This window comes from Talpa occidentalis, unplaced genomic scaffold (genome assembly GCF_014898055.3).
Source record: "Talpa occidentalis isolate TD23 unplaced genomic scaffold, MPIMG_talOcc4v2.1 talOcc4.8, whole genome shotgun sequence".
Taxonomy (NCBI): Eukaryota; Metazoa; Chordata; class Mammalia; order Eulipotyphla; family Talpidae; genus Talpa; species Talpa occidentalis.
Genome location: NW_023605194.1, coordinates 90627537 through 90743621, shown reverse-complemented (window position 1 = coordinate 90743621; position 116085 = coordinate 90627537). Strand labels below are relative to the sequence as shown.

At 42.7% G+C, this 116085-nt stretch overlaps 1 protein-coding gene across 3 annotated transcripts; it reads left to right on the top strand.

Annotated features, from left to right (window-relative positions):
* The first annotated feature begins 9656 nt into the window (after positions 1-9656).
* Positions 9657-84910, top strand: TGFB2 (transforming growth factor beta 2). Of its 3 annotated transcripts, none has more exons than XM_037497957.2 (8): positions 9657-10511; positions 24831-24914; positions 58723-58886; positions 76215-76347; positions 76446-76556; positions 78186-78248; positions 80265-80418; positions 82453-82568. In XM_037497957.2, exons 1-8 carry the CDS (start codon positions 10166-10168, stop codon positions 82520-82522), a joined length of 1125 nt encoding a protein of 374 aa, XP_037353854.1. In that variant the 5' UTR covers positions 9657-10165; the 3' UTR covers positions 82523-82568. The 3 variants fall into 3 exon arrangements, with proteins under 3 accessions (XP_037353854.1, XP_037353852.1, XP_037353853.1); XM_037497955.2 differs by having other exon boundaries at positions 9658-10511; positions 78071-78248; positions 82453-84910; XM_037497956.2 differs by lacking the exon at positions 24831-24914 and having other exon boundaries at positions 9659-10511; positions 78071-78248; positions 82453-84910.
* The last annotated feature ends 31175 nt before the right edge of the window (positions 84911-116085 follow it).

The following is a 116085-nucleotide window of genomic DNA, read 5'->3' as shown; positions in this document are numbered from 1 at the left end:
TCTGGTGTACTAGAAGGAGCAGCGTGAGAACTGTCAGAGCAGCAGAATCTGATACCATCTAAGTTGCGTGAAATCCCAAACTTTGCACTCAGATTGGGGAGCCTCCTTATTTAGGTTTCCTGAAGTTCCTGCAGTGTAGGACCCGAGAGTTGTCCAACACCTCCAGACTTCCAGAACACACCCGATATCCTGCCAGAGCCAATGCAGGTTGCAGATTTGGGGGCGGTGGGGTGGGGCAGGGACCAAAAAAAACAGAGCACAATGAGCATTATTAGCACAACAAGTTCAAAATGATGAGGTGTTAACCACATTTGTATAAATAACAGTTTCTCTAACCCCTGCATCATTATCCTGCATTTTTAATGCAGCAATTCATAAACATCAAAGCAGGCACATCAAATTTGTGTGGGGTCAGGACCTTTGGCTGAGCCCAGAGACAGCTGAGAGCTGCGACCTCCGCGTGGGTGGCCTTGCAGCTGCTGGTTCCCCCGGGGCGACTGGACAGTTGCCGCTTAGTGCTTGCGAAACCAGACTTGGGTCTTTGATATAAAAGCACCCCCTCCCTCTGAATGGACATAAACAGTGGGTGGATATCAGATCTGAAAACATCATCGAGGTGACCAGATGCAGCCATTGCCCTGAAACCCTGAGATACCCGAAGCGTAACAGCGGCTGTTCCTGCTGTTGGTCTTCGTGCAATAACACTGGGCGCTCAAGTGCGTTTATATAAAACCTCAGAGTCCAAAAGTTTCAAGTAATAGTGTCCTCTGAAAATGGCAAGAAGCCAGGAATAATTACACCACATGACACACAACTGCCCTAATTTGGTTCTTAGGACCTGCTACTCTCTTTGATAAGTGAGAATATATATACATTAGGCAGTTTTTGAGATAGGAGCCTTCACTGGCAGACGACAACAGAATTTTGGAATCAAAGCTGAGTTCAGAGTTCAGGTAGCCCTTATACTAGCTCTCTGTCCTTGACACCCTGATTTCCTCAACCTTTGAAGCCAGCATGGAAATCCGGTGGAGGGATGTATTGTGGGACCAGAAGGATTTGAGTGATGTCTGCAGTGTGTCCAGCACAGCTTTGGAGGAAGCCTCAAGAATGTTCTCTTGTTCATCTGGGGAACTGAGTGCTATGCCTGGAGATGTGTCACTCATCTCCGACTTAACTGTAAAGCTCCTCTTTTAGACCAGGGACACCGCCCCCCCTCCCCATTGGAAGTTTAAAGTGCGTCAGGCAGTATGTACTTATTGAGTACTAATAATTCTACTTCTGGAACCCTCCTCAGGAAAAGATCTTGATTACCAAAAGAAAAGCTTTGTAAAGAGCGTTACGGTATTTATTGGTTTAATCTAAGGCACAGTAAGTATGAGTTGAGTGATAGGACACGGATGTGAACGTTAGTGCTTCCCCGTTGCTGCTGCCCTTGCTGGCAGCCCTTAAGGGCACTTGCCAGTAAATAATACACGAACTGAAAATGTAAAAAACGAATAGTGTAAAATCTTTTTTAAGAAGTCCATCTGGAAAGACAAATCTGACACTTAAGATCCTGACATACAAAAAGCTAATAGAACTTTCTGGGTTGATATGGAGAGGACTGAATGAAGAGTATGATTTGCTTTTAAATTTTACTAACTACTTTGCTTAGAATATTGAACAAATACACACAAAAAGCTCTTTACCTCTCATGTATCTCTACTGCTCCTCTGTGCCCTCTTGATTAATAAAAATCTATTTTGAAATGAGGACCTCTTTTTTTGGATTTATTTAGAAATCAGGATTGCCATTTTGCATCTTGTTTTGATAGTCTCATCAGTCAATCAAATAGAAAAAGTTGGAAAAGAACAAATAGGAAAATTTGGAAAAGTAATAACAGCAAATCCTTACATGGTGTTTATTATGTGGCAGATTCTGCTTATGGTTTATAATCTCCTTAACTCATACTGTCTTCTTAATAGCCCTATAATGTTGGTGCTGCCATTGTCCCCAAGACACAGGTTGGAAGCTGGCGGTAGATTAATTTGCTGAAAGTCACAGCCAATATGGTCAAGTCCAAGCCCAAGTGGCAGAGCAGCTATACACAAGAGTGAGTCCTTATGTTTTAGATGATATTTATATCTTATTAATGAGATTCTAGAAATTGAATTCTGCTCTGAACAAATGAACGGGCATGTTCTGTTCTTTGGTCAGTTACCTGTGATAGGAACCGATGACAAGTGGAAAATAGAAGCAGACACCACATATCAAAAGGTGAAAATTTTCCAGGCATTGGCATTTAGAATTTGAAGTAGCATATCCCCCTAACCCCCGCCCCAGGCTTCATTTTGATTATTAATGTCAGTTTATTATACAGTGTACTTGGAGAATTTATTACAGTGTTTGAGTATGTCTGGTAACTTCACATTAGTTTTCTGGATGCTGCAGAAATGAAACTATTGTAACTAGCAGAGTGGTGGCCCATGATTTTGTCTGTAGGATGTGACTTTGCTCCTTTTATCGCTATCATACATATTGTCCATAAGCTGCTTTTTGCTATTTTATGACATCAGATGACTCAAAAAGTGTCAGTGCTGACATTTTGCTATTAGATATTCCAAGTAAGCTTTAGAAATGAAGACTAGATTTTACCTTTGAGTATTGTTGACTGGAGCAGGCAACTAACACTTTAAAGAAATTCCATTGTTCCTGATCTTTTCCCATACATACCTGTTTTCCCATATGTATGTGAAATAATAGTTTTCCTTTTTTGTCAAATAGTGACATTAGTCTGAAAAAGAGCAGATAAATGGAAAATATTCTTAGGGTGAAACTGCTAAACATGTGAGAGTGTGAAAACATTATACAGCAAAATGATACTGTACTCCCAGTGAGGTGAATACTCAGAGAAGATAATCACATGTTGGCTTACTCCATATAGAAACTTGTAAGCCATACCCCTGCTCTCCAGTAGGTGGCATGAGTCAGGCTATTTTAGAATTCTAGATTAAAAAATCTTTTTCCCACAACCAGATGAGTGTCTAGTTTCTGAACAATCAGTGCTGCCACAGGATTGATTAGATTTAATTGTCCTTTAATGATCTTAATTAATGTGACATTGAAAAACAAAGACCTCTTAAAGAAACCAAGAACAAAACTTGTTATCTCTAATAACCAGGCAGCCAGAATCATCTGTATATGGCTGACATCTCTTTAGGTCACAGCACACACACCCATTTTGGGATTTATTTCTTTGGTGTGTGGTAAACAGCTTGCCATTTGATAGAAACCGTAAAGGTAACGCCTTTGTGCTTACAAGGACACAGACAGAACTGCGGAATCTAAGAAAAAAGCAGAAATCGTAGAACTCTGAGTCACAAAAATGTTCACGTTCATCAGAAACAAGTCTTGCATGTGCTAAAGTTAACTTCCCAGGTGTCGGTGGTGACGTGAAGCCCTTACTGTTCTTACTGTGCAAAAAGTACTAAGTGGCCCGCTCTCCAAATGGCACACAGGAACGTGCCGTTCCGGACACTGAAATAGGAAGGGGACAGAATTCACTTTTATACTTTTCAAATTCTTTATCCATTGTTTTTTTTTTCCTTCATTGACAAATGGTTGGACTTTACACAGAATAGATGAAATGCATGCTCATCCCCAGCCTTCATCTTCTTCCTTCTTTCCTTCCTTCCTTGAGGGACTTTCATGCCACTCAAAACCAGGTTACCCAAGTCCCTGTGAGGGGCTTCCTATTTTGGGGTGCATATTTTTACCAACTCTACAATCGTACAAGTATTTTCAAAAGGAAACTCTGATGATGATTATTCTAATCTGCAGTACAGGCAAACAGAGAAAAGGCTGGGAAAATTGATGACTATTGTAACTAAAAGAAATGCATGTCTGACTGATGTTACAGATTCCAAGTTTAAAGTAGCTCCATTTAAATAGGGTAAGTGGGACTGTCGCTATATGTTTACGAATGGCATCCTCTTTTCTCTAGAATGTGCTCAGGTTTGTGTGATAAATTATATGTTCAACCCTAGTTAAAAGAACTTTCTTGTCTCAGACTTGAAACAAACATCACTAAAGTTTGTGGTCATTATTCTGCAGTTTTACAAATCCTAACGACCCATTTGACTTTGCTTTTAAACAGATTTCTTAAAGCATACTTATACTTTGCTTCTTAAAATACTTATTTCCTGCTTTTCCATTCTAACAAAAAAAAATACATCAAGGTTTTCTTTGAAAGTGTAATTACAATCTCCTCTTGGCTTTTGTTTTATTTTTCTTTTTTCACTGCAGCATGATTGAGGCAACAGAAAAGCAAGATTGTTGGGAATATAAACGGGCGGTGTGACGAGTGGAAATTTACCTATTCGGAGTTGGACAAAACCTATGAAGCCCACTGAAAGGATGACAAATTCACTCAAAGAGCACATGTCTTAAAAACTAAAGGTTACTCCATGTTTTCACCTTCATCTGTCTTCCCGTTCCCTTCCTCACCTCTTATTTTTATTGTGATAATACTTGTCCCTCTTCCTCTCTCCTTGAAACCTAAGCCTGGTTCCCTGCTTATGATGTGTGTCTGGGGACGATGGACTGGTGGGTGAGTATAGTGGGAGAGGGATGGTTAGGTGCGTATGCGCCTGCTTCTTTTCCTGAAAGTAGGATTTCTGTAAGTCAAGAATCAAACTACCCTGAAAACTAAGGAAAATTCTGCCGCCTTCTTTTTTTATCAACATCAGTATTTTATTAAGCCTATATCCAAGTTTAACTACCCGACAACTGTCCCCATATGTTCATTTATTTATATCAGTCGCTAATGTTATTTTTATCAGTCACTAAATGCTATTTATATCAGTCATTAAATGCTATTTCAGTGAATGAATTTCACCAGGGGGCAGAAGCCAGAAACTGATGGGGTGGGGGGGGAGCCTGAGAGGCAGGCTCCCAACAAAGACCTCCCTCCTCAGGGACTGGTCTCAGGGCAAGCAATAGGCCAGCAGCTAATTATATGTCCAAAGGGTCAGACTACGGTGCCCACGGTATATCACAGATCACTTCATAAAGCCTCACAACCTGCTGCTGTGCTTCCTCTCACCTAGTCCCTGTCTCTTAGCTTTGAGCACATCCATTGTTCCCTCTTTCTCCTTATCAGTTTATTCTTAGATTGACCTATAGCTACAAGATAGAGAATGGTCTTGGCTTGGGGGGTGGAGGGATGGGGGTACTGATCACTCCACTATAGGATTCTGAGAACAGAAAGGTGTTGAGCTCTGCATGCAGAATCGGAGACAAAATTTGTTACAGACCAAACATTTTTTGATCAAAGACAAAATTGGAAGGAAAAAAAAAGGTTTTTGCTCTATCTTCCCATTTTACATGTACCAAATGTCACAATTTACATTGAAATGTAATCAATGACAGGAGTCCCCTGTATTTCTTTTTCCCACCTCCTGGATTTCATGTTTGAAGCCATTATGGGAAGCTTTCAGGATCATTACAAATGGAGTTATTCTTTCATCAGTGTTTGCACAGAGATCTGGGTTATGATCTCTTGCCTGTGCTCTGTAGGGGTAAAACTCCAGGACAGGGAGTCCTAGTTATCTTGATCTCAGACATTTGTTTAGCCTCTTGTAAGAACGCCACATCACTTAAGTGCCCAGTCCCATTAAGTGAGCAGAGAGCAGAGAAGGGCTAGTGGCTGAAAAAGCTGTACCTTCTACCTTTCTGATCAGGATAACACAATTCCATCTCAACCTGTAAAGTCAATCTTGAATTTGGATATTACTAAACTTGGGCAGCCATTCATGATTCTATTCACCAAAAGTCCATTTTCTTGTCCTTTCTTCCTACAATTACTGGGGGCAAAATATTGTCATGTTTAAAAGACCTCAATGAGCATGTACCTCAACAGAGCCCACTAGGAGACTCAACCATGAAATAAATCCTGACAGGTGTCTCCTTGGGTTTTTCATCTGCTTGTATCTGAGGAACACAGAGTCCCCATGTGTTTTCTTATTCCAGAAAAAAAGGAAGATGAGATGAGAGAGGGTGAGCTAATGGTGGTGACACGTGAAGAGCAGGTAAAGTGCCAGGTTGTGTGACAGGTGCGACACCATCTCGCGCTGTTGGCACTGAGTGTTCCGCCTCACAAAGGAAGAAACTGACACAAAATGAGTAACTGTGCCAGGATCATGAAGCCAGAAAGTGACTGAAATTTGAACTCGAAAAAATGTACCTCTGCAAACTACTCTTTTAACCCCTCTATTCTCCTGCTTCCTTTGGCCAATCAGGACTGTCTACACTGCTTAGATAACTTTTGGGGTGGTCAGGAGAACTGGCGCCTCTCCAGGAGTTAAAGAGGCTCCACCATGAGCACGTGTCAAGTCCCCAGCGCACTGGGAGATTTCATAACTGTAGTCAATGTTTACATCTTGAACATGGACATTAAACCATTCCAAGAGCCCTCCAAAAGCAGGGAGGATCCATTTATGCATCTTGCCCTTTCTGCCCTCAAAGGAGCACTCACCTGTGCAGGAGGATTCCTCTCCTGCTTACGATGCTACACTTCCTACCAGCCAGCAGATTTCCCAGCTCTCCCTGGGCTTTGGGGAAATTAAAAACAGCCTCTTAAAACAGGTCAAGGGTCTCAGAGGTTGTTAAGTAAGTGGTGTGTTGAAGGAGCTAAGAATTAGAGACAACGTGTGTGTGTTTATGTTGGGGAGGGAGGTATTGTCAAAAGAATTTATGGCTTAGGTTGTTGTCTTAGAAGTGATGTAGGTGGACTTTTGCTGCTCTCTCCACATCTAATCTGCATCCTCGTAAGCTCAGGTGTGTCTATACCAAGAAGGTCGCTGCCCTGGCTCAAGGGGAGGCGGGTGCCAGGTCCTCGGCGGAGGAGTGTGGTATCATCAGTGACAGCATTCTGAGGCCTCCAGCCCTATTCCAAAGCACCATCTTCACACCTCCGGGTCACAGACAGCTCCTTCCCTGTGCTCTATGACTGCCCCAATGTAAGAATGTTCTCTTGCCTGCTTCATGTACAGGTGGGTTACTGGGACTCTCGAACATCTAGAGGTCTCTAGAAGAAACCTCTAGCCCCAAAGAAGCTCCTCTTGATTATATTTTGCCTAGACTCTTGGAAGAGCTGCTGGTTATCGAACTCCTTTCAAGTTGCTTCAGTTTGAAATTGGCCTCAAGAAAAAGAAACTGCTGATAAATCACCTCTAGAATTATTCTGAAGTAGCTTGGAACAAGTCATTTACTTCAGAGTTTTCCAAAATGTGTTAATAGAGAGAAAATTCCAAGCTCAGGGGAATTTGGAATATGCTGGTTTGAAAGAGTTGAACAGTTCACTGCAAGATTCTCAGAGGCTTTAAGTGATGTTAGGAGTTGAAAAATCTGTAAGGGGAATAGAGTGCACTTGCTCTCTTCCAAATATACATCACCAGAACCCCTGTTTGCCAGACCTAGGGGCCTGAAGCTGGTGATTTTTAGTACAGAATCGGTGAGAACAGAGGCAAAGCATCCTGACCGAATTTCAGCTCAACCCCTGACTTGGGTCTGAGCAAGACCCATAACCTATTGTCCACTCCTCACTGGCAAATAAGAGTAATTACAGTAATACACGCTTTCTAGGTTGTATATGACCGCGTTACTAACTGGAATATGTGTTAGCTATTGTTACTTGTACTGCTCATACAGCCCTAGGCCCCATGCACATGTACAATGTAAGTTCCAAGTCAGAGAAGGTCCCCAATGACTTTCTGCAATAAAAGGAACATCTGAACTACAGAATAATATAGAGACTTTGAGTTTGGCGGAAAATTCAACAGTTTCCAGTTTCAATCATCTGTGCAGTCGGCAAGTGCACGGAATCATGATGAAATGAAAATGTTGACTTTGAGTAACTAAAGGTAAAAGGGAAAAGTGAATAGTGGCAAGAATTATTCTGTGTTCCTCTAACTTGGACTAGGATGAAATCGAAAATGCCAGGTCAAGTGTGGCACATAACCGGAGCCTCACACTCGCGTCCGGCTCCCTGGATGTGTGCCATGGAAAGAATGAGGTGGTCGCCGGTGTCTGGCACAGGGAAGAAGGTGAAGAGAAAGCCATCAAGAATGGCTCCGGCAGCAGAGAAAGGCTATATCTGTTTATTCACTCAGACGGCAAGACAAGCAAATAGACTTCATTCTCCAGGTGAAAAAGATGGAGCTCTGTGTTCAGCAGGTCCCAGTCAAATGAAGGAGGAGACTAGACCCAAATATGCTGAGATCAGCCTAGGGACAGGGTGTTATTCACATGTTATGGAAACTCAGAAAATGATTCCATGAAAAGGTAGGAGGTGATTCCTAGATTGGAGAGGACTAGGCTTGGTGTTGGCCTGGCCCTAAGTAACTGCAGAGATTGGGGGGGGGGGGGGGGGGAGGGATGGGTGGGGAGAGAGAAGAGGGGGGAGAGAGAAGGGGGGAGAGAGAGAGAGAATGCAGAGCGAGCGAGCGAGCTTCCATCCCAGAACAAGTGATTCGGTTTGGGAAACAGAGTGAGCCACGCTCAGTAGAAACGGGAGGTTTGCTAGCTTGTCCTTCAGCAGACCGGTCCAAAATGACTATATAAAGTAAATACCGTAAATCATTGTTGTCAGGGCGCACACGCCACCTCCTGCCCCCTCCCCCATGCTCCCCCTCCTTTGCGCACCCCCCTCGACCGCTCAGGGCCAGCAAAGGAGGTCTGAGCAAACGAGAGGACTTCTGACTGTAATCCTAGCACGTCACTTTGTTGAAGGCAAACACGTGGTTCAGAGAGAACTTATAAATCTCTCCTCCCAGGAAAGATCGTGATGTTATCTGCTGGCAGCAGAAGGTTCGCTCAGAGGGGAGCTCCGGAAGCTTCCGACGAGAGAGAGAGAGAGAGAGAGAGAGAGAGAGAGAGAGAGAGAGAGAGAGAGAGAGAGAGAGAGAGAGAGAGAGAGAAGCAAGTGAAAGAAGCATGGAGAGGGGATGGAGAACGTAGGATAACGGTCTAGGGAGGCAGTGGGAACCAGCCGCGGAGGGGCTGCCTGCCTGCAGAAAGGCGAGAGAAGGAAGCAGGACTGGGTGCATTTCAGGTTGCCAAGTGCCTACCTACCCGAAGCGAGGAAGTGCAAGTAGGAGAGAAACCAGGAGAGGGTGGGAGCCCAAGGGAACCCCTTCGCCACGCCCTTAGGAATAAAGCCCCCCCAAGTCAGCGGTCCCGGGGGCTGGCAGGGGCGAAAGCCACGGCGGCGGCAGCGGGTCGTCGGTCGCGGGGTTGGCGTTTGGAGCGAGAGGCGCAGGAGGAGGAGGGAGCTGGAGGCTGGACGCACGGGCCAGCGGCGGCGGCAACGTGGAGTAACCCGCCGGGGTGGAGGCCACAGCGCGCAGCTCCCGGAGCCCGATCGTCGCCGCCTCGGCACCTCCGCGGCCCGGCAGGACCCGAGCGCGCCCCGAGCACCCCGCGCCGCGCACCCGCCTCCCCGCGGCGCGCCCGGCTCGCCCCCAGCGCGCGCACACGGACACACACACACTCACACACGCACACACGCGCACACACGTGTGCGCCCCGGCGGTCCCGAGCTGCGGCTGCTCCTGCTCGCGGCGCCGCGGTGGAAGGCCGGGCCGCCCCGCTCCTTCTTTAAATATATAAATTCCCGCCGGGCCAGCCCGGGGGCCCCCTGCAGAGCCCCGGAGCCCCTCCCGCCGCCGCGCCAGCTGCCAGCCCCGGGACCTTGTCCTCTCTTCCCTTTTGGCCGGAGGAGCCGAGTTCAGATCCGCCACTCCGCGTCCGAAACTGACACACTGAACTCCGTTTCCTCCTCTTAAATTCATTTCTGCCTCCGAGACACTCGTCTTGTTTCCCTCCCCCATCTCGGCGCTCCCAGGAAACTTTATCCTGCTCCCCAAAGTTAGGGTTCCCCCGGCCCCTCGTGCATTCCTATTTCCACTTTGGAAACGACTTGCCGCTTCTTTTTAAAGGAATTCCAGCAAGCTCCTTTTTTTTTTTTTTTTCCTCTTGGACTTTGACGCTCGATGGTTTGCAAAAGTTTGGCATTAAAAAAAATATCTACCTGATCTGTACTTTGAGAGTTGTTGGTTTCTTTTTTACCCCCCGACCTTTTTTTTTTTTTTCCACTTAAAAAAAAGTTTTCCACCTTGAAAAAAAAATGCACTACTGTGTGCTGAGCGCTTTTCTGCTCCTGCATCTGGTGACGGTGGCGCTCAGCCTGTCTACCTGCAGCACGCTCGACATGGACCAGTTCATGCGTAAGAGGATCGAGGCCATCCGCGGGCAGATCCTGAGCAAGCTGAAGCTCACCAGCCCCCCAGAAGACTATCCCGAGCCCGAGGAAGTGCCCCCGGAGGTGATTTCCATCTACAACAGCACCCGGGACTTGCTCCAGGAGAAGGCGAGTCGCAGAGCGGCTGCCTGCGAACGCGAGAGGAGCGACGAGGAATACTACGCCAAAGAGGTTTACAAGATAGACATGCCGTCCTTCCTGCCCTCCGAAAGTAAGTGCTGTTTTTTCCCTTCCATTTCGAGGTTCAGCGTTGCTCTCAACCCCCCACCTCCTCCGGGGCTCGCCCTTCTCTCTCCAGGTCTCCGTTCGCTCTCCCCCTGCTGTCCTTCGTCCTACCCGCTCCGTCCCCAGTGTGGGCTTTGGGGACCTTAGGCTCGAAAACGTTGAGCTTAGACTTGATTTTTCTCCCTGTCTCCCTGCCCCCCACGCCTCCGTCCTTTCTCAGGCGTGATTCTGGTCTCCTCTCCCCCGAAAAATCTTCCCTCCGCTACCAGCTAGGAGTCTACTCTCTGTCAACCCTGGGGCGCCCCCGGGGGCAGAGCTGCTCCGGGAAACCTGGGGAGGTGAGCCGTCTCGGCTCCCATTGGCCTGGAGTCTCCCTCGGAATCCGGTGCAAGAAGGGTTAAAAAAAAAGGGGGTTCAAAAGTAGCCTCTCCAGAAGGCGCCCCTTTGCGTGAGGACCTGTGGGTTCCCCCAGCTTTCGCTATTGTCTCTAGCTCCCCTGAAATGTCAGCACCGACAAGACAAAACCCGATTTGGAGACCCTTAGGGAAACCTACCGACAACCCTCAGCTTGGAATCTGTGGCCCTTACATCCCACCCCGGGCCAGAGCTTCCAACCCGGTCCCTCCCTTTTGATTTCACCTGGAGCGGTAGAAGACAGCCTAGTTTCTGACGACTAGAAGGGATTTTACTTCATGCTGTTTTCCAGAATTACTCCAAACCTGCCTGCCTTCTTAAGATCGCCGGTGTAGCAGATCGTTTTTCTTAAGGGTTTAGGGTTTATCTTTCTCCCCCTTGAGCCTGCCGCTGGCTGCCCTTGCAAAGGCTTCCTGCAGTTCCTTGGGCACATTCCTAAATCTCAGAGCCAGCAGAAGACAGTCGATTTTTTTCCTTACAGGCTTTTCTTGAGGGCACTGTCCTCAAAACCAACTGCCATCCAGTAGCAATGGGAATGAAGTGATTTATTCTGCACTTCCTAGGGAGGTAGGGAAGAGGACAGTTAGCTTAGAATTATTTTCACATCTTTAAAAAAAGGGAAAGAAAGAAAAAGAAAGAGGAGGCGTTCAGTGATACCTGACAGGGTTAAATACCAGGAAGAAGAAAAAGAAAAAAAATACCACTTCAACATTTGCGTATTCCAAATCCCAAGTCATAAACTTTTCATTGGTTGCCTATTTCTCTCCTCCCCTTAACATGCCCTATATACTTGCAGGCTCTCTGCACAAAGTCTCTGTGTCTTGCCTAAATAGATAATATGGCCATCTTGGTAATTTTATCCTAGAGGTACTAATTGCAGGGTGGTGCTCTTCTATTTTAATATTTCTTTTTAGTTTGACGCTGGGGAGCTCTGTGACTTGCCATGTCTTGTACTTGATGGACTCAGAATGTCAGCCGCTGGGTCTAACCCAGTCTTTCTGGCCACCTTCCTGGGGCTGCAGCCTCTCCTCTTCTTGTTCCAGAGCAGAGCAGATGCAGGAGATCCTGGCAAGCAGGCTGATTTTATTGTAATTATGGCTCCATCCACAACAGTGGTGATAAATAATGCTCCACCCTGGTTATTCCCCTGGGGAAGGAAAGCTTTTCTACCTGGGGTGGAGCCAAGGAGATATTAGGAAAGAAAGTTCATTGTAATTAGTCCAAAACCAAGGAGACCAAACAGGGAGTTGAATCAGTTGCTTTCTCCAGCATCAGTGTTGCTTGGTATTTGGGGAGAAAGGCAAGTTTGTCTGATGGAATCTGAGCAGCTTATCCCTCCGTGTTTACTGCAAGGCTCTAATGAACTGCTGGCACTTTTTACACCAGGCAGGAGGTCTGAGCTCATCATTAGATAGGTGGAGAGAGCAAGTGACCCAAGGGGGTCAATTCTTTGTTCTTTCAAGCAGACTCCAGTCTGGGGAGCTGACCTGAGCCAGTGCTAGCTGAGGATCTCGACTATCACCAATTTGGGAAAATTCTCAGATTATTAGTAATTCAGAAGGTAGCACTGAACATCAGTGTGTGGATTCCCAACCCTAGCCACCACAAAAGTTAAAAATCTCTGCAAATCCAGTATATAAAAAAGTGGCTGCCACCAGGAAAATATACATTTTTGACGCTTGTGTGCTGTATGGAAATTTAGGAGCAGAAAGTCATATTCATAGAGGCTGATACTACTCTGCAGGGACTGTGGATAATTTTATAGCAAGTAGGTTAACTGATTTCCCAGCACTTTCTGGTTATACTGGAATATAGTGAACAGTAAACCCTTCCAAAAAAAAAAAAAAAAAAAAAGGGAAGAAAAGAAGAAGAAATCACTCTACCATATTTTTAACGAGCAAATTGAAAGCATAACCTTGACTTCTAAATCAGCTTTCCCTTTTTAGAACTTTTCTGCCTAGCTTTTAATTAGGCCCTCACTGGAGTGGCTGTGGGGAGAGTGTGCCTATCATTTCTTACAGTGATTCCGGCGAGGGTCAGAAGCCCCAGAGATGAAGGCCTGGGAAAGATCACTGGTTCATTTTTTACCACCAACTTATTAGTGTTCAGGGAGTGACTTCAGCTCAAATATTACAAGTATGCTCTGATTATACTCAATGAGCTATATATCATTACAGATTGCTGATAGCACTTGGTGGGACATTTTCTACGGTTCAGACGAAGTATTTTTAGCACTGGAGATTGAAAAGTAAAAATATAAGAGATATTGTATATGCCTTCAGGCATATTTTGTCTTAAATATTATCCTTGGCCAAGCATACTATATAAATACAGTAAATATGAATAGAACTGGCCAGATGCCAATCTCCTAGGATGAATTTTAGTCAAGAAGGTATTTATGGGATATAAATAATACTGTGTCAACATTGAAAGAAGGGGCCTGATTAGTTCTGAATTTATTCTTATTGATCTTTTCGCATGCTGTTAGCTTAAGGCTCAAAGTGGAGTTATACTAAGGTTTACCGGATCATTTACCCAGTGGGATTAGTGGACTTCTAGTCCTTCTGACAATCCACTTGAAGTTGAAGGTGCATCTATTCAAATGACACTGCAAAAGGCTTTTAAGAAATTTTGAAAGAGTAACTCCATTACAGAGGATAAGAATGCAGATGGTTGACTATTTAAATCTAGGTATAGAGGGTGGGACAGTCAAAAAGAAAAGAGGAAGGAGGAGAGATGAAAAGTTTTGTTTTCTTTCTTTCCTCACCTTTTTTGGTTTCAAAACAGATAGATTAGGCACACAATGTGGGTCTCACTGTGGCGACTTTGCCCCCACCCTGCCCCCACTCACCCACTGAGAACATTTGGCAATGACCAGAGACATTTTGGTTGTCAGACTTGGACTAGAGGCTAGCTACTGGCATTAAGTGGACAGAGGCCAGGGATATTGACAGCCTGCCTAGAATGCACAGGACAAGTCCCTGTAGCCCCCCCTTAACACACGTGAGTGTGCACACCTCCCCTCCCCCACCAAATTATCTGGCTCTAAATATCAGTAAATCTCCTTTTAAGAAGTCCTGATAACCCTGGTATTTATTTTGGGTTACTGAATGTTGCTAGTAGTATCATTTTAAAAGTAAGAACCTAAAAATAAAATGTTTCTTTGATCAAAAGAACATTACAATGAGAGCAATGAATGGAAAGATAATCACAAAATTAAATAAGTGGGAGTTTGAATTACATCATTTTGGATAGCATACACGCTCTAATTTTGATCATAAAGTGCCTGCATTAAAGACATCAAAATTCCCCATGCATTTAGCCTAAGCAATGGCTGTGCCCCTCTGCATAGGAAGTATAGTCAGTAGCAATGGGATATTAGAAGACAGAGAAAGATGTGAGGAATTATCTTGGATTTCCCTGGCAAGGAAAATAAGCAGTTCATGCTAATGAAGAGTGGAATCTCCAGGCTAGGCAACTGAAGAAAGTAAGTAATCATGTTGGTTTATTCTATCATATTGAATTAGATAAACTGAAATATACAGCCTGAAAAATCACAATGAGGTTTTCATTGCAACTGCTTCACATGAATGTTAAACATTTAATACCAAGTAATCTCCTTCTCTATTTCCCCTGCAATTTTCCACATGAAATTGTGGCATGTAGAATGGATTCGACTGAATATTTTACATGGATGTGGCTTTCTGTACACAGATTGCTGGGTGATTGGCTAATTGCCCAATGAAGGAAAATATTAGCAATTGCTGGAACACAGTAGTAGTTTTGCTTTATGTTCAAGAATTTCATTTTTAAAGAATTTCATTCTTTGTGTGTGTGTATGATAGGGAGCAAGGGAGGGAGAGAGAGAGAGAGAGAGAGAGAGAGAGAGAGAGAGAGAGAGAAAGCCGAACTCCTTGATGTCTACAATGATTGAGTTATTAATACACAACAGACCAAATTCTAATTCCCCCATTTTTATTGCATCATTGCTTGTCCTAATGCTAGTGCCTAATTGTGGTTACTTGTAATTTAGGCCACATTCTCTTTCTGGATTTTCCTCTTTACTTTCTGTTATTTTTCAAAGACTGAGGAAAACCCTCTTAGAAATGCAGGTTTGTAGCTGAAGCAGTTGGTTAGTCTCTGTTCCAAGTGAGGCTAACTTGCCTGAGGCCTCTCCAGAGTAGTGCTCACCCCAGGGAGCTGGGCTGTGGGAAGTTGAAAGGGCAGGTGGGGGTCACTTGACCTCTAAAGGGACAGGAGCCCTCTGTGTCTCCACAGCGACCCCTGGGGTCTACTCAAGGGGTTGCACCTTTGGGACGATGACTTCCCCTGGTTGAAAAGCAGCTGATATTAAGTAACCTGTCGCAACATCTTTTATAAGAAGGCATGAAAGAATGACAGACCCTTTTTTCCTTGAGAAAATTGAGATGTGAGGACAGCGCTAATGACTCAGGGTTCAGCCCACATCCAAAATGGGTTAGGACGGAGGAGGCCACTGACTGCTAGGCCTTTGTCCAGAGATTACAACACACTTCAAGCTGCATTTTTAGAAGATTAGGGAAAATAGAGTTGAGGCGCCTAGCCCTGGGATGCCTGTGCAGGCAGAGCCCCCACCCTGAGTCGGGACTCTGTTCCTACTCCTCCCTGCCTGCCCCCACCCACACTGTAGGTTCAGCTGTAAGGTGAGCCCCAAGCAGAGACAGCATGAGGAGTTCTGAGGATGGCCGTTCTGTATCCTGCCATAGCATTTCTGGGTCTGTAGGGTCCTGGAGAGGAGTTGGATTTGCCAGATGTGCTTGCTCCGCTCAGGACGTCCTTCTGCTGAAGGGTGCATTCCACTTGCAGATTCTGAACTGCTTGATGAAATGTGTCTCTGGCCCAGATAAACAAATGCTTCTATTGTCATTTTGAAACCATATGGTGTGCTTTTGTTTTTTTGACTATCTCTTAAACAAAGATGGCTTTTAACCTAGGAATTCAGTGTTCTCCAGGTATTTTAAATTTAATCACATGCTAGGGATTTCTTGTTGGGGTTGTTTAGACTGAGAAACTGGCCTCTGTCTTTTGTTTAGGAGACATTCGCATAACCACCAGTGGGTTGGGGTTTTGTTCTCCGTCTGGTTTCTCTTCTGACCTCTGAATCCCAGAAGTGGGTGTGGAAACACACTGCAATTTCCTGAAACCACTGCCTTGCTTCCCAGGATAGACTTGGTGGCCTTGACACTGGATAAAGCCCCCTCGACCTCTTTCCCCAATTCTGAATTACCTTCTGTTCTTCACTACGATGGAATATCTACATGGCTAGTGGTTAACTTCTCTTAAACAGGTCTCAGTTTCTCCTCTTGTAAAGATGAGAAAGATCCCTGCTTCCAAGAGTTGTCGGGTTTGGCCTTGACAGGTGTGAAGAAGCACCTAGCTCTATATCAGACACGTGGTAGGTCAACATACACCTAAGATGTATGGGAATCTTAGGTGACATTAAGAAATAATTAAGTGTAAAGGACTACTTATTATATGAAATATTAACAAGAAATATCAAAACATGACTAAAAGGTTTACTCTGGGAACTGGATACCTCGCTACCTTCATCTCAGTTTTTTCTAAGTTCCACCAGTGAATCCATTCTCCTTGTTCACTCAGATTGTTCCTTACATGACCTTTGTCATTTAAGGGGCAGGGGAGAGAGAGGTCAAAGCTGATAATCCAGTATATCTAATACTCTCTACTCCTCATATTAGATGGTATTGAGAATTTGGATTTCTAGGTAAGAGTTTGAATTTCTGAGATAAAATCCAAGACTCTCAGGGTCTGGCCCCTCCTCCTTGCCTGGCCCTCACAAAATCCCTGGGTAAAAACCATATCCAGCCACGTCTGCCTCTTTGTTTGCCACTGGACATTTGTTTTTTGCTGTTTATTCTGCTCAGAGATCCTCCTTTTAACATGTGGTATCCTGCAAGATGTGATCAGATGCCACCTTCCTGATTTTCTTGTCAGCTGGGTTCTCGATTGCCTGCATACTGGCAGTCCTGATGCTCAGCTCTATCTCAGCATCCTCTCTTTTGCAGTTGGGCTTTCTCCTTCACTGCTTTATAAACTTACTCAGAAGAGGAAAAATCTGGGTTCCTGACTTATCTGGGTTCTTCTAGAAACTAGCACTTGGTATTTGCTCAATAGCATTTAATAAACAAATGAGCATTCCCCATTAGAGTGTAAGCACGAATCACCAGAGGGAGGATCCATGGGTCCATAGCATCAGGAAAGGGAGATAAGAAAAGATGAAATTACTCATCTTCTTACCTGGGAAAGGTGCTGCTGAATCATGTCTGTGCTCCAGGCAGCACGTGGCTCATCCTAAGCATTTCTACAGGCCATCATGAAAATGATGGTGATGGTGATGATAAAGCCAACCTCTCCTGTGTGCCAGCTGTAGTTTAACATACTTCATACATATGTGCTCATACAGTCCTAACAAGCAACACAATAGGGTCCATGCTACAGTCTCTCTCATGACGTGTGTAGACACAGGGATAGCTATTTGCATCGGGGATGTGTTATTGAAAGGAAGGCTTTCTCTTGTACCACAGACAGAGGTCTTGATACAAAGACCAGGACGTGGAGCCTGTGACTTTTTTTGTCTCTTGCAAAATGTAGCACATCCACTCAAGAGTGACTGACTCTCCTCTTTACCAGGAATGGTGGGGGCAGGCCTCCAGATTCCTTCCCTCCATAAGGAAATATAACTCTGAAGCCTGGCATCCATTCCTCCGTCTTTCTTCTTGCCACTAACACTTTCAACTTTTATCTCTGCTCTTGATTGATATCAAAATTGTGATGCCTCAAATCTTTTGTCTTGGTCTTAAACCGTAAGCATTTTCCTTGCCGAAACTTCCATCATGGTGGTTGAGGGGTTGCTCTTATCTCTTTTATGGAACCCATTGATTTGGGAAGGCAGCAGGGTAGCATACAATGAACATGGACTTCGGAGTCAGATGGATCTGATAAGTGAAAGAAATCACTAAAAGATGTTTTGTACAAAGGGACTTGTACCAAAGGAATCTCAGAGGTTAGAAGGGAAGAGGTGGCCCCACAGACAAGCATCCTAGTCCAGGCCCATGGTGGCAGGTATTCAAGGCACATGTTTTGCTTAGCCACTTGGCTCTCTCAGGGTAAGTATTAAAGCTGCCTCTTTGACAGTGAGGTTGTTTTCTGTTGAATTCATGTCTTGGCTCCAGCACTATTGGCTTTCTGGTCAGGTAGTAACCCCTTCGTAAACCTGACTATACTTACTTCCCTTGTAAAGATGAGGAAGATAATTCCTGTTCCCTGGGCTTATGTAGGGGTGACTATGACAAATGTAAAGAAAGACCTACTCCAGCTGCTTCTGGTGTTTAGTAGGTCTGTTTGGCCTGGCAGCTAGTGTTCAAGGCATCTCAAACATCAATGACTTTAAGATGCATCGTATTTTATATGCCTGGAAGAGATACTCTGGTTTCTCTTCAGATCGTATAAATCTTTGGCCTTTTATATGCCTGGAAGAAAGAAATTGCATTGTCAATGCATTATAACATACCCTTGCCAAAAAGTGAGAATCTGTATATTAGAAATGATAAAATAGAAACAATATGTAATCAGTGAATTGCATGGTTCATATGCATTCATAGCAACTCATAGAAAATAAAATAGAGGACCTCCATGGTGGCGCAAGTGGTTAAAACGCAACCTATGAAGCTGTTCACAGCCACTGCAGCACGAGTTCGATCCCTGAGCAGGGAGCTACCCACATGGCGCAGCAGACCTCTTCTATCTCGCCTGCTGTGTATTTCGGTCAATCTGCCTGTTCTGTTCCCCGCTCTGTCTCTGGTGAATCCTCTTACCCCCGCATCTCTGGCCTGTACCCCAGTTCTTGTATGCATAAATAAATAAATCTTTAAAAAAAATAAAATTGAGTGGAGGCATGGTTTGCCCACAAAAACTTTTTCTATTTGGTAAATTTTAAGAGCTGCTAACTGGTAACATCCACCTCTAGAACCCAAAGCGGGAGGTCCACATAATAGACTCCTCTGACCTAGGACCTCGTATTGTGGGCTCAGCGCATTCATTTCCAGTTTTGATTTTCTGACATCTCAAGATGTTACTAATTGTTCACATTTTTACCAAAACTCTTTCAAAACATTTTGAGGAAAAAATGCTGAAATTGTTTTACTTGACCTCTCTGACTGTGCACAGGGGTCATGTACAACTTGCCTCTTTATCTCTCTGGGTCACCAAGTCCCAAATCCAACCAAAGACAAAGGATGTGTTTACAAAAGGTGTGAAGAGGGTGCTTCAGTTGACTATGTTTTTGGGCCCACTTCACCCCTCCTCCCTGACCCGTCTTTCATCACCTCCTTGCTGTAGTCTCTGTTGAGAAAGAAGCCAGGACATTTGGGGTCAAGGCTGAGCAAGTCAGGCAGTCATGGGACAAGTGCCAAGGCCTCATGTCACCTCCAGAACCAGATACAGGCCACAGCATTTCTTAGCTGTCAGGGAATTCATTTAAAATAGACTTTAGCACTGAAATGACATTAGGGAGTAGACATTTCAAAGAGTAAGAAGATGGATGGGAGGAAAGGGAGGTGATTGGGAGTCACCGCCCAGGGTTTGGGAGGAAATGACACTTAGGATGTGGTATCAGAGAGTCGTTAAGAGTGCATCTTGGCTTTCTGGGGCTCCTGAGTGAATCCGCTGCCCTGGTAGGAGATATCGCTGCTGTCCAAGAGGAAGTGTGTGCATTCAGCATCTGTTCAATGGAGGGACAGTCTGAAGGTGCTGAGAAAATGATTCTTTCTGAGCCAGGTCCGCCTTCATTTCCCAACTGAGCATTTGGATTGATATGTCAGAGACGTGGGGCTTAGCTGACACTTCAGCGCCACGAACTTGAGGAGTTTAAAGCAACTAGAAAACACTTTCTGAGAGTCCGGCCTTCCCGGCTGTTCACATGTTGGGGACGTGGAGCAGATTTTTCTTGAAGAAGAGACTGTTTCTGAAAAAAAGAATTTACAAGTGGGTATTTGAGAATAAGACTGCTTTGGGGGAGAGAGTTTGGATTTCAGGAAATATTATAGCTTCTCTCCAGTCTCATGGAGGAAAAAGGAAAGTGTGGCCTTCAGCATGGTCTGTCCATTGGCTTGCCTCTCTAACCCACCACACTGACACATTCCATGTGTGTCCTGACAGACTAGTTTACCACTAACCTCTTGTTCATAACACCTGGCTGCTGTCGGAGTCCTTACTTGCTGCTTCATCTTGTGAATGAGAATGCAAAGTTGGGTTTTGAGAAAGACCTGACTGACCGTAAGTCCCCTGGGCCATGTAAATCTATTAAGAAACACCATCAAAAAGAGAATTTTGTGTATATTTTTAAAGGTGTTGTCAAAGCCCTAAAATATTCACTGTGACTAAAACATAAATGGGAATTTTTCTAGGAAGTATAATTTAATTTTTCAGTTTGGGATTCATTTTCATGTTGGTAACTCCAAGCTTCACAGAACAAATCCATCAGAGCTTATTCTGTCTCTACCAGGTACAGCGGTCACTATTTAGCCTTTGCATTTAGAGGTTTTGTTTCGTTGTTCGCATCATTCCCCATCCATTGGCTTAGCCCCATTTTGCTTCAGCTTTGACATCTTACTGACAATAGCACTGAATTTACTTTGACTTGATTTAATGTTAACTTTTGCATTTCTGGGTAAGAAAGTGCTTAAAAAGGTGGGTGGCCTGATTCTACTTTTGACAGACAAAAAGACCACAGGGCCTCCATGGTGGCCTCAGGGTTAAGTCTCAGTGCTACCACTATGAAGGCCCACCTCGATGGCCTGAGTTCAATCCCCACCCAGGGAGCTAACCCACACATGGCCTAGCAGACCTCTCCTGTCTCACATGCTGCTACCCTTAGCAGTGTATTTCAGTAGATCTGCCTGTTCTGTTCCCCACTCTGTCTCTGGTGAATCCTCTCACCCCTGACACCTCTGGCCTACACCCCAGTTCTTCTACACAAAAATAAATGAAATTATAAAAAAAAAAAACCCAAAACACTAAAAAGACCACAGATGGAGGACATTTCTTAGCTGAAGGTGGATATTTGTTAAAGAACTCCCTCTCACCCACCTGAGGTCTGTCAGGAGTTTCTGTGAGGAAATGTTTCCACATCCAAGCTCACACCTTGCCCTTTTGGGCTGCAGAGTTTGGGAATGTGAAACAGAGAAGCACACTTGGAGCTCCTGACTGAAAGGAAGTCACTGGGCAGAACCAAAGCTGAATTATGGCTGCTGCTTCAGGTATGGAGCTATACTTCTCACCTTTAAATATGCCTGTTAAGGCCCCTGTGGGTGTGAATAGCATGGAGTGTCCCCTCAACCTCCTCCAGTGTGAAGCCCTAGGTTGTAAGCTTGTTGACTGAAGTCATCGATCACATCTGTGCTCTAGTCCCGAACAACCTCTTCTGTCCTCTTCCCTGGAATTAGGTGACAGGTGCTTATTTGTCTTGGAGAGAGGTAGATTTCAGAAGAATTCCACTGTCAGAAAATATCACTATCAATAATGAAGCCATGTGGGCAGAACCATACCTGACTTCACTAACTCTTTGGCACCAGTGTGTGGTTTGTAGAAAGGGCAAGCTGACCCTGAGTGTTTATACCTTTGGGATCAGAGTTTGCCCTTCTCGGTAACATCAGCTGGTGATTCTTGGAGGAGAAACTTATTCCAGTTGTGGTGTTGGGAGGAAATGATAGTACCCTCTTATGAAATCATGCAAGGGATGTGTTATATCTTTGTGTGGTGGGGTCGAGGGGATTGACGCCGGGACCAGTTACTTCGACAAAGTTCAGTTTAATCACATTCAGTTCTGCTTAAGATATTACTGTAGCAGGAATATCTTTATCTCTACCTCATAGACACTTTTGTACCGCAAAAACTATTGTTTATACAGAACAAATAACCCTGATGATGGAATCATTTTTTCTTTATCCACATATTTGAGCTGTTTTTAGATCAAATGAGATTTTGTAAAAGGTCTTCCTAACCTGTAAGTCACAAAGATCTTTTCTTGTGGTTCTCAAATTTTGCCCTGCCAAAGATTCATCTGTAATGCTGATGATGTTTGCAAATTCTGAAGCTGTTGTCTCCCATTCCCTACCCCCCAGATTATTATTCAATAGTTTAAGGAGGGGCCCACAAATCTGCCTGTCAACAAGAGGATCAGGTGATTTTGAGGCAGGTAGTTCAAAAATATACTCTGGGATCACTGTGCAGTTTGGGTTTGTTCCTTTATTTATTTATTTTTTTCTGTTTCACTGCAGACAAAAATGACCCCCAATTTTATAGTTGCTTTCATGGTCTTTTTGCTATATTGCTAATTACACATACAGTAGTATAATTTCAGGACTTAAGGGTTCTGTGAGACAGAGGCCCCCTAGCTATAAGTGAGTGTCCCAGTACTTTTAAAATCCTAATTTCTAGAAGACTATTAAGACTAAAAGTAAATTCAGATTTTTCATAGGGTTTCACATTCTGCATAGCATTTCCATAAGGTCTCATTGACCTAAAAAAGTATATCCAGAGTACAATACCTTGAAAACCAGATAGATTGGTGAATATTTTTTTTTTTCCTTTTTTAAAAAACTAAGAATTGCTTCTTTGGTTTAAATAGTGACTATTAGCATCACTTTTATCTCCATCAGATTCACGGTCTAAACTTCTGAGTTGCTTTGTCACCTCCTTTCCTTTGGCCTGGCTAAAGACAAACTAACAAAAAAAAAAGAGAGAGAAGACAGACAAGAAAAGATTTTAATACAGAGGCTTTATAGCAGAGCAAAAGTAAAATGAAAGTGCATTCTTGAAGACTACTGGTGGGAGATTGCAAATGATGATCGTATCCCATCCCTCGGTCAACCTGGGTGGCCAGGGGCACTTTTGGAGGCTCCTGTTCTGGTCATAGAACTGTCCCTCTTCTGTACCACGACAACTACTGGCCTGAAGAAGGTGCTGTTTCCCAGGGAAAGGAGTTAAATCCCCCCAAGAAATGCAGAGGGCCTAGTTTGAAGAAAAAGTATTGCTAACCCAGCATTCACTCTGCGTAGTCTGCCTGCCTCAGGTGATGTCTCTATTTCAGGTAACTTTCAACCTCTCTGGTTAGAGGTCAGCTTCAAAGGAGAACTTTAGTTTGCTAATCTTGTGATTGTTTATACCCTGTGTAGCTTCCTGTCTTTGCCAACTGTTTATTGGAGGGAGTTTTCTCTCTTCAAGACGGCGGAGAAGGCTCTAAAAATAAACAACATCATTGCTTCTTGGTGAAAGCACATGTAAGCAGATGTCGGCGTCATGCCAGCTCATGTGTGTCCCAGAGGCCTGGGCTTTGGGCCTTGGCCTTCCAGGCCACCAGTCCTGCCACTCTCCGAATGTCAGTTAAAGAAGACTCCAGGTGTGATAATCATGTCCCGGGGACCTTGTGAGTGGGCTAAAGGTGGATGTTACACCATCTTACATTATTATGTGTTATTATTTTTTATTGAGGTAGGACTGACATGTCACAATATATAGTTCAGATGCACAACATTAGTGATTTGATCACTGTATACACAGTGATCTGCTTACCCTCCGTCACCAAAATTATCAATTTCTTTTCCAGTGATGAGAACTTTCCCGAGTCCCTGTGCCAGCAGTTTTCACATATGCACTATAGTATTCATGATCCGTTTTAAAATTGCGAGATAAAAGGCACCAACCTGGCAAAAATTGAGGAAGGAGTCCCACCAGGTCTTCATCTTTTGTCAAAGGAAGTTTTCAGTCAGGTGTGAGTAGGAGTAGCATTTGTTCTAGAAGACTTGCCCTGGGTCCCTGGCAGTGTGTGACGATAATCTGTGTGAGTTCCAGGCGCGAATCATATTCAGGCCTGCTGGCCTGCTGTCAAGGATTCACTTATCAGATAATGAGATAGCTACTGTTATTACCCGCCATGATCATCTTCTGCTTGTCAGTCTCTTTTAAATATATCCTCTCATTTCAATCTTCTAAAACACCCTCAGGGGTAGTATTACAAAGTCTGCTTCCTCTCACAGAAGCAGAGCTTGAGTGAATGAAGACCACAGGAAATCGGTGACCTGTAGGATTTCCATCTCCAACTTCTCAGCAAAGATCCCATATGAATTCTCCACTATGCCCCAGAGTTTTTGAACACTCAGCAATATTTTATCTTTGGTTTGAGGTTTGGGGTGATCTATTTTCTCTTGTAAGAATACGATGACAGTAACCTAGACCTCAGTGCTATTACTTGAGAGAAAGCAAAGTTCAAAATTTCTGGCTGTAGTAAAGATCCTTCGTGATACACTGAAACCATCCCAGGTGGTTCTTGCTTTTAAAACTGGAGCTCAGCAGCCCTAAACCAACATGCACTTGCATTTCTGACTGGAGAAGGATTTTCTGTGTGCGGGTAAGAAATGATGACAGCTGGTTTTAAGAAAACCGAAATGTAGGCCAGCCAAATGAAAAACAGAGTTGTATTCTTAAAAGGTAGGCTGCCTTTTGTCAAAGGAGGTCAGGGCCTCTCCGATTCATCTTTAATATAAATCAAGGTATTTATTTTACCATTTCAGTATATAAATTGTACATGGTTATTTTAACACTAGAGTGTGTGAAGGGGGAAGTGGGATTCAGGAGGCTGATTCTTGGTATAAGGGATGTGGAAAGACCTGAGACTCCTGGTACATAAGCCTCTGTCCCTGAGTAGCAGGGACCTTATATTCCTGGGGAATGATAAGAGTATCCATGAATCCTCTTCTACATTGAATCTTGTATAGTTCTGTGCGAGGCCTCTTCTCAGTCAAATAGTAATGACTGTACTTTTTAAAACTCCTAGCTGTCTGCTCAGTTGTTACAACACCCTCTGGCTCAGTGGGCAGCTTGTGCTCCAGACAGTCCCAGGTGCTCTGTGGGTACCTTGGTGAGTACATCCACTGCTTTCTACTTCATTTGACGTAGTGCTAGCAAGTTTGCCTTCGTGTTTGTCTCCTGTGGGGAAATGGTCAGGGGTCAGGGAGAATTCTGACATTGGCTTTGAAGCTGACCAGTCCCAGGGGTGCCCAAGTTTTCTTGTCAGAGTTCACACGAGAAAGACCTCGTGAATGGCTTTGATATAATTTGCTGACTTGCTTAGAGTGTGTAAAGAATGGATGGTGGGTATTGGAGATATGTGTTCTGGGGGCTGCAGAGTCATTTTGAATATTGGTTCCCTGACCAGCCCCCCCAAGGAGGCTGCACTCTGGAGGGTGGACAGTACAGCCAGAAAGTCAAGGGTCCTGTCTTTGTATCTTATTTGTATCAATGTTCTTATTTCTGGTACAGAATAGTTGCTCAATTAATGTTTCTTATTCTGAACTGAAGGGAAAGGCAATTTTCTCTGGGGCTCTGGGCAGAGGCCTGCGGAGAGCGCTCCTGATGCCTTCCTGTTGCTGTGTCTGGGTTGCAAGAGGGAAGAATTGCCATGGGTTGGGCCCTCAGCTAGCTGGACCTGGGCGCTGACCACTTGCTCAAACCACATAGGCCTGCCTCTTAAACTAAGCCCCTCAGAGCCATGTTAGATTGTGGGGTATAAAAGTTAGAGGCCTCAGCCCTTTTATATCTGGAACATTTATCAGTTCAGCCCATTGTTATGGAGTGCTTACTGCATGCTGGACTGTGAGCCTTCAGCAGAGTGAGTGGATGCAGGGGCAGGAGTCCACTCAGCGAAGAGCAGGAGGCAGAGCATCCTGATGCTCAAGAACTCACTGCCCCTCTCCCCCCACCATTGTCCCTATCCTGTGCTCGGGAAGAGAGGAAATGGTCTGCCACCTTGACACTGGTTAAGGCTATGTTGTTGAGGGTTTGCCTGAAGGGTTTGCCCTTGCAATCATATGTCACTTAATGTTGGGAACACATTCTAAGAAATGCATTGTTAGGTGATTTTGCTATTCTGTGAATGTCATAAAGTATAATTACACAGGCCTGGATGGTACAGCCAACTACACACCTAGGCTGCCTATTGGCCAACTACACAGGGCGGCCTATTGGGATGTCCATTGTGTGTGTGGTCTGTCATTGGCCCAACCATCGTCCAGCAATTCATGACTGTATAATTGTGGTTCCAGACAGAGACAAAAGAAATGATTTCATTATGCTTGCAGGGGCCTACACAGTGGGTTATGCTTCTCTGCAATTTACCATGCCTAACCTTGCTTCTTAGGAGTCAGGATAGCTTGTTTACAGTGGTCTAAGCTAAGGTTTCCTCAAAAGAATGGATTCTGTTAAAAACTTAATTTATTTTAGTATAGAGAGACCCAGAGTGGCTGAAGCTGCCACATGAATAAATGAGTGAATCCATGCTTTCTGAGACCGGTTACAATTTGTTTTTAGTCTCTCAAGTAGTATTTGGATTTTACTATCTACACCATAAAGTTGACTGATTTTTCTCCCTGCCCCCGGATAGCTTTTAGAGGGAAAAAAAAGCAAAGGTAATGAGAGATGGAAAAGGTTTTTGGGTCTGTCCCTGTGTCCCTGGGGCTTAGACATCTTATCCCAGTCCTGTACACTGGACAGCTGGGGAGTCAGGCAGGGAGACCCATTCTGTAGGAAGTTGCAGCTCGGAAGGTAAATGCCTGGTCCTTCATCAGGGGACTCACTAGTCGCAGAGCCCAAATTTGAATTCAGGCCTGGCCTCTGCCCTGTGCCACACCAAAGCCCTCAGACACTTCCCCTTTCTGCTACTTCCCTTGGGAATTTTGCCCACACATTTTATAATTTTCTTACCTATGACTTTGGGTTGATTTCCTTTTCGTCTTTTCCTCCCATAGTGAAATAAGTGGTGAGGCCTACCCTGGTTCTTTGTGTGGGTTTATGGGTTTTCTTCTCAGACACTCCCTCTCACTTGGGGTTATTTAATTGCTGCAAGCTTCCCTCTTTCTTTGGTGAAAAAACATTGGAAACCCACCCTGCTCCTGGGTGAGTCTGGAAAACCAGGCGTGTCTCCAAGGGTGTGGGGACGGGGCACCCAGAGATTCAGCTCTACTTCCTCAGCCCACAGACCCCTTTTAGACCTTCCCCGCAAGACTGCTGAGGCTCTGCAACTTTTTTTTTTTTTTTTGTCTCTGTTCTTAGAAATAGTAATTGAGTAAAAATGTAAGTGAGCAGATGCCAGGGGGCAGACGTCCAGGGTCAGGGTGAATTTCTCCATGCTGAGTGTGATTCTGAACACTCGTTAAGTGGAGGCCGCCCGTGCCAAGCGGCTCGAGGGCCATCCCTGTCACCTTGTGTGAACCGCTCTCCATTCCAAGGAGAGGTTGGGAGTGGCTGGAGGGAGCGCGGGCCTGTGGCGCCTCTCGCTTCTCTGCTGCCTCCAACCTGGGTGTAGTTGGTGACTGGTATTCTGACCCCAATAACTGGGACTGGCAGCTCTGATGCTTCATCAGCTCGAAATAAAATCCCCTGGAGGATGAACTAGGAGTCCTTGCTCCTCACTTCCCATTTGGCTACTGAACACATCTTTTTTTCAATTCATTTCCCCCCAAATATTGGTTAAGATGTGGTTAGTTTGCGTCAAGAGTTTGCCAATACGATATAAGAACATGGAAGTAAGCAATAGAGGCATTCTCTCTGCAAACGAATGGATTAAAATTCATGAAGTAAAGCTCAGTTTTGTTTTGTTTTTTCCAAAGTGTTTACTGAGCAAGAGGTTTTAAGAAGCTTGCTTGTGACCCTGGACTTTATCCCAGGGTGACCCCCTTAAGGTGATCTCGGTCATGGGGACAGTTTCCCTGGTCCAAGCACGGACCTGCAGAGTCAGAAAAGCCAGGTGGGTGGGGTGAGGAATTTTCACATTTACGGCCACTGCAGGTGCTTTGAACCTGCTGGGGTTAGCACCAGGCAGTGGATGCCCTGAAGATGCCGGTCTGCTTGTTCAGAGCCCTCCAGTGCAGTGTGACTCAGGCTCAGCAGGGTCTCTGTGTGATCTGCTGGTCCTGCAGCTGTATGACCTGAAACCATAACAAGGTGAAATTTTGCACAGTGCTCTGCACGCAGTTATTGAACCAGACCTATTGTTAAGGGGATCACACAGATCCCCTGCTCACTGTTTACCACAGAGGGGCAATGCAGGCAATGGATGTGGGGAAGTAAATTAATCATGGAGGTGAGGTGGCTGGATGCCTAGCTGGGAAGCTGTGCTGGGCAGTGAACCCCTACACTCAATGCCTTCAATGGGTGAGGAGGAAGCGGGATCTTCCAAACGAATATATAAGTGACATATATAAGATTTAAGCCAGTGTATAACGTGTAATTCTCTGATGTGTTTGGTCAAAGCACTGCCGAACTTTTCATAGCCTGAATCCTGTTCTGAGACATTCCATGGGGTAAGGAGCTAGCCCCGCTGGAATGTAAACTCAACTATCTCAGCCAAACTCAGCTTCGAGGAACTGCAGTGTTCTCTTTCCAAATGGTGTTTTTTTTTTTTTTTTTTTTTAACCAGAGGTATCAGAACAGGTCAAAATCTGACCCAGCAATTTAGAAGTAAAGTTAATAATAAATTACCTGGTCTTTTCTTTGTACAGCCACTTAACTTCCCATTATTCTGGTGTTATTTTTGAACGATCTGGTTTGGCTTCCAACCAGACAGTTACGGACATTCTTTAACTACTGTAGTGTTTTTGATCATCAGGCTATTTTGAACGATATCCAGTTTTCTCCTGTGTAGCTGGTATCTCAAAACAGGCCACGTGGCTATTGAAATAGGGACAGCTGGCCATGTTCATTCTGCTCCCCAACCAACCTCTGATGAAACGATCTTTACATCAACTGCAAATACAGATGTAGTTTTAAGATAGATGTCAAATGCAGAAAGAGATCCTGGGAAGTCAAAGGTAAAAAACAGGACATCCTTATGCTCTCTGACGCCATCCCCCAGTCTGCCATCAAGGTGAGAATCCAGCCTGGAAAGCAGGGATACCCTTGGTGAAAAAGCAGCAACAATTCAGCTCTTGGGGAGCTTCACTTTCTGGAGGAAGAAGATAGACAATTAGTGCCAAGAAGATAGACAATTAATGCCAAGATTAAATAAGAATGTAGCATGTGATAAATATCGGAGAGGAAAAAAGTAGAGCAGGGTTGGGGGCTGGAGTGGTTGGTGCAATTTCCATACTCTGGGGCTGTAGGTTCCCTTCAGATGGTGACAGTTAAATAGAGACTAGGAGGTCAGAAAGTATCTCTGGCCATCTGGGGGAGCAGCTTTGGCAGAGGGACCAGCTGGTGCCATTTCTGACATGTTCAAATTTTATGAAAAGTGGCCATAGGAGAGGTGGTTCAGTGGTGATGGCATAATGCTGGGTATTGGAGAGTTTTTGTGGCTTCTTCTGAAAATGGGGAATAGGGTGGTTCTAGCCAAGGAGCTCCTGTGGCTAAGTTGAGACTGGAGCATGAAGTCAATTTTGAGGGTGGGGCATGTGCAGTGACATGGATTAGCACTCTGCAGCTGCATTTCTAGGTGAAACCATGCGAGAATTTTACACAGACCTTGCAGGTGTGGAGTTCTTTCTTTAGTAAATATCTGATAAGCAGAAGACAGTGAGTTTTATATGTAGAATTTTTTTTATCTTTTTAAATTAATACCCCGAGTTACTGGCAGCTCACCCCCTGATTTTCTGAAAGGTTCTCCCACCTCTTGTTGACAAATGTGGAATAGCAGCTGTCAGAGTATCCTGGCTGTCATGTCCAGAAACAGTCATCTTCTACTCAGTGGCCAGAAACATGTGAAATGAGGGGACCAAGCCTTAGCCCAGGAGAATGAATACCTTCCCCTGTGTAAGGTTGAAAGTCTGCCTTCAAAGGGTCTTCTGATCAGCCTATTGAGGCCTACTGCCTTGGCTGAGACTTTCAAGAGAGGATACACACAAAATTGTGGCTCTTATCAGTCCAAAATCATTTCTGTTGGATCAGAGTTTGCTTTCTAACTTTTAAGTTTGAAACAGCAAGACTTTGCTTTGGGATGTTGTTTGTATCCCTCCATCCCTTGTACAGGAAACCCCAATGAGTCCACTGCGTGCCAGGCACACTGAGCCTGGAGGATGCTGCTTGTGCCCTGTGTTCAGGGAGCCTCCAATTTAGTGAGGAAGTCAGGCAGCAAACGAGGACAGAGTGTGAACACCCTGAGGTTGCCGATAAGTAAGGGTCTGGAGGCTGGGAGAGCTGCTGCACTTACTGTGCATCTCTCCAGGGGAAGATGGTCCTCTTTGTGGCAGTGTGAAGGTGACCGTGGAAGTTACAGCAGATAGGCTGTCTTCAAGTAGCAACAGGAAGCAGTGCATGTTTCCTGGAAGAAGATTTGCCCCTTTGTGTCACTTTCTTCCTCTGTGAGCTTGATGATGCACATCTTGAATCATGAAATAGCGGAGGTGCAGAGGGTGACTTTTGAAAAAGTGAATGTGGACCTACTGGAGGCCCACTGAGAAATATGGGGCTGCAGGCTGGGGAGCGGGGCATGGTCAACACAGCAAGCATGTGTCAGTCCATGTTGATAAATTCGGGAAGCACCATCACCATCACCCCCTCGCATATGAAATCCATGCGACTATGGACTGTGTTCGAATGGGTCTCTGGAACGAGGCACTATCTACAGCTTTCTTCTTCATCTCAGGGGCACACCACTAAGATTTATCTCCCACTCATATTATATAAACTTCTAGGCTGATTGTGGTTCTGCCATCCTTATTCTGGGATCAGGGCTGAGGGCACAACCTATAACCCTGGGCATGCCAACCTTTAGGTGGACTGTGAGACTTGGTGATTACCCACACCTATGGTCCACTGGCCAACCTGAGGGCAGTAGGGCAGCAATGGGGTGCAAGGGAGTGACCATGTGGGATGGGGCAGGGCCTAGCTTTTTCAACAAGTGATCCAGTCTACCGCGATGTGCGGAGTGGAGTTGAGAAGAGAAGATGACTTTCGCCATGTTGAAAACTTTCCATATTGTGGGTATGACATGATTGGATCCACCCTGTTGCTCTACTTGTAAAATTATGAGTTACTTTACAATGGATGTTTTCTGAGTAATCAGTAGGTTGACTTTACAAGACAGACAGGACTGTGCTATTCCCCTCCACTTGCATGTGTGACTTGTTCCTCCACCTGAGACAAGTCCACCTAGTGTAAAAGGCAGGGCCGGGAGCATGAGCTTTCTGAAACAAGACTTGATGTGTTCTGTGAAGTTTATGTACCTGGGAAACTCTCCAAGGCAGCTTACCTTCAACACATGTAGGGACATCCCTCGGCTCTTCCATCCCAGGTTGCCACCGAGGTCCTGACCCACCCAGCAGTATGTGTAGCTTGTCCCTGGGAAGGGTCCAGGCTAAGTTTCCTGGAGTGTGTAAGTCTATCGACGTGGAACTGTTTGCCAGATAAGCTTGGTGTCCTGTTCCTCCTCTCTGTGTGTGAGTCCCGTGCCAATGCAATGATTCAAACGTCACGGACTGTAGTATTTCCTAGAATCCTGTGCAACCGGGACCTAGGTCTCCTGACAGTGACCTGTCAGGTGGATTGCATGCTCCTACCTGAGCTAAGTGCTGAGGAACCCCGCCCGGCCCTGGGCATCTCCCGAGGATTCCTGCAGTGCCTCTGCTGATCGCCCTTGCCTGTGCCAGGTGACTTGGTGCTTGTGAGTTCTCAATCGTCCCCACAGCCTATTCTTAGTAGGAGCAGATGCTGAGCTTTTCCAGCTTGCTCTGGGGGTCAGTGGTGGGAAAGAACAGAAAAAATGAAAGCATTGTTTTGCACATGGCCGGACATCTGTATTTCTGAATTGCCCTGTTGTGCGTATGATGCAATTGCTGGAGCTGCTTGGCTGAATGTGAACTTTGTCCATCGACTGGAGTCTAAATTGGTTTTGGATCCTTCTGAAATTTAAATGGTCAGGCCATATTTTTCTAATATTCAGTTGGATTGTGTCTTTGCTCTGAAGTGGAGCTGGCGCAGAGTGTTCGCCTCCACAGCAGGGGTGGCTGCTCTGTCTTCCTGGTGTGAGCTGCCTGCATTCCCAAGGCTCCTTAGCTGGTCCATTGTCCTTGTAGAGGAGAGCAGGAGGGCAGCTCCCTGGGGAGGTGTGCCCCCCAGGGTTTTGGGGATTACTGCTGACAGTGCTATTGTTAGGGAGAGAGCAGGCTTTTTCAGAAAAGAAACAGGCCAAGCACTTGTAACAACTCACCAACAATGTAAGCTGGTCCCACTGGGCAGAGACAGAAACTTGACCTTGTGCTTTAGAAATTGGCATTCAGGTCCTTTCTGGGCAGCACTGACCATCAGACTGTGGTCTCCAGTATCTCTAGTGTGAATGCTCACCTTGGCTCTGCATGATGCACCTGGGGTCCACCTCCAGAAATTCAGATTAATTGGTCCTGGGTGGAACATGACATCTTTTGTTCCAGAAGCTCCCCAGGTGATTCTACTGTGCAGCAAGATTTCAGAATCTCTCATGTGGGGTTTTACATGGTTTTTATTACAATGATGAGTTTCTGTCTGGCTCTTCATATTATAATAGTGAACAAATTTCTGCATGAAGAAAAGACACATACTTGGGTGGGGTTGTTGACAGATGAAGAGGGAGGGTTCTGACTTTAATAATAATAAAATGAATGATGATGATGGCCAGGCAATATTGAATATTTATATCAAACTCTGTGTTGAAGTCTACGCTAGCACTATAAATAAGATCAACGCTACTACTAGTCTCCATTTTATCGATAAAGAAACTGAGAGGTACAGGTATCATGTAATTTTCCCCACAGTCACACAGCTAATAAGTGGAAGGTCTAGAACTTGAACTTGGTGTGTCTGGCTTCAAAGCTCGTCCTATGGATCATCCACATAGGATGGTAAATATAAAGAAAATTTTGGATGAAATAAGAAACTATAAAATAGAAAAAAGGATCCACTGGGTGAGAATAACACCTGTTAAGATTAGTCTAGATTAGTAGAATGATTAGACCGTCATTCTGTTCTGAAAAGGGGAAATAAAGATGTTTTTTCTCTTTTAAATCCAGCATTTATCCTCCAAAAACTTATAAAAGCTCAAGGCAGGCAGCAGACCCCCAAGGGCTTGATTTCTGGGCTTGAGTCTAGGCAGGAGCTTCAGAATTTAGTGCCCCATGGTCTCTATGCCTCCCCTTTGATTTCTTTTCTAGTGAACATGCGCGTGGTTCAGTGATGTGGGGCATCTCCAGTTATCCTCTTGTCCAGACTGGGCGCTCAGTGGCCTGCACATTATACAATCCTGGTGTTTTTTTCATCTCATTCCTTGAATAGGAGTGACTTTTTGTTTTGTTTTGTTTTCCAGGCTAGTAAATTTGAGTACTTACTTAAGCCAACCCATTAATCCTTTAATGCCTGTTAAAGATCAGTACGGTACTGGCCAGGGCCCTGGGAATGCCATTGCCAGTTCCTGGCAGCCCTTCCTGTCCCCATACATAGGAAAGAATGTGGCAGATTCAGGGACCCAACCAATATCTGTGACATGAGGGAGTGGATGGATTTTGTAAATATAGGTCAGAATAGAGAGGGTAACTGGCCTGTTGCTGAGGGCTTCCCGCGAAGCGAGAGAGCTCTTGCTCAACTGGTACCCTCTCCATTTCTCCATGGGGCATGTGGTCCATGAGCCAACTCTTCATTCCTACCTGGGTGAACTTTTTTGTATACTCATCATAGCAACATTAATATATATATATATATATATATATATATATATATATATAGCTGTCATCACCAGCCACTGTTTGTATCTCTCAGCCTGAAACTGATTTTTTTCCTGTACTCTCAGTAGCCTTTTTCATATTCAAAGTTAGAAAAAGTTCAGAGTCCCCTGGGGACTGGAGGAGCAGGAGGGAGCTGCTTGCCAGCTCATGTGAAAGAGAAGAAGCCCCATGTTGATGCCTTCTTGCCAAGGAGAGTCCTGCGAGGACCCAGGATTAGCCCCACTCCCTGTGTGAGTTCAAATGTCTGTCACCAGGCCTGTAAAGGGGTGATGAGACCTGCGCTCTGGGGTCCTTTGCTAGATAGCACAGTATTCTGAAAACTCTTCTTGTTTCCATCTGATTTCTGCTTGGAACTTTAACACAGGCTGGCTGCAACCAGATGACTTTTAAAGCACTCTCTGGGTAGTGCAGGAGGGGATGGATTAGTACCACAGCCTTTAAGCAGGTTTTTATTTTTTTTATTGCTAAATATCCAGCAGGCTGAATGGAGAAAATTCAAGTGTAACCCTGGAGAGACCCCTGGTTAGTCATCCGTCTAGACAGACGAGTTTGCACTTGGGGATCTCTGCTTTTTTGCTTTCTTGTAGCCGACGGTGGTCCCCTCCTTTCAGCTTTGTGAAGATGTCAACCTTTGGTTTTCTGGTCATGACCCACAGTTAGCAGCCAAGAGAGTGACTCGCTTATGAGCCAGAGATGACCTTTGAGTGTGACACCAAGTGGACAGTGGTGAAAAGGAAATGCAGGCTCTGTGTATGTTCTGACTTACACAGATGTGGGTAATGTTCTGACTTTGTCAGATTTGGCACATCTGTCTCCCTCTCTGAACCTCCTTTGTGAGGTATACATTTTAAGTTTCTACTTCCTGACGGTAGTAGAAATAATTGTCAAGCACATAAAAAATGCCTTGCACAAGGCAGGGGCCCAGGTAATTGTCATTCCTTTCAAGGGGATCAGTGAATCCTTTTCTCGCTTTCTTATTCTGCACACCTTTGGAAAACCAGAAATTCCCGATTCTACTTTTTTAATATCAGGTTGGCATCACGGAGAAAAGCAAGGCATGTATATTTTTAGAAAGTCTCAGAAAGAATCAAAAGTAGTACCTATTTCTATAAGAGGGTAGTAGTGTTCAGATATTGTTCAAAAATTGGCAGAAGAAGTAAATAAGGCAGAATAATATTCTTTGATCTACAACTCGGTGGGACATCACTCGCTCGTCACTCACCTTAAATAAATCCTAGCTGGATTGCTTCTGAAAACAAGTAGTAATAGTGTCTTATTATTGTTGATCTTTTTATTGTTGTTGTTCTATTACTGCTAGCCTCACATAGAGACAGATTTGTCAGAACCATAAAAAAGTTGTTGAATGATATTTACAAACAAATAGAAACCAACTTTTACAAGGAAGGACCCTGGACATCCTTAGACTCTGTGTACCTGACCCCCGAGTAGTCACAGCAGTGCAGTGAGAAGGGAGATGGAAAATTCAGTCTGCACTTCAGCTGTTAAATGACTGAGGCAGACGATGTCTGTGTCGACAGCAAAGCTTTACACATGTCCTGGTTCGTGGCATTCTTATACATTGAAATTCCATTTGAATCCAGAGCCCTACGTGGCTTCGGGTACAGTTTGTCTGAGTCATTTCTCTCTCAATACAACTGCAATCAATAAACCCCCCAGTAAAATGTGGTTAACCACAAGGACATCCCTCCCCACCAGCCCCACCCCCCACATCAGCTCTGTGATTCACTCAATTGAATGTCCTTCCCATTGCTTTTCTCCAAGCACCAAGAACAGAAGTGTAACTTTTGTGCTGGTCGCCTGGTCCTTTCCTGAGGCCTGTAAAGCCCAGTCCTACTGCCCTGTGGGTGCCTGTGGCCCAGGCAGAGACTGCCCATTGTCTTGGGTATGCAAGATAGTGGCCCTCAGGGATGTAGGCTGAGGTCCCAGCAGATTTTCCAGAGTTTCTCTCACTCCTCCAAATGTGGACCTCTTCCTGTAGCCTCTGTGAACTCAATCCTGAGTGGAGGCCTCCTGAGCCAACACCCCTTAGTTTTAATTCGCTGCTCATGTTGTAGTCTCTTCTTTCTTTGTCATGCACAGGTAACCAGGCAGTGGCATGAGCTGTGAATGTGCAGGGCAGCTGGGGGAGGAGACTACTGGAAGAAGAGATGGGAAGGGCTTGTGCCCTTCACAGGTCACCCCTCCTGCTTGCTGTTTGGCTCTGTGGTGTTGCCCATGTCGGCAGCTCCCTCCCAGGCCAGCTGAGCCAGAGGGGCCTCCAGCTCCCTTTGCCAGCCCTGTGGTGCTTGGGACAGGCTGCCTGTTGCCTTTTCTTTGTCCCTTTGGTCCTGATGCTCAGAGTCAGCTGTCATGTTTTCTCCTGAGATTGTCATTTGGGACGTGGTTTTATTAACATTCTGAGTTAGCTATCTGGAAGATACAATGGAAACAGTGGAAAATACTGTCCTTTCTCTGCTGTCCTGAGCAAGAGAAGTTCAGTCCTGGCTCTCAAACTGTGAAGGCTAAAGTTTAAGGCAGTACCTGAGATCTAATCTCACTGTATGGCTTTCCCCCTACTTGCTTTGGGTTAATGAAAAAAGGTGACCTGAAGTAGGTCCAGCTGCATTGAGCTTTTCTTACTCAAGGAACCAGTTACCCTTTGCTAAGTACAGATAGTTCCTAGCTTACAATGGTTCCACTTATAATTTTTTGAGCTCATGATGGTGCGGTGGCAATATGCATTTAGTAGAAACCAAACTCTGCTTTTGAATTTGATTTTCTCCTGGGCTAGGAATATGAGGTGTGTTTGCTCCATGCTCACCGGGCACTCTGGAAACATCCTGTACTTTGCAGCGTGTCCACTTTCCGTATAATACTCAGTAAATTACAGGAGCTAGTCAACACCTTACTATCAAATAGGCTTTGTATGAGATGGTTTTGCCCAGCTGTAGGTTAACATATGTGTTCTGAGCACTTTTAAGGCAGCAAGGCAATGTTCTGATTTTCGGTGGATTAGATGTATTAAATGCATTTCTTTCTTCAAAATTTTATTGATTTACCATTTGTTTACAAAAATATATGTTTGGGAAGACCACTTCACCCCTGAACACATGTACTTGTTTCCCATGCCCTCCCCCAAATCCCCGGGGCCTGTACCCTAACAACCCCCTCCCACTTCCTCTCCCCTCCCGCTGGTAGCCACCATCTTTTTCGCAGTTATTTTTCTTGTGCCTTAACAGTTTTTGTTTTCTCAGGCTGTTTATTTTCCACAAATGAGAAAAATCACTTGGTAATTGTCTTTCACTGACTTATTTCTCTTCCCGAATCACTCAAAATCCATCCATATTGTCCCAAAAGATAGTTTTTCGTCTTTGTAGATAGCTGAATAGTATTCCATGGAGTCTACAGTCCACAATCTCTGCCCAGCCAGCTGTCAATGGGTACTTCGTTTGGTTCATGGCTTGGCTGTTATGGATAATGCTGCTATGAACAGAGGGGTGCATAATTCTTTTCTTATTAGAATTTTCATTTTCTTGGGATAAATGCCTAGGTGTGGTATTGCTGGGCCATATGGTATTTCCATTTTTAGTTGTTAAAGGAATCTCCATACTGTTTTCCATAGAGGCTGCCCTAAATAATATTCCCATCAACAATGAACAAATGCCTTTTGCTCCCCACCCTGACCAGCTCTGTGGCTCCCAGTCTTTTTGATCTGGACCAGTCCCACAGGTGTGAGGGGCTTTCTCCCTGGTTGGGTTTGCATTTTCTTTATAGTAACTGACGCTGTGCATCCCATGCTCTTTTGACTTAATATTTTCAAACTGCCGTGGATTTATCAGGACGTGACCCCCTCATAAACAGAGGACTTATCCAGCTTCTTTTTTGCTCACATATGTTATTCAGTGAAGAATAACAATAATACTTACGGACTGTTAACTCTGTAAGCTCTTTTAAGCATGGTCACGACTTTGATTCACTTGATTCTGGCAATAATAGATATTATTATGTTCTCCATTTCACATAGGAGGAAATCAAGGCACACAGATATTAAATCACTTGGCCAAGATCAGTAGCTTTGAGTAGGAGAGACAGAACTCCCCACCTGCCACCGTTATCATTACTTATTCTCATCATTGGAAGCTCAAGGCCATCGCCAGATCCTATGACACAAAAGCAGCAAGAGAGTGTGTAATGGTTAAGGACATGAAGTTGAGCACTAACATCCACCTGTCCAATGCATATCAATCTCTTATCTAGTGGAAGCCAATTGATGCCCTGATTGATATGCGGTACACTACAAGGTCTGAACTGTAAAAAAAAAAAAAAAAAAAAAAAAAAAAAAAACCCATCAGCAGGCTAGTTCCCCTTAGATTTTTTTTAAAGCTAACCCCTTTGATTAGGAAACAGTACAAATGTTTATAGAGTTGGAGGATTTTTAATATCTTGATTTGAGTTGCATGAAGCAGCCAAATGTAGTTTGGCCCCGGGCTGCAGCGTCGACGCGCCTGGGTGCCAAGAAGCAACTGCACTCCGCCCGGGATGCCAAGCATTCCAGACCTGTTACCTTGTACGTGTAATATTTACCAGATTTTCGCTTCATCTGGAGATGAAGAGCAGAGCTGAGCAGAGGGGGTTGGGTCGTACTGCTGGGAGGGAGTGCATGTTCAGAGGACGCCCTGAATGAGCAGGGAGCTGGGAAGGTGAACACTGGCTTGCCAGAAAGAGCTCTTGGGATGGCACCTGGGCATCTGGGAAGAGATGACAGAGGCTAAAAGGTGGGGTGCTACTTTGTGCCAGCCACTGCACTCAGTGTTTTTGTTTGCACTGTCCGATTTTATCCTCACCGTCTACAAGGTAGATGCTGTGTTCTCCCCATTTTACAGATGGGAAGAGCCTATTTCCAGAGTGACTGGGCGGCCCGAGGCCATCTAGCTACTTCTGTTCCAGGTTTGCCTTTGTAATTAGTAAAACTGGTATAGAGCAAGGGAGTGGTTGAGCAGGGCTAGAAGGAGCCAAGGCCCCCAGCCCGCATCCTCCTTGGGTGCTCATTCCGCTCGCTTGTTCACATCTTATAAATAAGGAAATTGAGGCTGAAAGAGGTTAAGAGATTCACCCACAGCGGGCTTGTAAGTGGCAAAGCCAGGTGTAGGATCTGGGTCAGTTGCATCCCAAACGTTACATCGCTCTGTGTTAAACCACTAAGTCTTCATCAGGAGCCTGTGCCAAGATCACAAACAAAACATACCCCTAAAAATCAGGATAGGCAGATCTGGCTGCTCTCTGGGGTGTTGCTAAAGGAGAGGGGGGTGGAAGCAGAATTTCAGACAATCTGTACTGAATCCTCTATGTCAATAAACAGAGCTGGTGAATGAGATAATGTCATTAAGAATGTGTGTGTGTGTGCATGTGTGTTTCTGTGTGCAGTGGGGAGGTTGTAGGCTGAGCAGGGAGAATTACTTTCCAACTGAAGAGATGAGCAGTTGCCAGAGAAGCACACACGTAATGTCCCATATTTTACTTTAATCATCACTTCATTTGAGGAGGAGATGATGACAAGATCCTCACCAGTCAGCACAAGGAGATGGTGAAAGCAGCCTCAGAGTCCTCTGCCCTCACCAGATGGGGGCTGCCACGAGGACCCTCAACACAGCTGTAATTTTTTTGAGGGGGGTGTTTGTATGAAACTAAATCACAGTATTGGAAATATCTCCCCCTACCCCGAAGTGCTGTGGCTGTCTTCCAGTGGGGCTGGAATTAGAGACCAAGGAGCCTTCTCCCCGAGGCACCTCCAAGAGTCCCTGTTCTACTTCCATTCCTTTTGCTTGGGGGGTTTATGCTTGGGTTGACTCTCACCCCAAAAGGAATATTTTTTAAAAAGATTTATTTATTTATTTATACAAGCACTGGGTACAGTCAGAAGCGCAGGAGGGCGAGAGAATTCACCAGAGTCAGAGCAGGGAACAGAACAGGCAGACTGACAAAGTACACTGCTGAGGGGAGCAGCAGGTGGCAGGAGAGGTCTGCGCGCCATGTGGGACCCTCACCCGGGGATAGAGCCGGCGCTGTAGAGACTGTGGGCATCTTTGCAACCCAGTGCTCAACCGCGGCACCACTGGGGAGGCCCCCAAAAGGAATATTTTAATACAGGGTGGAAAAATCATAAAAGTAAAGGTATGAAATTAAGCCCTTTGGTCATTGTTGTCTGAGCAGGGAGAGAGCCACAGGCAGAAGTGAACCGGTCCTCACACACTCCGGAGGACACTCTCTCTGGGGACAGATAAAGTGGGTCATTTGAAGACATTGGTTCGACTTCCAACTTAAAGTCAGCAGTCAGGGTTTTGCTCCATGGAAAGTCAGGTTTTTTTTCTCCACTGGCTTCGCAACACCTCTGTGTCCTGTTGGGCCTTGGACATAGAAACTGAATTCAAGGAAGGATTTTCCACCATTTGAAATCTTAAATCCAAAGGGGAGGAGGGGTAACACATCTGTAGTGAAGCAGCCAGGCGTCAGGGAAACGAGTCAGAAGCACCACCTCCTGCTCCCCACACAGAGCTGGGATGTCCTCAGTCTCCACAGCCACTTGGCTACTTTCCCAAGGGTGAATGGTTTTTAATAGACACCTGCTATCAGGGTCGTTTGTGGAAGGAGGTGTGGTGCAGTTTCCCTTCAGGTCCTCATCTCCACGTTTGATCACGATGTACAAGGGCGTGAGGAGGCTGTTATATGACACCTACTGTAAATGGTTGTGAGTCTCCTTGGAAATAACTGTGCTTTGGATTCAATGCTTGGTGATGAGGAAAGGTTTCCAGGAAGTATCAAAAGCAAAGGAAAGGCACTTCCCACGCAGGGGATGGGTCCTGTGTGACACAGCCTTTGATGTTCAGATTCTGACAACATTCACAGCAGCGCCATCTACAAAAGTGGGGCATGAAAGCAGCTTGATGGTTCCCCCGTAAATGAGTGGGTCAAGAGGGTGTGTTGTGTCTACACTATGTAATACTACACAGTCCTGAGGAAGCAGGAAGTGCAGCCATTTACAGCAAAGATGAGGGGGTGTGAGCAAATGATGTGTTGTAAAGCAAGTCAAAATCAAACACACAAATGCTGGATAGTTACGTAGTGAAGGTTTGGACACACTAAAACACAAAAATGAGTGTACATTAATACACATGTGAGGACTCTGAGGCCAAAAGAGGGAAGGGAGCAAGAGGGGGAGGGACGAGGGGGTATAAGGGTAACTAGTAAGGACAAAAAGATTAGATTCTGCTCTTGGATGTTGCGGCAAAGCTGTGGAATCTGGTTTATGATGTGAGCAGAGGCTCCCTGGAAGACAGTGAGCAGAAATGAGGCCACATTTAGACAGACTCGGTAGCCCATGTTTTGTGAATGTCTAATCCTCCCGGGATTTGCAAGTCATCTTTGCGAGGGTCCCTACTTGCAGGCAGGAAAACCTGTGTCTCTTTCTTCAACAAATGTATCATCTGTAGGAAATATGAATCTGCATCAAGAAATCACCAAGAATCTTTTGAAACGCAATCACAAGACGGCTCACTTGGCCTTCAGAGGCGCCTTTCCTTTTTGTTGGGAGAGCAAGTGGTACAGGGGCAGGGTCTTGTCACGCAGGCTCCTATTGGTGTCACAGGATAATAGGAATTCTTACCAAAGAGTGGAAGGCCTTGCATAAACTGCTTATCTCTTTCACCATGACAGAGGAGAGTTTTTTTTTTTTTTTTAACCAGAGGATTTTAAGACACATGCATGTTGAAGGGCTGGCAAGCTTTGCTGGCTGTTCGGTGAATCAGTTTTTATGGCATTAGAAGTTGAAACAAAATGACCCATAAGCTTCTGGAGAACTTTCCATGGAAGATATTTTCCAGTAAGAAATGTGGCCTTTGGATTTCCCCACGTAAAAAGGTAAAGCATGAACATGGACTGACAAAAAAGTACTGTTACAGGGCAGGGAGAGGGGCACCCCGTACCCCGCAAAGTAGTTGCAACAAAATGACCCATAAGTTTCTGGAGAATTTCCACGGCAGATATTTTCCAGTAAGAAATGTGGCCTCTGAATTTCCCCACCTAAAAAGGTAGAGCATGAACATGGACTGATAAAAAAAGTACCGCATGCTTGAGTGCCCCCCAACTTGTGAAATGGCACCAGATTGCCTTCCCTCCACCCCTTCCTTCTTTACAGCATCAGAGTTTGCCCCGTGTGACCATCTTGTGGTGGTGTGACAGTTCTATAAAGATGAGCTACAGAGAAAATTTATTTAAGGTTTATTCAAAGAGTATAAAGTAATTCACTGAGGTTCTCCCCCTCCCCCGCTTCTTCCAGAACATCTTGATTCATTTAAAAAAAAAAAAAAAGAGCAAAGGAATTCAGTAGCACAAGTGTGCTGGATGTGCTGGGTGTGTTTCTGGGTTTTTAATGACTGCGTCTTGTCTTTCATTTTTTCATAGGATTAGAAGCTCTAATCTTTTTCATGTAGATAATTTAAATAACTATGTATGTGGAGTAGAATTAGGATGACCTGAGTTGGAAAAAGCCTTAGCAAGTATGTGGGGTATTTGTAAAGCTGAGAACAGCAAGTTGTTAAGTTCTCTACTGTGAGTTATAAAGAAGATTGTGTGTAATATGGGTCTGTCTTACCTTCCAGTGTGAAATAACAAAAGCAGCTCCTGCTACCTTGCTTCCATGATGGTTCCACCAGTGACTTTGGAAAAATTATTCAGTCCTGCTAAGCCTTAGTCTCCTCACCTCCTCATGCAAAATGGAAATGAAAACAGTATTTATCTCCCACAGTCCTGGGAGGCTTATTTGAGGTAGTACGGGCAATTCTCTCTGCTGTTGTTGCAGTTGGTGCCTTGCAGATGGGAGTTTGGTTTTCCAGGCAATGGGTTTCCCATTCATTTGTCTCATGTCATTTTTCCTTCAGCTCAGAGCTTCATACTGTCCTTTAACATCCTTAGGGCCTCATTAAAAAGGAACAGAAAGCAAAACCTCAAATCAGTTGAAAATGGTTAAAATGACACTTGGTGAGTGACCTGTTTGCAGAACACTTGCAGGTTGGCTGCATGGGTCTCTGGGGTGGACCCAGAGAATGTGAGGCCCTGTGCAGGTGTGGCTTAGACTGATACATCAGGGCCTCAGGGCACCACATTGAAAATGCTGGGGTTCTCTGCTTTGAAATGCTGATGAAGTTTTCCCAAGTCTGGGGAGTGGGGAGCGGTATGGGAGATGGAAAAACACCTATCAGGATCTGGGTTGATAATTTGCTCACTAGTACTTTCTGGTTGTAGGCTCTTAGCCTCAGAGTAGTCTTAAATGCAGTGGTTCTATCTCAAAAGTTGTAGTGGGGTCCGGGTGGGGACCATTAGATGAACTAATGTAAACAAATGCTAGTTACTTTTGTGTGATCTCTGGGAAAAGTGTGAATAGTGTTTTCTTCCCCTCCTTGCACCAAATCATCTCTTCGCATTTAACACACCACTTTTCACACCCATCGTCACATCTGAGTGTGGCTCTGGCTGTGAAATGGTCACCAGTTCACAAGGTCTCTCCCAGGCAACACAGCCTCAGGCTCACATGGGAATTCTTCCTGAGGAGTGATAGTCCTTGGCACATGCCCTTCATCCCTTTAAACAGGAGGTCTGGGAGATTTTTACTGAAAGGCTTAACAAAACCACATGTCGAGGTGAAAACCAAAGTCGTCTCACTTAGCTGCCGCAGACAATATTGGATCAGGAGCTAGAAAAGCACCTGGAATGTGGCACACATGGGATGGGGGTAGACTCTAGGGGGGGATGCCCTTGAAGCTACGAAGATGGTTTGGGAAAGACAAGTCCCAAGTTTTCTCTTTGGGGGAATTTGAAAATTGTCAAAGACTTTTCACTCTTTAGAGGCTGAGAGAGGGAAGGATGGCTTAGAGTGGAAGCCGGCTTAGTAGCACAATGTCTGTATTGCTAGAAAAGACATGTGGAGCCACAGAGGTTCATACTTTCTAACCCTGAATCCCTGTGACCTCAGGTGTAGGCAATGGTTCGCTTAGCTGAGATGGAGGAGTCTAGTTCAATATTCTTTAGAGTTGCTTCAGAGTTCAAGACCTGGGCCAAAGACCCATCTCCTCTTGAAATTTCACTTCCCTTTTCTCACTCTTGACTTGTGGAGAAAAGGTGGTCTGATAGAAAGTTGGGAAAATACCACTGGCTCCGTGATGACTGTGTGTGTGTATATGTGAGTGACTCATAAAGTGTGTGTAGGATTCTGGGACCCTTCTCTGAGATATTTCAAGGTGCTAAACATGCCAGAAAGCTTGTATCTCTGTCTACATTTACCTCCCCCCACAACACCCTCTTAGGGTAATTCTTCATAGAAATGAATGAGTCTAGAACATTCACTGAGAGCAAGGTCATGTGTCTGTATCCCCTGCAAGACTTTAAACTGTGGGCTTGGGGTTACATGGAATGTACAATTAGAACAGCTATAGAGGAGGCATATTTACCTTTTAGAGGCTTCCTTCCCACAACAAAAAAATGAGTAATATGTTGTTAGTTTGTTTCAAAAAAGGAAGCGAAGGGGTCAGCGGGGCTTTGTACAAGTCCGTATGTCTTTGGACTGCACTGATGGTCCATGGCAGAATGGCTTCTCTGCAGCCATCCTGAGAGAAGAGAGGTCACAGCTGCCTCCCAAAATCCAGAGGGAAGTTTACAAAATGTTATAAACTTAGGCAATTGTAGACATGCTCGGAACACTGAGGAGTGGTTTATCATTGAAGGTGGTGGTCAAACAGCATCACTGAGTTTTTCTGCTGTGCCCACCGCTGCCCTAATGCCATCTCCCTCACTCAGAAGAGCAGATTGCTCCAAAGACATCTCACTGTCCCCTGAAACATGGGGAGCTTAATTCTCCCCCTCGTTTCTCTCTCATCTTGTGGTCATACCAATGGACCTGTTGAAAGAAGGGCATGGTAGGCCATGGCCCTTACGGTGACTGCCCTCACATCAATCACTGCCCCAGCATGGGCCTTACAGGCACCGGCACCCTTGGGTGGCTATGCATTTAGAGGAAGACACTTCTGCTCTCAGCACCAGAACTAGGATTCGTAATAACAGCAAGGAGTGAACCTCCCCCAGCAAAGCGTGTTTGTTGGAATGTTCCTGAATCTCTTCAAGTTGGAATAACCAGAAGGTGTCAGAAATAGTCATCTTAGCCTGCTGGCCTTCACTTTAGGACATGTGTCGTGGATGGTGCTACCCCGCTGCTTTATGTCTTACTGGCTACAGTTCCTCAGCCGGCTGTCAGGGGATCTTTGGATTAGCACTCACTTTAAACTGTCCTGGGAGCAATTTAAATAAAACTGTTTGGCCTCTGAATGGTGCCTTCCTCAGCAGTGTATTGGGGATGCTAAGACCCGGTGTATAGGGTTATCAACTTAGATGAAATGAAGTGCATTGTGAGACATAAGGAAGACACCCAGGATTGTGATTGACTTTCAGCAACATCCTGTGACTTAGCTGTTTGAGAGGAGGATTCATTTCCTCTTGCTTTGTGAGGTTTCCTAAGCAACTATTGTGTGCTAGGAACTCCTGTCTTGGGTCTGGATCTAGAAAACCAGGGTGAGAAAGTGACAGATGCAGCCCCTGTGCTCCTGAAACTTACAAAACCCCATGCCCTACAGAGAGTCAGAGCTCCCAGCTTTTCAGCGCTCCCAGTACACACAGTGCTAATTATCCTGGTACTCCCAATGACCCCAAACTCTCAGTACCAGTGGTCCCAACCCCTCCAGTGTTTCTAAGCTCCCAGGGTCCTAGTGCTCCCTGTCCTCCCAATCCTTCCAGTGCCATTCCTCCTAGTGCTCCCAGTGCTAGTGCTCAAAATGCAAGTGCTCCCAGCTCTCAGGCTCCCAGTGCTGTCATGCTCCAAGGTTCCCAGAGTCTGTGCCTCCAGGCTGGTGCTCACTGTCCTCCTGGTGTTCTCAGTGTTGATCCTTCAAGTGCTCCCAGTGTCAGTCCTTAGTGCTGGTCCCTGTGTAGCCTGGTTACATAATGGACTACTTCTCAGCTATTACAAGTTACTCTGTAAGGTAAAGAGGCAGCTCTCCAGTGAGGTGAAATGGATGTGTCTACAGACTCTTCCTGGCCTTCAGCATCAGTAACCCAGTGCCTTAGCCAAGCATGACCACTAGCTCCTCACTAACGAGAATTATTGGGGTATTTAATAGCACTTGAAGGGAACTGAGAGGAGTTACAGGTTTCCCTTGCCAGAAATCTCTGGCGGGGACAGTGTTGGTGGCCCTCCACGGCCAGTGCTTTCATTCTTCATTCACTTGGACACCAAACGTTGACATTAACTTTTTCAGAAGAGGTTATGGAGCTACCTTCCCAGTTTTCAAACACAGGGAGATCTTTCAGATGTGTTGTCTGGCCTTTAAAAACAGTCTAATAAGACCAGTACAAGAAATGGGCATCTCCAGTGACATAAATTCCCCCCGACCTGGTGAATAAATGTGTGTCTTGCTTTTGGGGGCCTCAAGTACATCTGGTGAGCCTTGCTGCCTGTGCAAACCTGCCATCTCTTTACCTTACTTCGCTGCTGTTTTATCCTGGTTCTGTACACACTTTGGTGTGTACACACTTCGTGGAGTCCTGGGAATTCTGTTTGCTTTACCTTAACACATTTAAAAAGCACTGGCTATATTCAAAGAACGCTTCTTTAGAGAGGACTTAGTAAATATTTTTTAAGTGTTGGAGAGCCATTGACTTGGAACTAAATAAAGGCATTTGTCCATCTAGTCCACACAACAGCCAGTGAGAAATGAGAAAAGGGAAAGCTCTAGAAACCTCCTGAGTTTTGACCCTGTCATGAAGACTTCTGAAGCCATCTGAAGAAAAGCAAGGGCTAAAAGACAGAACTTGAGTTTCCCCCAAGAGAAGACACTTGGCATTTTTCTTCTTAAGAGTTTACCTTCCATTCTCAAAATGACAACTCCTCCATCTATCCTGGGGTGTAAAGTAAATGGACACTGGTTGGATTAACTCTTATTCTTTAGTTGGTTTTTTCTCAGTGTTCCAAGAGCAGATTAAAATGTGTGCTTTTTATAAGATGGAATTTATAGGACTTGCTCTCAGAGAATTCAATTTATAGGGCTTGCTCTCAGATAACTCAATTAACTAAAAGTAACTTACCCTCAAACATTTTAAAGTATTTAACCATAGTCTGGGTTTGCAGTAGAGATTCTTACTTTAAAGATCATTTTTTCCTTCTCTCACAAATGGTATCTTGAAGAACAAAGAGCTGCTTAGCACCCAAGTGAACATGATTTCTTGAAACAAGTGTAACACTCCCTGTTCCATTCCAGAACTGTTCATGCTGCAGTTCATCTGGATTCCTATAATTCCTGTATGTTCCATATCTTAATTGCCCATCGCTGTGTTGCCAATATAAATAGGAGAGGGGAAGAGCACACACCCTTCATGAATACATCTAACAACCTTAAGAAAGCACCATCCTTTTAAGTGCTAATATTCTTTGCAAGGTATTAAATACCCATCTACTGAAATGCCAGTGAGGACATCTGATAACTAAAAATTCCTTTCCAGCAATTCTGACCGCTACCATCTTTATATTGGACATTCATGGCTAACTTTCCCCATAGAGAGGAATGCAGACCTTTTTTTCAGCTTTTTAAGGAAGCATATTGGAAACAAATCTGAGCACTGATTAATAGAAGATAGGCATTCTGGCAGGAGGTAGGTTCTGGAATCTTCCTCAGCACTGACCCACTGGCCATGTTCTTTGGTGATTCACAGTAGGACACAGCTCATGCACCACACCGGGCTAATTAGAAACCAGGGCGATGTTGTGTGGCACCAAGGTTCCTTGCCCATAGACTTGATTGTCTTTCCTGGAGGTGGGTGGCACAGTGGTGGTGCCTGGGAGAGTGCAAGTCCCTCAGAAGGAACAAGTGTGGTATGGATTCAGGTCTGCGTCTTATAGGGCAAACGTGGGGGAGGGGGTGACCTGCTTTGTGAGTCTTCATCTATGTGCTTAAGAATAGAGGAAAAGACCCAAAAGCAGATTCTGAGAGAGAAATAAGAAAAGGGATTTGAAAGGATTTATTTATATGTGGAGGAAGAAAAGAAAGATTTGTTTACATATGGAGTGAGAGAAGCAGAAGGAAATTATTGACCTGCCTTTGGCCAGAGTGTCTGATGAACAGAGAGCAGGTGCAATCAGAAACTGAAAATACCTGTGTTCAGTCTTGGTAAGGTTCACCTGGTGCCCCTAGATCGCAGCAGCTCCCATTTAGGAAGTCAGCATGTAGAGTCCAAAAAGCTCCACCTTTTACATTAGAGTTGGCTTTGAGCACCACCCACTGGCTCGGAGGTTGCTCGTCACTGTTCCTCATATGTACGCCCTAAAACTAATCTTAGAAGACACTAAGGATCATTCTCATTTTAAGACTCTGTCCCCTACAATAGCCATTAAAAAGTGAATGCACGAGTTTGCTATCAGACTTTAAATCCATTTTGGCATATTTGGAATGAAGAATCAAATTAAATAAGCACATATTAAAGAGGATTATATTATAAGATTTGTACAAAAAAAGGATTTGGAGTATAAAATATAAGATAATGACATCTCGAAGATAGTTTGTATGGAAAGAACCCAAGACAAGTAATTTATTATGCATTCAAAATACATAGAAACATAAGATGTGAGTGAAGAGAGAGAGGGAGGGAGAGGAGAGAGAGAAACTCACTGTGGGGATGCAGTAATAAAAACCTAAATTCCACATAATGAACTGCATAGTTCTATTCTATTCTGCTTGAGAATTATGTTCAGTTTAAGATAGGCGCAAAGAAGAAATTTTTACTAACGGTAAAGTCTTTCATGAAAAATAATAGAAGGAAATAGAGATGTTTGCTTAGAAAAGAAAAAAAGGGAAAGAGATGGAGGGACAGGGAACTGACCTCAAAATTCCTAAGTAGGGTCAAGGGGAAAGGGAGTACATCATCTTGAGGGGCAGGACTAGCTCCCTGGGGTAGATCTTGTGGGTAAATCAATCCCAACCCAAGATAAAGAGGTGTAGCTGGTCGAGTTGAAGCTGGGTGTGCACCCTCTACCTGGGAAAGACTATCTTGTTATCTTGTTGTATAGAGAAAACAGCAGTGAGACCTATTCCGTATCACAGAGATCCTAAACGACAAGTGTTGGGGAGAGTGTGGAGTAAAAACATACCTGTGTGCACTGTTGGTGGGAAGGTAGACTATCTAGCTCCTATAGAAAACAATGTGGAGGTTTCTCAAAGTGTTACAAATAGATCTTCACATGATTCAGCAATTCTACTCTCTATATCTACCTGAAGAATGCGAAAGAACTAATTCAAAGGGATATACAGTGCAGTGTATATGGCAGCACTATTTACAATAGCCAAATTGTGGAAATAACCTAAGTGCTCCAAGACAGATGAGTGGATTCAGAAGATGTGGTATATACACACACTGGACTGTACTCAGCCATTTGGATGGAACTAGAGCTGATAATACTAAGCGAAATAAGTCAGCGGAGAAAAACAAATACCAGATTATTTCATTCAGATGTAGAATATAGAGAAGCAAAGGGTCAGACAAAACCAACCCAATAGCAAACCCTAGAAATCTGACTGTAAAATTTTGGCTACCAGGAGTAGCTAGTGGAAAGCAGGGTGGAGGGTGGAAAGCAGGGTGTGTGTGGGGGGCACTGGACTGTTTTTGAGGACTGTGGGCTCCTTGGTGGTGGGCATGGTATGGTAAGCATCTGAAGGGGTGGGAGCCTGTACCTCTGAATCATATACACTGCTATAAAGTAGTATTACCTCAATTTTTTAAAGAAGGAATTTTATATCAAGAACACCGAGAGATCTCCTACGGTGTCAGATGGTCCCTTCATCTGCTCTCATTTCCAACTCGGTGAAGAGATTCACAGAGAATGAATGTCAGCTATATTTGATTTTCTTCTCACAAACCAGATAATCCAGATATCTATTCCTCTTCGTATTTACTCCCTCCCGAGTCATGGATTTAAGACATTGGTAATAACAGCCCATGCCACTTGATTAAGTTGGTAAACAGCTTGCAACTTTAGCAGGGTGTGCCCTACTACTTATTAGCTTAGCTTTGGGGCAGAACTACAAATCAGCACAGGGCCTCAAAGTAATTAGGTGATTGCTTGACAAAGAAATTAGGCCACAAGCAAGAAGCTTATAGAAAACATGGAGAACAGACACGCATCGGCCATTACATGCATCACTGCTATAATTTTGGAAAGATTAAAGAAAGATTTTTCAGACAAGTAAGGAGCAACTACACCCCTGAAGCATGTCAAAAAATCCAATTGCAGAGCTCCAGGGACAAGACAGTAGTTTCTAGAAACTAGGGGATTGTTAAAGTTCATGTGGGGTAAAGATCATCTCTGCAGGGGTGAACAAGAATACGCAAGATCTTGCACTTGATTCCTTACATTGCCAATGTTTGGTGTAATCTCAGAAAGATTTTAATCCTCACTTTCTCAAAATGTAAGAAGGGATAAAAATAAAGTCTGCTTTTGGTTTATTAAGAAGTCAAGTTCCCAAGTTCAATGAGTTAGCGAAATCTATTAATGTACTGGTCGCTTTCATGCTATTTACCGTGTTGGGAGCTGAATTCTGGAAAAATTGTATGGGTAACTGTCTGGGGGTCCTCATCTCTGTACCTGCCATGGGTGCACCCCAATCACTACTTCCTCACCCCCTGAATATTGTAGAAGACATATGCATGGGGATTGAGGAGAAGAAAAAGAGAAAACAAAAATGGAGCAAAAGAAGGAAAGATGATAAGAAAGAAGAAAGATAAAGGGTAAGAAAACCTCCTAAAGTGAGAGCTTCAGATGCTGTGAGGAATGAGACAGTAGCAGCAAAGCATTGCTTCAGTGGCTTATTCCAACTGGGAGCACAGCCTGCCACCCCAAGGGGCTCTGGCCTGTTCATGGTTCACCTGATAGAAAAAGAGTTTCCAGGCACCCCATCCCTTTCATTGTCCAATGTCTCCGACACTCGCCTGACCTCTGGCTGCTCAGCTTAGTAGTTGACCTGCCCCTTTTTATCACCCAAACTCTTACTGCTAGTACTCAACATGCCCCCCACATACCCCACACAGCTCTTGCCCCCCCAACCCTGCACACATCCCATACACCCTATGCAGGATGAGAAATGCAGAGTTGAAATGAAAGAGCTGTGTCCATATTGCTGGGGGTTTATGAGGGTGATGGAAACTTTGGGGTAGAAACCAGAAACACAGTGTCTGTCACAGTTCAAGAAAATCAACCCCCAGGCCAGCACACTATTATTATGTTATTTTGCAGCGTGTCCACCAGGCCCACATGCCCACGCCGACAGTCCGCATGGTCTCAAATAGCAGTTCCACAAAGGCCAAGTCACATAAGCCGAGACTGACACAGTCAGACTCACAATTGCCAACGGCGTGTCAAGGTTGACCCGGTCCTCTCGGGGACTCCGACTGCAAGCGCAGATGCACCGGTGCCGTGTTACAGTTAATGGGGCGGGTGGTCGGAGGCACGTCAGAACCCACCGCTGATGTGCTGTTTATTTCTCAGTCATTTTGTGTTAAATTGCTGTGACTTGAATGTCAGCTGTGTTTGGGATGTGGTCGTGAAATAAAATCCACATCCAGTGTGCCAAGACAAATTTCAGAAAACCCCAAAACACAATTGTCTTGGTTTCTCGCTGGCGGTGTCTGTGCACACACAAATAGAAGCTCGTTTATGGTCCTGCCACCATTCGGTGGGTTGCTTGTCTTGCTGCCCACTGGGGGATGTCTAACGAACCCCAAACTGCTTCCCTTCAAGCTGGGGATGTCAGGAATGAGGGGCCACCACACTCATTAAGCATGTCGAAAGTCCATGCCAATTACTGTGGAGCTGCAGGAAAAGAATAGTGGTTTCTGGAAAAGGAAAGGAGTTTGTTCTGTTCATTCGAGGGGCTGGGGATAGAAGCCCACCCGGCAACGTTGCTGGTGTGAGAGGCGCGAGGCAGGTCTCCATGGAGGTCCAGAAAATCCTGGGCGATGCTGGTATTGGCGAAGTGTTCTCTTGGTGGACTCTCAGACCGGCAAACTCCCGCCTTGTTCTCCAAGTCAGGGCCTTGCTTTTAAGGAGTACCAGTGAAAATTTTGGGTCTGGAATTTAAGTTTCTCCAGCTTTCTTGTGAAGTCAAGCTGATCTCTAGTTGAGAAGGAGCCTCGTCTTTGGTCTTTGTGCCTTTTTTTTTTTTTCCCCCTTAATAATGCTCCAAAACCGATGTGGGTATTTCTGCCTCAGGTGGTTGAGGCCATCTGCTAAAGAGGCACCTTTGTGTGTAAGGCTGACATCGTAGTGAAAAGTCAGAACTTGGGCTTGAAACCCCAACTTCTCCTTGGCCTTAGCCAAGGGTGACTTCATTTCCCTCGCTCCTCATTTCTTCATCTGTGGTATGGGTAATAGAAACAGCTTCTTTGCAGAAATGAATTGTGTTGAGCTATCAGAAAACAGGAAATGGGACTATGAAGCAGAATTCCAAGGCTACCGTGAGACCTGGCCATTCTGTTCTAGGCTGCAGACAATGGGATGGACATATTTTATTCTTCCCTCGCCAGATCATGATACTGAGTAATGGGGAGGGAAACCAGCCAAGTTCTCTGGGGCTAAGTCAAGGGTAGCTGTTATCACACCTGCGTGTGAAACAGAATCACCCAGGACTCACCCCGTAGGTCTGGAATGGAGCCGGGTGATGAGCATAGAATAACCTCCCCCACATGACTCGAGAAAGGTGGTGAGTGACAATCTTAAAATGTAATGGGATTTGGGGGAGTTAACACTATTTGGAGGCTCCTTATGTCAAAAGGAGAATGATGTAATGGCAGGGCTCAAAGTGGGCTGGGTGGGTATGCTGCTCAGCCTGCCAGCAGACCTAGGTCAGCCCATTCATCTTTTGGAACAAAGTGCACCTCACATAACTCAGTGAGACCTTCCAACCTTGAAGGACAGAGCATCCCCTACTTTTCTTTTCTTTCTTTCCTTCTTTCTTTTTTTTTTTTTTTTTTGCCTCTTCAAAATTATTTGAAAATTCCTTATATCTTGAGCCAAAGTATGACTCCCTGACTCAAAGGAAACTAAAAACTTCCCAGATGCAAGACCCCGAATTGGCTGTTTCTAAGTTGGCCCTGCTTCAGGTGAAGTATTATCAGTTCCTTCCCTTGAGCAACTCTGTCCTCTCTGGGCAGGAGGATCTCCTGTGCAGCTTCGAACAGTCCACTCCAGACCAACTAGGCAGACGCTCAGGGGCTGGACCCCAGACATCAGACCTTGCAAAGTCCTTCAGCTTTAAATGTGCAGTCAAGGCAGACAGCTTGTGCAAATCATGGTGAAAGTCCATTTTTCCATCATCAGGGACTCAGAGCTTGTGTCACTGTGATTTCTATTTTTCTCTGTCTTATTCCTTTTTTCTATGTATGATGCTTGATCCAAAAATTTGATGCTCCTTATTCTTTTATTTGTAATTCATTCAAAAATATTTCTCATGTACTGCATGTTCTGTATTTTCCCAGAAATGCTGGAGATTTCCTTGACCCAAACAACAAAAACTCTTGTCCTTGTGGCTATTGCATCCTAGGCAGACATGAGCTGGTATAAACAGCCAACTTAAAAATTCAATTATGGAGTGTGTTAGGTGATCAGTACTTAAAAAAAAAAAAAACATATAGTCCATCATGGATGCTGCTTATTTATCTGTGGCAGTGGAATTTTTCTCTTCTGTAGTTTATAGGTTCTCAAACTTTAGGGTACATAAGAATCACCAAGGTGTTTGTTACCATGCAGCCCACCATGCTGCCTCATGCCCACTATTTGAGGGCCCCTTTTTTGTAGGATCCTCCCTAATCCACAGGTGCCTGGGCTGCTTTGTAAGGCCCAGGAGGGGAACCAAGCTTTAAAGTCCAGGCTCCAACCAATTCCTCTCCTCCTCCCATCTTCAGCCTTTCACCTGGAAACACTGACCTTCTGGCTCATCTTGGAAATTCCCCAAGGGCTCATCTATTGCCCCTGGGGGCTCTGGTCAATGCTGACTCCCCGAAAGCTGCTGCTGGGTGCTCAGGTCTCTTTCTTCTCCCCTGGCATCTTGTGATTAAGTATCACTGGTCCCAGCAGCTGGGAGTCCACCAGTGTGTCTCTTGCACTTCGAAGGTACACGGAGCTCCTCCAGATCATCTGCATTAATCACAGGTTCCCAGATAAAGCAGATGCTGTGGGGCTGGGACACCACTTTGACAACCTGATGTCCACACTACAGCAATTACAAATGCCCAGAGACCCTTGACCCAGGATCAAAACCTTTCACATGCTTTTTTTCTCCTGCCAGTTTTGCGGGGTAACCAACCTAGTAAGGAATGAACAGCAGACTGGTGATGGGACTGTGATTCTCCCAAGGGCTGAGCACTGGATATCCTTGGAATGCTTCTTTCAGGCCCTAAATCAATATTCCCAGTCAGAGTTCATCACATTTTGGACTTTCTTGTAAAAGATCTTCAGCTTTTGCTTCTCACTAACATTTTTTTGTGATAGTCCTCATCTGAATATTGTCCAGGGAGGCGTATTGCTTGATGGAGACATTTGGAGGGAAGATAGAATTCTCTGGGCCCCTGACTGACAGAATGAGTTTAGGTTGGTTATAGATCTTCTCTGCAGGGAGTGGGGGATACCCACACAGAGTCCTCGATAAACTGCCAAGGGACTTTTAGCTTCTTTCTCTTCTCCCCTTCTCATTAAGTTAGTCTAGCAGGAAGGAAATTCTCTCTTGCTGCAGCCATTCAAGGACATGCCAAGGACACTTATCTGCTTTGCTGCGCATGGGAAGGGGGTGAGGAGGTGGTCTTTCTAAGTGGAATCTGTCAGGGACTTGGTACTTCTACCTTCCCTCTGCTTTCGAACAATAGTCAGTTCTTGTGAAGTAGGAAATCCTCACCTCAGAGTGAGTAGGGGATGGTGCTCCTGCCTTAGTGCCCCAGGTATGCCATTTGGTACTCCTGACTGGCCCAGGGGTTGCATGGGCTGCCCTGAGACCATATGGAGAGTGTGCCTGACCCCAGCTCTCCCTGGGAAGGCACCAGAGACAAACACCAGAAATCCAAGAATCTGTCCTGGGGAGGCAGCAGATAGCCGGAGGCTCTAGGTGGAGGTTTCAAACTCTCTGGGCTTACTCCTGTCCCATCAGCCTTCGCTGCCAGAGTCTGAATTCAGATTTGGGATGATGAACTATTTCAGGATGGTGACTGCAGAGCATTGCATTCATGCGCTGGTCTCATGCCTGTGCAGCAGCCCAGGCTGTGCAGAAACAAAGGATGATAAAGATGCCTGAGCTCCAGGCACTTCCATTGGGAGAAGATAATATACAAGGAGCTAATATTTTCTTTGGAAGAGATATCAAGTCAACATAGTACTTATAAAAGCAGCTTATGAGTAAGTGCTATAATTAGGTCTTTTGTACATTGTTACCTTGTAAATGAAGAGCTAGTTAGATTTTCTCACTTCCCTCATTCTCTCCATTTCTCAAGTTTGGCTCAGCAGGAATGTGTGGTCAGGTTGGAGGTAAGGAGACACACTTGCTTGATGGCCTTCAGGAATCTTCTCAAAATTTTCCCAGGAGAAAGGAGCAGAATCAGCCTGGGATTCTGAAATCCAAAGTTGATGCAAATTGATTTGATTGAACCAACCAAAGTGGGTCAGAGCTGGAGAGGAAAGAGCCAGCTGGGATGTGAGTGTGGGTAAGCGGGCAAAGTGAGCACAAGGACCTGACCACCTGGCAGGGGAAGAGGGGACCAGAATGAAATGGGGGGACCCTGTTCCAGAGGAGCAAGTGAGTTCTTAGAGAAAGCAGAGAAAAAGCGCCTTCCTTCCAGGCTGTATGCATGAATCAAGGCTTTTCAGGCAGTGAGACACCGGCCCCGGCACTCTGGCTGCTGAGACCTGTGGTGAAATCAGTCCACTGGGACTCCACTCACTGGTGTAAATGGATCACTTCCGGTTCCCACAACTTGCATCTAAAAGCTTTCATGAGGTAATGGCAGGGACAATTTTCTGCATTTTTTTTTTTCACCAAATGCAGAAATATTTTACAAATCACTCAAGTTCTTCAGCCAGGCAGGGGGCTGGTGACCCATATCCAATGTCCACAGGGGCAGCTGGGGCCAGCCTGGAAGTAGTGGTCACTTCCATCTCCATAAAGCATCTGCTCTCGTGTGACTGGGGCAGGTGGTGGGAGACTTGCTGTGTCCTCCTGGCCTGGTCTCTTCCCTGTGGTTCCAAGACTAAAGCCGTGTCACTTTAGTGGGGGCCGCTCTGCTGTCATTTTACCTCATGCTTTAACTGCTTCTCCTTATGAAACAAGAGCCCACAATCCAGATCTGTGTTATCAGGCAGTTGAAATATAAACAGCTGAAATGGTTATAGCAGCCAGAGGGGCAGAAGGCGGCTTGCCTCAGTATAGTGCAGAGCAGACCAATTGCACTTAATATCCAGCTCCTCCTGTAAATATTTGCAAATGCCCCCTCAGAGCTCACAAGCCCAGGACAGGATCATTGCTTAGAAGAAGAAACAAGATTGACCTCATGCTCCAAAGCAGCCATAAAAAGAAAGCGTGTGTGCATGTGGCAGGAGCCCAGAAAGGGGAAAAAGTCCCAAGTTTAATAAACACAAAGGGGAATAAAAATAAATCTCAAGAGCACTTATTTACAAACTTGATGGAAGGATAAGATCCGGGCGGGTGGGTGTGAAAGATGGGTGTTTGCGGACGTGGAATAGGCCAGTGTGGGTCCCACTCAACGGAATGGGGAAATGAAAGAGATGTTTACTCTCACTGGTTTCAGGAAGCTCACTGACTTAGCTTTGTTCTTTCAGCATGCTCTTTCAAAGCAAGTTGCAAGCTTCTGTTGTCTCTAGGAAGGCCTTGCATAGGGCCATCCAGCCTATGGCCTGTGGAAGGTTCTAGCTGAACAGAGGGTGTGTGAAGTCTAGAGCCTGGCCACAGCCCTGTCCAGTTATCTCCACCTGGGTATCCAGCCTGCTGTCAGCTGGACTGGTCAGGGTCTGCCAGCTTGTTCACTGAGCTGGGGTGGCCATGTTGCAGGAGAGAGAGATGAGGATCAATTTCTTCTCAGCAGTTACCTTTGCAAATAACTTTCTATGCTGGGGAGCTCCCTAAACCTTTCTGTGGGTACTGATGTTTATCCTCCTGAAAACTGACCCCCAACTATCTTGACATGATAGTACAGGGTGCCTGAATCACTGTGTCTGCATGGATCTTTTGTTCAAAATCTGGATGCTTTCGGTTTGGGGGTTTTTCTGTTTGTTTCTGAGACATCTAGCTCACGCTCTATAAAGTCTCAATTTATAGTCATTTTAGGAAGCAGCCATGGAACAGAGAGGATGGTTTGGAGTTCATCCTTCCCCTGGAGCTGCCTTCTGAGCCCCATAAGGACATAGAATGGGGGTGGGTGGGGAAAATCTCCCAAGGGGGGAGGAAATGCAGAGCTCTTAAGGTGAGGAAGTTCAGTGTATCCCTAGTATTTTTTTCCCATTAGAATTGTCAGGGAATGAATTTCCCAAGAAGTCACAAAAGGTATTTATTTCCATTTTAATATTGACAAGATAGACTCATTTATTAATAAGCTAGTCTGGCCAATCACTGGCTGCTCAAGTCTCTTGAGATTCCTGGGAATGACCATTGGCTCAAACAGTGACTTTGGGGTACAGAGCCCTGTCGTGGTATGTGGAGAACATGAAATAACAGGCCAATATAGTCTGTCCATGAGGTTCTTGACATTTCATGGGGGTGTTGATGGGGGTGGGTGGGGTTCGGGGAAAGCAAAACGAATAAACCTAATGCAGAAGTAATAGAAATCATCAACTGTGAGTGATCATGTTGTCACAAAGCTATGGAACTAAGGAGAGGGAAGAGGAGTGGAGGCAGTAGATTTGAATGAGTCATTAGGAGAGTAAGTTTGCAGGAGATTTTGGATGTAAATTGTGGACACATGGCTTAGTGAGTTGGTGTTATAGGTGAAGTGTGGAGAGAAAATCACACCTGTTTTGTTCTGATGCAGCCTCAGTTGCACATTCAAAGACAATGACAGGTTACCGTCATTGTTTATTAAAAATAACAATAAAACTCCAGCAAGGCATGTTGTGATATTATTGGTGCTGTCTGCATCTCTGTATTCCACATGGTTCAGCTCAGAGAACATTTGGGCTCATCTGTTCTGTTCATTAGTTGACATTCCCTCCCTGCAGTGGGCATTTATTCAGAATAAAGAATTTAAGACTGACCTGGTTTAGCCAGTATGTGGGTATGGTTTTTTGTTTTTAAATTCAAATTTCCTCAGCCTAGCTTAGGTAGGATGTATTTGGTCACATTGGTGTAAAAAACCAAGATATTGAAGCCAGAAAGGATGCAATATGTGAACCTGGACAGCAGAAAGTATCTGGACGCCAACATTTCAAGGAAAAAAAATACATGGGCAAACTGCTTGCCATTAGGAGCTATTTTCTTGGCACATCTGATTAAAGTGTATACAAGCCCGACAGTGCTCTCCAGGCATCAACTGTCATGAACTTGTTCCAATTCATAACCATCTAGGATTTTCCACCACTCTGTCAACTTTCAAAGGATAGGGTTAACTGCATGCCCTCCGCAGAGTTGGAAGTGGTTTGTTAATCTCTATTAATCTGCTGCTCCTATAACCAAATGCACATGTTTATTTTTCTTTTCTGGTTAAATTGTTAATGGTATTAAATTGGCCATTGGAAACAAAATCGTTCTGTAGATGTTTCCCTTATGGTTTCCTGAGCCTATCTCGTGCTGCGCGGTCTTTTTTGAGAATACAATGAATTCGATCATTCTCAATGATTGCCCTAACTTTTTACAGATGCCATCCCGCCCACTTTATACAGACCCTACTTCAGAATTGTCCGATTTGACGTCTCAGCAATGGAGAAGAATGCTTCCAATTTGGTGAAAGCAGAGTTCAGAGTCTTCCGTTTACAAAACCCAAAAGCCAGGGTGCCTGAACAACGGATCGAACTGTATCAGGTAACTTCTTTTTGGGTTGTTTTAATGGATAATCAGTTTAAGTTCTTAGAGTAAAAGACTTTCTGCTGTCTTAGAATTTTCTAAGCTGATATAAACCATTCTCTACACTCAATGAGGATCCAGGCCCTCTGTTATTACTCTCACACTGAGAGCTCATTCATCCATCACTCAGGAGGGAAGACCTTTTAGAATGAAGTGGTGAACCCCTGGATTTGGGTCTTCAATGGCATGCATGGGTGGGCAGTTCACCCTCTAATCTGGACAGTCAGATAATTAGGACTCCAGCCTAACAGATGAGAGAAGTCAATTGGCCTTCCTTTTCTCTTCTCTCATCTTCCTATTATCTTCTGTGTCTTTTTAAAATATCCACACACCCCCTTCACAACTCCTGTCTCTTTACTAACTTCATCTTACTTTTTTTTCCCCTTTGATTCTGCCCACTCCCTCCAATCACCTTTATTTTGGAAGTCCTGATCTCTCATCTCCTTAAATCCATTTTGCTGGGCATCTGTGTGAAAAGATGATGATGGTGGTAATGATGGTTGGTAATAGTGATGGTGATGGTGACATGCCAAGGTTACTGAGATTTCAGAGATGTTCTTAAAAGCTTACTACTCAGGTGGAATTTACAGGGCAGTGGCATCATCATTACCTGGAAGTTGTGAGAAATGCACCATCTCAGGTCCTAGGTTTGACTTACCAAATTGGAACCCACATTTTTGACAAGCTCTTGATGATTTTATGCACTTGAAAACTGCTTTAAAAGTCCTGTGTCTGATGAGGGAGGCTGGCCTGTAAATAAGTAATGTGAATGTGTCATAGTGTTTTACAATGTGTGTAAGCACAGAGGGCAGAGTTGGGAAGATATAACCAGGGAGCAGATGCTGAAGCAGGACTTTCAGAAGTGAAGAGGGCTGGTTATTCTTCGTTGAAGGAATGGCCTGTTCAAAGGCAGGGTCTTCTTGAAGTATCAGGTAGATGGTCTCAGTCCAGGGAGGTGAGGAGAGACAGATAGAAGGCTGCCTTCCAGGGAATGTGAAGAGCAAAACTAAAGAGGGTCAAGAATAGACCCTGAGTAAAGTTAGAGGTATGTAAGGGGTAGGTGTGTATGAGAACATGACTTTTCCTTGAGGGAAAGAAATTGACATTTGGATGTGGAAACTTCCAATTGTTCTGAAGTCTAAAAATTTGGAATTTTTGATAATTTGGATAATAATTTTGTTTGTATTTATTATGAAAATGTGGGCCTCACCATAAAAAGAGAAACCACAATAGTTGTAGTTGAAGTTACATTTGCCTTGAAAGGGAACGCCCCCCTCTGCAGAATATGCTCTCAGAACTTCAGTGAATGAGAATAAAATAAAGTCTGTCCTCCTGTTTTCTCTGACCTCTTTCCTTAGTACTTGGATTTTAATGCCCTCTTGAATCCACATTTAGTCAGTAACTATTTTATCTAATGTGATGAAATCTCATTTTTGGAGATCAGTTGATATACAAAACAGTGACTGAACCCTAAGTCATTCATATCCATTTACTTTTGGCTTCAAGTTGCAGAATACATATTAAATGAATTTTCAGTTTTGAGGATGAGAGGGTAAATGGATGTTTGTGGAGCAAAATAAGTAAAAAGATTTTTGTGCAGGAGGAGTGAATCAGTAGCCACTTTAATGAACATACATTTATCTGTTTCATCGCAGCATATATGTGTGTGTATAAATCTCTGCAAAAAACTTCTATATATATATATATATATATATATATATATATATATATATATGCCCCTAAGACTTAACAGTGAAAATTTGAGGTGGTTGGAGTAGGGCTTTTTTTTGGAAGGGTGTCTAATGCTGCAAATTGAAAGCAAGATTCCTATCGATGTAGGACCGCAGCGCTAATGGGGTCAATGAAAATTACCCCTTTTTTCCTAATCTCAAACACATGCACACGCATGTGTGCAAACACACACACAAGCACACACTCAGTTCAGCTTTCATTTTGCATATTGCCCAAGGGTGTGTAAAAGAAAAAGAGGTCAGCCAAAAAAACTGACTGTCTGCTAAATTAGACTTGCAAAAAGTGCTACTGAAAAAAAATAGTTATACTGTGCTCCTGTTGTGCAGAACTTTACAGCATACAATCCCCTTAGTACTGATCCTGGCTCTGGCGCCACGTTGGAGACACACACAGTATAGTAACTCGTTTAAAAAAAAAAAAAAACCCATGAGGTATAATAAACACTGTGTTTGCACAAGGCTATTAATAATCTCAGGTTTTCTCAAACTGATTGGCCTGCTTGCTCGTAAGTTAATGGGATCTTTATCATTTGCATAGTTTGTGATGTTGCCCAGAGTCTGCTAACCTTATGAGCAGACAAAACTCCCCCTCACAAACAAACAAAAACAAAACTAGTGAGAACACTAGTCCTTCCCCACTGTATTCAGAGACATGTTGATCATCATGAATGGTAAGTAATAATTCTGTATTCCTGTTGCGTAATGTGACTCAGCAATGACATTGTTAATTACCAGAGTGCTTACTGTGGGTAAAACACCATTGTAAGTTCTCTATAGAGATTGATTCATTTAATACTTACAGTAATAACCCTGTGAGGTAGCTAGTATTATTCTCTTCATCTGACAATTGAGGAAACTGAGGAATAGTGAGGTTTAAGGAACTTGCCCAGACCAAGCAGCTACAGGGAAGGCAGGGTCAGGATTTGAACCCAGCCAGGCTGGCACCAGACCACATGCTATTGGCCATGTTACCTGTCTGGAAGAAAGAACACCAGCTTTGGAGCTGGCCCAGAGGAAGCTTTGGGGATGGCTTCACCCTGTTGGGAACTCTGAGGAAGTCATGTCCCCAGGACCATTTCCATTTCAGTATTTGGCAAGGACTTGTCATTTGCAGACTTGTCATTTGCAAGTGTAGCGAGGATGCATGGGGCTCATAGCACAGATCTGTCTTCTCCACAGTTACTATTATTTCTGTCACTGCAGATCCAAAGTATTGAGCTTAAACTTTTGTAAAAAAGTCTCTTACGTTTATGATCAGCTCAAAATCTCTGAAAAATGGCAACTCACCCCAACCCTTGTTGCTGTAAAGTCTGGCTTCTCAGATACTGTTTCTGGAGTTTGCCTCAGGGCCTCCTTCAATCATATTTTCACCCCATTTGGATGTGCTAGTCTCCTGGCCTGTCTGGTGAACAGTGAGAGCAGGAAAGAAGTAGAGCTTTGTAGTTGTCAGTCTGAGTTCAGCTGCTGTTACAGGGCAGGGAGAGGGGCACCCCAGACCCCGCAAACCTGCCTGCTCTAAATAGGTTCTGGCATCCCCCACATCAACACAAAACATATGAGACTTTGTTAGGGGGGAAAGGCTGTCCTGAGCTAATTCCATACAGGCTTTGTGGACTCCACCCCCACTCCAGACCAAAGCCATCAGGACACAAATCCCATCATCACCAAAGGGAGGGTTGCTGGGACCTGAGGGTGGAGTTAAGCTGCCAGGTTTGGTATAAATCCAGACATGTGGGCCTTGGGTCTCTCTCTTGGCCTCCTGGCTCTTGGCTTTTCACCAGCTCTCAGTGTGCCATTGGGATTCCTGGTCGACGGAATGGGTAGGACGCATATAAGACTTTATTTCCCTCTTTTCTCCCTGAATTGTACATTTCCTCATTTCCCTTCCCTTGTAAATAAATCTTTTATTAACCTTTTGTGTGTGCCTGCAGTTGAATATTAATAAGTCTCTTTTAAGTGCGCAGGTGAGGACCCACAGTCAGGCAACCCGTTTTATATCGGGGTTGCCCTGTAACAACTTTAATGAAAAGGAACTTTAATACAATTTGGAAACAATACAGGAAAGGCAAATAATCCAGTTTCTAAATCAAGCACCCAAAGTTACCTGTCCCCTCATGGGTAAAAGTCCACCCAAACGGGATTGGCCCAGAGCAAGGCCCCAAAAGCCTGCCACAACTCTAAAGCACCTTTCAGTGGGGACCCACAGAAAAGGATCAGAAACAACCAGACAAATCTGGGAGGAAAAGAGCAAAATCAAAATCAAGGTAAAAGCTGCCATTGTCACCTCCCCACAGGTCTCACCCACATCTGAGTCACCCAGTCCAAGACCAAAAGGCAAGCGCAGTTTCTTCACGTATCTCTCGGCAACATGTGCCTCCTCCAGGTCTCCTTCTGGCTCTCCATCCTGCTTCCTTTTTCCCTCAGTCTCCTCTGCAGCTTCTCTCCCTGCTCAGCTCCACCCTCCTTTGGGTGGGGCAGGAAATCTGAAACTTCCCCCTTTCCTGGGGACCACCCTGTTATACTGCTAGTTTTAGTTGATTAGATTTTTGCTTTCTTCCTTTTTAACTCCCTGCCTGCTCTCCCTCCCTCCTAAGGCCTTAAGTTGATGTTCCCTCTGCCCACAAGACTCTTGTTCCTGCCATTTTCTTCCTTCAAAGGTTACCTGCTTCCTTCAAAGGTCCCTCCTGTCAATGCTTCCTACCTCTGTTCACTGCACATCTCTTCTCCATATTTGTCATCATTGGTCATTCTTGACCTGCCTCCATCTGCATTTTGTTTATTATCGTATCTCTTCTCTAGAGATAAACTCTCAGAACAGAGCCTGCTGCCGAGAGGGTGCTCAATAAATGTCTTTGAACTGAAGAGAAATTACCAAATAAGAGCCAAGCACCAGGAACATTGTGGAAATTGCTTATGAGAAACAGCATTCATTTTTGTGGATTTGGAAATTTGACTACATTTATTTAAAAGATATCTATCTTAACTACTTATGGAGAAACATATATCTCTACCCATTTTCTGTTACTCAACAGTAATATTGGTTAAGTGGATAATGAGCCTGTAGTAAAACAATTATATAATAAATTAAAGAAATTGATATTCTTGGATAACTCATAAGCTCTGTGTGTTTGTAAAAAAGAAAAAAAAAGACTCACAACTTTATTTTCTGTTTAAACTCATTACTTTGTAGTCATATCCTCTAAATCAAAGTCCTCAGCTGAATGTAAGGGACTTAGATGACATTACCAACCACATGTATTATGGGTGACCAGGGAGGAGGAAAAGAGTGATGGAGATGTGTTCCTCAGGATGTGTGTGTCAGTGTCTAGTCAGCGTGGGACTGGAAGGGGAGAGCAAATAAGAAAATCAGTTGCAATTCCAGAGAGCCAGCAGTCTTGGGAGACAACCCCTATCTCCAGCCCAGGCAGAAAACTACTGGATAATTCCTAAAATCCAATGTACTTGGCTGTGTGGTTTAGCCTCAAGGACTGACTGGCCTTCAGGTCTTGACTTAGTTCCTCTTCACACTCTTTCATTGAATGCTGTCTTTGCATTGTTCTGTCCGGGCCAGTAATGCTGACTTTGTCCAGCAGCATTTGTCCTGTGTGTGTGGTGGAGAGGATGGACTTATGGAGGCTATTGGGCTGCACCCTTGGAGAGGGTTTCCCTCACACAAAGGGCTCCTTCATCCCTCAGAGCTGTAGAAATGAATTTACCTGTATGTACACATGTGCAGTCAACACAAAGGCCCATCTGTGGAGAATGAAAAAAGATGAAGGAAACGAAATGGAATTATAAGGTGTTTTTGTCACATAAGAGAGGCTTTCCTTTGTGTGTGTGTGTTTGTGTGTGTGTGTATTAAACATCTATAGCTGCCATGTTTTATCATAGTTACACATGGATATGTGTCCCACTTACGATTGCTTGGAAGTTCACACTTTTGTTTTTCCTCCCTCATTTTCTTTCTCAACATGAAGTATATAGATGGGGTAAAATATGACATGAAATTGCTTAGACTTTTGGTCCTCCTTGGTCTCCACCCCCATCTCTATGTCTGCATTATCTCTATTTAATCTCTGTGTTGTGTGTGTGTTCATGTGTACATTTACAAAATTCTAAGAAGTCCTTTCTATCCTCCGCTGTAATTCTGACAGTTCAGGGACTTATCTGTCACTTCATCATGTGTGACCTTCTAGTGTAGTCTGCTATTAGAGAGATTATGAAGTCTGATATGGAGAGATTATGTTAACTGCAGTGAAAAAGACTGGAAAAAAAAGAAAGAGCCAGAATGTTCTTTCCTTCTGAAGGACTTCACAGGTAGATCAAATGTTTAGAGCATGCTCAACTCAATGAAATGTAAGAATACCTACTGGTAAGGGTTGACTTGTGTTCTGTTCAAAAAGGGATATTGAAGTCCTAATCCCCAGGACCTCAGAATGTGGTCTTATTTGGACACAGGACCATTGGATGTAATTAGTGACCATGACTGGAAATCTGGCTAGAGTAGGATAGGCCCTCAATACTACAGACCAGTGTCTTTATGAGAAGATGACCATTTGCACACACAGACACCAGGGAGAATGTCGAGCCACGACAGAAGCAGAGATTGAAGTTATGCAGCTGCATGCCTAGGATGTCAAACCACCAGATACCAGAGGAGGCAGGAGGCTTCACATGGACCACAGCCTGGAAAACAGTTCAACTTCTGACTTACTCTCCAGAACTATAAGAGAGCAACTTTCTGTTGTGTTAAGCCACCCTGTCTGTGCTGCTTTGTTAAGGCATATGTAAGAGTCTAAGACAGCCTGTCAAGCAAACTCTCCAGAAGGCACAGCACACAGTGCTTAGAAAGGACAAAACATCCCGAGAGAAAGAAAGACACACTGATTGGCTCTCTTTTCTCATGATCTAGCACATTCTTGTTACCTGGGCTGTGTTCTCTTAGTGCCCAGTAGCCTGGCACATGTATCCTCTCTTTGCTCCAGGAATCCTACCTTGATCTCATAGACAGGCTAGTTTTGCTGCCTATGTCACTTTGTTGAGTCCTGTGAACACGTTGCTTTCAGTCTTTTCTGAGATGTCTGCATTCCCTTACCATAGCATGAGCTCCTGGTAAGAACAGGAACCTTCTTACTGTCCTGGGATATTAGTGTAATGCCTTGCTCACACTAAATACTTAATACTTTTGAGTTTAACTGGGGAGGAAGTGAACTATAAAATAAATTCAAACAAATGAACAAATGGGGCCTTTTTTTTTTTTTTTTTTTTTTTTTTAAAGATTTATTTATTTATATAAGCACTGGGTACAGTCAGAAGCGCAGGAGGGTGAGAGAATTCACCAGAGCCAGAGTGGGGAACAGAATGGGCAGAAGGACCGAAATACACTGCTGAGGGGAGCAGCGGGCGGCAGGAGAGGTCTGCGCACCATGTGGGACCCTCCTCCGGTGGCCGGGGAGCAGCCGGGGATCGAACCGGCGCCGCAGAGGCCGCGGGCAGCTTCGCAAGCCAGCGCTCAACCGCTGCGCCACCGGGGAGGCCCAACAAATGGGGCCTTAAGTGCATAGAAGAGGCCCGGCAACTATTCTATGAATGAATGAATGACTAAACAAATTTACTGACCCTATTAAATATTTTATCACATGTAGGATTTATATTTATTGTCTTTTGTCATGAAGAGCAAAAGACTACAGCCAATGAAAGTCTTCCAGAGTAGGAATCTTGATTTTTTTGTTGTTGTTGGAGATTCAGCGATTCCTCTTGTGGATGAGTCAAGAAATTCTTTCCTGAGTGTGCTTTGTCTCAGATTAAATGCTGGCATTATCAAGATTTCAACCCAGGGAGCCTATTCCTCTGAAATTACGCTAATTAATATGTATTCCTTAAGCTGCTAGTGAATGCAGGGCTTGTGGCAACTTAAATAAGTTAGTTTTCCTTTCCCATTTAGAAGCTTGATAGCTCATTGGAGGAAACTGGCACACAGACCCTGCTGGTTTACCCTTGAAGCCAGAGAATGCAAGGGCTCAGAGTGCCCAGCACTGGCTTGGAGAGCTAGAAAATGAAAACTGACTTTAGAGTGAAAATAAGCAAGTCATTGAAAAGCTAAACTGAAGGATAAAGAAAGTGTTTTTTTGGTGTGTTTTTGTTTTGAGGTGCTCCCTGCAGGAGAGGGAAGACATCCTGATAGGGGTTGCAGTCTAAGCACAGGGATGGGGATGAGTAACTTGTGTTTTAGGAACAGTGTTTAGATTAGGTTCCAAGGATGGAGGTGAGTCTAGGTTGAAAGGCTGGTGGCAAGTTGTGTCTTGAGCTCCAATCTAAGGAATCTGGAGTTTATTACATAGATAGTAGAAGGTTCGGGAAGATTTTGACGAGGTAAGGAACAAGACTACTATAATAATTCACATTGCTAAATAGCAAGCGATGTGCTCATCCTTTTGCGTCCTGTGCCATCTAATTCTGTGCCATCTAATTCTCTTCACAAACATACAGGGTGGGGTTTATTAACCCCTTTCATCAATAGGAAAATCCTGATCCAGTCAGGGACAGTTTGTGCTTGCCTGATCTAACAATCCAAGAGCTGTTCCACTGCAGCCATGATTTCCAAAGGCCCTTAGCAAGCTCGGGGTTTTCCTCAAGAGGCCCAAGTGGAATGGATTGGATTGCCAGTTGACAAAGATGGGAAGAGCTCCTGGCCTAAGCTATACCTCACTTACACAAATCAAATTTTACTTTTTTCCCTGCTGTATACAACAGACCATGAGTATTAATTTAAAGAAACTGGGTGACTAAAAAAGAAATGCCTAAGCATTCAGCAACAGGCTATGATTTTGGCCCTTTGTCATTTAACATTGTTATCAACAACCTAGTGAAGATTTTGAATATATACTTGCTGGTAGTACGTGGATAGAAGGGCTAGCTTGTATGTTGAAACTTAGAGAGAGTCCTAAAGTTTCAAAACCAAGGTCAAACAAATTCAAAACATACACACACACACACACACACCCCTAATTTGTATTTAGGTTCAAAAAATGAATTGCATAGATATTGACTAGGGCAACAATTCTTAAAAGTAGTTCCTGCACCAAAGTCTAGTGTATTACCTACGAGCCTATTAGAAATGCAAATATCTGCACCCACAACTCACCCATAATTTTTTTAAAGATTTATTTATTTAGGCATGCAAGAACTGGGGTACAGGCCAGAGGTGTTGGGGGGCAAGAGGATTCACCAGAGACAGAATGGGGAGCAGAACAGGCAGATCAACTGAAATACACTGCTAAGGGCAGCAGCACTGCTGAGAGGTCTGCTGCGCTATGTGGGTAGCTCCCTGGCTGGGGATCAAACTCATGCTGCAGTGGCTGCGAATAGCTTCATAGGTTGCATCTTAATCCTTTGCACCACCAGGAGGCGCCTCTCTTACCCATATTAATCCAGAAGCTCCGAGATTGGCTCTCAGCAATGTGTGCTGTGATAAGCCCCTCCCCCCGCCCCCCAGGCATTTCTAATACAAGCTAAAGTTGAAGAACCACTGGCTAGAAAAACCAAGCTTCCCCTCCTCCCTGCCTTCCTTTATTTCTTTCCCTCTTTTCCATGTCATGCCAGAAGGGATTTGGGGTGGAAAATCTGACTGAACCGTTTGTGTAAGAACAAAGGGTTTATTTTACAAAAAAGTTTACTATGACTCAATGGTGTTATGTGGCTGCCGCCAAAAGTAAATAGTTTGCATGGAGAATAGCGACCAGAACAAAGGAAGCCACGGGCCCTCCCCTCCACATTTGGCATATTCTGTCGACACCCCATATTCTGCTAGGCTTTATGTGCAGTTTATTGAAAAACTGATTTTAAGAGGGATGTTGCAAAGGGGCCTGACAAGGAGGAAGCATCTCAAGCATCTCAAATCTTCTGCTAAAGGAAGCAGTTGAGGGAGGTCACCTCCTGTGATTGGGGTTTGACATAGAGTAGGAAAGGAATTCCACATCTTGTTCCAGAGAGTGAAATTCACTGTTGGAAAGCAATCATCACTGATCTTAAGATGTTTCCTCCAGAACCTCAGGTAGGGGCTCCAGGCTCCAGGCTTCCTTTCCTTCAATGGTGAAAGGTCAATAGCAAGGGCCATGATGTCCACCTCACAAGGTTTTTGTGGAAGCCCATGAATGTGAAGATGCTGCCATACTGGAAGAACTAAAGGGATTGTATAATATGAGGCAATGATACCATTATCAACTAAGACTAGTTGATGGAAATTTTGAGTCCAAGATAACGAAAGATTCTAATAGGTAAATTGTCCAAGAGTGGGATGAACTTTCTCAAAAAGTGGTGCTCTTACTGTTAGGAGAAGTCTTCATGGATGCAGATGTAAGAGAACGAACTGAGTGGAAGTGGAGCAGATGGCCTCTGCTCGTTTACCTGGCACTAGTATTTCATGACATTCTGGACTTGAGAGAATACTTAGCCAGCACAATAAATGCTTAATTCAACATTTGCTAATTACTCTATTCCAGGCACCACAAACATTTAAATGAATTTGAACATTAAAAACATCAAATGTATTTAAAAGTGATAGTCAGATGTGCCCATAACTAGTTAATCTGATGAGGGGTTTTCTCTACAACCCTATTGTTCAACTTTCCTTTAGATGTCTGGTTGAATTGACCCTGTGGTTCTTTTCTAAGTCACTTCCTGTCTGAATAGGAAAGTAAAATGGAATTCCCAGTGCTTGCTTATAAACTCTGCAATGTCTTGTAGGAGTGCAAGAAGAATCTCCCTGGTGTTCAAGCTGAATCCTGAAAAGTTTTACAGCATTATTCCTTTAAGACTAAGATTTCTTTTGACTGTAATTTTGCTTCTAGACTTCCATTTCTCTTTTTTTGCCCCCAAATTGTTGGGTAACATCAGTGACTTACCTCTCTCCTCTCCCTGATTGGCTGTTTTCCAATAGCAAAGCAATGAATGAATCCTTTTGTGTAGGGAATTTTGCAATTCAGTGAAGAGCTGAGAGCCTTGCCAAAGGCTGTGGATGGGCATTGTGTACATATTGTTGATATGATGTATATAGATGTATATATCAATAATGTGATGAAGGTGACATTCAAACATCACTGTGGGTGGTACCTAAGTGAGAGCAGCTAAATTTCATTTTCAGTGTCTTAGAAGCCCTCTTTTCTAATTCAATCAGAAGTGGTTGTTGGGGTGTTGTTTAAAGGAAAAAGTTAAAGCAGGTAATTATAAAAGTATAGGTGTGAAATGCAAACTTATATTTTAACTGAAAAGTGTGTGTGTATGTGTATATATGTATAATACACAATTTACCTGCTGAGTGTTATACAAGGTCAAGGACTCTACCCTCTGCCTCTTGACAATCTGTGTCTTATTCTTTTTGCATAAACCACATCCACAGTACATTGTCTGCAATTTCTAGGTTTTGGTTTCTTTGAAGAGAGTCAAGTTTCAGGACAATAATTGAGCAACTTGAGTTAAGGATCTTTCTGGGGTTTTCTAATATTATTCCTTTAATTATTTCTTTGATGGCAATTCTCCCACATCTAAAATTAGGAAAAATCGTTTTTGATTGTGTTGAAATATATATAATACAAAATTGACCTTTTAACTATTTTAAAAGTATACAATTCAGTGGAACTAAGTACATTCATAATGTTGTACCACCTTTGTTACCATCCATTTCCAGAATCTTTCCATCATCCCAAACAGACATTGTAACCATTAAACAATAACACCCCAGGGGCCTCCCTGGTGGTGCAGCGGTTGAGCGCTGGGTTGCGAACCTGCCCGCAGCCTCTGCGACGCCGGTTCAATCCCCGGCTGCTCCCCGGCCACCGGAGGAGGGTCCCACATGGCGTGCGGACCTCTCCTGCCACCCGCTGCTCCCCTCAGCAGTGTGCTTTGGTCCTTCTGCCTGCTCTGCTCCCCGCTCTGGCTCTGGTGAATTCTCTCACCCTCCCGCGCTTCTGACTGTACCCAGTGCATGTATAAACAAAACAAACAAACAAACAAATAAATAAATAAACATGCCTCTATAAAAAATTGAAAAAAAAAAAAAACAATAACACCCCAATCCATGTGTCTCTAACCCGTAGTATCTTCAAGTCTAGTTCCACTCTATTAATTTGTCTGTTCTGGTACATCATGTAAGCAAAATCATGCTAGATTTGTCCTTTTGTATCTCACTTATTTCACTTAACATAATGATTTCTAGATTTATCTATGCTGTAATATGTATCAAAATTTAATTCCTTTTTTATTTTAATATGTTTTTATTAAGGGCTGTAAAAATGTCCAGAAAGATAAGCACATGCAATGCCATGATACATGTCCTAATATAAAGACCTTCCTTACACTGTATTGTTTTCCTTCACAATGGCCTTCAAATCACAGGAGGCAGTGATTTCGTGCCATTTCCTCTTCTTTTATTACATGTTGCAGAAATTCTGAATCAGTATCCTACCCTCAGTCCTCTCACTTATAAATCAAATCCATTTTCAATCCATTGTTTAGAGGGAGTGTATTTGTTTCTGTTGCACAATGAGGACTTTTTGTTCATGATTAGATCAAAATACAGTGGAGTCCTTTTCTCCTATAGTCAGTTAGCTGCTCTTTTGTTGAAAGAGTAGCCTTGCTCCTTCAAATGATGAGCAATGCTCATCATTTTCATTAGAATGATTCTGACTTGCATTTGGTAAGGGAGACCATGAGCAGGAACAAGGTGACAAACCAGAATTTCATTCTTTTTCTGGATGAAGTAAATTCTACTGTACTTGTATACCACATTTTGTTTATCTCATATATCTCCTGGGGGACACTGGATTGTCTCACCTTTCAGTTATTGTAAATATCCCTGTGATGCACACTGATATGCGAGTATCTATTTGACTCCTTACTTTCTCTTCTTTGGGGTATATATTCAGGAGTGGATTTTCTGGATTACATGGTAACTCCACATTTACTTTTTGAAGAAAACAAAATTTCCCAAGAAAAATATTTTTTAAGCAAATTGTCTTTTGATAACTTTCTAAGACTTTCAACAAGGTTTTCCCAGAATCAACAACCCTCTCTACTTTTGCTCTTGTATTTCATCTATTTCTAGATCATTTAATACATTTGTATACTTCCAATATCAAGCCTGACTGTCATAAGCAGGTTTAGAAATATATATGTAATTGATACTGGCTCACACACAACTCTGCAGGTAAAACCAGGGGTACATGGAATATACCAGAAGACAGCTTACTAGCAGTGAACCCAGCAAGCTGTGAGCATCAGCCAATTTATGCTATAGAACAGACAGGCAACACTGGTCAATAGCCAGTTAAGTGGAGTCCAGTTAAGAAAACTTCTGCTCAACAAAATTATCTTTTTCATGATGAGATGCATTAAAGGGCTTTACAAGCAATGGCGGCTTTAGGAAAAACAACAGCTGCACACCCGTGACTGCTAATATTCATGCACTTGTTGGCATGAAACTTGTTGGCAGACTGAAACAAGGCAGATATCAAAGGCTAAAACAGAATGGGAAGTTGACTGACCAGGTCATTTTTGTGTAAACTCCTGAATTTAAGAAAGTACTAATTGATAGTATTTAACAGGTTGATTTTCTTTCCTTGCAGTTTAATTTAGTGTGGGAGGTCATACCTATTCTTAAAAAGAAGATGCCTTTTAAGTTAAGATTTGAGACACCAATGGGCCTCCCCTGGGGGCGCAGGCGGCTGAATGCAGCGCTGTGAAGCTGTCCGCAGCCTCTGTAGCGCAGGTTAGATCCCTACCAGCGGGGGAGAATCCCACATGGCGCAGCAGACCTCTCTTGTCTCGCCCGCTGCTCCCCTCAGCAGTGTATTTCGTCAGTCTGCCTGTTCTGTTCCCTGCTCTGCCTCTAGTGAATCCTCTTACCCTCCCGTGCATCTGGCCTGTATACCCTGGCTCTTGTGTAAATAAATAAATAAATAAATAAATAAATAATCTTAAAAAATTTAAAAAAAATAAAAGATTTGAGACACCAAGATGAGGTTAGAAGGTTTTCTAGTCAGTTCTGAAGTGAAATCATGAAGCTGTGGGAGGAGTACTTTTATGTAGCTTTCATCTTTGTTAGAGACCCAAATGATTAAAAGTTTGGGAAACCGCCTTTCTAAACATAGGCTAAGGGACCTGGGTTTATTTAGCTTAGAGAGGGAGAGCGAGCATGCTGAGGGGGACTTAATAGTAGTCTCCAAGAGTATGAGGGATAGTCTATGAGTGATGGAAAGCAGCTGTTTCCTCTTCCCAGTGAGAGCTGGTTAAGATAGAATGGAGTTAAATTGCAACAAGTGGGTTTAAGAACTCCTTGGTCATAAAGTGGAGACAGCAAATCCACAGACAAGACCAAAGTCACTTCTCTTTTTCAGAATTATGTGGCTAACTAGCTGGTGTAAATTGACCTGTTCTTGAACTAGTGAAAAGATATCGATGACCTTTCATCCATGTGAGGATCTGAAATTGCCCATCCTTAGAATTTACCAGTGTTCTGTGCTGAGGCAAAATTTATCTTGTAATGAGATTTTAAACAGAAAAAAGTTTCAGAGCTTTGTTCCTTTTGGCTGGTTTTCAAAACTTGATAATCTAGGCTTACTTCTCTATGAGGTGAAGAATATCTATAGATTTTTCATTTTGTATTTTTTTTTTTTTGCCACTCGTTCAATGTGGTCATGATTTTTTAAAAAAGAATTCTGTGTCTTCAGGAACACTGTTTATCTGTCTGTCCGTATCTCTCTCCTATCTATCTAGCATCTATCTATTTTTCTAGCTATCTGTCCACCAGTCTATCAATCTATCTACCTGCCTATCTATCTATCATGCCTTCTATATATCTATATAAAACTCATAAACATCATAAGCATCTCATAAACCATAAATACATACATATATATAACTAATTCAATAATGAAAGTAATGTTTTGTTGTAGACAGTGTGTCTAAACACTAGATATGGAGATGAATAATATACTGTGCTAATTAGAAGCATGGCAAAATATATAAAAGATTATGAAGTAATGCATTATAAGAGGTCATCTGGGGGAAGGAGGTTAAAGACAAGCTTGAGTTCTGTGTATTGCTGGATTTTAGTCAATGAGGCAGATGGAAATGCTTGAAGCATCTTCTTAACCTCTTTTTTATCATTGCCATCTTACGTGAGGTTAACTACATCATTTATTCTGAATTGGATACATGGATACATGGTATCTTACCTGCCCAACTGGGAGTAATTTCTGGGCAATGTTGGCCTGCTGTCAAATTATGACTTTAAATTTATAGGCCAATGTCAGCATTGACTCTGTGTGCATTCCACGCGCTAAATTTTTGTCTTGTCCCAACATTTATTATAATCTTATTAAAAATCCTGGCTTCTGTCTTCTAATGTTTTCTGTCATATGGAAAGAAGTGAGGGGAGCTCCTGATCCAAACCTAAGTCCCCCACTCTTTTGACCTTCAAAATACCTCACCAAAGTGGGACAATGACCTGGGATTGCTTTGACTCTGTGACGTGCTTGCTGCAAGGCTCTTAATGTCCCCACATTTCTGTTTCCTTAATCTACCTTACAGGATTGTGTAAGGCTTAAATGAAAGGAAATCATGTGTGCCAGGCCCCCAGGCCAGGGAGCCCAGCCCTCAAATCAAGTCCATGGCTTTCTTTCATGCATAAGGACCCTCTCCTGCATATGTGGAATTATACTCACCTTTAGATCCTCTCCACCAAGTGGGGCTTAGTGGACCTTAAGGGCAGGTCCATAGAGTAAGGTCTAAGTCTAGAATTCATAAGGGCACCCAGAGTCCAGTCATAGGAATCTCTTTTCCTTTTCTAAACTTGCTTAATCCAGGAAAAATGTCTGCTACAACACCAAACATTCAGGGAAGAATTTGTTGCCAAATGACCTGAAACAAATCATGTTCAGACCTGGAAGGAAAGTGCATTTTTTTTTTAAAGGTTTATTTATTTATTTATACAAGAACCGGGGTACAGGCCAGATGCGTGGGAGGGTGAGAGGATTCACCAGAGACAGAGTGGGGAACAGAACAGGAAGACTGACGAAATGCACTGCTGAGGGGAGCAGCGGGCAAGACAGGAGAGGTCTGTCGTGCCATGTGGAACCCTCGCCTGCCGGCCAGGATCAAACCGGCACTGCAGAGGCTGCGGACAGCTTCACAGCTTGGCGCTCAACCATCTGCGCCACCAGGGGAGGCCCATAAAGTGCATTTTAAAATCAGTGGAAGATGATGCATTTTTGTTTCTCAAGCTTTAAAGGATAGTAAATGCATCTATAGATATCCAGATAGTAACACTGAGTAGATATTGATTACATTGAGCTCTGTGCTCTGAAATGATATCTGACTGCAGACATGACCCCTGCCCTCACGAAGCTATGAACTTACTGGAGAAACAAAACCTGTGCATATGAAATGGCCACGGAGGAGTTAAACTCAGTGTCATAAAGGCAATATAAAACTGCAGGGCTTGAACCCCTGTAGACCGAGGAAAAGCTGGCTGAGGGTTTGGGTAGGGATTTGATATAGCTCAGGGAACTTAGGAACGTGTTTTGATTCATTCCTAAAACACAACCACTGAAAGACAGAATTTTTTAAAGCCACCTAAACCGTTCCTTACCTATAGCAACCCGAGTACATACTGAGTTGCTCTTACTTGAAATAAATGCATCATTCTGAGGTCTCAGCGTCCAGGCTGATTTGCTTTCAGACTCTCACTGTGGACTGTGCCAGACAGCTCCTGCCTACATTCATTCTTAGTCCACGGGATATGGAATATCTTTATAAATCACAACAAGTCACATTGAGGGTAAAAATCCCAGCTAGAGACTTCCCTCAAAAGTGGAAGCAGGCCACATATTTTCATGTCAGTGGATTTAGGAACCAGGGTTAAGACCTTTCTTTATTAGAAGCAGATTTATAATTCAAGGCCTTCAGAGGGTGTCTTTTAATGGTTGTGTTTTAGGAACCAATCAAACCACGTTCTAAGTTCCCTGAGCTATATCCAATCCCTGCCCAAACCCTCAGCCAGCTTTTCCTCGGTCTACAGGGGTTCAAGCCCTGCCTTCAGAACTTGGATCCTTGGAACTGGATCCCCTCCATTTCCCTTCTCTCCACCTCCCTGTTCCCCAAATGAAATAAATAGGGAAGCAGAACAACAAGACAATTAACTTAATAGCATAGAATTTATGGCTGACATCTTGCAATGTAAATTGCAAGCTTATGTCAGCAAAGTAGAATAATTACTGTCACTTTCTTTTAGACACTTGGTTTTATGGTTGCTGTCACCTTTGTCATAACATACAGCTGATTTAGTAGCCCTTTTTTTCATGCCAAATGGCCTGATGTTGTGTTTTTACGTTTGTGGTCGCTGTTGTGATGACAATACATGGATCCATGAGCGTGGAGCTAAATTTAGATGATGAGTTGGAATACTGTTGATGATTTTGGTTTAGTCATGCTGTCGGTATGCCAGCTGAGCCTTTCCTCTTGCTATCTCCTGCTCTAGATTCTCACAACCAAAGATTTAACATCTCCAACCCAGCGCTACATTGACAGCAAAGTTGTGAAAACGAGAGCGGAGGGCGAATGGCTGTCCTTTGATGTCACGGATGCTGTTCATGAGTGGCTCCACCACAAAGGTTACAACCACCCTGTTTCCCCCCCTAGATGCTCAATGACCCTAAGTTATTGTGAGTTGATTGCACATGAATGACCTCCTTGACTTAATGTTTTCCAGACAGGAATCGCGGATTTAAAATAAGCTTACACTGTCCCTGCTGCACCTTTGTACCATCTAATAATTACATCATCCCAAATAAAAGTGAAGAACTAGAAGCAAGATTTGCAGGTAAAGGAAACTTGATCTTGTGAGGTTGGGGAGGGAAGGGACTTTGTTGATAACTCATGGGAGGGGGATGAAGTTTGTTTTTATGTGAAATTGCAGTTGTCTGGTGAGAGCTGGGCAGTTTCATTGGTTGGGCAAATATATGGCTGGGGAGACAGATGGAGGCAGGAAGGCTTGGAGGGAAAGGATTGGTTCCCACTGTACGTGACCCACTGCCCAGTGATGCTTTGATAACTGATTCACCAACCCTCCAAACTATTAAATATTTAGTTAAACATTTTATTCCATCTAAGCAAACCAGCTTTCCATCTATGCTATTATTATTATTTCCATGTATGCTATTATTCTGGAGGAAGAAGGTAGTGTGCATTCAAGGAAATCGATTGATAGTCCCGCAAACCTAATGTCAGTACCGCAGCTGTGTTTCACAGTAGGCAGTACCCCTTGGCATATGGCTTCTGTAACTAACATTATAGATACCAGAACACTCCACCCTTCCTATCCAATGCCTAATATTACAAGTGGTTTTCATATCAGACTTTTAGAGGAGTTGATAAACCTGCAGCCAGTTTTAACTTTCCCCATCTTCTTTAACATTTAGTGAACCATCCCAGAGTCAGGGAGAATGAGGAGATGCCCAAGATTCAAGTCACTCAGAAGACTAGAAAACAAGTTGTTAAATGATGGGAGGAGAGAGGGGAGTTGCTACCAGGTACAGGTCAGAGAGCTGATTTCCCTCACTAGCTAGCACCCCCAGAGATCCCCATCCACTGGCAGAGGGCTACGGTGGCTCTTCCTTATGGAAAAGCATCCCAGGAGCCCAGAGAGTTTTTTTAGTCTATAAACTCGTCATGATTCTCCAGAGGGTGGAGGTTCGATGCTTAAACTGGCAGCCTCCTGAGTGTGCTTAGGGAGCGTGAGTGTCTACATCTCTGGTGGAATCAGGAAAGTGTTGAGGATGCCATAAAATAAATGAAAAAGCCCTTTCTTCACATCTCCCCAAAACAGCATTAGGTAAGGGTGACTTCAGTTTCACTGGAACCGAATTCACTGCAATTTAGTGTTAAGTCTCAGCTTATGTTCCTGAGGAAAGTTTTTTGAGTTTAGTTGTGATCCTAAGAGAGAGAACCAGTGGTGATGGGGTGCGTTATTACTGTGAGTTCCGCATTGAGGGGTTAAGCAGCCGAAAGGGAGGATGGACTAAGATAAACTGCCCAGACTATCCTTGGAGTCCAGGGCTGAGCCTCCTTCTGTAGTGATTTTCCCAACCAGGAGCCCTCTCTTGGACACTGAGCTGGCTTCCGTCAAGACCCCCCTTTACCGGTGTCAGTTGTCCCCTGGGGTATACCTGTTGTGCCATTGCTATGTCTGTGGGGATGACCACAGCCAGCTGCTGCTGCTGCTGCTGCTGCGATCATCTCTGCTGCTTGTGACACTAGACAAAGGGAAAAAATATGGCTGATGATATTTGATGAAGGTCAAGCTAAATGTTTATTACCCGAATGCATTTTTTCAAGGTATTGATGGCACCTCCACACATACCAGTGGTGATCAGAAAACTATAAAGTCCACTAGGAAAAAAAACAGTGGGAAGAGCCCACATCTCCTGCTAATGTTGTTGCCCTCCTACAGACTTGAGTCACAACAGACCAACCGGCGGAAGAAGCGTGCTTTGGATGCAGCCTATTGCTTTAGGTAAAGCCAATAAAACTAAACAAAGTGATTACATTATTTATCTCATACTGCCTTTGTCCTTTCTTTCATTCCGAGTTGACCCCAACACACTCTTTACCGAAGGCCAGGTAGAATACAGTAGAGCTGTAGTGTCTCCTCACATCATCCTTTTAGGGGCTCACAACACTCATGCCTGGGCTGCACCCATCAGCTCTTTATCATCAAACCATGTATGAGAGGAGAAGACTAGCCCTCTGGTTTTCCCCCAAATCTGAAGCTCTTTGAGACTGAAGAAAAAAAATGAGTTGAGTGAGTTGTCTGCTCTGTAGAGCAAATCTCAGCCTATTTGAGGTGCCTGAAGATGGCTCCCTAATCTGGAAGCCTCACCATTGATATGGAGCCTTCATCCTCACTGTGGAGTGAAACCGTGGTCAAATCTCATTCTCAGTAACTGAGATGACAGAGACAGCAGAGGAATGCTCTTTGTCATGCCTTTAGCCATAGGATATGAAAGAAATGGGGGCCAGAGGAATTTATTTCCCATTTGTGGTAGTTCCTGGAAGGAGAGTGTGAATGTCCACCTTTGATTCCTTATCCAGACTGCTAAGAGGAAGGCCCTTTTTTTCTTAAGAAAATTATTTTTATTTAAGTCACCTTATGTTATACCATTATGTAAGGTTTGGGTGTGTATCATTATAAATCAACCCCTGTATATGCTACATTAATTAAGTTCAAGACTGCAAATTCAATTCCATCCTTCTCTCTACAGTTGTTCCCTTTTACATGATTTACTCACCACCCCCCCAACTTCCTTTCTGTCAACCACCACTTTGCTCTTATAGTCTAAAAGTTTATTATTGTTTTATCTAGTTCATTCACTTGTTTTATTTCTTTGTGAATCACCTATGAGTGTAATGAGGCATTTGTCATTCTCTGTTGGACTCACTTCACTAAGCATAATAAGTTCATCCATGTTATTGCAGATGGCAGGACCCCATCTTTTTTTATTATAGCTGAGCAACATTTGACTGTGTTTAAATACTACATTTATCCATTCATCTGTTGGTAGGTGCTTAGGTTGTTTCCAATTCTTCTGCAATGCTATGAAGAACATGGGGATGCATAAATCTCTTCATATTAGTGTTCTTATATTCTTCGCATAAATACCCAGAAGGGGGCTAACTGGATGGTGTAGAATTTCCTTTTTTAGATATTTGACGGCTCGCCATACTGCTTCCCATCATGGCTGTACTAATTTACATTCCCACCAACAGTGCAGAAAGGCTCCCTTCTCTCATACTCTCTCTAGCACTTCTTGTTTCTTGTCTGGATAATAGCCATTCTCATTGTTTTAATTTGAATTGCCCTTGGTGTAAGTGAGGATGAACATCTTTTCACGTGCCTGTTGGCCATCTGTTCATCTTTATTTGGGAGTTATGGGCCAGTCAAATGTCCTCACTGATAAAGTGCCCAAAATGTCAGAATTTCCGAGTAAAATGGCATGTTTTGGTGACCAGAGCCAGTGTTTGCACTAAGCAAGACTCCATGTTTCTTTATCTCTTGTTCATTCCTAGAACAAGGAATGTGATATAAATAAATGATTTTGAAAGGATAATGCCTTAGATGGCTCTTTGGAAATAGCTCTTGTACTTCATTCATTTTACATTTGAAAGGGTGATAGAACTGAAATGACAAACTGCAGTGTTGGGTGAAAATTGTTTGACCTCTGCCAACCACTTCTCTGCTTAAACCTGTCTGTTCACATGAAAGGTTTGACTTTCAAGGTCATGGACAAAGGTATCCAGTAGAGAACTCATAAAGGAGAGCAGTCCAACAAATTACCATCATTCTACTTCGCGAAAGTGTCTGCAGATTAAGATAAAGCCACTAAAAACTCAGCCTGTGATGCTTGCTTATTGGATGCCTGTTGAATAAATGAATGAATCTTTTTTTTTTTACCCCCTCGTTTGGGATGAGAGGCAGGGAGGAGAAACCCAGTTTTAAAATCTCCATTGCTTTTTTTTTTTTTTTAAACAGAAATGTGCAAGATAATTGCTGCCTGCGTCCTCTTTACATTGATTTCAAGAGGGATCTTGGGTGGAAATGGATACATGAACCTAAAGGGTACAATGCTAACTTCTGTGCTGGAGCCTGCCCATATTTATGGAGTTCAGACACTCAACACAGCAGAGTAAGTACTGGCGGATCTGCCTCTTCTACCTGCTGAGAGTATTTCCAAATGAACTCCATTTACCCTGGTGCCCTCTCATCATTGCACGTGAATGGGTGCTGAAGAAATCCTTTTGAATGACAGGAAGAATGCAGGCTATCTGTGAAATCACCTACAGTTTCAACAGTAGGTCCTGCCTTCCCAGTGAGATTACAAGCAACTTGACAGTTGGTTTAAGTTTGTCTTTGTTTTAGATATCTTAACAACTGTATATATAAAAAGATAACTAGAAAAAAAATCTTTTTGAAATCAGTATAACACTTAGTGTCATGTGTCATTAAGATAGGAGGGGACCCAGACCACCAACTTAAAAAGGATCCATTATCACATCAGGGAATGTCGTGTTAGAAAGAACAAGGGATCAGTGGGTGCTTTGTCACAGAAGACCATTAGTGCTTAGCAATGAGGGACTCACTTCACTTCTCCAAAGCTCTATTTCTTATCTGTAAGAAGGTCTATATTTAAAACTGTCTTTAAAATAATAATGTCACACTTGAGAGTTGATATGAAGAACAAAGAGATGATGTATGTGAGCATGATTTGAAAATTATCTTTAAGTCTTTCTGAACAGAACCCAAAGTAGATGCAGCTGAAGATTTTATTACATTACTTCTGTGAGGCTGGAAGCTTATGGCCAGGCCTCTGTTTGCATTGTCTACTGAGTTTAATTCTTGAAACGTGGCTGCATGTTAAGATTCTGCCACTGTAAATCAGCTTATTAAAGAGGTATTAGAAGCATTGCCTTCCCTGCAGGGTAGGAAAATGAACCTGTTGCCAGAAAGATCACCTCACACCTTCACCCGAATTCAAAGTCTGGGGGGCTACCGATTATTTTAGACAGCCTGTGTTGTAAAATTCCTCTTTAATTCCTATGCAAAATCATGCGTGAGTGGGACACAAAGTAGATTTCTACATAAATATGCCCACAAGTGCTGGACATTGCATGGATGCACAGGGCCCCCCTCTTCCCTTGCTGTTTTCCAGCTCCCCTGGAGGTTTTAGCCCTGGGGGCTCATCACATGCTCAGCCACGTGAGGGAAACTTGCTCGTGCCTGTCCCTTTGTCTGAGTTCTCTGGCCAGGCTGCTTCCTCAGGGCTGTGGCCACAGCGGCTGTGATGTGGGCCCAGCCCAGGTGCCAAGTAGAAACATAATTCTCCTCCCTGCTACACAGAGGGCGTGTGTGAAGGCTGAGGGCACTCTTGTTTTTCAAGGACAGAGGAAGAATAACTGTCATGGTCACACATATGTGGTTTGGACAGTTCCCCAAGCAGCCAGAGGGAGCTTAATAAAGTAGTCAGTGTGGCTGACTTGAACTGGTCTTCTGTCTTGGGCTGAAAAAATGGCCGTGAATCTCGAGGAAAAGGTCATTTGCTGTTTGACTAGCCCATGAATGGCATCCTTGGAAATGTCTCTTCATCATCAGTGGGGAGCCTACTGCCTGCCTGCTGTGGGTGAAAGGCTCCCCTTTGCTAGAGATGGAGGCTAAGTTCTGCCCACTGTAGTTTCTCTCCAGGCTGCTTTTGAACCCTTCACTCTCCCAGCAGGGCCCTGCCACTGCCCTCAGGGATGCTACAGTAACAGTATGCAAAAGCTAGTGTAGAAATGACACCAACCGCTAAGAGGACTGGGGTCTCCAGGGCCTGGGGAATATATGCAGGAAGCTCTGACTGAAGTAAAGCCAGTGGGGGTGGCTGGAAAAAGCTGGCAAATGAGTAGTTTTGCCCAATCAAACTTTTACGGAAGCATTTGTTCAAGATGGACGATAAAGGGATTCTGTGGGAAATGAATTCAAGGATGGCTGAGGAACTCATTACCAATTTGACTATAATTCAGAATTAAGAAAAGGACAAGGGCAACCAAAAATAATCCAGATGGCTGAATTGCCATTATGACTGATAACAATAGAGGGTGGGTCTTTAAAAAATAAAAGAGTGACCCCTTTTTTTTTCTCTTACTCATTTGTGATGCTGTCTTTCCCCTCTTTGTCCTCCCAGGTCCTCAGTTTATACAACACCATCAATCCAGAAGCTTCTGCTTCTCCATGCTGTGTGTCTCAGGATTTAGAACCGCTCACCATTCTTTACTACATCGGCAAAACACCCAAGATCGAACAGCTTTCTAATATGATCGTGAAGTCTTGCAAATGCAGTTAAGACTCTCCGAAGATAGGCCATTCATGACAACGACAACGAGGACAACATTTGTGACAAGAAAACACGAGGGAGGCTTGCTTCGGCAGCGTCCAACGACATCCGAAAAAGCGGTACTACGTCCAACCCTTGGGAAGTTTGTGTTCTGTTTGTTAAAACTGGCATCTGAAACAAACAAAAAGAAGTGGAAGGTTTTATTCAGCATTTCACCTACTCGGTCAGTGAGAGAGATGAGAAGCCAAACCTTTTTTTTTTTTTTTTTTAAGAAAAAAAAAATAAACACTGGAAGAATTTGTTAGTGTTAATTATGTGAAAGAAAACAAACAAACAAACAAAAACAGGAAAATCCCGTGAAGTGGAGTTGCTGTACATACTGTCTCTGTACCATGCCTCACTTGATTTTTCTGTAACGCTATGCAATAGCCTCCTGCCCGTTCCTCCTCTTTGAGTTAACAGTGAGTTATTTATTGTGTGTCCCTATAGAATGAACATTTCATGGCCCTTGGAAAATAAAACAGGTGTATAAAATGGAGACCAAATACTTTGCCAGGAGCTCATGGATGGCTTACAGAGCTTGAACTCAAATGAGCCAGGGAAAAAGGGGGACAAAATCCCCCGTGAGTTCTAGATGACCAAGCAAGTTTGCTTATGATAAAGACCCCATACCAAGCGCCTAAGGAAGCTTCTTGTAAGATTCAAAACTGAAAAGCCTGTTAATAAAGGAAACTTTCAGTCAGAATAAGTCTGTAAGGCTTTATTTTTTTTTCTTTTTTCACTGTAAATGACTCTTTGTCAGTTTAGTACACCAGTGAAATGTTGAGACGATTTTTGCAACGTCCTGGTCCAACCTCAGACGTTCGAGTATTACTATAGAGCTGGGCTAGAGGGTTTTTTGTTTGTTTCGGTATATGTAACCATACCTATATTATTGCAATAGAAGAGCCTAGAAGCCAGTATAAATGGAAACACGTCTGCAGATCTCTTTTGCAAACTATTAAATCAAAACACTAACTACTTCACGTGTAATGTGTAAATTTTTACCATATTTTTAATATTCTGTAAGAATGTCAACCAGGATTTGGCTTGGGCTTCAAGTTGGGCTCTTTTTAATGATCACTCTGAATTGGGTGTTTCCTGTAGCTGGCCAGGACTTTTGAGTAAAGCCCCTGTATTTTGACTTGCACTACAAATCATGTTTTATAGTATTTGTTCCAATATGCTTTGTTAAAGGATCGATTTGAGTTCAGTAGTGTTCTTCCGTCTTCCAGGCAGCGTTGCTCGTTAATGCAGATGTTAAAGTTTCAATTTTGGAAAAAACTAGAGATAAGTACGTAATGGAGATGAACTGTTTTTGTTTTAGCCAGTTTTTAAAGATCTGACTGAAACCCCAAATCTTGGGGACTGAGTTAAGCAAGTTTTCTCTAACTTGGTTTAATCAGTGTTTTCACAGAATCTGTTGTTAATTAAGAACAGACAGTTCATAAGGAAGTTCTTTTAGTGTCCAGGGGGAAAGATTTACATTTGAGTTGAATTTTTAAAGGGAGGCTAAAGTCCAGGTCAGCATAGGTGATTTAGATTTCTTTACTGAAATTAAGGTTTTTTACAGATGTTCTTTGAAGGTTGAAAAGGCCCAAGTCAATAACTCCCTTGATCAAAAAACTCTTTTCCCTGAATGAGATTTATCTATAATCTGAGGCTAGAATTTACCTTGCTTTAATCAATGATTTGCCACATGATTGCAGAGAAGGTCATCTGACACCAGGGTCTGTAGGATATGTCAGTTTGTCAGCTGCTTCTTATTTAACTTTAAGATAAAAATAAATCGGTCAAATGGGACTCTTTGCAGCTTCACCTACAGAGCAGCACAGTGAGGTGTGTATCCAAAGTGAAGCTGTTGGGTAGAGTATACTTTAATTTTGTGGAATTTCCTGACCATTAATAAAAAATGATGAATTGGATTTATGAGTTTAAAAACTGGAAAAGCAAGAGATGGGCTGGATGGCACAACCTGTTTTTTTTTTGTTTTTTTTTTTTTTGGATATAATCCAATCCCAGATTTGAGTGTGTTGCTTTTGATTTCCTCTTCCACTTTTCCATTCATTCTATGTAAATCACTTTTATTTCTGCAGGTATTTTCCTCTCAGAATGACATTTTGTTTTGTATTATTTTGTCTTTTCTCATGAATGCACTGATAATATTTTAAATGCTCTATTTTAAGATCTCTTGAATCTTTTTTTTTTTTTTTTTTTAGTTTGGGGGTTCTCTAATGTCTGTATTTCCCATAAGTAAATATTGCTGAGGGAGGGGGAGGGGCTGGGGGAAATGTTAGCAGGGGGTGGGGCAGCAGTTTTTATGTGTTAAGCAGCAGTACCTTTTTACAGTTGGCATGGTTAAAAAATTGGAATATAAGAATAGTCGTTTTGTATTTTGATGGCTGATTACGCTGTATTTTAACACAATGTGTGTCTGTTTTTGTGGTGCTCTAGTGCTCAATAAATTATTTCAATTACATATTGAAGTGTTTTTCCTACCATGGCTGGTGTCATCACTGAGATTAGCACACAATTCTGATGCGATGAGCTGGAAAAGTCACCATCTTGAAGATTATGCTTTTTTTCTTGAGAATAGTCCCTTCAGAAAGGTCATGCTTTCTAGCTCGAGAGCCAGGGCATCGCTCATGGACTAAAGAAAATGCTGTGCATGCAGCCTTTTTCTTTCTTGTTTCTTGCCATTGGGTAATTTTTGGAGATTTAGTTTCCCTCCAGCTTGACTGTCTACCCGAAAAAATGCAGAGAGATGTTTGGACTATGCTTTGGCTTTCTGGTTCCATGTTCTGCCAGCCCCAGGGCCAAAAGAACTGGTCTAGACAGTATCCCCTGGGGTCCCATAATTTGGAGAGTGGCTGGGCCAGCCAATATAACAAGAGCCACGTGCTCTTTGGGGTTGGTCTTTGGGAGCACTGCTCTCTGTTTCACCCACACCACTGTACCAAAAACCCCCTCTTCCCTCAGGTTTCCTTGGCTGTTCTGGACAAGACCAGACTTTGCAAGTGAGTTGCCAGTCTCTTAACAAACAGACTAATAAAAAAGGAGCTGTGGTTTAATCTGGTTGTCTTGCTTTACCCAATGAAAAAACTAGATCGTGGCTGGTGTGTTATCTAAACATCATTGACACCAAATATTTGTGCAAGTATTAAGGTGGAATAGAAATATGGTTCCCTCTTCTGTAATCTGTGTTTGATCTCTTATACTCAACCCATTAAGAGGGGGAACGTTTAACTTTAAAATAATTAGTTCCTGCTTTTCTGCAGAGGTCTAGCCCCAGCTTCTCACTGCAGCACACATCACCTTCCTGTCATGAGTAAGAATAGGAGGATATCGCAGGATAGTGAAAAAGGCACCTAACAGCTGCATCAGCTTTGGCAAATTTGCCAGTCACTCTGAACCACTACATGTCATTTTTCTGTCCTTGTTTTTTGCTAAGTGAATGGGCATGGGAGGACTTTGCTTGGTGTTTGGCCTTGGTGTTGATGATTAGTGAACACTAGTCTTCATGCTCTTCCCCAAACTGTTCTGTCTCAGGTTTCTGGCATTCTGCTTGTCATTCACTCTGTAACCCAGGCCCATGCTTCTCCATCTCGATACTGACCATGTAAACCCTTCAGATCTTTATCTTATAGAAGAATCAAGTAGTCAGTTATACCTAAGAAGATTCTGTGACTCTGTTAACCTTTGGGTCCATGACCAGAAATTGTTTCAAACAGAGGGCAAAAGTTCACATTTAGCTTGTTTTTAAGTCTACCAACAAAAATCTCAAAGGAAGACCAAGTGGCTAGTTGGGTGACCTATTTCCTGAGGTGATGATAAAGGGAACTATGGTTTTCTGAGTACCTACCAGGCCAACTACTTAGCCTTATACTCCACTGGAGGCTACAGAGGCTTTTATGGAATCCATTGTACAGAGAAGTGAACAGATTAGAAAGCTTGATTATATGTCCAAGATGAGTCATTTTGTAAGTGGAGAGTCTAGAACTTCCTTGTTCATTACACAAGCCATTAAAATATGCTTAATCTGATCAGAGATGTGCCACACACCAGATTTAGAAGAAAATGTAAAATATCTCATTTTTATTTTATAGCTTACAAGTCTAAATAATACTCATTTGGATATATGGGATTAAATTTAGCACTTTATTTAAATTCACCTTTTCCATTTTTAACACAAACACTAGAGATTCTAAAGTCACATATGTGGCTCACATTTGTACTGTGTGATGTATTTCTTTAACATTTCTTGTTGGTTCTTAGATTTTCCATCTCTGCTGATACCGCCCATCTGTTTTTGCATACCATCTACTTTATCCATTGCAGCTCTTAGCATTAACTGCTTTATATTCTCTGTTGGATTATTTTATTTTATTTTATTTTAAATATTTATTTATTTATTTATTTATACAAGCACTGGGTACAGTCAGAAGCGCGGAAGGGTGAGAGAATTAACCAGAGCCAGAGCGGGGAACAGAACAAGCAGACTGACGAAATACACTGCCGAGGGGAGCAGTGGGCACATCAGGAGAGGTCTATCGTGCCATGTGGGACCCTTGCTGGCAGCTGGAGATCGAACTGGCGCTGTAGAGGCTGCGGGCAGCTTCGAAGCCCAGCGCTCAACCACTGCGCCACCAGGGGTGTCCCTGGATTATTTTAATATCCCTGTTGTGGCTGGTTCTGATGTCTGCTCTTTCTCTTCTCTTCAATTTGTCCTGGTTCTGATGTCTGCTCTTTCTCTTCTCTTCAATTTGTCCTTTTTTTTTTTTCTTTTTTGCCTTTTGGTAAGCCTTGTAATTTCTTTTTTTGTTGTTTTTTTAAATTTATTTATATATATTTTACACCATTGTTCATTTTTAGACTAGGTTTGCTTCCCTCCCCCGCTCAGGTGTAGTCTCCATAGAATTTCCTCCACCAATTCACCCTTTCAGCCTCACCACAGTCCCCTGTGCTCCTCCCTCCCTCCCTCTGATACCACTCCTTCCCCCTCCCCTGCAGGATGTCTCTGGTTTATAATTGTCTGTTTGTTTTTGTTTTGCTTTATATTGTGTAATTTCTTCTTGGTAGCTTGATTCTTGATGTAGCTGGTAAAAGAAAGCTTTGTAAATCAGCCTGAGTAATGTGATTGGGTAACGTCTATAGTCTGTGATTTGGTGCAGGTCTTCAGCGAGCCTGTGCCTCTGGACTGGGCCCTCACAAGAGTTTCTCAATGTTTCCCCTCCTCAGTGGCTCAGGGTGGCTAGAGGGCAGCAGTTGGATATTTCCCATCCCCCAGGTCAGTTAGGTTCTGCTAATTCCCCAGCAGGTTAGCCTCTGGTCAACCAGCTGCCCCTGAGGGCAGGCTTGGTAAGAACAGAGTGCTCGCTGTATTTCAAAATGGTCCCTTTCACCTTTCTTGCTGGGAACATTAGGAGATTTTTTTCTAGAATTTACTGTGGGAATCTGGTCAAGCATGTGGAGGTAAACATCAGAATATTGTGGGCCCTCTCTATGCCTAGGTCCCTTGGAGTTTTTCACATAGTTGTCCACACTGACCTTCCAGCAATTCATCAACTACCATTCAAATACCATGAAACCTAAAACAACTCAAAATATATGTTTATTTAGTAGTATCTCCTCATCCTTGTTTGTGCCCATGCCTACATCTTCAGCCTTGGGGACAGCAGTTTGCCCTGTGCCTCCCTTTCCCTTGTGGAGTCAAGAATTGTTGTGTTTTCAGCCTGTTCAGTTTTTCACTTGTTAGGATGGAGGGATAACTTCCAAGCTCTGGAAACTGAAATGCATTCAATTTATACTCGATATCTCAATGCAGAATTTGAAAGTAGCTCTTCTTTAGAAACAAAAGCTAAACAATTTCTCTAAGTCCTTTTACCAGTCTTTGTTTTTGAGATTAACTTATGCTTGAACAATACGAGGGGGGACCCTATAAGAATGGTGGGTGTTTTTCTATATGTTTAATTTATTTGTTGTAATCTGTTATGTGCTTAGTAAAATGAGATTTACAATTAAATGTAGTGGCTTAAAAACAAAAAAACAAACCAAACCAATCAGCAATAACAACAAACAAATCCCAAAGGGCTAAATTCTGTAGGAAACTTAACATCAAACCTCAAGTCATCTGTGCTTGATATTTAAACAGTTAAAAGAAAATAAATCTTTTTTCTTGCATAAATAAAACATCAAGAAGTTATACAACTGATTGTACTAAAAATCATCTAAGACTCATGATCTTTCAATGATGAGTAGATACACGGCGGAAGTTCACAGATGGATCAATAGGAGCATTGTTTTATTTGACTAACTAAACCAACAATGTCAGTGCTTTACATGAACAATTTCCTGTAAAGTATTCAAGAGTTTCCTATTACGGTGAACAATGTAAGTATCTGTTTTTTTCTTCCCTTTTCAGAGACCATTTATATACCTATAGTATATTGATCTCACTCAGCATTTTACATCCTCTTATGCTAGAAAAAGATCTACCATATTAGTAGGCCTGAATTTTTATACCAAAAATATCAAATTTACCATTCCCACAAACCTGGCCAAATTCTACTGCCTTTCAGAAACTACCATATTTATCATTTCTTCCAAGTGGCCATCTTGGTTTTTATTCTCATTTATTAATATAGCACACACAATTCTCTCTAAGAAACAGTGGTTTTCATGGGTCATACATTGTTGAATTCTGTCAGTTCTATAGAGTTCAACCTAATATTTTGTGCTAATTAACAATTGTGGTCATGAAAATACAAACATTATATAAGCCTCCCTTGGCAAAGCTCTTGATAAAATTGATGGTTATATATGTCAAATAACAGACATCCAACCAACTTGATTTTAAAGTTCTAGTTGGCATAACTGCATTGTGAATTGGGCAACATTCCCTCTAACAAGTAGACAGTCTCTCCAAAACACAAAATGGAAGGTTTTTATAGTTAGAAAGAGGATGGGATGACAAGGATGGTCCAACATCCAAAAAATCAATCAATGTAATCCAACACATCAACAAAAAGAAATATAAACACCATATGATAATATCAATAGATGCTGAGAAAGCTTTCAACAAAGTACAACATCCATTTATGATAAAGGCCCTTGAAATTCTCAGGATACAAGGGACATTCCTCAACATACCTTTTCATTAAGATCTGGAATAAGATAAGGATGTCCACTCTCATCACTACTTTTCAATATAATACTGGAAGTACTAGCCAGAGAAATAAGACAAGAGAAAGACATACAAGGAATCCAAATAAGGAAGGAAGAAGTAAAACTATCACTATTCACAGATGATATGATAATATAGATAGAGAACCCCAAAAACTCCACAGAAAAACTAATTAAACTAATCAATCCTTTTAGTAAAGTAGCAGGATACAAAATCAACACACACAAATCAGAAGCCTTCCTATACACAAACAATAAATCTGTAGAAGAGGAAATCAAGAAAACCATCCCTTTCATTATTGAAACAAAAAAAATCAAATACTTGTGAATAAACTGAACAAAAAGAGGGAAAGGACCTATACAAAGAAAACTATAAAACACTGTTAAAAGAAATAGAAGAAGACAATGTGTGTTTTTGTGGTGGTCTGTTTTCCTTCCAAAGAAATGGAAAGATATCCCCTGCTCATGGATTGGAAGAATTAACATTATCAAAATGGCCATTCTACCAAAAGCAATTTACAGATTCAATGCTATTCCAATAAAAATTTCAGTGACATTCTTCAAAGAAATAGAAAAAATATTGATAAAATTCATATGGAGCCACCAAAAATCCTGAATAGCCAAAGCTCTCCTGAAAAAAAAAAGGGGGTGGGGGTGGGGGTATCACATTTCCAGACTTCAAACTATACTACAAAGCCATAATAATCAAAACTGCATGGTATTGGAACAAGAACAGACACACGGACCAATGGAACTGAACAGAAAATCCAGAAATAAACCCACAGATTTACAGTCAACTAATCTTTAACAAAGGAGGAAAGAATGTACAATGGAGCAAAGAAAGTTTGTTCAATAAATGGTGCTGGGAAATCTGGGTCACTACATGCAGAAGAATGAAGCTTGACTACTACCTCACACCATGCACAAAAACCAACTCAAAATGGATTAAAAAACTAAACATAAGACCTGAAGCCATAAAATATATAGAAGGAAATACAGGCAAAACACTACATGACATACACCTCAGTAACATCTTTAAAGACACATCACCCAAAGTTGTGATAGTGAAGGCAAAGTTAAACAGTTGGGACTACATCAAAGTAAAGAGCTTCTATACAGCAAAAGAGACAATAACCAAAACAAAGAGACACCTCACCAATTAGGAGAAAACTTTTGCACACAGCACTAATGATAAAGGACTGATCACAAAAATCTACAAAGAGCTGATGAGACTCAACAAACCAAAGTAAATAACCCAGTCAAAAAATGGGCAGAAGAGCTAAAAAGAAACTTCTCCAAAGAGGAAATGCAAATGGCTAACAGGCATATGAAAAAATGTTCAATATCACTTGTAATTAGGGAAATGCAAATCAAAACTACAATGAGATATCATCTTACACCAGTGAGAATGGCACATATTAAAAAAAAAAAAAACTAGCAACAACAAATGGTGGTGAGGATGTGGAGAAAAAGGAACTCTCCTGCACCGCTGGTGGGAGTGCAAACTGGTCCAACTACTATGGAGAGCTCAATCTGCTAAAGATGGAGCTTCCATATGATCCAGCAATTTCACTTCTATGTATTTACCCAAAAGACACAGAAACATTAATTCAAAAGGGCACCTGCACCCCTATGTTTATAGCAGCACTATTTACAATAGCTAAGCTAAGGAAACAACCCAAATATCCAAAAATAGATGGCTGTATCAAGAAGATGTGGTACATATACACAATGGAATATTACTCAGCAATCAAAAAAGATAAAATTATGCAATTTGCAGCAACATGGATGGAACTGGAAGAAATCATGCTCAGTGAAATAAGCCAGAAAGAAAAGAAAAATACCAGATGGTCTCACTCATAGCAGGAATTTAGAAAACCTAAATAAGGGACCAGGAAAAATACTAATTATAATAAAGTAAAAATCAAAATCAACAAGCCACTATAAACCATAGACACACTACGGGGGTGAGAAGAGAGTAGGATCAAAACAAGGGGGGTGGGAATTGTATGGGGACTATAACCAAGATGAAAATGCATGCATTATGCAAAAATGAAAAATGATGTAAAAATATATAAAATAAAATAAAAATTAAAAAAGAAAGAGGGTGGCATTAAATCATTAATAAGAGAAAAGGATTATTCTGGGCAAATCCACCTTCCTTTAGAGGAAGATAGGGGAGATAGGGGTACCCTAATCATGTAAATGACCTCTCTAGTACAGACCAGGAAAACCTGGATTGATTAGTTTAGATTTCCATTTTGGGAGAGGCTAAAACTGCAGTTAGGTTATGGATTCAGTCATGGCGGGGCCCAGCACGAATGACCCATTTTGGACCTATTGTTTCTTATTTTGTTTTTGTTGAAGTAACAATGCATTGTAACATATAAGTTTCAGGTGTGCATCACTGGGAATCAGTGTGTGTGTGTGTGTGTATGTGTGTGTGTATATTAAATGTTTCTTTTTTAACACATATAAGCAAAGAGATACTAAGTGGGACAGTGCAAACTCTGTCTGAGCTACTTGGACTATAATATCAAATTTCATAGAAATCCTTATGAATAATGCACTCATGACAAATTTCTTTAGGGTGTCTCCAGGGGGAAATGAGTTCAAACACTCACTGTGTTCATTTGAGTCACTAGTCTAGAGAAGATAGTGATTTTCTGTCTGGAAATAAACTATATAGAGCTCCCTTTGCTACAGACTGGACGTTTTTGTGTTCCTGAACCTTATATAAAAGAAAGTTTTGTTTTTGTTTGTTTTTTTTTTAAAGAATCAAAATTGCAAATACAAAATTGGATTCAGTCTTTGAAAGGGCCCATAAAAATAAAAAGCCAGGACAATGTAAGCTTCCAGACCTTCACAAAAACTTGCCTTGGGCTTCAAGCTAACACTGGTTTTTCTTTCGATCAAAGACTGTTGCCTTACAATTCTAACAAAAATTAGATTTCATCTCATTATTGTTAATCTACTCAATTGAGTACTCCATTCTCTGCAACCCTCCTCTTGTCTCTGTAACCACATCTTACATGCTAAACAAAGAAATATAAGACCTGACTCTACTTACATTCCATGTCAAAGGCAATAGAGGAAATGTAATTTTTATGCCTCTTTTGAACCATCACAACTCGATCCTATGAGACTGGAGAAATCATTAATAGAAATATTAAGTAGCTATATTAACAGCTATGAATAACTCCACCTGAAATTGCAAAGGGAAGGTTTTCCAATGACCTTTGTTAAATGAAAGTGTTGCTTTATATCTTTCCCTGATGGTCTCCTTATTTTCCTTATTTCTTTGAAATTCTTTGTAGTTGGTTTCTTTATTTCACCAAGTAATGGCTGTTTGGAGAAGAAATGAGTGTGTTCCTGTAATTGGGCAGAGACCTAGTAAGTAAAAGGAACAAAATGTACTGAGGGAGACAGTGCTGAGATCAAAACTAGGAAAATCGTTCAACCTAAGAGAACAGGCATAATTAATCAGCAAAGCAAAAATTAGTGGTGAAGAAAAAGACCCAACATAATCTCACAGTCTTTTCCCCCAAAGTGAAATTTTTTTCTTCAATGGATGCCAACTCAACTGAGAGAACACAGATGTGTGAGTCAGGTGACATCACGAAGGTCTAGCCAGCCCTGGAGAGGAAGCCCTCTCCTTGGGCCCGAATCTCCATTCTGAATCATATAGAAAATCCCGAATCTCAGGATGTTGGGAGCAAACAAAGGAAGAAGTTGTGTAACTCAACACTGCTCTGAGAGTAATGTGAAGTCATACAGTTGGCTTATCTTCAAATATGGGCATAATACTCATTTCTTCACTGGCAACAAAATTAAACAGTAAGAAATCTGAGGAGAGCTTGAAATCACATGGTGGCTGTATGTTTGGTGATATACTCAATTCCACATCACCACGAATGTCTTCACCTTGTGCCTCTCCTGGCTCCAAGAAACCACTGGTTCCATATGATGCCTGTAGAGGCAAAAACACAGCTAGGAGCTGGTGTGGGAGTTCTAGAGGAACCCCAGGGAGGCCTGGTCACCCCTGAATATTGCCCACTTGATCAGGCTCTTATGGTCACATCTGAGGAATTACTCCTGCAGAATTTTCCCCAGGGAAATATGTATGTACATGTTAGTTCCCCTCAGTGGTGTAGGCTGGGGAACAATTCCAAGGTGGCAGGATTGATTTTGGTTTATTTATTCTTGATCAGGAATCTGGAAGGATGAAAGTAGGGCACACTTCTGTTCTAATGGAAGTGGAAGGGAGAAGGGGTCTCACAGAGGGGACAGGAAACATACTTACAATGGAGAGGAATTAAGCTTATTAGAAATGTAGATGCAGGCTGGACCACCAAATATTGACTAGTATTTATGTATTAGTTTACTGAGGCTGCTACAATGAAGCACCAAAAATGGGCTCAACAATAAACAGTAATTGTCTCATAGTTCTCAAGGAGAGAAGTTCAAAGTCAAGGCTGGAGTATTGATTCCTCCTGATAGCTGTGAGGTTGGGAGCTGTTCCAGGTCCCTGTCCTCGGTGTGTAGATGACTGACTTCTTCTGTGTCTTTTCCCTTTGTCTTCCTTGTATGCACGTCTATCTCTGTGTCCAAATTTCCCCTTATTACAAGGACACAAATCATCTTGGATTAGGGCCCACCTAATGACCTCATTTTAACTGAACTACTTCTGTAAAGGTTTTATCTCCAAATAAGGTCATATTCTGGGAACTGGAAGTTAGGATGACAACCTATCTTTTTGGGGGAACACAATTAATCCATAACAGTTTAACTCAGAAGTGCAGAGAAGAATGACTATTCCCAAGGAAGTTCAAGGAATAATAAACTCTACAAAGTGAGCTTTACCAGTCTTGTTATTTCAACCAATAATAAAGATTTGGCCAACTGGATGAAATTCTTTTACCTAGTCTCCTTTGTAAGACATTTTGAAATGTTGGGAAAATCTAAATTCTCACCTCTCATGACATTGGAAGGGTCTGTCTGCCTTTAGTGACCCCAGGCCAGAATATATGACAGGATTATCTGAAGAACTTTAAAATTACAAACTCATAGGTCCATCCCACACCTACAAAATCAGATCATTGGAGTAAAAATGAAGACAATTTTACAATTACAAGAAAACTCTTCCAGGTAAGTCAGATGCAGCTTCTCAATTACTTTCTAACCAAGAAGAAATACATACATGAGAAAATATTCATAAAAATAGGACCATTTCAAGCTCCATCCACTTTGCTGCGAATGGCATGAGTTTATCTTTTTTGACTGTTGAATAATATTCCATTGTGTATATATAGCACATCTTCCGGATCCCGTCATCTATTTTGGGGCATTTGGGTTGTTTCTAGGTTTTACCTATTGTAAATAGTGCTGCAATAAATATTGGGGTACAGGTGGTCTTTTGGATCAATGTTTTTGTGTCCTTTGGGTAGATCCCTAGGAGTCGAATTGCTGGGTCAAACAGTAGCTCCATTTTTAGTAGACTGAGGAACCCCCAGACAGCTTTCCATAGTGGTTGGATCAGTTTGCACTCCCACCAGCAGTGTAGGAGAGTTCCTTTTTCGCTAGAAGGAATTATGCTCAGTGAAATAAGCAAGAAGGAAAAAGAAAAATATCGGCTGGTTTCACTTACAGCAGGAATATAAGGGAACCAAATAAGACATAAGTGTAAAAAAAAAAACCTGTACAAAATGCAACAAAGATAAAACAGACAATTATAAATCAGAGACATCCTGCAGGGGAGGAGGAGGGAGAGGGATCAGAGGGAGGGAGGGAGGAGCACAGGGGACTGAGGTGATGGTGCACGGGTGCATTGGGGAAGGAAACTATGGGGACTACACCTGAAGAGGTGTGGGAAAGCAAATATTGTTTAAAAATGAACAATGATGTAAAAAATAAAAAAAAAAAAAATTATAATAAAACAATAGGACCATTTCAGTGAGAGATAGTTTCCAGACCCTACAAATATTTGAAAGACTATCTGTCAGAAGATAAGAATTAATAACGTCGCGTGGTAACAGACCACATTCACATCTCCAGGGATCTTGAGTGTCTCAACTCCATTTTCTGCTAGGAGATGTTTGTACATCTAGTTAGAGCTCCACAAGCAATAATGCCCCTCTCTAAAAAAGAAGCATCTTTATCCATTCCATCAACCGGTAAGGGTAGGCTTGGGTCTCTTGGGAAAATGTCAAACAGCAACCATGAAATGTTTAGAATACCACAGTTTATCATTTCCCAAGAAGAATGTCTCCCAGGATGAAAAGGAGAACTGTTCCTTCACATGATGGTGGCTGCAGGAGATTGTAATGGAAGTTTGGCAAGTGGGGTGGTCTGTGATCCATCATCTCAACTAGACATTTCCTGTGAACTTGAGTTTTTCTATGGGAATTTTCTTGAAAGTCTCTCTTGTAGAAAATCCTTCTCTGGTGACAGTTCTTGATTCTCTGTCCCCAAAGGATACAAGAGTTCTGGCTTTACCATACATCTCTAATCAACTCCCTCTCACAGGATAAAGAGAACAACCAATTTTGCTATTTTTTCCAATAACTAAATCAGTCAGCTAGTTGATTTAATCTTAGGTAGCCAAAATAACTACTTTAAAAAAAAATGTTTTTAGCAACTTCTATGGCATCTGCATATGTGCCTTTTATGAGGAATGCATGTGAACCAAGAGGAACATTACCTGGGTTTATCATATATGACAGGGTTATTTTCCCTATGTGTTGTAATACTTGGTCCAACCATCTCCTTATCTCCCCCAGCATCCATGTGCCAGGAACAGAGGGATTATTCCAAGCAAAGAACAGATTGGTCTGTGTGGCCCAATATTTACTGCTCAACTGGTTCACAGTTTGCCACAACTTATTTCCAAGAAAAACACACCCTACAAGAGAATGTGGGTGCTTGGCCTTTATTTAGTGTCTGAGGTAAAATTGGTAAAAATGCCAACTCACTATACCTGGCACATAGCAGTGCTTGGAAGAATTCAGTGTCTTTTCTTCTCCCCAGTTGCAATATATGCTTACCTCATGACATCTTGTTTAGTGGCAAACTTCCCCAACCCAGGCTGCACCCCCTCCCCACCCACCACCGAGACTGTTCATGCTTTCTTCAAACTTGTTCCAACAGGGCTCACTTGACAGCTATTACCTGCCCATCAGGCCACACTTGTGAAAATCGCTCATCAATTAAGAGGTTCACCCCAAGCCAGTCCGGGTCCATTGAGCCCCTGTCTGTCTTCACAGCTCTCCAATTACCCACTTTTTTTGGAACACCGCCCTGGCTCCCACCATGTCAAAGTACCCCAGAGAGCAATTGGCTATTGTCTGATGTCCTTGGAGGGAAGAGGAAGTCTGCTTTTTTAACGTCTGTGGGAGGTAGCTGTGTCCTGACACATTTTGGAACTTTGGCATCCTGGGAATTCGCTCGCTGTTTCTATAAAGTTAGTCTGTCCCCTACCACAGCAGAACACAATTGCTTTTAAGGAATGTTCAAAGAGATATTTTTCCAGGGCATATTTATCCCTCCTCTGGACTATGTTACATGTGTCAACATTCCAATTTTGAGGCATGACGTGTGCCAATCCACACAGGCAATTAGAGCTGACACATTCCATGGGCTGCCGGTCAGGTCCTCAATAGACCAGAAAGAAAACCCACAAAGGGAACCAACTGGAGACAGTCATGGAGCCTTAGAGTAGAAATTTTCTCCTCAACTTGCTTGTTATGTTCTCCTGTGACCTCCCCATTTCTCCTGTCCATACCCTCACCAAGGCCAGGTGAGAAATGGCTGTGTGTTAGGTGCATGCCATGTTGCTAAAAGGTGGGAAAGACTTGACATGACTCATCTGAGTCTGAACCTGTAAAAGTCAGTGCCATTTCTGTAGAACAGAGGCGTTTAGACCCAAGTCCCCTCTAGCTAGTCATACCCAGGCTGACAGCCTCCCTCACACCATGGAAGTGCCCCGTGGGTGGCACACAAAGAATGCACTGCCCCCACCTCCATGACTAGACCATCCCCACAGAGTCACTGGTAAATGCACAGATGACAAAGCAAACCCAAATCCCTCTTGGAAAAGTTGTGACATCATCCTCTGACTACAAATCCTATTCCCTCTTACTCAACAATTCTTACACACAGAGAAAATGCTCCCTGATGTTTCTGTGATCTTTTGTAACATAAACCAGCTTTTCTAAAAGGAAGTCTGCTCCTTGGATGCTTTGGGGACTTTCCATATTTCTAGAGTTCTGGTTCTGATCACTGACATTCTTTTATCTGCTTCATACCTGTGCTATTTTAATGATAGAAATATATTAATTGAAGCCATTTCATAAAAAAAATCTACATGAGATTCACTTAAAAATGCAACATTCTTGTTTTCAAGGATGTGAAAAGCAGTGATTCTGGCAGAAAGCAAGTGTTATATAGTAGGATTTGGAGGGATTTTATACAGAACAATATAGATAAGACACACAGAAGGCTATTTTTAGTTATTGGTTTTAGGTATGTTAATAGCCCACAAAGAACTTTCCATTATTCTCAAGTATGTTTAAGCATGGCTTACCCATTTCATCAAGTTTTGCAAAATAATTTTTTTCTAACATCATAATCAGTCTCTCGTGTTTCTCACGTTCTCTTCCTAGAGGGAATAAATTCATGCATTGTCTCTGTCAAGAAACAGTGTCTGTAGGAATATATGTAGCCAAAAAGCAAAATATGACATTAAACCACACAGACTTATGATAAAACACGTAGAAGATATGAAGTAAAGGACAATCCATGGGATGTGGGGTGATTTCAGTTTGTTTTTGCCAATATTATTCAATTTTGAAAGCAAATGATTATGCACCTGGAGAACATCAAGAGAGATGAGAGGTGGGTGCCAAAGGAACATTTATGTTTTTGGTAAAAATTGAAAACATAGCCCTTCCAATGATCTTTATGGCCCCATATATAAAAGACCATATAATAATTTCTCTTCTAGTCAACTACTAATAGGTTATGTCTTTCTTGACGTAACGGGTAGCTTTTCTTTAATGAGATTATGAGGGAATATAGAACATCGATTATCTATTTTTATCTTGGCTGCCAGGAGGCTCAGAGGTACACAATTTATAATCCATCACAGAGATTCACTTACTTAGGTTGCCAGCTAGAATTCTCCCCTCCTTCTGCTCCTCAGCTATAACTGAACCACCATTCTATATTTTTTACTACAACATGTTTTTTCCTGGAGATTACAAGGCGTCCTCTCTAGAGATTAGGCTTTGCTATTACACCCTGGAATAGATTCTATTATAGTTTCTATTCTTCAGATGAGGAACGTGGGACAATGGGATGTTACACAGACTGGCCAAAATCACAGAGTTCTCAAGTTCAGGAGCTAAGAATATGAAAGTAAGCAACTTTCTCCAAATCTATCCTCTTACACACTATGAGGTTCAGCAGAGAATTTCCCCAAATCTTAGTACTTCCTATATCTGATTGGTGGGATAATAGTTCTCATGCCTCTGTGTTACTATTTCTTTTATAATGTTCATATAACAAACACATTACTACTGTTCATATATGGGCAAATAATTTTTATTCAAGAGGCAAGAGTTAAATGACCCTAAGGCTAATAAGCATGGCCTACTTTGCAGAGTTTGGAAATGATTAAATATAATCGGAAGGGCCCTCATTTCTAAGGTCAGGTCATGGTTTCACCAGAATTGTTGTCCAGTGTGGCCCCTGATGGTTGTTGCTGACTTTCTGAAGAGCCATGAGGTGGAGGGGAATATGTGTGAAGCTTACATAGGCAGATGGCCAAAATGGAGGCTTGGTCAGAGCCACAGCAAAGACTCCAGAGGAGACTGGACCTAGAATATATGAGGATAATGTCCACACACCCCAAGTCCCTTGCATTCAGCCATGTGTCTGTTTCCTTTCTGTCTGTTGCCTGTAGTCTGCAAAAGGTCTTCTTCTGAAAACATTTCGTTCATTGAAAGTAGCACCTGCCTTCTCTTCCTAAGAGTGCATCACTGTCAGCCAGGTCTTGATCCCTCTCTCCCCTCTTCCCCTGGAAGTTCCCTGGGCAGACAGGAGCAAATACCTTCTGAGAGACCCTGGTGGCTAAGGTGACCTTTCCTGCACATCACACAGGTCCTCCCTTGCCCCAGAAATAGGATTCCAAACCAGCAAAAGCCAGTTGAGGAGCTTCACAGAATCAAAGCAGGGTTTTCAGCTTCATACATAGTTTTGAGCTGACTCACTACCAAACGCTTCCTAAAAGAGACTCATTAAGTTACGGTAACATTCTAGAATGGCATTTAGTGTGCCAATAGAGAATAGGAGGGAGAAATGGTCAACACATTGCCTCTTTCTGCATACCACCGCCACTTAGCTATTTCTCTCTTTAAATTTGCCAGTCTTCTTTGTCCCCTGACCAAAGGCAGAGTCTTTGAAAGACTGCTTTTCCTGATGCCTTGGGGGCTCGGTAAATGACCCCCTCCCTCGCTGCTGCTCCAGTACTCAAGGGCTCTTCTTCAGTCTCCCCACCGCCCAAAGTCAACCCTTTCCCGAGCTCCCCCAGTTAGGCCCTCCAGTCTGTTAGTTCTTCTAACAGTTCTGTTCTCTGTTTATTAACAACTCAGATGTCCTGTCCTGAAATGAGGGAAATGCCAGAGTTATTTGTTCTGGTTTCCTTCCACTGTGTATGCTCCGTTTCCGCGGCTGTCTGTTGGTTACCTAGGATATGGCCAGGGGAGGCAAAGGCTGGGAGCTTGGATGGATTCCCTGGCGGCTGTGCAGTAGGGCTCAGTGGTCAGTATGATGCCCCAATTGAAAGCCCAAATAATGACCCAATGACCTTGTGGTCTGAGCTCACAATAGCCTCTCCAGGGCTCCAGGGGTTCCTCATTCATACTCTTATTTTAGTTTTTCTCCAATTGGATATTAATTTATATATCTGACTCTGAAATCATAATCATACCCTGTTCTGCATTATACCCAACACAGTTCAAATCACACAGAAGATGCTTAATATGTGTAGGTTGAATACATGTCTAACTGAACATTTGTTCTGTTTCTTGGGAGTCTGAATAAACTCAGCATTTTTTAAGGTTTATTGATTTATGCATACAAGAACTGGGGTACAGGTCAGAGGTTTGAGGGGTGAGATTATTCACCAGAGACAGAGTGGTGAGCAGAACAGGTGGATTGACTGAAATACACTGCTGAGGGGAGCAGTGGGTGAGCCAGGAGAGGTCTGCTGTTCCATGTGGGCAGCTCCCTGGCTGGCTGGGGATTGAACTCGTGCTGCAGAGGCTGCAGATTGTTTCATTGTGCTGTGCTTAACCCATTGTGCCACCAGGGAGGCAAATAAACTCAACATTTTTATTCCATCACAGCATTATTGAAAAATGAAGCTAACATTATATTTATGAATCACCTGTTGTGTCATGACTCTTTTTGATATTAACTTCTTTAACCTTCACATCAAACCTAGGATAAGGTAGGTATTATTATCTCCAATTTAAATGTAACATTGCTAAGTATTGTGACTAAGGGACTTTGCCTGAAATCTACTAGTAAGTAAAGAAACCAGGTCTCTGATTGTTTACACTGCTTCATAATGCTCCCAAATGAGGCAGCTAGCTGCATGTATGCTTTCACTATGTCAATTAAACCAGGAGAATGAACTTTGAAAGCTCCAAGAATTGATATTAAAAATAAATTGTTACTTAAAAAATTAAAAGGTTTTTTTATTATGGAAAATTTTAAACATACACAAAATTAGCAAGAATAGTCTAACAAACTTTTATGTACTCTTTACCCAGTTAGAACTGTTCTGTATATATTTCTACACATTTCCCTTACTGGAGTATTTTGCAACAAATCCCAGATACCATATCAGTTGACTTAGACTTTAAAAATCGTTTGCAAAAGGGTACTTTTTTCCCCCTGAAACATAAACAGACTCAGACAATTTGGGTAAAATCAACGAGAGAAATTGATTCCCTCTGGGTGCCAGCAACATACAGCTGCTGTTCTTGCCCCCCAAATAGGGCAAACAGTTCACATTATCCTCAGCCCCCATTAGTCCTTCAGGGAATGCCATATGTCCTAGATTAGTGGAAAACAAAAGATCCATTAAATCATAGCTTATATTAGATGGATTCACAGCTTGGCAATAAGCATGTGATTCTGCATGTGCCCCGTGGAACCTCAAAATGTCCTCTAGATCAGCAGAAATGAGCTAAACTTTCAAATGTTACTCTTTCTTTTCCACTGCAGATTTTATACGCCTGTCATGTCAGTGAGCTTTTTCCATTCTTTTCAATGACCTCTCTGTCCATTTTTCGGAGACTGGTTGTTGATGGTAACTTCAGGAAGGTACATCCATGGCATTTTCCCATTACACCCTCAAGAGTTCAAGACTGGTTTGGAGACATAACTAACATTTCAGTGCGGGTAGAAACACTCAAACTACCCCCAGCATTTTAAGGAACAGTTTTGGGGGCATACCTTGGCAAGAAGAATCTCTGATCTGTTGAAAATTGGGCAATATTTCTGCTCTTCTTTAGGGCTATGGTCAAATCTAGAGAGGGTGGCAGTGGGATTTTGTGAAGAGGATCAAGGGGTGTCTGTCTGTGTGTGTGTGTGTGTGTGTGTGTACGCAAATGTTCAGACCAAGATAAGCTGAGCTTGTAGAGGAAACAAGAGGGGCATGACCGCTAGGATGAAAACTATTTTAATTACTTGTAGCTTTATATATTTTAGAATTTCAAGTCTAAAAACAACTTTCATTTTGAACCCTTCTTGTTTATACCTTGGGTTTTCCCATTCTTAAAAATATCCTGACAAGCTTGTAAAGATTTTGTTCCAAAGGGCAATGCCCCTTAATCCTGAAGGGAGTGGTGAGCAAATTCCTTATGTAGCAGTCTAAGAATAGGTCTTGAAGCAATTCTAGTGTAGGTCATATGGAGAAGGTTCTTCTTTCCTTAAAGGAAGCAAGTGGTGGTGAATGGGGAAGGAGAGGGAAAAAAGTCAGAGATGAAAAGAAGGGGCTGCCCAAATAAGGATCACCCTTATCGTTTGTCTATAATTGAAACAATTATTGAGTAGAAATGGTTTTATGTAAGAGGTGTAGGAGAGAATGTGTGAGAACAATTCCCATACCTGTGGAAATTTCCAATTGTAACCTAACTAGAACTTTGGAAATCAGAGGAACATGAGCTCTTAAACAACAAAATGAGGGCAGCTTTCTACTCTGAGTTTTTGGACTCAAGAGATTCTGATTATTTCCTCTGCAGGCGAGGATCGCAGGCCGGCCATGTCCAGCTTGCCTCTCAAACAGAATTCTTTTCGTCTTTCTGTTTCTGACAGAATGTCTGGCAACCAGACTTTCTGAATCAGTCTTGCTTCTGCTCTGCTGCTCCCCATGCACTACAGTCCAGGCAAGAGTAAGAAAAAGAATTGAAATGAATTCAACGGGCCGGTAACGTTTTCAGCTAGATCCCAGTTTCCTGGCTGAATGGACGGTCCTTCTTCTGCCCCTTTCTGCTCCTGGACACACCGTATCTCAGGCTAATAGATCTCCTTATCTGACACCCAACCTGGTTTCCCCATTGTACCTGCTTATTTGGTGAGTTTTTAAAAATGCTGTACATTTGAACAAGTCAAAAAGTCAACTAGGGATTTTTGTTTGTTTGGTTTTTTTTTAAGGATGTATTTCTGCATGACTCATTGGGGCTTCTGGCTTCCTGCTAAAATTATTACAAAATGAATCCTGGAGACTGCTGGATTCAGTGAGCTGCTGAATTCTCCACAGGGTATAGACAGACCCACCATCGTGTCAATGGGTCATTCCTGGGTCCAACCTCCAGGGTCCCCAGCAAAGTCACACACTGTGCACAGCTAACAATTTCTTTCTCTAAGCTGGCTGTGGCTTTATGCATTTTTGGGAAACTAGTGAGTGTTGATGATGACTGAGACTTTTACTCATGTGCATGCAGTTCTGATAGAAACGTGCATCTGGAAGGGATTCTACCACGGGCTTTGATGATGTTGCTCATTTTGAACTATGCTCTGTAATCATAATACATTTCAGGCATTCATTTGAGATTTTAAGTTCTCAAGAAAGTTTGCAGATAAGGAGGTGGGGGCTCATTGCCCCCAAACATCTCTTGTTCTAGGGTCCTGCCCACAATTGTGCTTGTTCCTATAGGTTATGTAGATGCCTCCTCAGATAAATAGTTGTGTATAGTCATTTCCCTCCTTTTACTTTAAGTCCTTTTAAAGAAGAATCATATAATTAGAAATCACCAATTCAGAATAAAGATAAAAACATTTTAAGAACTTTCATAACTCTTCAAGGACAGAAGAAATTTATTTTATAACTACAGTTATATATTTTGTTATTTCCAGTCCCAGGCCCACCTTTTCTCTTAGATTCTCCCTGCTATCCCTGCCTCCCTGACAAAATCTATTCACATCCTTGAGCTACAAGTTCCAAATCTTTAGCCCCAATCTCTTCTCCTGGCCACTGATCACCCATCTTTAAGGACCAATTGAATACTTTACTAAAGGGTTGACGGTCTTAACCCAATGATTCTCATCAGAGGTGAGTTGCCTTCCCCACTGACCCCCCCACCCGCCCCTGGCCCCCAGCCCAGAGGATATTTGACAAAGTCTGAAGACTTTGTGGTTGTCACACTTGTGTGTGTGTAGGTGGGCGGGAAGTTACTGGTATGTTGGATAGAGGCCACAGATGCAACTGGACATGTCAGAGTGCATGGGACATGCCCCCACCAGTGAGGAGTGATCTAGACACGCAGTGTTAGTAATGCCTACACTGAGAAGTCCTGCCTGACCTGAGAATTTGTAGTGTTTCTCCTTGATCTCCCTTTGCCCATTCTAATTTCTCTGGACAATCCTGTTTTCTCCCTCCTTTGAGCTCCACTACTTATAGGCACTGAGCCATGTACTACGCAGCATTGTGCTTTTGAACGTGTGTGTGTGTGTGTGTGTGTGTGTGTGTGTGTGTGTGTGAGAGAGAGAGAGAGAGAGAGAGAGAGAGAGAGAGAGAGAGAATCTCTCCCTAACTGGGTTCAAGGCTTGCTGACAGCAGAACTCATCTCTTCTGCCCTTTGTGCCTTGAGCTGTACCCAACCCAGGTCCCTACATAATCTCAATGCAGTGCAGATAAATGAATATATCTTCAGTGAATGATTAAATCCTGAAGCTTCAATATGATTCATTGGGGTGACAGCAGGGGTCCTCCAAGAAATTTAGAGATGGGGTAAATAAAAAATGAAAGAAATGACAAACGTATAATGGACATGGTCAGTGTATCTTTTGGGGTACATTTGATCACTGCTTAGCAAAAATCTTAACACTTTTAAATACAGCATGCAGCATAGAAAACAATGATGACAGAGTTAATGATTCAAGTTAAGTAATAGTTGGAGGATTAAAATGACAAAATTTGGGGGACACAGATATCCGCATATGGGAAAATAGAAATTTTATTGAATTGTATCTTTGTTTAAATGACATGACTATCCAGACACTTCCTATTAATTTGTTTCATTTCATGCTAGCCAAGCCATGTTCAGATTAATAACCCAATGTCCCAACCATCCAGCACTTGGAAAGAGGTGTCTCAGCTGGGAGGGGCAAGCATTTGCTAAATTAGTAACTGACCTTTTGGTTTGCACATTAAACTCCTGTGAATTTAGTTCATGAGTCTCTCCACAAGTCTCTGACTATGTCTGGGATTATTGATAAGGTCTGCTGGTGGGAATGAAAAGGCGGAGCACCAGACTGGGCCATGACTCATTCACAAAATGCCGCACAGTCAGCTCTTGACCAAGAGCTCTCTGCCCTCCCCTTGTGACATCTCACTTGTCTCAAAATCTTTCTTTTCAGCATCAGGTTGTCTTAACATTGTAAGGTTTCAAGTCCTGGAGCCATCACTTTTTTTTTTTTAAACCTCCAAAATCCCTAGTGAATTCTGTTCATGCTCTATTTTGAAATATTCTTATTGGAAAAAACAAAAAGCCACATGCAGCTTATTTTTAATAAAGGCACCAAATTGGAAGGTCATATTGCTCTTAGAACTTTTTATAGGCCTGGCAACCCTGGAGACAATTTCATCATCCAAGCAGGAGTGACAAGTCCCTGGGACTATTTACTGAGGGTTTATCAGGGACAGACCAAGAATAGCCAGAGATCTTTCCTGAAAGTCTCCACAATTTGACCGGATTTTCCTGAGAACAGCTAGGACTAATTAGAAATAACTTACAGCTTGTCTTCGTTATATTTGAGCATTTGTTAACAAGTTCTTGTAGGCAAAAGAAAGATTGATTTCAACTGGATTCATCTCTCCCATTCTTGTTCCATATTTTGCTTCGCTCTTTTCATTGAATGGCAAGAGTTTCTTGTTTAATCTCATTAATTAACAGAGAAAGTAGAGATGAAGACGTTTTGAATGCTCCATCTCATTCTAATCCCAGTCATGAACACTGGGGCAAATGAGACTTCTTAATAACAAAAAAACAGTCTAGAACAATATTATGCAGTTTATAAATTCCACTGAACCACTGTACAAATAAACAATGCTACTGAACCACACAACAATCATCTCACAATTAGGCCACACAGGACCAGCTGCTTTACAAAGAGGCCCGTGAGCCAAAGAGGAAAACTTTGAAGATAAATATTGCCATATGTGAAGGGGAAAAAAAAAAATCCCAAAAAACCTTAATTGCACGGAGCATCGTGTTCAAATACTATTTGCCGTGGGAATAAAGGATTTTGTGTTGTGACCCGTGAAGATTGTAAGCATCCCCTTCAGAGTGGGGCATAGAATTACAGATGATATTGGAGGTAATGTGTCTGGATACATGCAAAACGTGCCTCCCGCTTGCTGTACCTCGTCCTCACCCCACTAGTATTTCTCACCACTCAACATATAAAACTAATTCTCCATGAATCTATGTGAACTGTCCATTTTGTATCTCAATAGAAGAAAAAAAGGGGAGATGTGAGCTGGCCTCCCAGAATGACGAGTTGGTGGATCTCCCAAGGCATGGAGCCATTTTCGCATTTGCTAGAGCTCAACACGGAGGCTCCCTAAATGAGATGATGCATTCCAAAGCCAGTGCTCAGGCTGCTGGGCTTAAGTGCAATTCACAGATGGCCTCTGCCTCTGACAGTAACTGCAGGTCTGAGTTACCACTTCTTTCTTTTTGTTTTGACCTTGACAGTCACTGCTTTTTCAACTTCATTTCTCATTTATGTTAAAGAGTAGCCAGGGTGAGACAATCACCACAGGGAAACTAAAGAAATTCCAGCTGTCAAAAGCCTTGGTGGTGGGACCAAGGTTTTCAGGACCCCAGCTCCCGCTGGCAAGCCTGGAGAAGAAACCAAAACACCCAAGGCTAGAAGGAAAATTCTTATTCAAATTTCTAGGGATGTTGACTCTACTGTGGATATTGTAATCTCTGTAAATGCAATGCCTTGAGAGCACTTTAGATAACATCCATCTTATTTTTTTTTAAAAAAAACCTCTTATTTGTTTTTGTATAAAACTGGGGAGTAAGCCAGAGATGGGGGGTGGGTGAGAGGATTCACCAGAAACAGAGTGGGGAGCAGAACAGGCAGATCTACAGAAATACACTGCTGAGGGGAGCAGTGGGTGAGACAGGAGAGGTCTGCTGCATCATGTGTGTCAACTCCCTGGCCAGGGATAGAACTCAGGCCATAGTGGTGATAGTGCTGAGACTTAACCTCTAGGCTAACAAGGAGGCCCCAACATCCATCTTATTACTTGTAAAATGTTACCTTGTCTAATGTGTTTACTCATAGGTGTGCCATCTTTCAACTTAGGTGGGATCTTACTTGGATACCTGATGGGTGAAGTAGTAACATTAACATGGAAACTGGGCTTTTTGGTGTTTCGATGTAGTATTAGTTCTGCTTTCTGGATCAGTCTTTTTGCAAAGGAATTGTAAAACAATCTGCTTTACAAAGGAAATGCTTCTATTTTCTTCCTCTACATAGATTCAGGAATCAAATCAGCCTGAATCAAATTAGAAACTCCCAAAGGGGCAACCCAGTTATCAGAAAGTTATAGTTTATTACATTTGTCAAAATCTATGCAGAATGTTTTAAGGTTGATGGTAGAATTGTGTTATATTTTTGAGTAATTACCATAGATTGTATAATGTTTTATTTTAGAAAGCTGGAGAAGGAAATGGAAGCATTAAGAAGAGGTTGAATATTTTATTATTTTGCAATGGGAATGCATTATAAGAAAAATTGGGAAGCACATATTTACTTAAAAACATATTTAGAATTCAAATTATATGTAATTTGCAAGCTCTTCCCTCCTATATAGTTACTGGTCACAGGTCATTATCTCTAAGACTATGAATCAGACATGGTCCATTTTCTTTCTTCAGGGGTTGCTGAAAGATTTCTTCCATGAAATCTTCTTTATATTTGAACTTATCAATGTTAACACAATGTCTCCAGAATGTTGAGAAGAATGCTGGCTATCTGTTACTTCCTTCAATACCAAATTGATTTAACCCCACTTTGTTATGAACTCCAAGGTAGTATAGCACAGTAGTTAAGGCCCTAGGGAGAGGAAAAAATTGGGTTATAAGATGACATACATAGAAATACTCTGATAGTAAATGGAAGTGGTATGAGATCAGGTTGAAGCAGACTCTGAAGACAAGAGAGAGTTGCATATGCAACTCAATTTTTAGCAAATTAGATTTGGCAGTGGGGCTCATATTCATTTAATGCACTGGTTCTACCAGGTTCCCTGAACTCTAAAACAGCTGGCCTGATAGATATGTAGGATGACCTGTTGAAGACTTCTTACAGTGTCAAGTGGAAGTAAATAGCTTGGAAGACTATGTTATATCCTCCAAGATGGCCTATCTGCTCAAAACTGGTGGTCAATATATGGTATTCTTCCTCCCTTAAATTGGATTCTTCATTCTAGGAATCATCATTCTAGAAATGTCAATGGTTTCTTTTATTATCACCCCCAGAGATAAACTAGAGAAATTTTTGCTTCCTGACACTACTCTGTTGGTCTAATGCTCTAAGCTAGTGAAAGAGTCAACACAGCAATGATTTCATTAAACTAGAAGTTGACAGCCTGGACAGGGTCACGTGCAGCATTGTGGCAAGTGGACAAGCTTTTCTGCAGGTTATATGAAATATGGAGGTTGGAAGCTTAGAGGCAGCTTACATGAGAAGTTACCATTAGTTTCAGTTTATCTTCATAGGTTCTAGCTTGTCATTATGGATTTAGTTTGTCCTTACTCTCCCCCACTTCACACTCATCTTTCCTTTCCTGAAAGCCTTCCCTGCTAGTATTAGCCCAGAAGTATATACTGCTTAACCTGTAATGATATAAGGTCAAATAGATATCACTTCTGGTGATTTTGTTTCTGTTATTGAATCCTAGCAGATTAGGGGATTTAATATCTGCCACTAGCAATAAATGTTATCTTACGTAAACTTCTCTAGACAGATTTCCATATCTATAAAATGGAGATAATGTTGACTACCATGTAAGATTTTGAGGATGATATGAATACCATGCAAGGCATATAGGAAATAATAAATAGCAAAACTACCTGCAAAGCTTGATTTTGATTACAGCTGGTTTTACATAGTGTCATAATTTCATGGAGTTTGAGAGGTCTTCACTAGCTTGTCCTAAGGAGACCAAACTTTTCAATCATTTTAGGGTAAATATCTTACTCTTGCTAGTTTAATGCCACTAAGACTTATTTATAGAACATATACCTAATTCATTCAATGTTTATTACTGCTGGAGATGGGTTTAAAAAACAGATATTAGATTTTATAATTCAAATGAGTGTTATTCTTTAAAGTAACTTTTCTGAGATTGCTTGTTTCCTTCTCCTGTATATGAGGGAAGTTGGAAAAAATTATCTCCCATGTCCTTCCTAATTCTGAAAGTGTAGGAAGATTGGGAGACTAATACACTTGTCTAGTGAAGCTCCCCTTTCTTTACAGACTTTTTTTAGGGAGTGGGGGGTGGTGTCTCTATTTGTACATTGTCTTCAGAATTGACTTTTGAGGTCAGTCCAGGAAAAAGTCTAATTGCACTATAGCCAAACCTTGTTTGTGACTCAAACTTAGCTTGTTTTGAATCATGGCATCAAAGGATTTGGTTCTTTCCAAAACCCTAATCTATGTCTAAGGAAGAAGGTATACCACCATTGAAGATATTCTGATAGACACTGAAAAAAATGGGATTCCAAAAATCTTTTGGATAATATCACTTTTTATTTTGGGATATTACTAGGTTTTCATTTGACTGCTTTCCATGGTTAATCACAGGAAACAGAGATTTAGCATATGTCCCAAATTGAGTTCAGAAGTCCAACTTCAAGTCCTTCCTCTGGCATTTACTATTGTATTCCCTCAGGAAACCACTTTGTTCTTGGAAGTTTTAGCTACTTCATCTATAATATGGGAATAATGAACTTTTCTAGACTCCTCACAGTATGAGGTACAAATGAGATAGTAGATTTGAGAACATTTTGGTCATTTGAAACTCCTGAGACTCTACGTCAGAGGTTGGTGAGCTCTGACCCATGGGCCAATCCAGTCTGGTGCCAGTTTTTGTATAGCCAGTAAACCAAGAATGACGTACGTAGGTGAACAGCTTGCACCAGTTTGCTGGCAAGGGACACTAACTCTGAGTTCCAACTCTGAAAAATGTTATCCTTTCCCTTCCCAAGAGGGGTTTCTTTCTTCTCTTTAGCAGATCCAAATTACAAAAAAAAAAAAGAAAAGAAAAAAGAAAAAAATTGCACTCCATTATTATTTTTATATTTTAAGTTTTGCCAATAAAAATTTTGTGAAAATTTGTCTTCAACTTTGTTCTGTAAGCACCTGCATCATATCCTCTACTTTTCTTCTTGGTTCATAAATATTTATTATCTGATTTTCACAAAAACCCTGTTGATCTGTCCTATAAATTATGATATAAAGAGATTTGTATTATTAATAATAAGCATAGCCATTGTTCATAAGCAAAGGTAGCTGTCAACTATTTGCTTTTCCTCGTAGTTATGTTTCTTCTCATAGTTTACACTTTTAATTTGTGTATCACCCTTTCTTATAGATAAGAGAGAAATAGAACAGTCAAACCAAGAGAGGAGAAGCTGACTTGTCCCATGTTCTGAAAGACACCCTGAGTGCTTCTATGATTTGGGGGGTCTTGGATGGCCCTCAGAAGGAGAGATGGGTGTTTAACTAATGCCCAAGGAAGCCTCATGCAGGTGGGTACAGATTAAGTTGTGTCCCCCCTAAATCATAGTTATGTGAACAGATGCCCAATCAGCATGATTTGTTGAAAAAAATCATTGTAAAAATAAACATGATGTGCCTTAAAAAGTGTAGGACATACCTTACCTGCCTCAGGTAGACAGCTTGGCAGTTGTAGCTATGGCAAAAATAACACCTTCATGGTTAGAAACTCTTCAAAATAGTCCAAATTCGTTTTGCCTAAGAGTGATTTCAGATGTGAACGTCTATTGAAATGCAAAATGCCAAGATGATGTTCCCCGGTGTGTTTCTGGCCACATGTTGATGTCTTCACTCCAGGAGAGGGAAAAAGAAGCAGCAGGAAGACCACAAGGAAAGAGAAAAGAGCTTTTCAAATGCATACCATTCCTCTCAAATGTTGTTTCAAATCCTTGTACAGTCTGCCTGGACCAAAGAAGCAGATTTGATCTTCTGGCAGATAGGAGTCAGAGTTGGGGGTGGTGTTTCTCTTCTGTCTGGGGGGATTCAGGGGGAGATGAAAGAGCGTAAACTGTACTCATAATTTCCCTTCCCCTCCCCTCAGTGTCAGCCACATTAGTCTCTCAGTAAAGGTACTTGGAGAAACTTGCTAAAATTTTCCCTCATGCTTGAAATTTACTTACCCTGGGTAACAGGAAATGTGGAATCTTGTGATGTAGATTGTTATACCAGATGGTAATTTTAGCACATGCTATTTATGTAGATCAGCTCTGGGTGTGGGAATTCTCCATTACAGGTTGACCTCAGCCTCTGCAAGAGAGATTGGGCTCCATATCTCTGCTATAAACAAACAAACAAACACATAAATACACAGATACATAAATGCATAGAACGGTAATGGTATCGGTCATCCATCATTTTGATACACATTTAGTGAGCTCGTTACCTTTATGGGATATTAAATATGGAATTGTTTTCTTTTTGTAAATAGTCTTTATGAGCCACTGACTGTGGAGTTAGTTTTCTCTACCCTTGCTGGCAAGGACGAACACAACAGTTCACTCTGCTCAGTTAGATAATTCAGGTATCTGCACTTGCATGGCATTATTCCTGAATGACCTTGACAACTGAGTTCTCCCTTTGAAGCACATTTCTATTCTTATTCGATTTGTCCTCTTCTGGGTCCTTCATGGTCCTGGAAGATAACCATTCTCATCCGACACTGGCAGGACAGGACTCTGAAGTTTAATGTAAAGAGCTTCTAGGCATGGATTTTTCTTTTTTGGTCTCTGATTGCTTCCAGAGCCCTTCATTATTGAGTTATTATTTGAGGATGAAGATGAATTTGAGGGGAGTGATTGGTTCTTTCAACTTCTGTCCCATGAGCCACAGGAACCACCATTGGGCCAGCTTATTTATTACAACTTTGAAATCAACAACTGTGGTGGCAAAGAAGCAGATAGTAAAGGCTGCATGAAGATAAACTCTTCCAAGTCAGGAGGTATGTGCTCCTGGCATCCATGCAGCTGTCCACCTGCCTGCCTGCCTTGAATCTTCCCTTTTTCTTGCCTCATGCCTTCTCTTCTAGCACTTTCTCTCCAGGGACCTACAACTGTGCTTTGCACAAAATGGTCAAGACACTTGAGGCTTTGGAACATGTGCAGACATCTACTAGTGGGACATGTGGCTATCCTCTTGCCTGCGGGGCTTCCTGCTGTCCTTCTGTCCTTTCCTTGACATAAGGGTGCCCCATCCTGGATATCCGACTCCCCCTCACATTCACAGCACCTGAATAATGTGTCTCTTCTTTCTTGCCTTTCCCTTCCTCTCCAGCTGTTGTTTACTTCTAAATTTGGTCATATATTGGATGTAGGAGTTGTACAGAGCTGAGTCTCACTGTCCCTGACATTTCCTCCATCTAGCTCTTGCTGTCCCTGGCTTCTGCCCTTATGTCTAATTCTTTCTCAGACTTTCTTCTATGAGAAATCCATCTCTGAGACTTTCTTCTTCCTTCCTCCTTCTCTGAAGACTGCTCTGCAGAGCTTGATTCAACAAAGCCATTACATGGGGGTGTTCTCACCTTTTTGAAACATTCCCTGTTATCTTTTTTTAAAAAGATTTATTTGTTTATGCACACAAGAACTGGGGTGCAGGCCAGAAGTGTAGGGGGTGAGAGGATTCACCTGAGACAGAGTGAGGAACAGAACAGGCAGATTGACTGAAATACACTGTTGAGGGGAGCAGTGGGTGAGACAGGAGAAGTCTGCTATGCCATGTGGGTCACCTCCCTGGCTGGGGATTGAACTTGTGCTGCAGTGGCTGCGGATAGCTTCATAGTGCTGTGCCTTAACCCCTTGCGCCACCAGGGAGGACCCTCATTCCCTTTATGTTGAGAGAAATGTCATCATCTTGTTTCCCTAGGTTTCCCTAGGTTTCTCTGTCTCCCCCACCCTCCTGCCCATTGTTAGGATAAAGACTCTGATTTGATGGTATTGAGTTCCCAGGCATTTTTTTTCCTGGGTGTGAGGGTGACCACAGTCCTACACCATTTGACAGAATTGGGGTCAGAAATGCAGACACATCGTTCTCAAGAGGTTGTTATTACAGCAACACAGTGATTAAAGGTGAAAAGATACAAGTTTCAAGGGGGGAAAGGAGGCATCAAGAACTTCCTAGACACAGCCTTTCCCAGGGGTACAAGCTATGTCTTAACCATTTAGCTTCCCTCTCTCCTATCACTGGTGCTGTCTCAAGGACCACCCACCCTCTACCACATATAGTTTACTAAGGCCTAAACAGGGCCTCCTCTGAGACTCCCCCAAATCAGCACACAGAGAAGTTTGGAATCAGAAAAAGGCGGGATGATAGCCCAGCCTCAATTAAGATAATTCATGTCAAGTGGCAAAATCTCACTTTGGTTTCCTCATGAACAGAATCCTTGCAGGTAGAATTTAAGTTCAGACTAGACTGAGGGGATGTAGGTTTCAGGGCTTCCTCTTTCCATTCTCACATCTTCTAATTCATGATGATGAACATATTTGCTAGATTATAAATTCATTCAAGGGTTTATTAATATCTAGAAGGAGGAAGGTGAAGGTTATATTTTATAGTGATCAAAATAGTATTTCTTCATCTATAGCTTCCTGGATTTATCTGAAAATTCCATTCCTCTTGACAGTCAATGGTTTCCCAAAATAGTGAGCCTTTTTGCAATCTCTGTGTGGCTTGTACCAAGCACATACTTCCTAGAAGGAATTTTGCATACTGATTTCGAAGTGACTGGAATAATCTAGATAAGGAGATAAGTTGTTCAATCTTGGAACATGACGAACACTCATTATAAAGCCATCTATGGATATAGATGCTACTCACTCCTCTTCATTTTCTTTAATACACTGAGTAAATACTCGAGCTTGGCTTGTTTTGCTCATTTCTGAAGTTGTTTTTCTCATTCATTTGTGAAGCTCCTAAACATCCTATCTCTAAGATACTGTAAGAAATAATTAGAAAATTCTGGAAGATTACTTATAGGTGTCTATTTAAAAGGAAAAGGATTTGATTGTGTAAGATTCTTTGGTGACAGATACCACCATGAGGCTGGTCTGCATGTTGGTCCTGTGAGAAAATGCCAAGAATCCAAAGACACTTGTGTGATGAGTCATTGCCATTTAGCTTCTTCCACAAATGGTCTTAACCTAAGCAGGACTCAGGCCCACACGTGATTGCTGCTAGAAAGGCATTTGCAAGCTAGTAACAAAGAATGTATTGATTTCACAGTTTTCCTCCAGTTCTTTAACCTATAGTAAGGCATATAGAATCTGAAGGGGATTAGGGAACGGGCTCCATCCTGACCCCTAACCCAGCCCCCTCAACACTGTCCAGGATCATCAGCTTCTGTCTGGACATCAGCCCCCTCCATTGATAATAGAATGAGCCAAAGATTTATACTTGATCTTAGCCAAAAGGCTGAGAAGCAATAGAGAGCCAAAGATTTAACCACAGAAGTCATTTTAAACATCTTAACGGCCACGTGAAGAAAGTGAAAAGAAACAGTGAGATTAGTTTTAACACTATGCTTTATTTAACTCAACGAGTCCAAAATATTATTACTTCAGCATGTTATCAATGTGATATTTCTTATTCATTTTTTTATACCAAGTCATCAAAAGTTAGTATATTTTACAACTGAAGCACATCTTAATTTGAACTAGCCAGGCTTCAAGCTCTCAATTGTCACAAGTACTTAGTGACTCTTGTATCAGACAGGACAGACCCATCCAATTGCAAAGGGAAAAGTCCCTCCAATACCTCTAACCCTCCTCCAGGAACCTATTACATTTTTTAACAGCTTGAGATATCAGAAAGTTCTTCTTTGGGTTGTACTGAAACCCACATTCTTTCCATTTCCACGCTTGGTCTTGATCTTCCCTTCACAGTCAGACTTTTGACTTGGCATTGACTTTCCCTAGTGGCAGTAGATGATGAAGTGACCTTGTTTATTTTCAAATTTTCTCTTCTTCTTAGACAATATTTCTCTATTTTCACTTTTGAAATTAGATTTTATTTTAGATCAGCTATAAAATTCTCAATTTAGATTGATTGCCTTTCACTTTGCCAGGTGGTCCAATGTTCCACTTTGACAAAATCTTTTTTGGGACAGAATTCCCTCACCTAAATAGGTTTCTTTCTGTTTCATTTAATCTACAGTTGTAATCAGGACACTGTCAGCACCCTCATTTAATTCAATAACAAATATGTGAACTTGGACAGGATATCTACGGCTTGTGATGAGATTCTTCCTTCCAAGGTGCGTGCTGTCCAGAGGCCCCCCGACTTAGATTACAGACCTTGCAAAGTCATCAACCAATGGGCGATTTCATCTTCTCCAAAACGATATAGAGACATCATGACTCACCTTATCAATGTCCTTCCCAGACGGTCAAGGTTCTCAGCTGT

Bases quoted from the DNA above. Each gene is read 5' to 3' on its own strand.
- TGFB2 (XM_037497955.2), top strand. From the start codon at position 10,166: ATGCACTACTGTGTGCTGAGCGCTTTTCTGCTCCTGCATCTGGTGACG. The intron at 10,512-24,830 runs GTAAGTGCTGTT...TAAAACTCCTAG, and splicing joins GTCCTTCCTGCCCTCCGAAA to CTGTCTGCTCAGTTGTTACA. The intron at 78,249-80,264 runs GTAAAGCCAATA...TTTTTTAAACAG, and splicing joins GATGCAGCCTATTGCTTTAG to AAATGTGCAAGATAATTGCT.